We start from the raw sequence: 144,179 nt of genomic DNA, 5'->3' as shown, positions 1-144,179 counted from the left end.
AGGTTGCAAACTTTACATAGTTATGATTCACACTCTTTTCTTGATAGTCACAAGTGGAAGGTTTCTTAGACTGGATATTTGAAAACTAAAAGGAGCAAACAAATAAAAATAGTGATTATGAAATCAAGTTAAAAAAAAAAAAAAGGAAAAAAAAGTCACTCTTGCTTGTTCATAAGGAGAAACTAATTCAGCCTAAGTCAGAAGACACAAAAGTTCCCTGTGTAGACAGGAAATGGTTGAATCAGAAATATTTCAGGAAAAGAACAAAGAAAGAACAAAGATAGAGTATGAAGTATTCTGCCTTAAAAGTCCTATTATCTGTCCAGGGAACAGCTAAGGGCTCCAATCGCCTTAGCAGCAGATATGAAGAGATCTTCTTGTCTGCAACTCCACTTTCCTGACACATATGCAGTCTGCTTCTTTGCTGCTTGCAAAAAAAAAAAAAACAACCAACCAACCAAAAAAAAAAAAAAAAAAAAAAGAATTTTTCATGACCTTGGCTGTACCTAATCCCATCTGTATATTCTCAACCAGTATTTAAACACTTCAGCTCTGACACAGATAATCCCAAATGAGGGTATATCTGTACATCATATTACAAATTCCATAGCTGGGTGGTGTTAAGAGCATCTGCTTTATCCCCTGAATATCAAGAATTGGTAACTGAAACTGAAAAAATTCATTTTATCCTTGCACCCTTTTGTTCATTGAATAAACCGACAATTTATACCATGTAGTCACAGATCTACATACTCCAGAGAAGATCCTTGACAACAGCCAGTCTATAAACTAAATGCACAGATAATAATATATAAAATATTGGCAAAAAATATCAAATATAAGCAAGTGTATATGTTCATATGTAACTTTATAGATGGCGTCTGAACCCTTGTACAAATCTGCTTGAGAAAACACAGAAAAGTAAGTGACAGTAAAAAGCATAGGGACTACAACAAGCTTGACCGTTATATATTACAGAAATAAAACTGGAAAATAGTGTGTGGTCTTTCTCTGATGCCATACTCAAGATTTTTATTGCAAACACCTTTCTTCAAACATCCATTTAACATGCATCCATCTGTCAAGCGATGTTTTCCACAGCAGTGTTAATGTGCATGTGCCCCCTTCCACTTTGGTAGTTCACACCTTTAACTAGGGCTGGAGCCAGAGTGCAATAAACAGGCTTCCACAGTTTTGAGTATGAAAGGCTCAAAATGTGAGAGACACTTCATCAAAAAAAAAAAAAAAAAAAAAAAGGACCAAAGCAGGGCAGAATACAGGTTCGAAAGGCTTTAAAACCTTTCTTACAAATACTTCTTCTATAAAGTAAAAATGTTCTATCCATCTATCCTGTTCTGTGCAAAAACAGAATAGAAAGTAGTTTCTGATGGAATGGACACAATCACTGGCTGAAAGAAGAACCTTACCCAACTCACAAACAGATACTGTCTTAGCTTGTTTAAAAATATTTCTAGTTGTATGTAATTAGTTTTAATGGAACCCCCTCAGTGAATGTATTACTCTAAGTTTTAAGTTTTCCTAGAAAATTTTACCTTTATTCTGAAAAATAAAAAAATAAAAAAATAAAAAAATCAGTGAAATATAAAAACTTGAAAAAATATAGTATGAAAGTTACTGCCTTAATGAAATATTAAAAATGCATCAAGAATACAGTTCTGGCATTAAAAATAAACAATAACATTTCTTCCTAGTTATGGTTCACTTCAATTCTTTAAAAATTAATTATTACCTCTTTAAATATTTGATTAAATTAGATTTGGGTGGGTTATCGCTATCCACAAAATACACATTGTTGTGTATAAATTTGCTTTCTTCAGTTTCTGACATGTACAGTCATGTAGTACGGCTGTTTGATTATTAGAAATCTAAATCCAATGGCTCTGTTTTGGCAGTTTGCAAAATATATGCTACTGAATCCTGTCACTTTGGATGAAAATGCAGTATTATGTCAGAAATCTCTAATAAACAAGAAAAAGTAAAGCAGCAAAAATTTCACATGATATCTTATCCTGTTGGTATGTCTCACTTAGTAGAAAGACCGCTTTATTTTTAATAATGATTAATTAGGATTTGGGGATAATAGTCTAGAAGTCATAAGAAATTGCTAGGAATATAAAGCCTATTCTGCTCTCAATGCATGAGGATTTATGAGTTTATCTACTTAGATAGTAAGGAGAGAATAAACCCTGTAGCATGTCCTAAGAGAGGTAAGACAATTATTTCTCAAGTATTTTGATAAAAGTAAATTAGTATGTCCAACTGGATAAATAACAAATGTTGCTGGGTGAATTCAGTGGCTGATACAGTTATAAAGTATTAGTTTAACTGAAACATATATTATAAATGTACTTTAATAATAATAATAATAATAATAATAATAATAGTTATTTCTTTTTTCTTTTTCTTCTCATAGTTTATATTTTGGGACTTCTGGGATGCTGGCTTCCAGTTTCCCTTACCAAACAGCTAAACAATATCAAAAGTTTTGTCAATCATTTCACTCTTTCCCTGATGGAGCAGAAGGTTTTATAGTTAAGAAAAAGCTAGTCAGTCCTTGTCCTCTGTACTAGTATAGCTAACAAGGAAACACAGCCGGAAAGGATTTTTCCTGGCACTGGGGATGAGGACACAAACCAGTTAGGAGAGGCACCAAGACTCAAGTCAATCTGCTTAGATCAGCGAGGAGTCAGCAGGGATTTTGGTCATAAGAGATCAAAATTAGATTTAAATATGTTATTTAGGAGATATCAAAAGAGTCAATGCTACATGTCCCAAACCTCAGTCACCCAAATTTTCCTCATTAAACTTGATTATTTAATCAAGATTAAGATAAATTATATATAGGCTTTGTAACTGAAACAGCTGAAAAGGTATATGCATATTTTTAGTAAGATCAGCTGAACTGGAACTTTACCTGAAACCACATGTTCTAAGATTCATTTGGGCTTTCCATTTTGTGCTTCTTCCAGAGAGAAATGATAGAGTTTGAGCCAAACAGGAAACAAGAACATTTGGCTTTGGGGGATGTAGCTTCTTTTTTCAACTACATTGAAAATATCCTACTTAATTCCCAGAAAGTCAACATTAAAAAAAAAAAAAAAAAAAAAAAAAAAAAAGAAAATGACCTTCCCCTTAAATTAATATCACAATATCACAATGCCAACATCTGGCTCCTGAACATGCAGGATGGCTGCTTTGAAATGGTAATTGACTTTGTGGTGAGGTGCTCTGCTCATTGTTCAGATATTGCAGATGACATTTCCTCTCTACTTGCTCTCCAACTCATGACACTCTGCGGCTGAGCACCTCATGGGGACTGTGCAGAGACTGCTCTTCTACAATGGGTTTCCTTATGTGCTTGGATTTACACTTGCTGTGTAAATCAAATATTTGCTGGCTATATCATAAATTGTGCAGAGCTGCATAAATTAAAAAATTAATTGAAGTTCAAGGTGTTTTTTTTTCCTTTCAGATTTAAAATGGATATTTTAGTGGAAAATATTATTTTATTTATAATAATAGTGACATATTTTGCTAATTATATATGAATCAAAATACATTATATTTAATTAGAAATAGAAATTTAAAAAGAGTTTGGAATCATAATAAAAAATAGGTGTGTTCAGACTAGCATTCCTCCATATCCTTCATCAAGTTCCCATACTTTTCCTCACTGTCTATGCAGAGAATTTGGGCTTCAGAGCTTAAATGCTGAGGTGGTAGGATTTTACAATATGCATCCTCTCATTCATAAAAATGCCCAAGTAAATGTCACTATTTTTCCTTTGAAGGAGAGTGCCCATTAAGATGTGTACTTTATACCTTTTACATCTGATGGCAGGACTCAGATCCCTGCACTGCTTCAAACAGCTTTACCTTTTACTTATTTTTCAGTCTGAGATGTCTAACTTTACAGAAAGACTGAGCTTTTGGCATGAATCGCACCCATTTATCGAAGTAGCACAGGCTTCTCAGATTAAAATAGAACTAGAGTGGACTGAAGAGGCTGCATGAGGCATTCATCTACCCTTCGCTGTGAAGTAGAGACACCCAAATAATAACAGCAAAATCCGGAGGAATATCAACTATCTTGTGGAGAATGAGAAAGAAAGTGTCTGGAAAACCAGCCTGCAGATTGAACTCTTCCTGCTTCAGAGCCATCCTCGGGTGCTTCAGCTCAACAGCTATATACAGCATTGAAGCACTCAGCATCATAGGGCAGGAAGCTGGGCACGGACAATAGTGTAGGAAAAAATGTTTTCATGATTATATATGTAATAATCTGAGCTTCATTTGCATATTTTGATTTTGCTATTCAGTAAAGTTTGGTCCCTGAGGCACTTGGTAAGGTCAGTTGAGGGGCGCCGGGAAACAGCATGGGAGAGGTGATGGGGAGAGTTGGCCCATGGCCATGAAACCTGCCCAAAAGTGGAAATAAATTGTTCCTGTTTGGGGGGAAAAAAAAAAAAAAAAAAAAAAAAGAAAAAAAAAGAGAAAAAAAAGCAGCTTTGGATGGGAAGGCTGTTTCCACAGCCAAGAGGAATTATTTAGGTTGGCTAATGTAACACGGCCACTTGATCCTTTGCCTTTCATATTCTTACTTGCCTTCCTCCTTCCTCTTCAGGACAGTCTGAATAAAGGGAAGGAGCAGACAGATGTTCCTGGCCTGTGCTGCTCGGGTGTCAGGGGCATATCCGAGATCCTTTTCTCTCTTCAGAGACACCCAGCTGGGAATTGTGACTCACAGCTGGATCACAAGGGCCTCTGCTATCAACCTGGGAAGATGATGAAATCTCAAACCTTTTCCAGTTACAAAAGAAAGGGGGGGAAAAAAGGAAGAAAAATTTACATGAAGGGAAGGAAAAATTGTTCATTGTCTCTGACATTTCTTTTGCTTTTTGTTGTCCTTATAGAGACAGGCTGGTCAGGTCACTAAGGAGATGGTTATCTTGCTTCCTAGCTCCTACACTACAGCATTGGGACAGCTTCTGGTCAATCCTCTTCCACCCTCCTTAAGTAAAGGAAAAAAAATAAAAATAATATAAATAAATAAATAAATAAATAAATAAATAGATAAATAAAAGAGGAAAAGGGAGAGAAAAGAGAAAACCCACTCAGACAATACTGAGCAGAGCTTTATTCTTTCAGTCAACAATTTTCTCACAAGACCAAGATCCCATCCTGCAAAAACAATCCCTAATGGGGTGGCCAAACAGGTCGTATGATCCCAGTGTTTCAATGGCCCTGGGTCATTGGAGGTTTGGGTTAATGGTACAGTAGGTGCTATGATGGCATCAGCCCAGGCTGGCCTGCTGGGCTCCATTGCATTCTGTAGCCAAAGAACTCAGATCCTTTGTACAATGATGAAAATCCCATAAGTTTTGATGTAGCTTCTTCACACAAACCATACTGTGCATGTAAGATAATGTCATATAATACAACCTAACAGAAAGTAGATACTTGCTTTATTCCACCTATCATAGAATTGTCCTCACAGTGGAATTAAAAGCTCAGAGCATTCTGCTCTTCAAGAGTAATCATCAGTATTTAAGGAAAGGAAAATGAATTGTTTAGTTATGGTGATATTAAAACATTCACAATAAGACAGCTCTCTAATTTTTAGGCTACAATGCAAAAAAGAATGTCCACAGCATCATGAGCAACTGGGAACCATCAGAAAATGTAATTAGCTACAAAACAACAAGGGAACGGAAGTCAGTGAGCTCAGAGGTGTTCCTCTCCAGCAGCAAGGACTATACATGTACAGTTTGATAATACTTAGTGCAAGCTATATCTGGCATGGTGCAAGGAAAAAGAGACAAAACCAAGCAAATATGATTTTAGGTTTGAGGAACACTACATGATTTGATTAAAGGTTTATAGTGTGCAATAGAGCAATCATTATGACCAAAAAAAAATGATTATTTGAGTAGAAAGTACAAAAGGGAGTGAGCTAGAGGAGAGTTCTCAGGAGAGTTCCTCAGGAAAAGGAAGAAGCTGATGAACAAGGATGAGGACAGGAGTGTTATCCCTTTATGCCTAAAGGATTTTTTTCATGAAGTTCCTCATAGGATAATGAATGAATTGCACCATAGGAAGGCTTATTACCTAGGTGACATTAATGGCTTGGAATAAAGCAGATTGTGTGTTGTTGTTTTTGTTTTTTCTCTCCACCTCTCATCTCTTACTGTTGTCATGTGGAGCACACTCTCAGCCTGAACACATCACATCCTCTTTGTTTTGCTCATTGCAGCTCATATGTCCTTCCTTCTCACACCATATTTAAAATCACCACACAATTCTTTTTTTTTTTTTTTTTTTTTTTTAAGAACACTTTTACTCCCTTCTATTCATCCCAGTGAAGGAGTAATTTTTAATTTACTGTTTTTTTTTGTTTTTTTTTTTGCTTTTGCTTTTTTTTTTTTTTTTTTTTTTCTGATGGTGCTCATTCTCATGCCTTTTTCCTATCACAGTGACAGTCAGATTTCCTCTGTTCAGTTCAGAGAATAAATAATAACACATCACTGTTACTGCTTTATTTTCTTGTTATTGATATATATCCTCTATTGTGTTTTTTTCCTTTGGACCTCTTTTTCTAAAAACATGGTCTGCTATCGACAGGTTGGATTCAAGAATAGAAATATAGGTAAGGTTCCAGACCTTAAAGTTAGCTGTCTTTAACAGGAGTGCAGAGAAGGAACTCTGTTTCATGATACATGAAGAATAGGCCATTTTTAAATACACAAAATAGACAAAAAGGACTACAGGGCCTTCTTGTAGAGTAATTCAGCCTGGGTCATCCTCCATAATGTTCAAAGGTTTTCTGCCTTACCCATACTCAGCTGAAGTTACTGTACTTCTTTCTTCTTTCTGTCCTTTCTGTCCTTCCCACAGACACTTCTCCTCCACCCTCCTACCACCAAAGCTCATTTCAGTTACTTCTGTCCGACTTTAGTTCATCACACAAATATAAAACCCATTTGAAACCTCAAGTTCCTAAAACTGAATTTCTTTGTTCTGAGGATTAGGGTATTTTAGCATTTATTTTATTTATTTATTTATTTATTTATTTATTTATTTATTTTTGTATGTTTGAAGTTGGGAGCTCTTGTTGGGATTCCACTCAGTGTTATAATTAATTACCTGGTTTACTTTATTCAGAAATTTTCTTTTATTGGATAATAATTGGAAGGAATTGGAAGTGAGCTCACAGATCTAACTCCGTGTCTTCTGGAAGTGATCTAACTGTTGGATCAGTGTGTCCCTGGCACATTTGTAGAACAAATTCATATGTCGGCTTCCACAAAGCACTGGTAGTGTCTCTGCTTGCCAGCTCTTCCGTTCTACTGCAAATGAAACAAAATTCAAACTTTAAATCCAGCCTCTGCAGACTGTTCCAAGACTGAAACTCAAACGTGCAGATCAGAGGCCACCTCTTCAATGTTGGTTTTGGTTAATCAAAAGCTTAAATGGGCTTGCTTTTTCAGATGTGGACTGGATACCATTGAAACTTAAACTATAAATATATTAGTTTGCTATTTTTTTTTCTTCAGTGTGCCAGAGATGTCATGAGAAGTATTTATCTCTTGAGTTTCCCATAATTTAAAACGCCTTCTGGATCAGGTGATCTTAATAGGCTGGCATACCCACTTGTGCCAGGTCTTCATGGTTTAAGTATTATATATCACATAAAGAGAAAGAACAAAAATGTTCAAAACAGATTTGCTTAGCAGGCCCCACATTAACTGCTGTATTGCCCACAGAAACTTCACCAGAAATGGTCTAATACTAGTTTTCTTTTAATTAAGCCCTAATTTGCATCCTTTAAAAGGTTTCAGCTGTTGACTGATCTGAAAAAGCTACCCTGTCCTTACAGGGTTGATATAAGATGTATTACAGGGTTTGATAAATAATATTTTTAAACTCAAATAAACAAAGTCTCTGAGCATTTTTTCCTGAAAAGTTTTACTACATTTATGAAAATTTACATATGCCTCTTGAGAACCCATACTATGAAGATAAAGAAAACAACAGGAGCAGACAAGAGAGTGCTTGTATTCTGAACACAAAGACATTTTAAAAGAAGAAAAAACCTGACATTTGCCCCATTTTCATATGAACAAAAAACATAAATAAATTACTAAATAGGCTTATTACAGACTCATTCTGCTTTTTCATGTACCTACAGAAAAAAAAATCATATTTTAATGCAGGAAAACCAGGTGACAACATATTTGAATTCTGTATAAAATAATGAGCTGTATTTTCATTTGAGATGTGTCAAAATAAAATACCACTGGGAGAAAGTGTGTCTTACTGAATCCTTTATAATAGGCAACATAACCAGCAATGTGTGAAACCAGAGAAATTCAAAACCGCATACTAAGAATCACCTTTAAAAGGTGGCGAGAGTGGGTTATCTTTCAATTCTTTCCAGCTCTTCCTATTGAGATAGAGCATGGAGAGGAGAACCCTCAAAAAGGTTTTGGGGTCCACTATGAGAACAGTTGCTGCATGGGAAATATAGGTATTTGGGGTAATGTAATGCCCACTGGGTAGTATAAACAGTGAGCTGAGCTGAGCTGTCTGGGATTTGAGCTGTGCACAGACAGACAGACCTTGAAACTCAGTCCGATACAACCAACAGATGCTTATTTTTATTTTATTATATACATATATATATATATATATATATATCAATTGCTACCTAGTTTGTATGGTAAGAAAAGGTCTCTTGTGCTTGAAAGTGTAAATCCAAAAATGAACTAAATGCAAACATGGCTCACTACTATTCCCCAGGTGGACTCAAATCCTCTAAATTCACACTGAAATGGAAAGGTCTGTTAAACCTATACCTCTTCTTGAAGGAGAGAAGCAGTTGCTATAGGGCTTCCCCATCTCAGGTTGAAAACTAAAACAGACAAACAAACAAACAAACAGAAAAAAAAAAAAAAAAAAAAAGAAAAGAAAAGAAAAAAGAAAAAAGAAAAAAAAAATAATGAAACTGCAGTGAGCGGAAAAATGAGTCATTCATCATGTTCAGGAAGGAGCTGCTGCTTCACCATCTCCATGCACTAGGGTCTTTGGTCAATACATACTGAATCAAGAGGTACCTATGGAATCATAGAATCACAGAATGTCATGGGTTGAAAGGGAGCTTAAAGTTCAACTAGTTCCACCCCTCTGCCATGGACAGGGACACATCCCACTAGTTCAGGTTGCTCGAAGTCCCATCCAGCCTGGCCTTGAACACTTCCAGGGATGGAGCACCCACAGTTTCTTTGGGCATCCTGTTCCAGGGCCTCACACTCCTTATAATGAAGAATTTCTTTCTTTTAAGTAACCCAAATCTACCCTCTTTCAGTTGAAAACCATTACATCTTGTTCTATCACTGCATGCCGTCATAAAAAGTCTCTCCATCTTTCGTATAAGCCCCCTTTAAGTACTGAAAAGCTTACTTTCTTCTCCTCTCTATCTGAGTCTGTTCAAGGAAAAAAAACTTCAACCAATGGTTTGTATTTTGCTGTGAGTAGTCACACATCTGCAACAGTTGCTATTTTTAATGCACCTGCACCATAAGTAACACTGTACCTGTAAAGCATCTGAATATTTACCACATACTTGCTGCTGCAATAGCTATCAGGTGAACTCACAGTAAGTCAACATTCATCGAGGCACCAAACAAGTTCACCGAAGGTGAGGAACTTTTATTTTATTCATTTTGATCTTCCTATGCAAGCTGTACTTTAAGGACTACCTGCTTTCTAGCTCTGATTTCTCACCTCCCACTTTCAAACAGTGCTTAAGTTTAAGCACGGCAGCAGTGGAGGGCCTTGAGCAGACTCGCCCTGGGCACCGCTGGCTGCCTTTACAGCATTTTGTGCACTTCCTTGATGGCTCTGTGCAACCTTGCAGCATTTTGGTGATGTCCAGACACCTTCCTGCATTTCTCAGCATAGCACAGGCTCTCTCCAAACTCAGATGGGTGACAGATGCTTTTTCCCCCCACCCCATTTTTTTCATCAGGATAAAAATAAGTGACTTAAATGAGTCTCTTTCTAGTACCCAACCAGCTAGCCCTGCCTAATATTTGTAGTCTAAATAATCGCCATATGTGGCAGTAGAATACAAGTTTGTGGGCTTTTTTTTTTTTTTCTTTTTTTCTTTTTTTCACTTTTTTAATAGAAGTTAATCCAGCTTTGTGCTGGATTAATTCCCAGTGAGGCTTGGGGGACAGACAGCTGTTTTTCTTCATTTGCCTGGGAATATTATCCTCAAAAATCCACCTACACTGGTCAGCATCCCTGATTCTCGCAGGTTGTGCCCATTTTCAAGCCTTTGCTCACATTCAGGTACAACATTGTACTATCTGCTTCTCAAAAAAAATGTGTGTATGACATCTGGAAATCTTTTGTTGACTGTTTTGCCATGGAATAAGGAAGACTTTGTACCTCCCATTTTCATCTGGAGAGATGGGAAGGAAGAATATTTGCAAAGGAGACATTTGACAGGAAAATCGGTATTATCTTGTAGGGCAGCAGTGGAACCAGATAAATCCTGTGTTGTCTCTTAAGGCAGAAATCTCACAGAAACATTTTTAAGGAAACAAGCCCTGAAGTGCTTATTTACCCCATGCCACATGACAAGCAATGGTGAAAATAACAGCAGGAAAGAAGAATGGCAAAAGACTAAACACGATACTACTCCCAACAGATAACTTACATTTTTCAACCTGCTCATCCTAAAATTGGATGACTGTTCTACTGAAGTTTCCTACCACAGGTTTCCTTATTATTCCTTGGCCTGAGTACCCCAAAAAACATTCACAGCCAAGCAAATTACACAGAGACTCTATTTTGGCTGGCAGATATGGAGGGTGTATGATATCCAATAAACTTAGATTGGTGAGTCGTGAGGGAATATTATTTCTAAAGTGAGGTTAAAAATCATACCTGAGGTTCAAAGGTAGAAGCATTTGCTTGGCAAGATTTAAATATTTGTCTCTGCTTTTCTGTTTTCTCAAACAGATTATGTAAGCAAGTCAACTCATACCTAAAATGTGACTCAGTTTGTGTTTGTTCTGCTTTTTTATTGCCACATTTGAAAATTAATAATTCAATGTTCTAATATTAGATGTCATCTTAGCTGTGATAAAATTAATAATTCATCAAACTGATATCAAACAAATGGCACCTTTTTATGCTGGATGAGAAACATACTTTGCTACATTTGCAGAGCTAAATTTGGTGAGTCTCTCCATTTTATTTCAAATGAAATCATACTTTACCAATTAGTATAGCATTTCACATCTCCATTCACTTTAAAATAATCTGTGAGGAAGACTTCTGCATAGCAGCATAGGTTTTATTTTTGCAACTTTTTTTTTTTTTTTTCCAGATGAGCCGCAAGACAAGAATAGTGTTTTCTGACCTGGCACGAACCACGCAATCATTTCTATGCCCTTTCCTTCTGATAGCATGCTCCCAGCTTTTCCAGGGAAAGTATCCACCATACCTGCAGTGCTCTGGCCAAATTCCAGTCTGGGTAATTACATTCAGCCTGCCTAAACTCTGCCTGGAGTTTCATTTGGAGAAAGTACTGTTCGCTCCCTGCCCTGAATGGCTGTGCAGCATTGTGGGCACTGCTGATCAGGTGCTGTGCTCCTCTCCGCAGGACCTGGCCAGACTCCAGCACTAGGTGAAGCAATATGTGAACATGGAGAGCAGCTTGTGCCAAGTTTGGAAAGCGTCAGGAGTTCCTTTGGGCTAAGAGGTGCTATGTAAATGGGAGGTCACTGGTGTTATCTGGGGCACAAAAGTGTCTAGGGATGTGCTGTGAAGCTTTAGGGAAAAAAAAATAAAAATAAAAATAAAAATAAAAATAAAAATAAAAATAAAAATAAAAATAAAAATAAAAGTCTCTTGAAAATGTTTCACATATATCCTGACGCATGTTTGAAATTCATCTCATTATAGCATGTGTCTTCCCCAAAGGGTAGATTCATAGCTTAAAAGATCTTCAGGAAAATGTCCACAAAAGAGGGAGTGTATTGGAGGCTGGAGCAGGGACAGATTGCGGCTGGCCCCGGGCAGGAGGCTGGGTGCTGTACAGCCCACTCCGCTGCCACGCCAGGGTGACCCCTTCTGTCCTCGGGGTCCTGCAGTATGGGGCAGACGTGGCACTGCAGGTACAGGGACAAGGGGACAAAGAAGAGACAAGTGCTTACCACCACCAGCTACCAGCATGCATTGCTTGATATTCCCAGCTTCCCAGGTCTTCTGCAGCAAAAAAAGCCCCTTCTTTGTCCTCACTTACACTTTATCCTGATATTGTACATTCAAAACTAGCTTAAGACAATGAAGCTAAGCTGTAACCTCCCAGGGGGTCCAGGTGATGCCTTCAGAAGAGGCCAGAACTTGCCCAGCCCAGCCACAGGGCCACAAAGAACCAGAAGAGCAGCTCTTGAAGGACACGCCATGTGAAGGCAGGCGGTTTTGATGTGACAGACGTGCATCAAAACAAGCAGTACAGTGACACATAGAAAAAACAAACTGCAATTCCCAGCTACAGGAATATTGATGCTGTATGCTGCCAGGCTGCACCGAGAACAACTGCAACTGAACATCCTTTGAGAACTACAGCGTCATAATGTGCACCACTGCTGCACACTGTTTGCTACAAAGCAAAACTCCTGAGCCCTCTTGTGATTAGCCAGTAACATATCTTCCCACAAACCCACCTCCACACTCTTCCATTCTTTCTTCATATTTTTGTTACAGTATTACATTACATATATCACATTACATATTTGCTCTAGTCCCCATCCTGCTTCTGTGCATCGCCATAATTCACCAACCTCCTCCCAATACTGTAATCGAGCTCCTGTGACCAGCTTCTCACTTCATCTTTCTTCCCTTTTTCTTTCACTGCTACTCAGCTATCATTTGGAAACCCAATTGGGTGACAGGGGATTGTGATCACTACCACATAAGCAGCCTTAAAGGGACCAAATTTCTAATGGAAATTGAATCCAAAAGGTTAGATTCCATTGGGAAATTTCAAATTGACAAATTTTCTGAATGGATCTCTCCTAACCTTGCTGTATATAATATATGCATTTATTGAGCTTAATTTTTGGTTAGTATCAAAATGTATTGATCTGCAAGATAAATATTGACTTGACCTCGCTTTCTCTCAGTCTATATTTACTTCTTGAGTCAATAAGTCTAGAAACTGATCTGACAGGAGTCAATAATGGTTTAAAATTCTCAAAATAGCAGCTTTGCTCTAAGGTTGTAATTCCTTACTTTAAAGTCACTGCCTTAAATACATAACTGGTCAGGAGAACTTAACACTTTACTACACAAAGCCATTGGGGAAACACACAGATGCCAGAAGACTTTGAAGTGACTTCAGGCCAACTGTGCCATTTCAGCACTGGCCAAGCTATATTGTATATATTTTCATAGTGACCTATTGCAGTCCATCTTACACCCTGTGGATCCTAAAAGTTTGAGCTTATCTCTGGAGGTTATGCCTGCATATCACTGATTGGATTTGTCAGGGCTAAACTGTCTTCAGCCTTGGGAAAATGCAAAGCTTGCTAAGGGTAAAGGTTATCGTCATGAGGATACCCTCTCTGCCTTAATTTCTCTGCTTAGTGAGGTGGTAATTAGCCTAGCAATATTGTTAGTGTCAAAAGTGATCATATTCTTTCCATTTCTTCTAATGTGGTAGAGATGTCTCCATTGGATAATACTAGTTTGTCCGTATTTTTCTATGGTGGTCTTTCTGGAGAGATCTTCATGATTCAGAAGCTCAGTTTCTGATTCTTGGGGTTCCTGACAGAGTACCTTCATTAGAAGGTAGTTTGATAACTCCAATGTTCGTTGAGCCCAGTACTACTTCAATACCTAATAAAATGTTGTAATGGGATGTAAGAAAAACAGCCAGCATCAGGTATTGCCCTGTCCCCCAGAGATCTGGCACTCCAGGAAAGGCAAGCCAAAGAACGAAAAAGAAGGGAAAGGCAGCCAAAATAAACAAACAAAAACAATTAAGGTCATTCCTAAATAGTATTTTTTAAGGTAAAACTGACAAATATTTATTTTCTCTCACTGCTAAAAGGAACCAAGTGATAGATTATACATTTTTAAGTGTAGATGAAAAGTTGAAAGGGCAGGAACGACGTGGGGGCGAAGAGTCCAAAATTTGTTATCAGAAATTTTCTTTTAAGGTTGTTTTTTTCTCACTTCCTGATATAGGTAGCTTTTAGAGAAGACAATACATGAAAATAGGTTCTTAATAAAATATTCTTATTCTGATATTCATTTGTCTGCATATTTTAATAGTGGGTGAAGCATGAAGCGAAACATGTAATATACTTAAGAACACATAGGCACAATTGAATAGGAAGGAAAGCAATTACTTTTCGTTCTTGATGTGGTAATATTACACAGCAAGGACTATTGATGGCTGGAAAAGAGTTTTCCAACCTGAAGGGGTGGAAAGGAAGAGGGAAAACTCCCACATTCCCATTTACACATATTCAATAACTCATGCTAACTTGGGCAAAGTAAAATTCCTCTCAGCAGAGAAACACAGCCACTCCAGAATACGTAACAGGAATCACTCCACAAATAGTGTGAGATATTGTTTCCAGTCCCCAGCTTCTGGGAACTCGAGGAAGTTTTCATCCATCCTGCAGCCATTCCATCCTGCCGTTCCTTTTAATTAAACACAGAGAGTCACAGCCATGGTGACTCCCTGGTCCTTGGGCAAGAGCTTCTGTCTCTGGCTGTGCAAACAGTTAATGTAGTCAGACATGGAGCAATTCCAGCTGGAAATACAGAGAGGGAAAGAAAGAGGTGCCCTGGCTGCTGTAGTTGGGCAGTCCTGCTGTAAAAGGGGAGTGATCATTTGCAGTTCTTAGCTGGGATAAAAAGACCTTTCCTAGAACTGAAATCTCATTCCTGGTCTAAACAGGCAGATTTCTATGAAAAGAATTCCTGATTTCAAGAATCATCATTCTCTGATGTAAAGTCACTCTTCTGAAAAGTTTTCAGACAGCATCAGTGATTTTAATTAAATAGCAAAGGCCGTGTGTTGAAATTCACAGTCGCCATCCCCCTTTGCTTGTGGGTGATGAAAAATAACCTTTTTTTTTATAAAAACAAAAAAAGTTTACTCTTTACTCAGCAACTTGAACAGCTTTCAGCTAATTTTGTAGTTGGGAGGAATGCTCACAAAGACAGAGGTTTTCTTGACTGAGATCATCAGAAACCAGAGCTGGAGCAATTGTGCAACTGAGAAATGTATTCGAGCTTATTTCACAAGAATTATTTAATCTTTATACTATTAATTCACACCTGTGAGGGGAAAAAAAAAAAAAAAAAGGTTCAGAGAAACTCTCTGTCTCCCCTGATAACTTCGAGATGCCTATCTGAGCTGAGGCCTGATTTTCTCCAGTGGCCCAAGGCAGGAGAGTGCTCATCCGAGGCCGTTTAACCCAGCAGTCCTTGATTTGTGCCTCTGCACACACACAGAGATGCTTGCAGAAGGAAGAGACTGATTTTCATTTTCTGTGCTCTTTCTAATAAACAATAAGCAGATCACAGCCTTCCTCTTTTGTGTGAGTGAAAATAACCATTTTTTATTATTATTATTATTTTAAAATATTACAAAAAGGGACAATATGCTAAAAATATGCAGTGAACAAATATCATCTGTACAAACTGGAAGAGAACCTTCATAAATTAACCTTATTAGTGCATTACTGTAAGCGAATGCCAAAAAAGCTCCTAATTTGCATTAAGATAGATTTTTCAGGTTGGCTGCATGATTTAATTAAAGAAAAGATTAAGAATCATTAAACAAGCTGCTCTACCTTGCAATAACAGAATTCATATCTGATTCAGGTTAACGAAAACACAGATGGTGATTCAGTAACTGTTGAGTTGCTGTAACAGAATGAAAATGATCCCATTAGTTCTCTGGAAATGTGAGGGAATTTGAAAATTAGCATGCAGATACATTGTATGGTGCTAGACAGCTTGGTCTGCTTGGATCATCACTGATTACTCTTTGTTTGGGTTGGCAACACTGAACTTAATAAATGAAAAAATGTTCCAGTATACCACAGTTGGAAACTGTTCAAGGTTGAAATAGGTGTGCAGACTTTCAAGAAGAGAGAGTTAAGTAAACAAATGTCAATCAATTTGGGGCTGGCAACGTTTTTTTCTTCCAGAATGTCTGTTCTTGAGAAGCAAGTGTCATCAAAATTGAAATCCTTTGCTTGATACATATGTTCATGTGGTATTTATTATTACAATGGTATTTTAAATGCATATCATTCATTTACAAAGGAACCTCTACAGTGTTTTGATACTGAAAGAGGAGAAGAGCTCCTAGGAAAATGGATCAGGTTATGTATGTTATTGACAAAGAAATCAAACTGTTGCTGCAAAAAGGTTATAACAGAAGGAGATGTAAAATATAGGTAGAAAACCTTCTAAATATTTCAGTGAATTCAATAAGGCACATAAAATGATCATTGTCACCCCATCTGGGAAAGCAGAGCCTAGGCAAGTGCAGGAGTAATTTCACTCAGCATATGAAATTTTCGAGGCACTCTCACAGAGATAACTGCATTATATAGTTTATAATACCTGAATCACAGCAACCTTACGACTCCAAGCATGAGATTTTGATGATGAATCTTGCTGAGAACAGTGTACATATGAAGATCAGCACTAAGTTTTCCAATGCTTATATCAACCCATTTTGTTGCATTATCTGTTAGACAGCAAAACAAGAGGAACAAGAGGGTGTCTTCTCATTCTAAGATGTGTGTTGTTTTTTTTTTGTTGTTGTTGTTTTTTTTTTTTTCTTTTTGACTTCTTAATTTTATTGCAAGTGACTCTAAGGCCAAAAGGTTGTGCATAGGTTGTTACAACAAAAAAGAGGTTGTAACATTCAGACTTTTAGGTTAAAATGTTCTCTGCTTATCACGTGTTAAGATCTTTCAGAAATGATGTAATGCACCAGGGACTATGGTGCTACATTTGCAAACCACCTTTTTTTTAATCATTAATTGACATCATATAATAATGTCCAGCTCACTACTCCCAAAGTGATGGTAATTAATCTTGTGGAAAAAAAAAAATGACATTTCTAGCTTTTAGCATAGAAAGGTCATAAACAGGTTGTCTTTGATTTGACTGGATTTTAAGCATCTGATCAAACTTTTTTTAAAAACATTTATTTTACATTACCTTGTTTTTTTTAACACTTACATATTTAAAGATTGTATATAACAGAGATAGCCTCAGCAACTTGGCAGCATTTGAAAGCACACATGTTATTACAAACAAGTGTGTCTTAGTTACGAATGAAACCTTTGCTGTTCTTCCATGACTAGCACTTTTTTATGGCATTAGAAACTGGTACATGATGAGTGATGGTACTGCAAAACATGGATTTTTTCTTTCTTTTTTTTCCCCCCTCTCATTTCAGAGCCATGGTATGTTCTAAAACAAGGTAAGTAACAGAGGAAAATGTCATTAAATAACTTCTCAGTACTCCAGCTTGTCATATACCAGATAAGTGTCCCATCTTTGTGCTGATCACACTACTTGCAGTTTTAGTCTTATTGCAACTCCCTTCTCGGCTATTCAAGCAAGAATGTTAAGGACTGTGAATTGTACATGGATCTTCTCTGTGAAATTGTACAATCGACAAAGATGTTAAGGGGTTATGCTATGTATGCCAAAATGGTGTTAGTTAGAAAGGGTTACATTACTGACTAAATAGAATAGATCAGGATATTAACTGCCAGCTATCAAACGATCTCAGGATATTTTGGTAGTTACTGCTGCAAAGCTGAGCAGATCTTTTTAATATTCTGCATTATTTCCATGAAAGCTAAATGGAGCAAAAGGGGATATTTGGTTCAGTATTTGATTTATATTAGTACATTTTTGTTTGGATGAGAACTGTGAGAACCCAGTGGGTTTGGTTCATGGGAGATCTGGCGCTTCACTTTTTTTGGTTTTGATTCAAATCGGTTCACATCCCTCGAGTTTCACTTTGACTTTTGAGTTTGAACAAATCCGAAAAGTTCAAAGCAGAGCCCTGATGGAACCACTAACTTTCACATGGTTTCCACCCAAAATTATAAACTTTGCCCCCTTCACAAATGGAAGATCATATTCAAAGAGATATGCTTTCCAAATGGCATTAACAGAAGTTATTTTTAAGTCAAGAGAGGAAGATGACCCAAATTCTTCAGATTTCTCCAGAACACAGAGCCCCAGACATTCAACTGACCTTCTCAGAAATCCATGGAGGTAATTCTGCGCAGAGGAAAAAATCAGAGCAAGGGTTTGAGCCCCCTCATGGTATCTTTCTTGAGAAAATATGAATACATTCTTTCTACCACCACCCTGAAATTCATTTGCATTGGGCATTTCAGCCATGGGTTAAGCACAGTAGACTTTTTGGATGCAACTTTATCCAGAAGATGCCATTCCCCTAAAAGAAGGTTTTCTCACATTCAGTGGGGTCATCTGAAATGGAAGCTTCAGCAAAGACATTTGGATACTTGACAGGATCTTCTTGTAAACGATGTGTCCTTGGCCAGTACAAGAAAACCTCCCATGTGAATATATCACAGAAAATCATGCATACAGTTCTGGCCCTTGTTAAAAAAATAGATAATGAAAAGCAGAGAAACCTCTGAACATTCAGGAACTTTCACAAATATCCTCAAAGGAGATGATTACATATTCCAAATCAAATACCTCAGAGACATACTTATTCCAGTAGGCCCCTTTAAAAAAAGTATTATTTGCCATTTTCAATTTACGCTTCTGCTAAATCTTATTTTCTTATTTATCATCATGCTTTTCTCTGCTAATTAGACCCAGATAACAGTAACATTTATATTCCTCTTTTTTTTTTTTTTTTTTTTTTTTTTTGGGGGGTGGGGGGGGGGGGGGGGAGAGGGAGTAATATTTCATTTGCATTTGTCGTCAAAAAAATATTAAATACTTTTTCTACTGAACGTTTGTTACATGCATCAACTAACTTCCCATTTTTGTGTAAATTAATAATATTTTATTTACTTTTATTTACTTTTCTCTCCCCCTTTTTTTTTTTTTCCCCTCCTCTGGAAGGATTTTTTTGGTATCTTTAGGTTGTTTGGTACTCCCAAGGAAGAAATTACAGTATCTGTCAGCTCTACCCAGGTTATCACTGCACGTCTAACACCAGGTATAGAGCTGACATTTCACAGGAGGATGGAATGTGCTCCATTATCTCTGTAGAAGCACTTTGTAAACTTGAATGGGATCCAGTTAAGGAGCCAAAAACAATACTGTGGAAATTACCTGGCCAGTCAAGTCTATAAAAAGTGAGTTACAAAAAACATGAGCTAAAGCCAATAATTCTTACAAATATTCCATGAGCATACCATAAGTTAAAAATTAAATAATTTAGAGTAATGAGGACATGTTAATGTTTCAACATGAGTGAATAATAAAAATATTATTTATGTTTGTCTGAAAATTTGTCTGCTTTTAGTGCTGGAGCCAGCCTGATTCCCCATGTGTTTGGGACCGTGGACACTGGCAAATAGCATGTAACTTTACACAGCATCCTGAAACACCCTTGTGGGCTAATTACGGGACCCCTGAAAAGTGTGAGGCAACACCAAGCAGTGCTACTGGATCAGACCTCAGTATATGTTCCCATGACACTTGAAGCAAGCAAAAGAGGCACATTTTCCACAAGTTTGTAAACAGTGCAACTTCAAGCAAAAGTGGTGAGAAAATTTTGGAGAATTTTTTTTCAAGCATCATGCCGTGTCACTTGTGGAAGCTGGGAAAGTAGCAGTGTTGCAATAGAACGGACCAGGCTTTTTATGAAACAGGATGAAATGTTTATATTTGGCTATTATGGTGATGACTGTTATTAAAAAGAAAGAAGGAAAGAAAGCAAAGATAGATAAACATATTAATTATGTGTCAAACCACAAGACATCTCTTAGGACACTGTGATGAGAAGACTCTAATACTACAGCTTGCTTTGTTAAATTTCAATGTATTTCATAGTGAGCTTTATTAACCTTTAGGGAGAAATGAAGTTTAGAAATAGTATTTGGTGTTCCGACCTTCTGTATTTCCTCCTCATTTTTCAAGAGAGGATAATATCCATCCAGAAAACAATCTAGGTGGTGACAACACATGCAACCCTTGTGACTTAAATGAACCCTCATGCTCAGGTGGGCACAGGGAACAAGTGTTCCTGTGTCTAACCTGCACTGGAAGTTACTAAATTATGGAGGGGCAAGCATTTCCCTCCCTTCTTATTCCTACTGAGAGAATTTTAAATTCACACAGCTCATTTCCCATAATTTCTCTCAGTAGCCCAATAAAAAGGATCATTTTCTGTTTTTCAAAAACAAAATTCAGAGGCAAAATGCAGCCCCATTAGAAGGGCAGAAATAACTTTTAGATTCTGTGCTCCAGGATATGGAATAAGACCTTTAATTAAAGCAACTCTCTGGTCAAGCTGGCACTTCTTTTTTAATTGCACCCTCCTGTCACCCTGTGATTTATTTTATTTTAATTTTTCAGTGTGTGTGAACATTTCAGAGAGTCCTAAATGAAATTGGGACTGTCAAAAGATGCGATGCTGCGTCACCACGTAGCTGATGGCTAGGAGCCAGCTCTGTCAACACTTGGCTTTGTACTGTCCGGGGGAGAGAAGCTGATTCTTCAGCAGTGTCTAATCAGTTTAAAACAAATCTGGAAGATGTTACTAAAAGACGAGATGAGATCCAGGCCACAGCAGCCTATGCATACAAAGAAGTGAAGGATTTCTTCTGAGAACAAAATTAAAGAGGTGGAAAGAACACTTGACAGTTTCAACACAATTATAACTGAGAATAACAAGGAGCTCACTACTGGTTGAGGAAATGGGACTACTGGTACCTAGAGAAAGGACGGCACTATGTTCGCTGCCAGCACCAAAAGAGACAACAAGGTCTTAGATCTCCTGGTCAGCAGTGTTAAATTTCCTGTAAGTTCATCAGATCCTGGTTAATTCTTGAAAAGAAACCAAAGGAAAAGAAGGTGAAGGGTAAAAATGACAGGAAGTACTGTTATCTAATAAGTCACAAAAGGTATGAAAATTTGTATATATATACTTTGGATCTATGTAACATCTTCCATCTGAGTTCCTCAGTCAGCTTCAGAAGCTATATCTTTTTAGCCCCAACATAGATAACAAAAAGGTCCCTGTTTATCTTACTATCATCTAGACACCTCATAAAAGGCATGGCTCATTCAGGCATGCTTGCAAATAAGCAATAATAGGCAATATTTCTTGAAAAATTCATTTCCTTCTGGCACTATGCAGTAAAGGTGTGGCACAAAGGAAGGAAGGCAAAAAAAAATAAATTTTTTTCTTGTTTGCAGACACCTGACCTGGCTCACAGATCAATACCCAACGCAAAATAACCAAGACACACACTTAAGCCCTTTCAGGAGTCAATTACAAGGGTGATCATGTCACAAAAGTAACTAGAAAGGGAACAAAAATAGTTAGAACTGAAGTAGAAGAGCTGCTGGCACCTTCTCTTGCTTTACTGGGGATACTCTGCAGAAGTGAGAGGAGGGGATGTCTCTGGAAGATACATGTCCTGGACTTAAAGACTTAAGGTGGAAAACAGAAAGTAGCCCATATCATCCATTGAAAACAACCTGATAAGAAGTTCTATAGAACAGGTATCAATGGGAAGTTAAAAGAAAAACAAAACAAAACTGAACAAAAAGAAAGAAAAACAAAAACAGAGATCTGCAGATCTATAGGAAAATGTTCCACCAATTTTAATGAAGTTACATTTACAGGTTACGAACTAGTGGAAGCAGTTGGGAAAGAGCAGAGATGTGATGCTTTTCTCCCAGCTGCTTGGAGGAGACTGAGTTTCCATCATGTGCATCAGGACAGCTGACCCCCCCAGGAGGCCAGGCAGCAGCATCTCCAAGAGATGCCACATAATCCTTTTTCATTCTCCCCTCCCGTCACCTCCAGCATGTTACAATTATGAGACTTCATTTATTTTCTGCTTTTGACAGGGAGGAACAACAACTCTGAGTGAAAAGGAAATGCTTTCCTTATTGCAGAGCCTCAGTGTACCAGGATGTATTCCTCCTTCCATCATCTCAGGAAAAAAAAAAAAAAAAGAAAAAAGAAAAAAAAAACACTTTTCATACATTTTACAGCATTTTGTCCCATTGTTTGTCTTCCCACTAAGATCTCTTTCCTCCAGCTCTCCAGCTCGATTATTACCCATATTCTTGATCACATGGGCATTGGCTCAAACACGTTAAAGGGAGAAGAGTTTATCCCTTGGCCTGCGGGGCTGCATCTATTAAACCCCCCCCCAGCTTTATCTGAGCAAAACATGGTGAAACATTTTTTTCATCTCTCATGGGAATGCACCCCAGATCTGAGCTGAGAGAAATTTTCCCACCTCTCTCTAAAATTCTGTAATTCATCTTTTGTACTTTACATGAGGATTTTTCTCATGGTTTGTGAGGCAGATCAGATTACCTCAGATACTTTTTCAGTAACTGAATGGATAGGATATTATAATCTCTAATTTGCAGTCTCCTGTAACATACTGTATTATAAAATACTGAAAGATTTGAGATCCACTTCAGTTAAACCCCTAACTGTCTGCATGCTTAGACCAGCTTGGTCACAGAGTCATGGCTTTGAAGTCCTGCAGGAACAGTCCTGCAACTGACATCCCCCTCATTCCCTTTCTTCTCTCTTATTCTTTTCTCACTTTATTGCCTTACAATGGAAAGGGCATGACCATTTGGAAGGGCTAAAAGCTCCTGTTCCCTCTTTCTTTCCATGCTGTTCACCTTCATTAAGATTAAACATTTTCCACTGCATCTTAGCAGGGCTGGCAGCCTCTTCCACTGCTTTTGAACCTTGCCTCTCTCAGGAGTTGTAGGATCTGGCCTGTCAGGTATAAGATACCTTCTAGCAGTCCTCTGAGCAGCTTTGTTTCAAGCATTGCATCAAAACAGCTGTAGGAGTGGCTTCAATGGAAATGGGGAACAGGTCAAAGTGACAAAACTTCCCTGGGAAGTGCCCATGGAGATCTCAGTCCTGTTCCCAGCAGATTCTTCCCATAAAATCTAACACTATCACTGACACTGACCATAAACCCTGTTACTAAACTAAATTCTAGCCCCAGATGAGGAAACAAGGAGGGAGCAAGCATGCACTGAGGCAAGAGAACCCTCGGCAGCTTAGTTCTTTTTTCCCCATCTCAAAACTGCCCTGGCTGAAGCCACGAGGCCATGCCAGCTGCATGCTTACCTTGGGAAGAAGCAGAGGGGATGAAGCAAACCTGGCTGCATCTCTTAGTTTGACTTACCGTACCTTCCCCACCTCTGGCAGGTGATCCCAAACAGCAGCTGAATTCACCATGATGAGGGGCATGGGCTGAATTATACTGCAGTTCCCTATGCGACAACTGGTTTGCAGATAAAGACCTGAGTCTGCAGCATCTTCCACCAGCACAAAACATACAACCGTGTGAGAAATATTTCCATAATTATGATGAAAAAGGAGGGGGGGGGATCCAAATTCTTAAGCGTATTCAGACTCAGCTGGAATTCGGACCAAGAGATGGACTAGCTCTTACTTATCCCTGAGGCACATTCGCCCCCTCCATATAATTAAGCTCTTGGGCTGTTTTGTTAGTGTTGAGAAGTAGGCTTTGCCAAAAGTCATCTGGCTTTCTCTCTTAAAACAGTGACAGGTTTTTTTCCCCCTCCTTGCTAAAGAAACCTTTCAGTTTCATTGCTTATATGCTTTAGGTATAATTATTATTTCTTTTTTTTTTTACCTTTCACAGTGTTATTTCCTACCCATAAAATTATACAAAAATGGTCATCAGCAAGCCTGCTGAAAAGACCAGCCACCATACATTGCAGAGAATAACTTTAATATTTATAAAAAAATAAAGACCATACTTCTTTTAAAGATCTTGCTCTAAACAAACTGAATTATTCATGCATAGAATTGTACAGCATTAGAACACCTGTTTTCAATCATGCATAATGTAAAATCACTCATTACCTCACAAGAGCCTCTACATCTCCAGCAATCAAATGGCATTGAAACAGCAAAACAGGTGCTTGGCAGGTGGATGCAAACAGATGTTTTGGGCTTGCTTGTCTTTTCTTGTACAGGTGTGGTGTTCTTGTTTTCAACGGCGTAATTGCTATTTAAATAGGTGATATTTAATTCTTACGTGCTTTAATATTTATTTTTGCTTCTTCAATTCCTTTTTCCACTTTGTGAACAGCATAGGCTCAAGGAAGCCTATATGATGTGCAAAATCTCCCAGCTGAACTGCGAGGTGGGGTAATGCCACTGCAAGTACAGTTCCTCTTACTCAGACTTTCATCCTCCAAAGTCTTGCCCAGGAAAATTTGTCACTTCTCTAAAAAAATTGTGCAAAAGCACTGCAGAGACCACCATGCTCACAGCTGTCTGGCAGTGGCCAGGGACTAGTGTGCCCTTTCTGAAGGATATCTGAATGTTGGGTGTAGAAGATAGGATAAACCCTTGTGGAAACAGTTCAACCCTGGGAATGGGGCAGATCTCTGCATGTTTTTCCAGGAGTACAATTTAAAGGCATCTGAAAATGTTGGAATCTCTACTGCCCCAAGCCCACTAGTGTAAAGCAGCAACAACTACAAATATTGGCTCTACTTCTTCCTGCCATTTGTACAGACTCAAACAAAAAAAGCAAAAAAAAAAGCACGCAAAAAAAAAAAAAAAATTGCAGAAAATTAACAAACAGTATCCAAAATGTACTTAGGTGCTCTTGTCCTTCAAGTACTGATTACTTGTTGTTCTAAACAGACACATCCCCAGTCTTACTTTGGTTTTCAGCAGCAAACTGGCAAATCATTAGAAACATCTTTAAACTTGGCACCATCTCTAGCAGTCCCAATATACTGGCCAGTGACGGACGAAACATGATGAGAGTTTATTGCACTAAGTCACCTGTGCCTGTATCTGCTCCTCATGGTCCAACATCTTGAGGAAAAAAGATAAATAAACACAGGATGCAGTGAAACGCATCAGTGCTTCATGTAGCTAGGTTAAGAGCAAAACAATTTTTCATGGTTAGCATATAGTACCAGTCACTTGTAAACAACTGACTTGTTTTATGGCAATACAATACATGTAGTACGGACCCAAGCAGTAAATTTTTGGACCACAACATACCATCATGGGATTAGCTTTGGTCACACTTATAGAGGTTTACCTGGCATTGACATGTGTCTTAAAAGCTGTGTTCCAGCTCAGTGTAGATGAATATTAGTCACTAGGCTAATGTATTAGTCACTAGTTCTGCAAACATCAGAGAAAAAGCATTCTTCCCAAATAGGTGATAACTATACAATAGGTGGTGACAATAATACAGGGGAATATTTGAATCAGGGTGCCAATGACAAGGCAAGAGAATTTAAAATCCATCTTTGGACTACTTTTTAAATAGTCCACTATTTAAAAGCAGCCACATTAATGGAGTAAGAAAAACTATACTGGGTTGTATAAACTAGAGGATGTGGTACACAGATATCATGAATTGTGATATTAAGAAGCATGTGCACTCTAGAAAGTGCAGTCTATGCTTGCCTGGCTTACTAAAAGGCATCTCCATCATGGTTCTCATGAAGGCTGTCAAGCATTTCATGGTGTTTAGCTACATAGTAAAATATAGAGGTACATTATTACAATAGGATTTTTTCCTTTTGTTAATGTAGATACATAAATAGAAAAAAAGAAGAGAAATTATTAGTCTGTTCATCCACAGTTTCTTCCTCTTCTCCTTCTCCTCTAGCAGTCTGGGAAGGAGAACCATGAGCTCTCCTCAGCAATCTGACACTGTCGCTCTCTTAGACTGATATGTTGGAAGCATATATATATATATGCATGTTTATATAAAATATACTAAAGATGATAATAATAATATTTGTGGAATATAGGCAAATATAATTTGTGGAAAATGATGTGGAACATCATTTCTTATGCCAGCACACAGAAAACAATCTGTATAAATAAAAAACAAATTATATTATTTCACCTCAGTGTACCTAAATAATTAACTCAATGGTATTTTTCAGTGTCAGATATCTTATTTTTCTTTGAGTATAAGTATCTCATTATTCCCAAACAAAAATGTCAGAAGAATGTGGGAAATTAAGGGATTTATTCCAATTTTACCTCTATGAAATAGGTATTCAGATGCCAGGGTAACAGGAACAGTTAATGAATCTATCCTGAACCAACTATGACAGAATTTAAATGACACAATTACCTTAACAAGTAGGATACCAAGACTGATAACAATACTCAAGTTTATATATATATATATACACATATAGCTCACACTTACATGGACAAGGAGTATATCTATCATTAATTTATGTGTTTACTCATGTGTAGCTTTTCAAATAGTAGAAATCAGAGAAAACAAACCCACCAGTACACGATGGCTTACCAATTCAAACTGAAAACATGTCCCAGAACAGCAGCTCTTGAATCGAGTGGTGCCTGCAGCTAGCACTGTGCACCCTACTTCACACCAGTCCTTTGGCCATCTCCTGGGCTCCCTCTACAGTGAACACTTGGCTGGGTGGACCCAATCTTGCCTGAAAAACTGAGTGAAGGCTTAGGCTCCAGAAAACCTCTCCTCAGCACATTTCCTTAGAGACTGTGAAATTCCTCTCTTTCTGGGTCAGAAACATGTGATTTCTAATCACACAGAAGTTACTTTAAATGAAAGAACAGCATAGAGAAACAAGGGATGAATCAAGGGATCTAGGATGAAATTAATACTCAACAAACACTTCCCAAATTCCATTTGGGAATCATTTCTGAGCATTTCTTTAGTAGAAAATATAACTACTTCACAGAACGTGTCCATCTCATCAACTCCAGCACAGCCTCAACCTCAGTGTGTATAGAAGTGCCCCAGTGCTCCTCCTTTGACCTTCCATCCTGCCCCGGGTGCTGGAGCTCATCCTCATCCCAGAATGAGTGTGTTTTGAACATTTCCACAAAGGACTGTTTGATCTGGACCACTGCCTTCAGGAAACGGAGCAGCTCTCATCCTCCTTTTAAGAACTTTTGACCATTTTCGCTGCAGGAACTTTTCCCACATCCTTGTCTCCATGACCAGGCTTCAAAGGACACTGTGCTGCTCTTCTCTTTAACATCCTCTCCAGCCACACTGCTTGGTTTGGGAGGGGTATCTGAAAGTTTTTCTCAGCATTATCTTTCAGTTCATGCCTTGTGTTTAGTTTGTGTCTCAGCTGATGGCAGAGGGAGCATGGATTGGTCTCTCCAGGATGCTTCTGATCAATTTTCTTTTCACATGAAGTATGAATTATTAACAACCAGCAGGCACACTAAACCAACTAACTCCCCAAGTTTCCCCAGCAAATTTTCCCCATATTTTGAAAAAACTATCTACGTAAATAAATAAATATCTCCAAAAGAATGATAAATATGGGCTGTGTAAAATCAAGGTGGGAGGGCAACTCTTTAGATAAAGGACTTGTAATGAAAAACATCTTTTTCATTTGTGGGCCAGTCATAGCTATTTTGTGCCTAAGGCCAAAGAAGTCATTTAATATTGTTGCAACTCTGCTTATTCACCAATAAAATGGTCATATTGCTCTTCTTTCAGAGCTGTTACAAGACATTTATAAAGTAGGTGGAGAAATTGAAAGTTTTTTGCCCAGGTGCGAAGAGCTATTGACATCCCACTTATCAGAAAAGGGGAACCAACCGACCCCCTTACAGAGCTTACACTGCACACTCAAATATGTCTGTGTGGTGTTGGGGGGGGGAGAGTTGGGAGGATGACGATAGCAGATAGTGTTCAGACTGAATCATTTTGGGTGGGTGTAAAAGGATGGAGCCACTGTTAAAAAATCCTCTAGCTGAGGTTACAGGAGATTTTTTTTCTCCTTGTAATTTTAGATACTGGGTGCCGTGGGGAGCTCAGATGGCATCTGGGAGAGGTTTAACCTTCTGTGCATGCACCGTGAGAGCTTTGGGAAATGGGATTGGACCCCATCCCCTCAAATCCCCAGTGCTCTAGGGAGTGAGCAGCTGGCAGCCTTACCAGTCTCCTGCCCCGTGCTCCAAGCTGCTGTACAATGGCTTTGCAGTGGGATGGATCAAACTCTGTGCCTGGGTTTTCCACACTGTAACACCATTACTATTACAAAAAGCTCCCCTAAAACATGTGAAAGAAAATTTTGCAATCAGTGCAAATGCTTAGATATGACCCATATTTCTGAAATACAGTTTACTGCTCCCAGAGAGCAAAACCGCACATTATCCAGAGGGAAGATAAAGCATTGCAAAATTTGGGTAGTATCCCAGGGATGGTTCTCCACATTCATATGGGTTTTATATAGCTCTGAGTGCAGGAGAGCCACTCAAGTCCCTTGCAGGGACCAAACCAGGCACTGCAAGCAGTTATCCCAATTCTTTAGGTGTGCATAGGTATATTTGCACACACATGCATGTATACAAATATATATGGAAAATATATGTACATGAAATGGAATGAGGCACCAAATATGTCCAGTGCAAACCCCGCAGCCCAAGCCCCGTGGGTTTTCACCCAGCAGCTCTGCTTTCAGGCCGACAGCTGCAGATCCCAGGTGGTCTGACATTTGAGATAGGGTCTGCGGGTAAGATTGAAGGTGTTTCAGGGGAGAAGGGGGCTGTGAATAGCACCGAGCCCTCATCCAGATGGAATCGTTCACCAAACAACCTGAGATACTCTATTACTGTCCATATGTCTCCCAGGTCTCCAAAGGCCATACTCCATTGATTTATTAGAAATCTGCTTTTTCAGCATGGGTTCTTTCCAAAACAGAGCATAATGTGGGATTTACTATCATCTGAAATGCTCCTTTTTAAATATCAGTTCTTCACATAAATGAGTCTTTGGAAATGTCTCACCAGATGAGAAAGTAAATATTTTGGGATGGAATCACCCTCCTCATGTACCCTTTTAACAAGTTCTTCCTGTCACAATGAATGATAAAACATTTTATAGGGCACTTCTATGAGAAATAAATTACTAAAGGCACAGTACCAATGGAGAAAAAGCCACCAGATATAACCATGCTAACAGTCTGCTTTGCACTTATTTCTTCCTTAGCATATAAGCCTGGAAGAATTATTTTATTGTTTTAGCACTGCAAACAGTTGTTATTAGTGTATCTTATTTATAGTCAGTTCTTTGCAGCACTATAGTAATATAGAAAAATATCAGTTATTTCATCACAGTGGTGAATTTAATGAACCTGAAGGTGTGTGTTATTTTAGCACTTGCTGTAGCTCCTGTGAAAACCCAATGGTGCTAAAATCTGTAAACCTGTCACTGCTTAAGTAATAACCTTGTTAAAAGCATCTTCGTTTAACTTATTTCAGCTTTTGCAGAATGCAGGTTTTATTTTATCAGTGTAGAGAATAGGTGTTTCCAACCAAACCACTTATTGTAAATATATTTAATTGTAGTTCATTAATTTATTCTCAGTGTTATTGCTTTTATTTTAACACTTAGTTTAAATTAAGCATTGTCTAGAATTCAGTTCCCATTTTCGATTTTTTTTAAACAAACTCTTAATTTATATAAAATATCTTTGGTTAGAACAGTAAATTTTATTCTGCAATATGGAAAATGCTTTTTGTATTCATTAATATCCCTTTATGGTGCAAGAAATGAGCTTCCTTTCTTAACTGTACAGACAGGAAAACAAAATGAGATTTTTTTTCTTTAATCTTACCACTATGAAATTGGGCTTTTTTTCTATTTAAAAATATAGAGAAAATGAAATATTGATGGCACATTTTCCAAATTATCAATCGATCCCTGCAAATGTACACCTACAATTATTGAAATTTTAGCAATAATAATTAAAATTAAAATAAATAAATAAATAAATAAATAATTAAAAAAAAAGGAACTCCCTGCTATTTAGCACCATTCAGCAAAAGAGAACTGTAATTTGCACCATCACTTTTTTATAGCACCAATGATACTTCCTACATTATTATACCATGGAGTTGTTTGTGACAAATGATAAAAGTATCAGGTTTCTAGTAAATTTTTACAAGGTGGGCAATTATCCGTCCATTAATACTCTTTCTTTTAGACTTGCTATACTATCCTGTGCTGTATGGCAGACACAATGCATCTCAAGGAACAAGTCCTCAGGAACTGGTGCTGGATGCCAGTACAGGGTTCCACTCCTCCAGGCAGAGGGACTGCAGTAGAAACCCAAGTGTACTGGCTGCTTAGAAATAATTATCAGAATTAGCTATCCAGGATGCCTCCATTAGAATGTCATTTCTTTGGGCCTTTATTATTTTTTTGTTCCATAATTTAGCTCTCCCTCTCAATGTGTTTCCCTTTCAGTGTTTATTGATCCATGCTTCAGCGTAGGCCCGCGATTAATAGAAATCAGAACACCAGCATCAGAGCCACTGCAACATCCCAGGTTTACACTGCACACAAAGCTGACATCGGTCATTTAATTGCTCCTAGCAGCAGAATTTTCTGGTCTAATCAGTCTTGATTTTAGTTTGCAAAAACAAGACAAAAATGTTATTAAATTTCATCTCTTCTCACAGTTCTGGTGTCAAAAACCATGTGAGGAATGATAGTGCAGCACTTCATGCACAGTGCTAGTAACTCTGAGTGGGTCCTGCACAGCAAGCAAAAGTGATGCTGCAGGATGTAGTTACTCCTTCCTGGACATTAGGGAGCAGAAATGGATGAGCATGGTAAAGGGACAGCTCTGAGAAGTGTATGAAGAATAGAAGTGGGATTGCATCAGGGACTGGCATCCCAGAGGAAAGGCACGTTGTCTATGTGCCATGCGTGCAGCAGGGTTACCACAAAATGGTGGGGCTCACCCCAAAGAGTGCAAACACACCCCAAGAACAGTACCAGGGGAGGAGGAGAGAAGCCAGACTGCCAGCCCCTGCTCCTGACTGTTGGATCAGGATCTAGGGCAGAAGTTAGGATGCTTCACATCCCAACAGCTGTACTGTGTCTCCAGGATCTGAGAAACTGGACTAGGCAACTGAAAAGGAATCCAGTTGTTTAAGCTTAGGCTGGGATTGTGTTTATATTTGTTTTGCTTGTAACCTTTCGTTTCCAGCCTTGTAACTAAAAGCCTGACCTTATGTCTTGCTTAATAAACCTTTTGCAGAAGCTTTATTTTATCATTCAGCCTGTCCTGTGCCTTGGGGAAGATGGATGGGAGGGATCGGCGAGGCTGCAGTGCAGAGGCACATTGCATGGGCATGGGCACATATCCTGCCCTGTGCCACAGCCTGACCACCAACAGGAACTGTAGGGAAATGCTCCTCAGCAGCCACAGGCACAAGCACCTGCTGGTGAGCACACCCTCTGCCAAGGGCACGTATGTAGGCCTCGAGCCCTGTAAGCCTCACCACTGCAAGCCCATTTTGGGGGATCAGTGCCACTGTGCCACTTGGAGTCATGCTCAGCCTTGCTTTGTCCCTCCCCAACCATGTGTGTGATTCAGGAATCCCACCTGTCCTAAATAGAGCTGAATGTGCTGTTAAAAGCCTTTCCTTCCCCAGAACAAGACATGCCAGTGCCAAATATCTGGTCTGCTTGTAGATCATCTTCTTCTCCTAGCATTGGACACTACTGAAATTCACATTGAAAAATGGCAAAGCCAAACCCAATTTATACTCTGCATTGATGAGTCAGCATTGAATACAGCCATGGGAAGGAGGATGGAGAAAGGTGATGATGGTATCGTCATCCATGTGAACCCTGCACAGTAGTGCAGTCCAGCTATAAAGCTGGGAGGAATAATTCTCTTTCTAAAAAGCAAAATAAAATGGTCCAGCAAGGGGTTTCATACACCCTTACACTGAATTGACCTGGTCTGGTTTAAAGCTAAAGCTCCAGCTATTTACCCCCACTCTGAGACAAATTTTTTCCAGGAAGGGTTTCACATTAATGACCTCCTCTTCCTATAACATAAAGCCAGTACGCTGCAGTTTTGTATCTGTTGCTAGTACCATACTGGAGTTAAGTCAATATTATGTTTATGACTGTAGTGCTAAAAATATGAGATTAAATTTAAAATTATTGAGCAGAAAATCTGAATTTAATAAGATTCTTTGTTAAGCCAGAATACATTTTTCCCTCACATTAACACAACAGTAATAATAATTTGACCCACATAACTTTTTTTTTTTGTTGTTTCTTAAGTTGTACTATTACAGACCAATTATGCATTCTTTAAGGAAATGTTATTAATTATTGAAATATTAAAAAGCTGAAGTCATTGTTTTTCTGCACTTAGCATGGCTTTTAAAAGAGATTATAGAGAGAGAATCTTTCAGCAGATAGTCTTAAAATATTCACTAGTGCTAGAACAATTTAATGAAATTCACATTTATTTCAAGGATTTTTTTAATTAAATCTATTGGTTGTTGGTATCCGTAAACCCTTAAGAATAAACACCTGCAGTGTTTTATTATGTAAAAAGGTAGTTTAATTGCATCATATTTATCACAGACAAATCAAGCCCTATTCAGAAGATAATAATGACACAGTAATTGGACCAGTAATTGGTTCAGGATGATTCAATATTGTACTAATAATCATAAATACTACTGTCTCCTGCTTTGGTACAAGGCTGACACTATATTATAGATTGGATTTGGTGCAATAAATATTCGTGAACTGGGTCCAGTAGTGCCTAGGTCTTTAGTTCAACTGCGTTAGTAAATAACAGGTATCAAATAATGCATCCTACATGAGCAATCATCCCTCACAGGCAACACAGGGAATACTGTGCTCTTTTCTGCATCCAGAAATGGCTGGAATAAGCATCTGTATGGTAACGAATCTCCTCGCGTTAAGCATTGCCATTAGCCTCGAGATGTTTCCACTCCAAGCAAACCTGGTCACACTCAGAACCAGTTGTAAAGTAGACCCATTCAGTTTAAACCTTGCTTTCTTTGGCTTTCCGCCTATTTGTTGCCTTTTCTTTTGTTTGTTTGTTTGTTTGTGTGTTTGTTTGTTTTCCTGACAATGGGAGAAATAGAACACTTCAGGGAGTTGAACTGCAAAAAATGCTGTGCATTTAGCCTCAAAAAAGAAACAGGAGGACTGATAAAGCAACCCCAAACTGGTCACCTCTAAACTCCCCAGCAAGTCAGGGAATACCAGAAACCAGTACAGTTATTGCCTTCTTGGACTGTATTGCCTTGATGCATTTCCAGTATTTTCTTTGTAAGGCTGCTCCAGAGAGCAACCACCAAGCTAAGGCAGTGACCTTGTCTTTGCCTTCTGCCAGGCACTATAGAGGTGCTGCTGGAGCTTGCTCCCATTTGCAGGGCTCCTTTCCTATTTCCAGTATAGGAGGTTTTCTTTCATAAAACAGGATTCTTTTGTTCATGAAAATAACACTTGAAAGCCATCACGACTGCTACAGGTTGCATCTTTTTAATGCCTGTTATGTGTCAGATATTAGGTTCAAGGTTCCCGTACACAGGTAGCCCTAAATAAAAATATTCAGATTCATACTTAGACAGGCAAATGAGAGATGGCAAATTTTCATCAAAGTCAAAGATGACACTTTCTCTTCCCTGGCTTTCACCTGGAGCTTCAACCAAAGCTTTCCAGACTGCCCTGACGTGATTCTGCTAAGCTTTGTGCTATCTTGATGACACATGACATGATGCTGTGTTCCCTATCAAGCTGATAAAAGCCTTCTTCATCTCAATCATGCAAAATAAATTGCCATACTGTTACCTAACTAATCTACTTTATTTACTCTGGTTTTATTTGTACGTGTAAAGTAATATACCAGTTTTATTTTCTTTCTTTCCTTGACTTGTGGGGAGGGCAGAGGAGGAGTGGGGGGAACTCTAATCAAACACAATAGCATTATGGCAAAGGGTGGATGGTAGGAGGTGCCAGTCCCGTAGCCAGTTGCTTGTTTATGGTGGCTTGATACAGTATAACATGGCGCACAGAGCCACTCACATGCCACTTAATGATAACTGTGCAAATCGCGCCTGTCACCGCTGCATTCAGCAGAGGCTTGGCGGACCTGCGGCACTGCTCCTTCGCCAGGGCTGCGGGCTTTCAGAGGGAGCCAAAAGGGAGTGGAGCCTCATTATCCCCGAAACAATGATCCTTATTCACTGCACAGAGAAACTTGCTTTTCATTGACACGTTATACAGCTCAGAGCTGGAATAGAGATAACATATCCCCTTTATCACTGGAACAAAAGCTCAGGGTCTGTGCTCCTGGATTGGAATAAAGCCCTCAGCAGCCCAAAGTGATGCATTTGGGAGTGTTTACCTCTTTTCCTTGAATTGCTTTGCATTCGAGGGATGGTGCCACGAGGTCCAGGTACTGACCATAGCTGGCATGCATGCAGTCATCTGGCCATGCACTGTCCCATTGCTGACTATGCCGCAGCCAAACAAATACCTGGAGGATGGAAGAAGGGAAGGAGACGAGGAGTGCAGACGGCCAAAGAGACAACTCCTTGTAGAAGGTACTTAGGGAAACCTCTTAAGACTATATTGTGTAGCAGACATCATGTAGACACTATGGCTGAAAGCAATCCGTACAAATGAAATGCCATTGCAGAATGGCACCAGGGGACCCGTTCACTCATAATGGAGTCAGAGTAATGGGGCCCAAACACACCGTTTACACACTCCTCCTGGGGTGGTGGCAGCTCCAGGAAGGCACGTAACACCCAGTCATCCCTTTCTATTTCTGCTTTTCCCCTTGGTTCTCCATCCCAAAGTCAGTTTTTCACTTTGCCTGAGACTCTCTTACCTTTGCTGGGTGTGGGGAGGAGGGAAAGGTGAGAAGACAGGAGAGCTATCGCTGCACACAGCCAGGCAGGCAGGCAGCAGAGGTAGAGGAACAGAATGTGTTGAAAGCATCATGATCCAGCGCCAGGAAATAACAGTTAGCATATCCCTGAATGACATTTACAGGAAACCTATGTTTCCTTTTCAGGGCCATAAGCTTCAACAAACTGGTGTGTTCAGTCAGCCCTTCCCCATGTACAGTATCGATGCCACAATTTTCTCAGCATATGCTCAGCTGCGTCCTTCTGATGGCATCCATGTTGGCGCCTTTCCATCTATAGGCATGGAGGGATGTCTTCATCTTCTGCAGGAGTCTGGGGCTACTGCCAAAGGCAGGGATCCAAGCACCGCAGGCAAGGAGAGGGGAGCGTTTTGGTTCCTGAATAAGGATTAGGCTTTGCAACACCTGAGCAGCGAAAATCCTGCGGAGCCTTGGTGGCCGGAGCCAGGAACTGCCATGGCTCTGCTGAATATTGCTGAGCTGAGCCCCATTTAACCAAGGTGAGCGTTTACTGCAGAGCAAATTGCAGAAAATTTAGGAAACAAATGGCAAATAGGCAGCCCCATGTAATGTCCATATAAATGCTTCAATGATTTTGGCTCTGATGTGTTCCCAACGTGTAATAGATAACAATTTCATTATCTTAACTCACTCCCAGCTCTCACCTTAGGAAAAATGGTGCCAGTAGTGCTGCTACTCTGAGAACTGGTTTTCTTAAGTGAGGCCAAGATCCCTTTGGTCTTCTGCTATATGCTGCTGAGGTGCAGTAGTGCACCATCCTAAGCAACAATACTAGTGAAATTCCTTTACTATTTACCTCTTTATTTTTAATCACAAACAGAAAAAATAAATAAAATAAAATAAAATAAAATAACATATAAAATAATAAAATTCACCTCTCCATTTTTCCCCTGGAGCTTACCTGTTTCCTGTCTTTTCACAGTATGGGCCAACATATGCTCTTCTTTCTTGAAAAATGGGGATTACACTGATGTAAACAGGATAACCAGAATAAAGGGCAGGATTTTTTCTACAGATTCTTTTATCCACTGTACATTTATTGTACCTAATGCACTTAAGAAAGGAGAATGAAATTTATTTAGATATAAAATGGCCTTGGAAGTCATTCTCAACAAGGAATAAAGCATTCCCTTTACATAAAATCACACTATAGAACAAGTGCTTAAGTTAATTTAAAGAGAAAATTAGGAAAACAAAAGCTGAGTACTGGAGATGCAAACAGCCGTCTGCCAGCTCACACCTCTCCTGCTTGAGTTAGATGCAGAAATCTTCCCTCTCCTCCTGCCTGACCCGCGTGCTTTACTGAAGTGAAAGGTAACCGTATCGATCGACAGCCCATAAAAGCCCGGCAAACACAAAGCAGCCAGAGGTGATATAGATGTGAATTAAAAGCTCTTTTATGGCTCTCCACCTGATCAGGAAAACCCTTTTTAGCTCGCTCCCATGAAAGAAGTTGTCTCCTACTTTTGAGTCGTTTTTCTTCTCCTGCTTCATCCAGAGAAATGATGACGATGCATGGCTAATTAACAACAAAGAATAATTGAACTAAGACTCTAACTATCTACCTTTAAATCAAAGGAAGGAGGCAACCAATAGTAAAATTTAATCTGTCCTCTGGGGCTGGAGACAGCTTACAGGTTCAAGTCAGATAGCAAATGTAGCTAAATGGCAGTCAGAAAAGATCATGTGACTGGGGGCTAAAAACTAATTAATCTCCATAAAGCTGTAAGTGAGGTAGGTAAGATGACTTGAAATCTGATTACATTATTGCATTTAAGGAGGGAAAATGCAGCATGTATTTTTCATGTTGATTTTAACCACCTGAGCCCTTAATGACATTTTGTACCTTGAAAGAAAACTCATATTTCATCCATATTTAAAAAGATCCACAAAGATGCTATTGTCAGGAGCACAGAATTTACAAATCTAGTCTAAATAATGGTGTGATGAATCACAGAGTGCATTTCTAAACTTTTTTTCCAGTATAGGCCAGAAGAGGATTCCATGTAACTATGGGAAGCCACAACACCAAACATTTAACAAAAGCTGAAATAAACGTTAGAGCAAGAATAATTTTACTATATAGTCCATTACAGGAAAAAGAAAAAGATTCTGCATTCTAACTGATTGCTGAGGATGCATGTGTTTTGCTCCTTTGATTTGTAAACAACCTTTGACGCTGAATTCTGAATTAGTGGGAACAGAACACTGCTTAGGATTTCTATTATTTATAAATGGTTACAAAGCAAGGAACAAACAAACAAGTAAAACAACAGCAACAACAAAAATAAAACACCTCCAGGCAGATTGCAGACCTCAGTTCCACAAATCTAGTCCAAATATGCAGAGAGCAGACCCACCTACCCTTTGTATTCTTTATTGTGGAGGATGAATATTGTGGAGGAAGAGAGAAAGCAGAAAACTGCAACCACACACCAAGCTGAGACAAACCCTGACGTGGAGTTTTCAGGCTTCAGTCGTGGCTATGGGCCACTGTGCATAATCTGTGCTTCTTGTATAATGGCATCCATAGAAATATCACGGAGTGGAAAACACCACAGACACCCCTAAAAAAGCAGAGGCTCTCTGGGAGTTAATTTGAGGTTTCTGAGCCGCGTTAGCAGCAGCACCTGCTAACCACCGCTGCACTGCGACTGCCTGTGTGCACAGGGGGACCCAAACAGGGGGACAGCTTTGTGTGATGAAAAAGTGTACTTTTAAAATGTTTGTAATATACTTGATATACACTGCCATACAAGTATATAGCGGCAATAAATAAACAGCATTTAAGTTAACAAGCACACGTTTATAGGTATAATAACAGCATTTTGCACTCCTGCAACACCTTTGATCCCAGAATTTCCAAGTCTTTTGCAAGGATTAATTAATTAAACTTCAACACGCCCGTGCACAAGATGTTATTAAAATACTTTTATGGCTTACAAAATCAAAAGATATGCTTGTATTTCTTGTCGTATCATGCTTCCCATCCAAGGCAATTACTTTTCTCCTCACTTGGCTCTGTGGTGCATGGGAAATGGTGTCGGAGGCCTCCTGCCCACATGGGCTGGAAGGTTCTCTTGCAGCTTTAGCCTCTTGTTGCAGATGGGGAGTTCAGGGGTTCACGTCTGCCTGTGCACCCCTCCCTTCAAGCATCTCCCCTTCTTCGCCTGTCATTAGCTCCTAAAGCCTCAGACTTCCCCTCCTTGCTTCCCGTGTTTCTTTTGCTATGACCAATCTTCCCCAAACACTCAGAGATTGTGCAATTTGCTCTTTAGAGTTAAGCAGACTTTTTCCCCACATGGTGAAACTGCTATGTGGCTGAAAAATGTTCTCCACACACACACACCTTTTCTCACAGGAGCCAAATCATTACACTTCTTACATCTTCATTTCTGTTTTTGCCAGAATCCAACATGAGTTACAGTTCAAACCCTGCTTGCAAGTGATTTAAGGTAGAACAACTTGGCAGCCGAACTTGCAGGATGAGGATGTGTGTTTGTAAAGTCTGGCACAGATGGAGGCACCTCCTCGAATGAACCCTTAGTCTCTCTGGGGAAAAGACAGTACATAGGAATTAGCTCTCAAAACTAATCCTCTGCTTATCACTCTTACCTATGTTATCTATTAGCTGGCCATGCTGCCTTCCTGGGCTCTGATTTGTAGGGAAATCCCACACAGAGAAAAGTTTAGCCCTATAACTTACTAGACTTCAGAGAAGCCAAGCAGGCACTTGAATTCAGGGTTTTATTGCTACTGGGCCATTCTTAGAATCTCTTTCTCTTGCCTCCTGCTTCCAGAAGTGGACTCTCAGGTAACTAATAAGAAGCAAAATTTCACAAAGCTGCTATGTGAGCATGTCAGTTCAGATCTCTCTTCTGACTCACTTCTTTCTGCAGTAACAGGGCTGTTTAGGACAGAGATTTGGAGAGCTGATACAGATGAGCTTGGAACAATGCATAAGTTTACCCTTAAGCATCAACAGCAAACAACCCTTATCTATATACCATGGGTATCCAAATTCCTGAACACACCAGGATATGGACCTCTTTGAGACCCACCAGCCACTCGGGTGACAGAATGAACTTCCCCTGTGCAGTGTAGTTGATGGGGCATGGCCACAGGTGGTTTGGAGGCACGTACACTGCTATATGGGACATTTCTATAATGCCACTGATGAAGTTGTAGGATCTCACCAAGCAAAGAGTTTTTAGTGTTTCCTTATCAATATAAATTTTTCTTATGGTGGTTGGCACAGTCTTGGAATTTGCTTTATCTGAACTCTGTATTTTTTTTTTTTTTTGCCATTGGAAAAGCTCTTCAGAAGCCAACTTTAAGTTTCCTGTATTATCCTCCAGACTTAGAGCATGAACTACATCACCTCTCACTTTTAACAGTTCAGGAGCTGCAGCCTCGGTATTTCCTCTGTCCCTGTACTTGCTTACTTAGGCCATAAAGAGCAAATGTTTGACCAACAGACACACGGAATCTAGCTCCAAAGCAGTGTTTGGTTTTGCTTTTCTGTAGTTCTGTGCCATAGCATTTTGCCACACAGTCTTGTGCCAGTTACTTCTGGGAAACCCACTGCTAACCACTGTTGAGCAGAGCCTTTGCTATTCCTTGACCAGGTACTTTGCAGATCCCTTTTTGAAGGAAATAAGTCAGTTCCTTTTACGGTCAAAGGAGAGGGAATCCCCCTGCCAAACTTCAGATTCCTGACATAATTCTCCCCCTCCTCGACTGTCCTTGTGTCCCAACATAAGCACTTTCCCACACTATTTGAGGATGTTGCAGCTTTCATGCATCTGCAGAGAACTGCACCCCTGGAGAGCAGGCAAGGCAGAACCTACCATGAGAGTGTATTTTCATTAAATGAAGAGGATCCTTTAAAAGCAAACCATGATCTTACCTTTTTCAGGTCATAGATAATGCAGCTGAGTCCAGCTGGGCTGAAAAAGTATTTGTACCATACAGATGTTGATACCACAGCTCAGCATGCTTCAATATTTAATTACACCAAGGTACTGTACAAACAAAATACCTTGACTTAATTTAGGTTGCATCTAGAAAAATGTTATTTAATACAAGAGGGAGGTTTCTATTTTTTTCTTTCTATCTTACAAATCTACAATGTCTACTCACAACTTTTAAAGCATAAAAAATTCCACCATTTTTTAGGTAGAAAGATAGTATTGTACTATCTTTATAGCTTGTGGACTGCATAGTCCTTGGTTTTCCATACTTGAGACATATCTATCTGCAGGCTCTTTAACTAGAAAGATGGCAAGTAAATTCTGGTTTAATATAAAAGCCAATTCAACTATTAATCATGATTATAGATAATTCCCGATGTGGCATGGTATCATTTAATTTCAAAAAGAAAAAAAAAAAAAAAAAAAAGAGAGAGAGGAAAAGAAAAAAAAAAAAAGGCTTTCTAACCTATTCTGTGCATAGGTCATAAATTACCAGTCAGACATGTAGATCCCATTTAATATTTTAAAGTCTCATTTTATATGTTCTTTTTCCTTGTTCATGTTTTGTCTTTACAAATACACTTGGCCATAATGAAAATAAACCTGCTGAAGTCTCTGTGGCCTGAGACAAGCTATAACACATTTCTGCACCACAGGGTGGGCTCCTGGGATACCTACTGAGAAAATGCATCCCCTTTGCGCATGCCCAGACTATTAAAATGAATTGACATGTTAATGCTGACAGGAAAAGAGCACAAGAGAGCTTGCTAAATTACTGCTCAGTCAGGCACTAGGAATTCCTGAGTGGCCAACTCCTGAGCAAAACCTGCAGCAAGGAGACGAAGGGGAAAAGAGAGAGGAAGAAAGGAGAAGGGGGAGAAAAAGAAGGAAAAAAAAAAAAAAAAAAAGGAAAAGAAAGAAACTTTATTGTCAAATGCAACAAACCAACCAAACACTGAGGGGTTGTCATGTTAGTAACGCACCTACTCATAAATCATATGGATTTTAATCATACCTGCCACCTCAGCCCATTTCTCCCCTGAGAAATTGTTTTCTTTTTGCTCCCTCCTTCACTCGCTTTCAATTATCTGGAAGCTGTTTCTCGTGTTTATTTATTTATCTAAAGTTCACATACAGTATGCATGCACAAATTTCCTCTGGGGGACTGAGACTAGGCAGATCATACAAGGATGCGGTGGAGCGTAGCAGCTAACAGCTCAGATGAATGTACTCAGTCTCAGAAAACCTGCTTTGGACCACGGTGACAAGAGAAGGGGAGGACAGAAAGTAATTAGTGTGTGTACAATGATGGATTATGGCTTAATATTCAGGCATTTCACCTTTTGACTGTTATAGGTAGGCCCACAAGCTGACAAACAAAGTCCACATTCTTGCCAATAAGGGGGAAAAAAAAGAAAAAGAAAAAAAAAAAAAAAAAAAAGAAAGGAAAATAAAACAAGGTTTCCACTCTTCTAACCATGCAAGGTTCTCTGGTGAGTAAATTGCAATTAGTTGTTCTATTTGTGTTTCAGGCCTTTTATAGTTTGGAAAACATCATATATATGCTTATACACATATATGGGAAACCTGAGGGACAGCTGCTTGGCAAATTTCTGACAAGCTGGCATAATATTGTTTTTATGTCTCACAGCTTCTATATGTAACTTTAGTACTAAAGATCAACTCAGTTTCTCAAATTTTAAGGAGAGTGAACTGCCAGTGACCTTTCCTCAGCTCTGGGAGGTGAATGTGTAGCACAGATCCATCATGATGTGAAGATCTTATAGACAACTTTAAAAAAAAAAAAAAAAGGAAGAAAGAAAAAAAAAAAAAAAAAAAAAAAAAAAAAAAAAAAAAACATCATTTTTGTAAACCAGACTGAAGGAAAAATAGACAAGAAGAGTTCAATAGGGAACTGTGACTACAGGTTAAATAGAGTTTTAACTCCAAAAATTAGTTTAGAGCAGGTTTCAAACTGGAGCTCTGCGTGTGCGGATTACGTCTACGGCAGCTTTTTTTAGGGATGTTTGAATCTATATTTGCTACGCAGGGTATTGCTCAATTAAAGGAACATCTAGACAGCTCTCCCATTTGGAACACTTGTAGAAATTAAATGGATCACATGCAGTTTGACATTTTGCAAAATAAAAGAATAATTGGGGCACTGTATTGTTTTTGCCTTTTAAAAAGAATATTCAAAGTCACCCTGTGAAGCTTAGCTGGAACCAGAATTTGAAGTTTGGGTCCAGATTTCTTTCCTCCACTGCTTTCTCGGAAAACTAATGATGCTACAGTTAACTCTTTCACCACCATGCCCTTCCTATTGTACATCAAATGCACAGCTAGCTCATTATTTTGATGTACTGAGAACTTATTTAATTACATTTATATGAAGGAAAATAGATATTTTTATTATCAGAAATGAACTCATGGCAGACTCCAGCTCAAAATTTTTCTCTGAGTGTTATAACCTGATTATGAGACATGCTTCATGTATCTTTGGGTAAAGACCTTCTGGAGGAGCTCAGCTACCTGCCACAGTGGATTTTGCCTCTGCAAAATCCAAAGAGATCACCCTTATATGATTCATATTCTTGTGTAAACTGTGCTAAAAGCAATTGGACCTTGAGAGCAAGAGGTTTCTTATGTGCTGCAGGACTCCCGTCCTTCCGTGTAAAGGGAGTACATGCCATGGGCACAGTGTATCATTCACCACATGAGGAGTCGCAAGCATTTATGTCTGCGCTGTCCTTTAAACATTTTAATAGCCCCTTTAAATGTTGTCACATACGCTAAAAATTAACCGTGAAGATGTACTTTTTCTCACATTTGCTACAGATGAGGCTGAAACAAAATCCCAGATGTTCCCAACTTAAGTTCAAAAGCCATCTTGAATCACTATTTTCCAAAAAAATGTTTCAAAAGAGAAGTTCTCTGAGACATCCCTTTACCAGAAAAACTATGAATATTAAAGGACTGCAGAAACTAAATATTTGTCCATCCTTCCCTTTTGCTCCATGCCCACTCCTCTCTTCTGGTGTTGTCAAATGTACTCCTACGTATTTCATACCTTATATATTAAAACAACACTAAAGATATTTGGGGAAAAAAGAAGAGGGGAAAAAAAAAAAAAAAAAAAAAAAAAAAAAAAAAAAAACACCTTTCTGTGTCATTTTAATCTAATTCTTATTCTTATATGGCACAAGGGATCGCTCCTTCTCTGGAAGTCCCTCAGCCACAAGCAACCTGAGGGCTCAGAAATGTGCACACAAAGTCTTTCTTGTCCTAATTTTGAGGGCATCTCCGTCAGCCACTGTTAGGGACTGCAGACCTTTGGTCCTACTCAGGACAACCGTTCTTGTATGCCTATAAATGTGTGGAGAGTCCATATGCTACTCAGGAGCCACTACACACCCCAAATAATGACCAAAACATATCCATCCCAGTGACACAATGCTCTATAAATAATAAAGTTACCTTGTTATCCGACCTTATTATCTTATAAGTTATTATAAGTTATTATAAGATATTATCTTATAAAGTAACTTATAAGTTACCTTATTATCCAACCCAGATCATGCACGTGGCCTGGCAAGGAACCAATTTTCCTGTCTGTCAGAGGTACCTGAGCCAGGACATGTAACAGGTGTTTTCTTGTGATCACAACTTATTTTTGAAAAACCTTTCTGCCTGCCTGCAACTTCCTCGACCTGAAGATCAAAGCCCTGCAATGTGTACAGTTCACTCCTCTGAAATGCCAGCTTCCTTGCTATAAATGACATGTTGCAGATTTGGTGTAACTTTCATTTCATTTCATATTTTAATTTGCAATCTCAGATATCAAAGAAAACTAAACTGACAAAAGCCAGCTTGTAAACCTATTCAAGTGGAGTTTTCAATGGTTTACATAAATCAACCCATAATCTACTTTATTTAAATCTCCGAGTGTGTAAAAGGCTGCAGTTTGTCAAAGTAAGATAAAATGCATATATTAATGGGAATATAGAGAAGTAACATGAAGCAAAATTAAACAGTACACAGCAGAAGGATGTAAACAGACTCGAGTCTCTGTTAGTCACCACTAGTAACAGTGAAGCCCCTTGGTCTGGCTGGGTTTGATCCATCCACAGATCGTTGGTCTGAAGGACTTGTTTCAGCACAGAAACCACTCACAAACAGGTACCCAAAATCATTTGGGACTTACTGCCAACAGAGTGATGTTTTTCCAATCTGGTCATCGTTATGGTCTTCCATGACCTGCACTCCAAACCAGGAACGTCATAAATTTTTGACTGATTTATGCTAAGGAACCTATAAGGGAATGTGAGTTATTCCTTTCTTATCAGTCACCCAAGTTTTTGCAAAAGAGGCATCTCTACAAATTGGTCCAGGTAAATAGCGTTGAGTTGCTAGCAATAAAATTATGCTGTATAGCACTTGTATGAGTTAAATGGATCTAGATATAATACCAATACCTTAGTTTTGGTTGCATGTTGTCAGATGGCAGGAATAAGTGCCAAAGTTTTGACAGACCTGAAATTAAAACAAACAAACAGACAGACAAACAAAACAAACAACAAAAATCAAACAGAATCCCTAAGCTCTTTAGTTAGCTTCAGTTTCTCCCAACCTTGCAGTAATATGAATTTTCCTTATTCAGTTGGGGGAAAAAAATGAATAGTTACCATGGAAATTGCCACAAATCTTTTTATTTCAGACTCCTCCAAGCTTCAGAGCATGTTTGTGAAGACACACATAAAATCCACTCGTCGTAAAAGCCAGGAATGAGAACTTTGGTGGTAATGCTAACTCTGATGTTTTCCCAAGTTTTACTGGGTATTTCACAATAATTTGTTCTGCTCTCATTCTCATTACAAAGGCAATATTAGAATGATAATGACTTACATGCTCTGTCATACTATACTACCCTGACCTTTTCAGTATGCTGCCTTTTGAAAGCTTGACAAGGCCACCTCTCCTGCACATGCTAACATGGCAGAAAGCTGCGACCAGGGAACGGGAAGGAAAGAGAAGTGGATGACAGCATTAGACACTTTGCCAAATTCTTTTAAGCTTTAAATAACCTTTCTCTAACTCATCATTTTTTTATTTTTTTTTTATTTTTTTGCATTTAAACAGATTTCCTGTCTCTCCCCCAGCACTGCATGTCCCTGGAACCACACCGGTCATTCAGCGCGATGACTTATCCGCAGTAGGTACGCTGCAAAGCGAGAGGTCTCCACCCACGCTCTGCTGCTTGGATATCAGTTTGGCCCTCTGAATTATTCATCAGCTCAGGAACAAAGTCAGAATTTGGTCCCAGATGGCCAGACGTCTCTTTTCTCAGCATGCACGACCTTTTTTTTTTTTTTTAATGTGCATCATAGAGATCAGGCCTGTCCCTTTAGACATTACTTTTGTAGGATAGGAAATTTTCTTCAGCTGCACTCCCTGCTGCAAATTCCCTTGTGGAAGATCAGGAGAGAAAAGGCAGCTCCATGCAGCAGGGCCAACTCATTGCACAGGCACAGAGTCACCAGGGGACACGCTCACACTGAGCATGTTCCTCCTGCTCCCTCACTCACCAGAAAAAAAAAGCATCAAGAAATGGTCCAAAAGAGAGCCATTTCCAACTCTCTGCCCCTTGTGTATCTTTATTAGTGGTACAAGGCCACATCGTTCCTCGAAACCAGTACAGAAAAGAGCAGGTTTTTTGATTACTGGAAACCTGGTGATGGGGAGAACAGTCCCAGAGATCTTAGGCAGGGTAGGCAGGACTTCTTCTTGGCCGGTTACTCCCCATCCCATCACAACCTACTGTTTGATGTGCAGTGCTGGAAGCCACCCAAAGCAGCACCTGGGCTGCCACTAATCTCCAGTTCTGGAAATGCTATGGTGGTTCAAAGGGAGCCTTTCTCTTATCAGCTTTCAGCCTGACCTCCCTCTGACACTCCCTGACACTGCGACACTCCCTGCCTTCCTGCGGCTGAGATGGAGACTGAGAGATTTTCAGCCTTTAATATCTCCATCTAACATCTGTCCTCTCCAATATTCCTTGCAGGTGTGCTGAAAAGACCCATAAACACTGAAAATAGACAATTTTATTTTCCGTCTATTTCTCTGAAGTAGGCTGCCCCTTTGTTAGATCTGCCTGCATCACAGTCCTCCATCACACTGCTTTGCCTCTGCTTCAACACCAAACAGGGCTCCCACCATGGTCTTGCAGTGTCCTGTCCCACTGCTAGGCATGCTTTTTGCAGAATTCCCTGACATGGTGACTAAGGAGTTAATTATCTCTGAGCCTACTGCTTGAGGATTATTTAGCACACCAGGTGCCTGCTGTGCTCTTGCTGGCCAGAAGAGCATGGGAATAGATGAATCACGGCTGCAGCTGCAGGAGAGCTGTCTGGAAGCTGGTGAGGGAGGTGGTGGGACCACCACAGTCTCCCAGGAACCCTCTTCTCCTGGTTTCACAAACACGCAGAGTGCACCAAGCAGAGCCTCGGCCACCCCAGTGTCCCCTTCTGACCATGCAGCCCAGGATCACTCAGCACCAGGCTCTGACCTTTTGGGGGAACACTATGTGGATCATGTTGGTCCTCCCAGTTTAACAGTCCCCGTATCGCTACAGATGCTTATCCCAACAGATGGTTATTACCCCCTTTTAGGCATTGCCTGTAAAGCTGCACTGCTTGATTATGAAGGTTTTCTGTGGCTGCATGGAAGTATCATCAAGACATTTACAAGAAACAGTTCCAGGATCCCCATCATTTCACCATGGTTTTCAGTTCTTTTAATCTTCACACAAGAGCCAATCCCTCCAGCCAACTAAAGGCTCCAGTGGTTCTTTACATGCCTCTTCTCTAAGAACACCTTTCTCTTCCTTCAGTGAATAGATGCCTTTTTTTTTTTTTTTTTCTTAAACAAATACATAACAATATATTTTGATACAATAAAAAATTCCTTTTTGAATTTTCATTTTATAAAAGTGTGCAGAAACCAGGGACAACATGTTATGGAAAGGAGTTCAGGAGAGAGCCTATCCACAAAGCATCAGAGAAAGCAACAGGAATAGCAAAATTATGGTGATAGCGTAGAACAGGCTGTCTTTTCTAAATACCAACATCAGGCACAAGGAGCTCAAGAGAGAAGTGAGCCATCCCAGGACTGTCCCAGGGCAGCAAGACTTCACTTTATCTTTTAATCAGTATACATTGTTTCTGAGTCAGCTAAAAGCAACCTTCAGATCCAATCTGGTACATTTTTATTTGCATAAGTCGTAATGTAAACAGCAAATAAATCTGAAGATTTTCAGTCAGCTTGTCAAAGAAAATAGATTTCTGTTAAATAAGGTACTAAAGAGGAACTGATATGTACAGTACACACACTGAACTGCTAAGAGGGAGGAACATTTTTGACTAATCTGATAATCACTTTTCCTGTGATTAACCATATCAGAGAAATCCATAGAGATAACCTTTCTCTCTATCTGCATTTACAAAGTTTCCTCTGAATGAGGTAAACATGCTTTAGTAAAACTGCTGCTTGCCTTTGTCCCACCAAAGCTGAATGTGTCACATACAATGAAGGCAATGCACATCTCCATTGAAACAAACCATCTCTCAAGAGCATCTCTACCTGCAGCTTGTTTACCCTGTGGGTAATAAAAATGCTTTCACACCAGTGCACCAGGTCAGTGGGAGGAAAAGCTGTAACACTTCACCTCCACTCTTTTCTGTTCCTTCACTGTCTTATGTAAATATAATAATAATAATAATTAATGATTTTAAGCAATCCAACAAACAAAAAACACTACCTACAATCCAGAGAGGCAGCAGTAATGAAGACAGCAGCATGGTGGCACAAATCCCCTGGGACCACCCCTCTGAGAAATGGACTATGTATGTGGCTAAAGGACACTTGTAGACACTCTTCATTTTCATATTTGAGACTGGGAAAACTGTTGCCACCTCCTCCCTCCCCTCCTGCCAGGGTGCTGCTGTGTCACGTGTTGGTTCCCCCATTCAGCAGCCCGAGGTTCTGCCTCCAGCAAGCTGGTCCAGCTGCCGAGGGAAATGAGGTAAGCACACATGGTACTTCCTAAATGATCCCTGTGCAGCTCTTACTACCACGCATCCCCCTTCCAGCTCCTTTCCTTTCGCTGTTCTCCTCTTCATGAGTTTCTTTTTGCTTTCCTCAGTGTTTACTGTACTTTGAATAGTTATGTGGCTACCATCCATAGGAGAACCATGGGAACTGGCAGGCAATGAATGACTGGCATGCAAAAGTTTTTTTTCCTTCTTCTTCTCCTTCTCCTTCTTGAAAACAACCTTGGCGAGCCATCAGATGAAAAATCTATTCTTCTGCCAGCTCCTGCCCAGTGCCAGTGTTGGGCTATTTAAAGCTCTCTGAGAAGTGGTATGGGGGAAGGTTTCATCGAAACAGCAGAGCAAGTTGAATCTTTTCCCTCCATATCAAAAATAAGAGGACGCTGAGTTCTCTTTTCTGCCCAGACTTGACTTAAGTCAAACATCCGAGCCCCTGACATAAATGCACACTGTAGGAATCCATAATAAGGTACCACAGTTAAAACTAGCAACTGCATTTTCGATGCGAGAGCATAATCCTCATTGTTACTGGGGAGTCTGGATCCTGCCACAACAGAGGTTTTTTGTTATATTACATGCCTACCAACCAAGTCCTTTTCTTTTATAGCTCCCTATGGTAGAGGAAGGAGAAAGAGTGGATTTAAGTTTCCAGGGAGCTGTCGGCCTTTGTAATAAGGTACATGGCTCACTGCTAGTTCACAAAGGGGGTTAGCACTAGAACCGCGGTGAACTATTCATCCTGCCAGCGAGCTCAGGTGAACACAGCGCTCGCAGCCAAACGGGAATGCTCAGCCCCATTCACCCGGTAGCTATATAATGTACCACAAGCTGAAAGCCGTTCATTGAGCCAGCAGGAAATTCAGACGTTAGCAAGCACTGGAACCAGAGCTGCTGTGATGGATGGTAATATCCAGACCCCAGGAACCATGTAGCGATGCTGGGCCAGGCGTGCGTGCCACAGCACGGGAGTGCATCGCTTTCGAGATCAGTGAGCAAGGCTGGGAGTCACGGGGGAAGGGGCTGAGGTGTTCCCCCTCTCCTCCTCCCTGGGAAACTGCAAGCCAGAAGTGATGGATTTGATTTATTTCCCATTGTCAGCTACGGGAAAGGAGCAAAACTGAGAGCCGAATGCAAAAACAAAACAAAAGACTTAACTCTAGGAGGAAAAATGCCTATTCCCAGGGGAGAAATGTGATACTCCCCAGCTTGCCCACTATCAGCACTCCAAGACCCACTCCCAGCTGCTCTGCATTCTTCGGTTTCATCACTCAAGCCTGAGTTACAGGAGAGCGCTAACGCTGGCCACGCTGCTCCTGCTGCTCTTCTGGTGCTGCCCGTCAAAGCGATGCTCAGGCACCAGCAGAGCAGTGCAACACGGAGAGGCTGGTGCTTGCCACGGCGGCAGCACTGGGACTTCAGCTTCCAATAGAGAACACAGAACAAAACTATATTGCTTGCAGGGTGATTTTATGTCCCAAATGGCCAAAGAGAAAGCTTTAGCATTTTTCTTTTTTTTTTTCATCTTATTTCTCTCTTTCTTTTTGAATGATATTTCAGGAAACCCTCCTGAGTCTCTGAAGCACCTCAGTTTGATAGGTGTTGGGTGTGGGAGGGGAATGGGCCCATCGACAGCCCTTTGATATACACCAGGAGCCCTGAATGACCTAGGAGCACATTTTGGCCTGTCTGCTGCAGCCCTTCAAAACCTTTCACTTTACTCTTGCTACCTCTGTTTCATTTGTGGGCTGTGAATGAAACACAAAAATATCTATAGATAATAGATATTTAGATAAGATGTTAGCAATTCACAGGAATTAGAGCACCCTGACCTGTATTTCTATAACATTTGGCATTTGATGAAATCAGATAACTTGTTAGTTGGGGAAACTGAGGCATGGTTGCATTAAGAGGTTTCTGAAAGTAAAAGGGCAAATCACGTGGTTATCAATAGAGGGAATTTGGTATGATCTTGTGTTATTCCCAGTTTCCACTCAAAAATACCCTATGCATACCATGTATGAAGTCACTGCGTTGCCACCCACTGTTAACCCAGGCATGAGCTGTGAGTGCAAATATTGTCTGTATACACACAGCACGCTGCTAAAACAAAGTCTGAACTTTCTCCCCACCTATGGATGTTGAAGTTTTCCCCCAGGATCGTGAAAAGCATCCCCATAGTTTCAGCAACACCCCTCCCGTGGCTCAGCACAGATGCCTGACTCTTCCTCAAGAGGAGAGGGATGGGGATAGGGATGGGGATGGGGATGGGGATGGGGATGGGGATGGGGATGGGGATGGGGATGGGGATGGGGATGGGGCCTCTCACCACCACTCGAACTCCCTGCCTCTGCACAGCCATCGCAGACCCTATCTGCTGCCAGCTCACACGTTGCACTTAATGAAAAGGGTACAGAAAGGAAATCAGAGTGACCCCAAGCTGGCAGGAAGCAGGGAGACACGGTTCCGATTCATGCTCTGAGCCGTGGCTATGGAGCGGGATTTACATAATAATTAACTCCGGTATTCTTGGACAACTCACTTTCTGTGCAACAACTGCAGATGATTCCCCCATACACCCTTAAAAATCTGTCTAGCTAACGAATCCAAAAATCAAACACCTGTGTGTCAGCACGAACAGCTGTACACTTGCCACTGCTCCTCGATCTGCAGAAGATGCCACATGCCAGTTGCTTTACTTAGAGCGTGTGGGGAGGCCAATCCATTAGAGAGAGAACACAGCATAATTAAGAAGCAACATGCTTTCTTATTCTTGCTGCCCTAATTTTATTTTTTTCCCCCTACCTATTTTGTTTAAACAACTCCATCAACTTTATTATGCTGATCTTCAGGCTTGCAGGGCTCATGAACTTGGGAGGCAGGATATGTTTTCCCAAGTTCTCACAGCACTCATCAGCTGGCATGTTAGGGTAGAGAAGCTTCCAGTTGAACTACATTTCTCTATTTTTTTTCTTGCTTTTCTTTTCATTTTTTTTTTCTTCCCTGAGAAATATCCTCAATAAGAAAGCTCTTCTTGTAATAAATAACGGGCAACGCAAAGAGTGCAGAATCTAAACACAGGCATTCCACGCACTGTACGACGGCAACAAATGATTACATCTACCCTGAAACATCCACAGACAGTCATGTTTGTTTTCGTTGCATTCCAGATATCAGTTGCAATCAGTCTATATATATTTCTTTCTCTGTCTTGCCTGTGTATGTGTGTGTGTTCCCTTTCTACATGGAACAAAAGAAACATTTTGCTAAACTGAGCTTTATCTTCAAAAGCTGAACTCTGAGCAGTGCTCACTATGTATAAAATAAATAAATAAATAAATAAATAAATAAATTAAGGGGAAAAGGGGGATTTTAAAATAGAGCTAAATGTCTCAGGACCCAATTGGAACCATAATGTGAATTTATCTTCATATTAATAATTTGCACTGCGATTCCTAATTTGGCAAGCAAAGAGTGCAGCGTAGCTTCACAAGCCATGGTACCTTTGTGCTCTTAATCCTCCGGGGGCTACCTATACTTGTCTTTCTGTACATTGGATCACTGCTAGTGGAGGTCTGAAAAGCATCTCCAGCAATCTTTAATTCATGTGATTAAAAATTCAAAAGAAGCCCTTGTACCAGCTGTTAAACTATGTTAGTAAGCTGTAATTCAGAGTTCAAATCCCAGCAAATTGAAGGTTAGGTTAACAGGATCATTCAGTGGAACTGCATTATATCGTAGCAACTAGAACAGTAGGTGGACTGTTTTATACATGCTCATTTACAGAAGATAAACTAAGGATGAGCAAACTCATAGCACTGCAAACCTTGCCTTAGATTTATTTTCCTCCTCTCTTTCCATGGCATGATTTTTTTTTAAAGCCTGGCAAATGCAACCAACTGTGGGTTTTGTTTAATCTTTGCACAGATAGAGGCAGAATAAAATCAGCATGAAGTGTTTTGTTTAAGATTATCTGGAATCTGAAAAATGTGTTTTTCATCTCTGAGACTAATTAGTTTAAGTATAACAAAGGTGAAATGAGTTTGATGGTCTTAAGTCTAGTGTTCATTCTCGTTCAGTGAATAGTGAGAAAATATGAAAGAAAAGAAATTCACCTTATTTAGTAGAGTTTGATGTGATTACTCAGACTGGTCCCAAGATAAACTTCCAGCAAGTCTGGAAGAATCAACTTTAAGTGCACATAAGGTTAAAAGTACTATTTACAATGACAATTATTTATTATTAGCACTACAATAGTCATTAGTCTTCAGCTGAAAGTGAAATGCTATTGTAGAAAGTGCTGTGTATAAAATGACAGTATTTGCTCTCCAGTGCTTACAGCCTCTGCAGTTTTACAGAGCTTGCAGGGAGAAGGTGAGAAACAGGATGTAATATCATCTTTAGTTTGCAGATGGGGAATTATGGCACAAAGTGTCTCTCCCAAAACCACACAGGAAGCATGCAGAGCTAGAAGCTGAATCCTGATCTCCTGAAGGCTTTAACCAAAATACCATCCTTCCTGTCTATTGAAAAATTCTTACTTATTATATAGTAGGCTGTAAAGCAGACCTTTAACGAGCCCAGGCTCAGAAACTAGCTGTGGTCCTATGCCTATACTACCCATGAAAAATTTAAGCCTGTATAAAATACACTAATAATGTCTTTACACTTGTGTTTCTGATGACTTTGATAAGGTGAGTTTTGTGCAGTAGAAGGAACCTCTGAAAAGGAAAAACAAGTTGGGAAAGGCTAATCAGGACTGATAGCTTGTTCAAGGTGGCAACAGAGAAAGGGAAAAAATGGCCTGTTGGGGTTGCTTGTAAGGTTAAAGCAGATAACACTTCCCAATAAAACAAGTTAGGAAAATGTGTCTTTCAAATTCAGAAGAAAAAAAAAAAAAATGAGAAAAAAGTGCTGAGGCTGCATGTGTCAGGGATGCTGGCAGAAGGAACTCTGAGCTGAAGAAACAAGTGAAGAGAAGCCTGCAGAAAAATGGGGAGTTTTACGGGCACAGTCCTGACAAAGCACAGAAGTTCTGCATAAGTAACAAAGGAATAAGAATTTAAAGAGGACTTTGGAACTCCACCTTCTTGGGGCTGGTAAGATACCAACTAGTGGAAGCCTTGACAGACTTTGCATGCTGTCCTTGCAGTGATATACTCACAGGTCTGAAGACAGAAGACATGCATCCTTTGGCCATGACACCTATAATCAAGATGATCCTTTTTATTTCCTATCCTAGAGAATGTTTCTTCTTAATAACTAAAAGTCCTAGCCATTCAAAGAAAAATAAAAAAATTATATGTGACCAACATGTGTTTTCCTGTATGTGATCAACATGTGGCCGGTTCCTTCCCTTAAAAACCTCCATTAACAAATCATTCCCACTGTGGGTCAGATGTCATGACTACACACATGGCACTCCCCAAACCATTTTAATGCTGCATGAAATACTGTTTAAAAATAACATAGTCTGACCAAAGACTGCGTAAAACTTGTGAAGGACTTGGCCTCATAATTTAGAGTCATCATCATCAACAGGCTTTCACTTGGATAGCACCTTTCATTCAAAGATCTCAGAACACTTAATTTAATTAAGCCTTTCAACAATGCCATAATGCAGCCAAATGTTATAATAACTGCTTGTAGAGGTTTGAATCTGAGACAAAGAGAGGTTAAATGAGTCTCCCAAGGTCCCAGAAGAAATTAATAACTTTGCCAAGAAGAGGCTGCAAAGCCAGACCCACATCCCTCTCCCTCACCGCTAGCTCCTTCCCTGCTCTCCCACCCTGACACACAGACACGAGGGGTGGGGGGGCCTGAGCCCCTGGACTATGTTGAGGATGTCTCTGGTCCTCACCTTCCCAGGAGCAGCCTGTGTAACAACCAAGCAGTGCATCAGGCTTGTGCCGAGGACTGCATCCTGTGTTTAGGCTGTTCAGAGCCCTGCTGTCCCTCCCTGCCATGCCCGGGCAGACAGGTATCTCAGCAGGGTTAGCAGCAACCCATAAAGGGTGGTGGCAACAAGGACATCCCGCAGAATACAAGATGAGGAAAGGCCTGCCAGTGCTCTCCACACCACCACTTCCTCTGGGCTACCTGAGGAAGTGGGATTGTTTGCTGTTTTCCCATGTACACAGTCTGCACTTTCTTTCACAGCACATTTAGCGGTGGGTTTTGCAGTCCACACAGAGCGAGGCTGGGCGAGCTCACGGACACCTTATCTCCACGCGGGGACTGGGCTCAGCAGCAGCCCGGCAGGAGGAACATCTCGTCCTCAGAGCTGCACAGCACGCCTTGCTCCGACGTTTTCTAGGAGGTCCCTCGCCTTCAAATACTGCCTTGTCCTGATTCCCTGAGCCTGGGAGATCTGAAGCACATACAGGCTGCAGTGGTATGGCTCCAGGCCATACAGCACGCACTAAGCACTACCATATGTCACAGAGGCAGCTAGACAAAATCTTCCCTGAAATGCGAAGAGGAGTGCTGGATACACACGAAACTTAGCTCGTTTAAAACCAAACAGCAAAGGTTTTGTAAAACAAAACCAGTTTACTGCTGAGCATCAGCAGCTGCTTTCAAATTTACAAATACATTTACATTCTGCAGAACATAAAATGTGAAGCAATGGCTTTCCGAGCTGCCTGCCAAGACCCGAGGTGTGGATTTGCCTTTTCCCAGGCATTGCTGCAGGGTTTCACACACCACGACCTGCAGGTGGAGCGATGCTGGACCATCCTCTCACCCCAAGACCAAAGCAGACCTGAAGCTCATTGAAGTGAATAGCCCCAGGCTTTCTGGGAAGGATTTGGTCTTTATTACACCCAGGATTTCCCTGGCATGGAGGAGCTCCAAAATTAAATATTTGACCCTTTGGTTTTGGGGACTGACACTAGGGAAGATGCCCTGGGACTGCCAGCAGGCCCACACATGTGTGTAGGATGCGTGGGGTCTCATCAGAAAGGCCCCATCATGCTTTTCTCCAACTCTATAATCTCATGAACACAAATATTTAACATCCATCCCAGCACCAGATTTATAAAAGGCCATCTGTTTACTGCTTTCACTGGTTCCCAATTAAGCTATCTCCATGGCAGGATTGATGCCACTCACGACTGACACGATACCTTCAATTTGGGGATAAAATAGTTATTTGGACTAATTTCCTTATGGAAAGGCCCTGTGTAATTGAACAGTGATGAAAACAAGCGGGGCTGGGCAGAATTACAAACGAGGTCCGTGCTGCTGATGGTACCCATTTCACCAGTAACATCTAACATGCAACTCAGAATCATACCATGCTTAAAAACACTTTTGCTTTTTAAAACTAGACCCCTGTCATTATAGAGAAGTTCAAAAATGTAGGGTTTAAGGCTGAAAAATAAAAGGACAGAGAACAATTCCAATTGTATTTTTTTAATCTAATTATTTTAAGCTTGACTTTGGAACTCTGGGAGCTGGAAGCAGCAGTGTAAATTACACATAAATTCCTATGAAAAGGAAATTATGTGGTTTTAAACTACCTTGTAATGATTTAAGCTTATCTCTGCTAATCAAGCACATTAAAATAATGTGGCTTAATACATAAACCAGTATTTTAAAAAAGGATAGCTATTTTGTCTCAAAGGTTAAAGAGGCTTGATTATCTGCACGTGCAAGTGAGCGTCACTCATATTAATGACCATCATCTTGTTCACCCATATTTCTTGAAAATGCAATTCTTTTAGGACACTTAGGGTTCAAATTGTGCTGGAAAATCTTTGCAATTAAAGACCCCAAAATAACCTGGTGGGAATGGTCTGCTGGTGGGATAGCTCACCCTGATATGGTTCCAGTGCTTCTGTGCATACTCAGAAACCAACACACAGATGTGACCATGCAGGTAGAGCAGAGCCCACAGATGGATGTTCGCTATGACACATCACCTGGCTCAGCTCATGGCCTCGATGGAAAGCTCCGGTATTTTCCTCCAGCAATTGTTCAAAGCCTTGACAGCACATCATACAACTCACATTTGAAATTTATTTTAATGAGCTGAAATTTGCGGTCCTAATTGGTGCACACACAGCGTGTTTTTAGTTACGAGGTAAACAATTTACTCCAGCATCAAGGAAACATCAGTTAAGACGTTATTAGCCTCCTAGCTATGTACGACAAACCCACCCCTCTACTTGTTTCGAGAGCTATGGTAAAACAAACTCCCAGCATGGACCGCGGGGACTGAGTGCAGCTCTTTGTCTCGGCACAGGCTCGGGCCCCTGCATCCTGCTCCCACCCGCCGGCCCTTCGCACCCAGCCGCCGCGTGGACCTTGGCGAAAACATCGCCTGAGCTCCTACAGGTGTTACATTTTTTGCTCCCCCAGTGGCCAGTAACAGTGCTATTGGACTAGAATAATATATCTCAAAACAATGTGCTGGCATCGCTGAGAACGTACATATAAGGCCACTGAGGTCCACACAGCAAGGATTGCACAATAACCCATTAAAATAAACATTTGCAACCACAGATAGCTGGCCTGAAATCCCTGCTCTGATACAAATAACATCTGGACAACTTTTGTATGCATCTTCCAGCATAAAACACCCTTGAGAAAAAATAGAAGGCAAGCTAAAAGACAAAGGACCACTAAAGATTTTATTATGCTATGGGTGTGGTGCCATAAATTTGAGGGGATTCAGGCAAGAGTTGCCAAGCCTGAATTTAAACAGCATGTTGTTTTTAAAAGTTGTAACATTAGTGACGAACAAGTCAGTATTCTTACATAATTAATCCAGTGTGAAATAGAGTGACTGGAAGACATCCAGTGGTTTAAAAATAACTCAATCATTTATAAGATCCACAGCACTATAGGATTTAACATTAAGGCACAGGAAGTGAAGGCATCTTGGTACGGAGCATGCTGTTTTAATTCCACAAAAGCTTTGTGAATTCAGCTTAACGGAGCTCACCGTACAACAGCCCAGCGCTGCGCAGAGGGAGGGAGGTTCCTCTCAAGTGGATCACAGGTTTAATGACTGGGCTTTTGTGACCGTGATTTTATTTTATTTTTCCTCTCTCCACCATTTAGAGTTGTCTCTGGCTGGAGATGCCATTAAAGGGATGAAAATGGGAACACTTCTTTTTTTTTTCAAAATGGAAATACTTAACTGGAAAGACTGGGAGAAAGACAAAGATACATAGGGCAGCTAATGAGCATCTTCAGAAGACATATAATCATGGCATGAATTTGAATGGACTTTAGCATCCAGCTTTATTCGTTAGTGGTGTTTTCAACTGGCAAGCCGCAAAAATAAGTGTAAACTGGGCACGTACCATGAGCGGGGCTCAACCTAATGATACAGACATACAGCCAAACAAAATCCTCATTCATCACAGACCTGAAGACACCACTTACATTATTAAAGTGAGGACTCAATTTTGCAAGTTGTTTCGACACAAATCCCCAGCAGAGCTGCCTGTAAAAGTCAGACATGGTCACAACCAGTGTTTCTGCAAGCTGGAAGCAAGCATCGCACAGAGTTATATCAGAGCCCTCCTGCATGTCCAAAACTGGGGGGTGGATGGTCCACACATCCACACAGCTGCCTCTGGATGTGCTGTTTTCCAGTTTCCAAGCAGAACTGTTGGCATTGCCAGGTCAGTGCGCCCTTCAGCCCACCATTTGGGTGCTGGCTCCCTGGCTCCCTGCTGTGTGTAGCTCCCTCTTGGATGCCCACAAGCACTGCAGAGCTGGCTGCTGTGTGGTAGCAGGGCAGGGCTAGTGAATGAGAAAATGCTACAAATCTAATTCAGAAGCCCACTGAAATGCAGGCAGTACATTCATGCCCGAGATGAGGATATCTCCCTTGTGCATGTGTCGTCTTACAGCCTGGTAAGGTTTGATGGAGGGCTTGACACAGTAGTCTCACACTGAAGTGAGATCTGAATGGGAATAACTTTTGACAAGTGATCATGCTGAGTCAGAATTTGGCCCGTTTTCATCTCTTCATGCCCAGTTACATTGCAAATGGAAAACCTTTATCAACCACAGAGGCACCAGCCTGGCATGACCACCACGTCACTCTGGATACAGGTGCTTCCCGGTCCGGACGGTTCCATGTCTCAATGGCATCACATCATCCACTGCTTTGTTCCACTCTGCAAAAGCCCCTGCAATAACAGGGTTTGCCCCAAAGAATGTGTGGACTCCTGGTAAAGGGAAATAAAGAATAAAGTAGGTGGTTATAAGGTGCTTCTTTCTTAGAGGTGCCTTTTCTCTTTGCCTGGCTTGACATAGAGGATGAGAGCAAATACATCAAAATTGTAATCTTGAATGATCAAAATAAATCACATACAATTGATTTTGACTAATGTAAAACTAACTGAATACATTTCTGGAAACAGTACTTATGAATTAATAATAGTGATTAAGATGAATTAAACACACAGACTAAATTCTGCCCTACAACATGCTGACTTCCATGGAAACTGTGCGTGCAGATAGGGTCTGAGTCTAGCAAGTTAATTCTGAATTATTTTTATCTGTTGAAACAAAGTAGTATGTTAAAAGAATTTATGTGGCTACATAACATGCTATACTTATGAATGTTTATTGAGCTTTGAATATTATTTTCTCAAATAATCAGTATGTTTGTTTAACAATGCAAAAAGTGGCTTTGTGAAACCCATTACTGCTAGACTGAAGCAAGTCTTAACTAAGAAAAGGTGCAAGAAGTGTGACCCCAAACAGTATTTTTATTTCTCTGGATAAGAACAAATTCCAAGAACCATTAATACGTTTTTCACTTAGTCCCTTTCACCATTAACAAGAAAGAAATCAGATACACAAATGCCCCCTCCACTCTGATAGTATTCTGTCCCAAGATTCACCTAACAACCATACTAGAGCTTTTCTCTTGAAGCACCCAGTTATATTTTTGTTTTACATTTTTCTTCCTATAAACCTGCCTTTTTCATAAATATGTATTTATTAATATTTTACTTACATACACACATTTTTACATGCATAGAATGTATTTGATTTCTATGCGGATACACATGCTTTCTTATATGTATTTCTCTATTTGCCTCTGTAACCATTTCATAGGTTCTTTATGGCAAACTTGTTCTTGGACTAGAAATTCTGTGAAATTTTGAATAAGGGAAATGGAGTAAACTGAAATGTGCCATGTGCCATGTGGCATCTCCTATGAGGATTGACAGAGGTACATTTAAGAAAGAGAAAACATTGATTCAGGCAAGTTAAAGCCCATCAAGCGAATAAACGGTGTTTAAAATTGTGCATAAGAACTGCAAGAAGGAATAACTATGGATGTGGAAGTAAATACAAATGAAATGAACTGCCATATGGGTCTTTTAAAGGTAGCATGTGTCAGGTTAACCTCTCTCTGCCTGGTATCAGTTTAGATTAATTCTGATGACAACATCTGCAAAGGACTTGTAGGTGATCAGAGGAGAGACTGTATTGTTGGAGGAGATTAAAGTAGTGAGGTACATTAAGACTAGTAAAATGAAGGCTGAGATGCAGTTTCTGTCTATAAATAAGCCAATGGGGTTAAAAGAAGCAGGGAGATTTGTTGTTAACATAAGTATGAATGGAAATCATATGGCAGTTACTGAGCTTCAGGAGAAGCTTGACAAAGGGATCTGACCACGAGAGCTCTCCAGCAGCCATCCCACGAGAGCACAGGGACAAGGGAAGGAAGGAAACAGAAGCCCCAGAGGCTTGGTCAATTATCAAATGGAATTATGAGATGTACATGTGAAACCCAGTGCTCAGAGGGTCTCTGCTGGTCCTGTGCTGCTAAAATTAAATAAAATAAAAATAAATATACAGATCTGGAAATGTTTAAAACTTAGGGAAAAAATACGCAAGAATATTTACTGAAAGTGATCAAAGTTTTCCCATCAAAATATTTCTCCCAAACATTTTGATTGTTACTAAACGCTTTAGCAGTAGAAAAGCCTCTCTCATTATTTTTCTAGTGGCTCAAGGCAGAAGCAGGCAGGATGGCTGGAAGGGACTTGGACTTTTATGCCTCACTGCCACTGCTTAACCTCCTCCAGAAAGCCAGGGCATGCTTGGGTTAGTCTTCATGGTTCTGGTGATTAAACAGCTCTTGGTCACACCTCTTGCTAAATCCTAATGAAATCTCTCTCTCTCTTTGATAGATATTAACAGAAAAACACTGTTTTCTCTTCCACAGGTGTCTGCCAAAAGGGAGGTCCCAGTCCTCCTTTTTGATGTAGACAGGCCAAGGTCTGCTCATGGCAAGGACATTTGGGCACTGGAATGGTTTCTTGGCTAGAAGATAGAAGATAGAAGAGCTGATGGCTCTTCTATCTATGATCTGAAACAACAGTTTAGACAAATATGTGCTGCTGTGTACTTATAGTGGATCTTACCTTAGGCCAGCTGGGTGCACCAGATGCTCTTGTTATTCGACCATATCAGAACTTTTTTGTGGAGATTGCTTTTCTAATAGAAAATATCCTTTCCAGGAAAATGATGTTGGGAAAACCATAGTTGGTTTGAAGAATTTTTCATTCTGTGTTGTTAAAATACAGCTTTCTGGTTAATTGGCTAAAAAAGTTTTAATCTATTTATTTTTTTATCAGCAACTTGAAAAATCATTGTGATTTTCTAAAAGTATGATATTTTTGGAAATCCTTTTGTATGAAAAATGTTGTGGTTTTGAATTTTCATCCAAGAGTTGGATTAATTTCTTTTCTAAAAAAAGAAAAATATGTAATGGGAAGGGATTTCCATTTTCTATCCAGCTATGACATTTAGTGGTATTATTATAATTAGTTATTTTCATTCCTTTTATGTAGAACCATTCATAAATACCCTACATTGTAGCAAGTTGTGTTTGGGACTACACACAAGCTAGTTTTTACAGACTAAGGGAATCAAAAACACTATCACATTTTTAAAAGCACATATATGTGTGTATATACATATATACATATATAAAGTGAAAGCTTTGTTTTGTGTACAGAACTTGTATGAGAATATAATTACAGAACAGGTCAAAACATGTTAAGAATAAAATTTTATAATGAAATAACCAAACTAAAAATAATTCAGTGCAAATAAATATTCCAACTTTCAGAATTGCTATCAGGTAGCATAAAGGAAGTGATGTACTCAAAAGTTGGCCCTAACTCTTCAAGATGCCGAAGGCTCTCTAGCACAGTCATTAGATGGATGTAAGGTGTATCTTGTTACAAATTGGTAGAGGCCAATGACAAACTACAGAGAAGCAACCAACATCCTGATAAAATAATCTTCAATTTTCAAGACTCTGATTTTCATTACTACCTGTAAATGTATAAGGAAGAAAAGAATTTACGGTAGCTGTGACCTGATCCTTGTAAATAAACAAAGGAACCACCTGGAAAACAAGTTTTTAACACTGACCTGGAATTTAGATGCCAAGGTTAGAAATTTCTGTGTCAACAAGTAAAAGAAATCCAAGAGAAAGTATCCAATCTCAAAAGGCTCACTGTATTTGGAATAAGAAGCATCCAAAGGGAGGTGGCTGTGGCTTGAGTTTAACCATGCCACAAAGCATACTCATATCAGAGGCTGGTCCAAGCACCTGCCATGAGAGTCAGTGATAATCCAGGTGTTGATACCTGGGTTGCAGGTATCAACCTATATTGCACCTAAAAAATATCGGTCCTGTGGTGGTCCCATACAGTACAAAGCTAAACATACTAGTCATAGAACTTCATAGATGGTATAAATATTTATATACTATAAATTTTCTATGACTCTAAGTCCATAGGGAAAATTGAATTTGAAAAAAGTGTTTTAAACTAGAACAGGGTTCTCTGAGGTGTGTGAAAACAGGCTTTCTTTCCCATACCTGTGCTCTTAGAAGAGAAAACTTCCCCTTCTCTACCTTTGGCAAAATTACTAGGATACTGTGGTATGTCTAAAACCATCTGCGACCACCTGTGCATAGCAACTCACTTTGTAACCTATGTCTTGCATTAACATAAAAATAAAATATGTATTTTCCTGATTGAAGCATCATATATCTATGATATCCCTGAATTAACACAGTCGATATGACAGGGACACTCTGGTGTTGGTGTATGTGTTATTCACTGGGCCTAGTATAGATCAGGAGCTGATGCTACCAGGCTTTGCTCACAGAAAAAAAGGAGATCAAGAAGCTTGTAGAAAACCAAACAGCTTTAGATGACCAACCAACATTTTATTTGTTGGCAGATGGGAAAATCTATTTGTGCACAAATGCAAGGTGCAGGTGTAAATCTAACAACAGGTTTGCAAACAAAAATGTCAATAGTTCTCAGAATATAGAGGAAATATTTTGCCAGATGCTATATTACCTCTTAAATTTGCAGCCAGAAGACATACCAAATGATTCAAGCTGTAGCATCCCCATACATATTATAAATGCCCTGAGCCTAACCTTTGTTGCAACCTAAATGGAGGGAAAAAAAAAAAAATCAGCCCAATCACTTACAGATCATGAATGGAAAAAGTGATTATTTGCCTTTAGAGAAGATACACACTGAAAAATGTTGACATTATGCTTTCTTTAAAGGAGTGCTGTGGATTTTATAGATGCTCTTGGTACGATTAATTTCTGTGAACTGCATGTTCGAAGGTTTTACCACTCCATTACAGATAAATGCTATGCCATTAAATGCTGGGCTGGGAACACCTGTCTTGATGCTGCCACATCTTTTGGGTTACATCCCCTAGATGCAGAGAAGAGCTGAAGTTAAGCTTAAAGTTTGGTAAGAAGAATAATAGGATTGCTCCTGCCTGCCTGGAAGTGAAAATATGAGAGCTCTGAGCACTGAAGGTACACAATGGGAAATGAATTTGGCTTGTGAACTGGGCTCTGGGATTTGCAGTTCCATCCAGCCAATGCAATGGCATCAAAAATTTCAGCACTGTGGCAGACCTGCTGACTGCCACTATGTAATCCTATCCTCTGTTTCTTTGATATAGTGCAAACACCTTTTGTTACTGGATTATTCAACTCTATAGAGCTATAAAATCACATATTATGTTCACTTTTAAAAATTACCCAGGAGAGCTACACTATTCTTTTAAAAAGTGATAACATTTTTTTTTTTTACAACATAGTTGCATTATTATTCTTTACTGTACTTATGGTTAATAGTTAGAATAGATTGTTTACACTTCCTAAACTGACATTTTTACACCTTCTGTTTTTAGCAATACTGAAGTCTAGTCCAGCTCAACACAACTGAGATGAAATACTTCATGCAATATCAGCTTTTTGGCAGCCATTGGATTTGTGTACCCATCAAAACTGCATCTTCTGAGAACAGAAAGAATTAAGAAAAAGTCATTTACCCAGTTAATTTGGTAACTATTGATTTCAGTGTAAACCCCTTCCTCCTTATAAGATTAATTTTGTTCTTCCCATGCCCCACAGAAAAAGCCTGTGCCCAGAGAAAAGCTGCTATGAAAGGGATACAAATGAATCTACTTAGATAATTGTAATTCCGGTCAGACACTGGCACCATGTAGTTCATGTTTTATCATAAGGGACAAATTTCTAGGATTTAGCCATCAGTCTAAAGAGTGCAACACAGAATTTAGACCCAAATACTGCAAGAAAGACAAAGTTGACTCTGGTCAAGGAGAATGTACCTGGGACTTGACCTTCCGATAAGCTGGAGTTTTTGTGATATAACAATAACAGCATCTGCATTAGTCTCATGGTGCTAGTGTTCAATATATATTTATCTATAAAATAAGGACCTTTGGTTCCTTCGGTCCATCAGTGGTGGGTATGGAGGAGAGAGAGATTGAACATGCAATTCTGAATGCTGCATTAACAATGCCTGCTCTACATTTGAGAAGTAACATCAAATAAAAGCCTCACCAGTTTCATGTGTTTTGTAGTGGAATCACAGCAGAAGGATTTCCCCCTCCTCTTTTTTCTAATCAAAGACTGATTAATTAATTCTCATTATCTCCATCTCTGTCACAAAGATAGCATGGTGACACTGTCAGAAAGCTGTTGTAATTTGCCTCAGGCATGGCTGTAATTTGGTGGTGGTTGAAGTGATCGCTCGCTATTTTAGTAGGTCCCATCATTCCCATGCCCACAGAAAAATGTTCGCAGACAGGAGCAGTGTACACGAGTGCAACGGAAATAGGTGGTAAAACCAGTATGAGTCTCACTCTGAACAAAACCTCAAATGAGCAGAGCCCCAGCAAATAAATCATGGCTTCATATGTCCACAACAGCTCCAAAGGCAACTTCAGACCAAGTCAGGACAGGGACCAGCCTGAGAAACAAAAAAGCCCTTTTCCACAGCAAAAATTATTCAGGGAAAACTTGTGTGCAGCAGCTGTTATAGGGGTAGAGGGAAGAGTGAAAAAAACCCTCTCCTAGCAGATTTGCCGATCAGCAGCCCACTAAATGTGACCACATCAGGAAACAGCCCTCACCACAGCTTCAGCAGGGTGAGCTGAGACAACACCATAAATGTGGGAGACCAGTAGGACCGATTGTTACTGGCAGTGCGCAGTACAAACTGAAAGCATCCATAGACAATTGAAACCACATTGCATGAATCCTCCTCAAATCACAAGGTTAATGCAGATCCAGCTTTCAACTCAGTGAGCTACATAAACCAGACGAGGTACAGCGAACAATGGCTCATGCGGGTGTCCCAGTTTCCACCAACAATGTTAGCCACATTGGTGGTGACTCAATTTGTTTCCATCATATGCTCTTTAGAGTCGCCTCTGGCAGCTTTAATTTTCATGTTCCTTTTCTAAGTGAACATTATCCAACTGCAGCAAGAGGAGTTGGCACCCGGCAAAAAGCACAGGAAGCTCCTTTTGCATATCCTACCTAATGATACCAGGTTTGAGAGTTGCTCTTCTTCCTCTTGAACCTCCTGGTTCAGTTTCCAAGTTCAGCTCAGAGCATGGTATCTTCCTATACAGCTGTCAGTAAAGCAAACGGAGTCAGCAATAACCATATATAACACCACCACTTCCCCCCCCCCCCCCCCCCCCACAAAAAAAAAAAAAAATCAAGCTTGGTAAAAATGGATATTTATCCTATGTATATGTATACCAGCCTTTTATATTGAGGTGTACAACATCTTCTTTAGTGCATGAGAAGCAACGTCCTTAGAAGAAATAATACAAATATACATCTGACCTCAGTGAAAAGATCTTCTTTCTCAGTGTAACATAGCGTAACTTGAAGTTTGCTCTCCCAGCATTATTTGTTTAATAGAAATATTTTCCATACCACCTGGTTCTGGCAGAAAGTCAGAATTTGCATTTATATGAGGTAGTTTATCAAATATAACATACAGAAGTCTGTTAAGTACACATTGCATTTTGTTTGTGAGAAAATCTGTTTGTATTTAATGTAGTTTTTAAATTAACCTTAATGAAAGCTTCTGAAAATTGTTGTTCTAAGCATTTGAAATATGCAACAAGAACTAGTGGAAGACATAAACATGTTTTCCATTATATGTTATCAGATAGCCCAAAATTACTACAAAAAGAATGTGGGACTATGTTAAATTAGAAAGATAAGCAAGCATTTAGTTAAAAGGCAAAGGTCTTTAGAAGAGTAAAGCATCTGACAGTTAACCCCAACATCTTACAATCTCCTACCAAGAAGAGTACAGCACTTGCAGAATACAGTAGGGTGTTTTAACTACATCCACGGCTCAGATGAAAAACAAGGCATGTTTCACAGAAATCCCGTGGTGGATGTTTGTTCCATCCAATATTTAGAGAGCAGTTGTGTACCCACGGCCATTTTGAAGATTTTACTAAAAGAGTATCAAATGTGATTTGCCCACAGCTCTATCTTTTGAAAAGAACCAACCTAAATATGCAACCTTTAAAAATGGCCTTATAAGAGAAAATTTATACATAATCCCTTCAATTATCAAAATACTATTTTCTGTTGTCCTTTGCTGTTTGCTGATTTAATTTTCTCCTTTAGCATAAGACTGGCTGTTTTCTGTTGATAGTTACTTCATGAAGAACATAACGTAGGGAGTAAAAAAATCACTGGCATTATGACTTTCCAGCTTTTTCTCATATATCTAATTAAATTTATTATAAAAGAATAAGACTGTGCAAAAACTGCCAAAAAAGGACAGGCATCAACAAGACATCTCACTTATCATGTGATAAGTGAGACTAGAGGAAAGCAGTACCTAAGTAGCTCACTGATGAGTTGTTGTGACAATAATCATTCAAATAATAGCAATAAAAGTATCACTGGTAATGATCAAGTAAGGGAAGGAAAATCTGACTAATGACATTGTTTTACTATTCTGGTAACCCTTTGCATAACGAAAACTCAGTAAAATCAGGTTTTAATCAGGGTGATATTTTTCTGGAAACTCTTTCTTCCCAACACATTCTGGCACTTAACCAGTGTTTGAATAACATTCCCACAGCAAGTCTCAAGTCAAACTTCTTTTTCATGAGCAACTACTCTGGAAAACAGGAAAATTGAAGAGCTTTTCTGAGAATGTCATTACTTTTCTGAGAGATACATTAAAAAGGGGGCGGGAGGGGGCAAATACCCAGTTAGCTGGTTATGCGGTCAGAGATTATAAAACAAAAACTGTTAAGCTTTAGATGCCTGTTTAGGTAAAATCAGTTCAACATAAGAGCCTATCCAGAAGTGCTGGGTCTCGCTAAGGTGCTGTCATGAAGGTGACCAGGATGTGCTATCATTGCAGACCCTTTGTGCAGACTGAATTTCAGACTGACTTGAGCAAGTCTGCACCTAGCCACACAGACCACCTCCAGTAAGGATCTGAAGCTTCTCTGACTCCATTTAATCTATATTCTGTCAAAACACATTGAAAAATTGCATTATTTTCAGTTTTATTTTGGAGCATAATATAGGCAGGGCAGCCTAGCTGTCATCTGGGTGGTAGAATACTGGAAATCCTGTTTGGATCACGTTTTCAGTCTCTTGTTTAAAGGGAATGATTTCCTATAACTGAGCTGCAGATCGCTGTGCTCATAGGGTGGTCACAGAACACCATCTCTGCTTTGCATTAAAAGTGGAATTTTTAATAGCCGAGGAGGAAAAAAAAAAAAAAAAAAAAAAAAAAGGAAAGAATTGAAAAGTCGCAATATGAAAATTTTGCAGTAGAGACTAATTCTAAATACTAAATAGGCTCATTGGCTATGATTTCCAAGGCTTCTGGGGTCTTTTTCATCCATATCAGACTAAAGGCAAGTTGGAAACAGAATGTTTGGGAGAGCCAGCCTACCAAAGACCTTCACCTTTTGGCTTTTCTGAGATTTCTGGGAGATCATTAGCAGACACTTTCAGCCATGAGAAGCCCAATAAGCTCTCTGATCCCCTTACCCTCCAACTTGTAACTTTAATATAAAGAGCATAGAAACCCTAATAGCTCCAAGGTTTCATGCTTTTGGCTTCGTAAGTGGGAGCCTGGAAGTTTTAAGAGCTTGACTCAGTTTTCTGTGTTTGCAGCCTGCAGACCATAGATGGGATGGGGGATGCTGAATTCTTGGGTGTCGTGAGGAACAGAGCTGTTGTAGGAATGCCGAGAAGCCAGGCTGGGTGAGGGGAAGACCTCAGAACAATAGCAGAGAGCTTGAGGACATCTTCCATGAATAAGAAAGTTCTTGGCATACATAATAGCCACACTTAGGAAAGTTTTCTGAGCCTTTCCTAAATAGCTAAAGGAGAGTCTTTTTAGGCTTTTTCTTTTGAGAGCTGGAATGAACAGAATGTGCACACTCTTTGGACATGACAGGGAGAGAGATGGAACTGCACTTTTGTGTCTAGGCCAAAAAATAATTAAGGCAATAATACAATGTGAAGGAATATGCTCTGAAATTCCTAGAGGAAGACTTTTAGCCAGATATAACTCATGACAAATGTTTTTCTCCTATCTTTATGCAATTTTAATAGTCCAAGTAGGCAGTATTAGAAACACCTATAAGAACTTATAAATGGCATTTCAGCTTGCCATTTCCGTTATGCACCAAAGTTTTTACAGGTTGATATTTTACACATTTTTTTAAGAAGATTCTGAACCCTGCCTAATGGTAGACTGTAGAAAATGGGATGAGAAATTGTTTATGGCAACTTTGGAAAAATCTGGGGTTGCATCATGAAAGGCAAATACTATAAGTTTAATATAATGGGAAAAATATACCTGGGAAAAACACTAGAGTTACAGAGTCATGGCCCATGACACAGAAGGGATACAGAGAGTCTATGGAGCAGGAAACTATTTGGCAGCCTTTCTGCCTTAGTGGGCTGGGAGCAGTGTAGCCAGTAGTAGTAGAGTAGTCAGTGGGTAGGAGAGGCAGCTCCATAAAAGAGTTGGGAAACCGAAGATGGTCCCCCTGAACTGTCAAAAAATGCATTTTCAAAGTTATTATGTAACATTAAGGTCAAAACTGAATGTAAGAGGCTGATGCATCACAGCATTAACAAACTCAGTGTTAATATGTTTGCATAGATAAGGAAGATTTGGCGTAGAACCTGGGCATAAAAATGAGGAGCCAACATTAGCTGAAACTGAGCTCAAAGCACCATTGCCAAGAGATGTAATTCTTGTCTTCATCTCCTTGAATATCAAGGTTTATTTAGTTTACAAACATATGGGTTTTCAAAGCTAGTACAACTGTGACATCGATTTAAAAGCTACAGACAGGCAAGAGGTTAAGATTAGAGCCGGCCAGAAATTTTCTTACAAAACAGAATTTTGCATTTTAGCCAGGATTAGTTAAGACAACTGAGTCTTACAACATCATACTGCCAGGTGAAAAAATGACTCACTTGACAAGCTTAGTACTGCTGGGATGAGTACATTTGAATTGTGTTTTAACATAAACATTTATGAAGTGTTACCATTATTAAGAAAAGATGTGCTAAGGAGAATTGTGCCTTTAAATTGTTTAGGCAAGGGGAGGGCACTTTGGAAGCCAACACTTTTCCTGGATTTAACAAAGTAGTGAGGTGGCTCTTGCTTCTCTGTACAATAGGGTAGTTTAAGTCTTCATGTCATACTTGATGGCCAGTATAATTTGTGCTTTTCTAAAAGTTCATCTAAATTAAATATATATAAATATATTTCTATGTCTAGATATATTTAAAATTAACATCTAAAAAAAAATCAAAATATAATAAAATCTTGTTTCATCAGAAAATTTCTGGCTGGGTATGAAACTAATAACCAATTACCGTAATGAAAAAATAACAACAACCAAACAAACAAACAAAAAAACAAAAAAGCAAACAAGCAGTCATACCATATCTGTGGACCTTTTAGCACATTTAGCACAACAAAAAATGCTGTCACAAAAAGTGAAAAAAACAGACAGACAAGCAATGCAATCCTCTGCCCAATCACTACAGACTCAATCAAAGAATTCTGAACTTCAGCAGAATTCACTCAGACACTGGGGATTACATGGGCAAAAACCTAGATTACAAATCAAAGAGCACTGAATAGCACATGTATATGTTCCAGTTATGAAAGCTGCTTAATGATTAAAGTCATCTATGCTTAAAAAAAAAAAAAAAAAATGCAAAACTGATGTTGAGGTCTGAAAGTATGTCTCTGGATTGACAGGTCATAGGTTAAATCCAGATGAGGGTCACTCAAGCCTGGTGTTAGTCTAAATGAGTACAGCATTAATACTGAAAAATCCTTGCAATGAGCTCACCACCTGTCTGTAGCAGAAATCCTGCCAGTGTAGGTTCAGTTTAAACTTGATGTTTACTTGCATTTACAATATTTACATGTACATGCTGCTAACTAGGGAGAATGAAGTAGGTAATCTGTTTTTTGATTTTGATCACTATTGCTATCCTTAAATTACTCATCTGCTGCCTTTTTAAAAGGCACTATGTTTTGTTGCAAGTGCAACAGGATGCTTGTACTTCATAAATATGACAGAGAGAATTTTCCGTTTGGCATGACTTTAAATGTTGGACCTTCTCAGGATAATACAGCAGACACTTTCTTTCTTAAAATAAGGAAATTAAAATAAAATAAAATAAAATAAAATAAAATAAAATAAAATAAAATAAAATAAAATAAAATAAAATAAAATAAAATAAAGATGCAAAATTTTCATATTGCATCAAGATAAAAGAAGTCTGAAATAGATGAAGGAGAATTTGTGTAAATTCACATCTGTGTTGATAATGCTAACACAGGTCCTGATTTTGAATAGAAAAGTATTGATACAGAACTGAGCTTTCAACAACATCAAAGGGTTAAAATAACCAACACTTAAAGCAAAGAGGAATAGATCACTTACTACACTTATTCTATTCTTTTTTAAAACTCATAGGGTTGATGTGAGCTTGTTATCACTCAGTAAAAGACAAAATTTGCTGCAGAAGGTATGCACTTTTTAAGTGTGTAACAGCTATCTCAGACCACTAATAGATTTAACCTTGTATGTTCATAGTTATTTAAAGTGTTATGGTTTGAAGGTCAACTCCACTGTCTTACAGTAAAAGAGAAGCAAAGAAAGGAATAAAAATTAGAAAGAATTAATTCTTCAAAAAGTTTTTACAAATCAAAACCCTGCAGTTTCACACTGAGAACAAAAGAAGCATATTAAACACCAAAGTTTATCAAGACAAATTAGGTCCCAGTTTCAAATTTTCTTTAATCTTTTGCATCTGAACGTTTTTTTGCCTCATGCTGTTTTCCCTAGTTAAATGTTAAAATGAATTCTAGCCAATACCATTGACTTCCTCCCTTAAAAATATTGAGACACATAATAAAAAATTAATTACTTCCCCTAATTTCCGTGTGATTCTTTAAAAAGATGTAAAATTCATTTAAAGTAAGTGGTGACTTTGTCTTTGAAGATCACGACAATTAACATGGATCAAAGCTAAGGTTCTGTAACGATGATAGCTTATTAGCATAATGAAATTAACTTAGAGACAAGAATCTTTAATAGGTACAACAAAAACGCTTTAATAATACTTGAAGAAAATTATGTATTTGCTAGAAGTACAACAGTTTCAGACTTTCTATCCAATTAATAAGTTGTTAATTAACTCCTTTTCCAAACAATGTGCACTTTAAGTTAACATCTGCCCATTGGATAACACTTTCTTATTTTTTTTTCTCATATACTGTAGAACTGCAACACTGTTTTACAGGGAATTCCTTGTAGGACTATTCTTATGCTAGGGAAATAGGACCCAAATATAGTAATATGTTTTCTGTATCCAACCAATTAAATAAAGGAGAAGGCTTATTTCAAAGATGAGGAGAAGGAATGGGTAATTCCTTAATTATGGCTGCATTGTTTGTGGCAATGTGTAGTTTCAGATTTCTTTGCATTTTCAATAGAAATTATTTTCTGCAGTTTATATGTCTCTGTAAAATGGTCCTCTGCTGACTAGTGCCATATATGGACTTGACTTGGGAGCAATTTTCATATATATTTTTTTAATATCTATTTATAGTTTTGTGTTACAAGATTTTACTGCCTTATTTATAAGATTATAAATCAATAACTATTGTTTTTAAAGATATGGATTGGGAAGGTTGTTCACAAAATATTAAAATAGAACCTTATAAACCTTATATATAAAAATAGTATTTTAATAGTCTTTGCTTTGTAGTGCTGAATAATAAAGGCTTTCAGCACTTTAATTTTTAATTACAATGACACATTTTGTTTTAGGGGCTTCTGCCTGCAGAGTGGTTTGGGGATCAAAAATTTCACAGAGCATTTTGCTTTTTGCAAGTGGATTTGGAGAACACACGTGACTGCAATGAATGGATAGGCTCAAAGCCTCTGCTCAAATTGTTTAGGCCAATGATGGAACAATTATATAGGTCTTATTTGAAAAAATGAGTTTTTATGTTGTATTGGATCAAGGATCCATGTTTTAATAAATCCCTAATTACAGTAATTTTTCATTTAATCTGGCAAATTCCAAGCAAGTTAAGAATTTCTGAATTGGAATCAGCAATAAAAAATATTCCTGTCTCACATTCTGTTCAAGACCACACAAGTTGATCTCCTTTTAAGTAGCATGGAAGCCAGGAAAGTATCTCCCAAACAGGGCACTGTGACATGATTATATTTTATTTCTGAAGAAAAAAAAAATTAAAAAAAAAAATAAATCTGGAAATTCTTATTTCTCTCTTTTCAGAAATAGCAAAGAAAAATAGAAACAAACAAAAAGAGCACAAACATGAGAATGTTTCTGAGGTCATCTTGCACCTTGGAGAAATTTTCTACCACAGACCTGAGAGTACACAAATCTTTTTTTGTGCAACACCCAGCCCAAAGTCTTCCATTCAGATAGCTATGGTCAGGTTTTCCATTTCAGATCATGTATGGCCCCGCATAGTCACAGACTACAGTAACCTCTAAAATGAGATAAAAATGAGTCTAGATACAGAGCGGAGTGTAGGTAAGAGCTGGGGTGTACCAGAAGTATCAACAGTGGCCCCAGGGCACCAAGACAGCATGGTGCTCCCTGTTAGCTCGTCAAGAAGCCCTTGTAAGGCTGCGTGCCTTCACATGATATTTTTAGTATTGGAATAAGCAGGTTCAAAACCACCTTGAGTACAACTCCTCTAGCCACAGCCAAAGCTTAGCTCCTCTGGAACATCTTCATGAATAATAACTAATCAGTGCTCAGCACAAGCACGTAGCACACAGAGTGGTCCACCAAGATGCCAGCCACTTTGGGGTGGAAACAAAACACAACTGTTAACTCACATGAAAATTGTGTAACCCAAGGAATAAATTTGAAGAAACCACTGCTTCCTAAATGCAAATAGGCAATGACACTACTCTGATGGAGGCCATTGTCTCTTAACTGAGCACAAATGTGTAAAACCCTGACCATTACACCTATACACCTGTAGCTCCTGTAGCTGGTTGGAATTTATTTTTGGCTGTTTATTCAACTTCTTCTTGCAAAGGTTGAACTTAACTTTCTTTCATTTTTGCAAATCAGAATTGATTTTTATTTTATTTTTTTGACATTTCTCTTAAAATGTCAGATGCTGAAAGTCCTTGTTTGGAAAACAAGGAAAAGCAAGAGCTGGGGCACTTCTGACATTGAAATTGCATTTGGGATGAGTAGGCCCTCCATAGCTAGTAGGTTCCTCTTGAAGTAGGCTAAACCAACACTGGCAACATTCAGGACCATGTCCTGGGGAAGTCCCCATTAGTGACCAGTGCAGGTGGATGAGCCCTGCAGAAACCAAATCCACTTACTTCCAGTAGAATGTCTAAAAGCAAAGATATTTCCTTTTAACTACTTGCTTTTGGCAAATCAGGGCTTCTTGGGTAAAATCTTTCCAAACTGAAATTATCCATCAGATAATTTCTCAGTTCCTCAGTTACCATATTCCAAGAAATATGATATGACCTTGGCTGGGAAATGCAGCCAAAAGATCACTGTCACCTATTGACTAGCTTTCCTGCATGCATCCATAGCATAACCATTTTTTCTTGAATTACACCCAAGTAGGGAAAGGTGTCTCTCCTTGCTTACAAAACCCAGTGTCTTAACTGCAAAAGATGTCATGAGCACAGGCCAAAAACATGAGTGTGTTTTTAAGTAAGACATTATTGTTCCTTATAGGAGAGAAAGAAAATAAACAAATAAACAAACAAATAAATAAGGCTCATCTTTGAAACTAAGAAATGTACTTATTGTTCCAAATTTTGAGCCAATCTTCAGAGTTAAGTTATATATAAGGTTCTTCTGGAGTTTTACTGGAGCTTGATATAATGCCAGAAGATACTAAATTCTCATTTTTAAGAGAATGACCACTACACAGAGCTGCCAACTGAGAGTTTCCTTTATTGCAATAAAGAGCTTGCCAGGGATAACCTCAGTAAAAATGACACTGATAAATACTTCAGTTTAAAGATAATCAATACAACACTTCCAGTGTTTACACGTGGTTTTATTTTTTGGTCAGTAGAATACATTTTTCTTGCCCAACTTCCACTTCCAACAAGGTCCTCTAGTCTTTTTCTTGCTTTGGAAACAGAACACTCTATGACTGAATCACGAGTACATGTGCAGTGCTGTCAGTCGGCATAATACCCTGGACATACATGAGGGCAGGATTTGGCTGGGGGGAATGGCAGTGTAGCATGTTTTTTAAGTGATATATCTTCTTTGAAAATACTACTCCAGATTATATATACAGAATAAAACAATATATATTCTAGATCCGTTTTTAATTGATTATTCCCTCTGAGACAATACCTTTCCCTCTTCATGTGTTTTTAGTCCCAGCTTTATGTGATTTCTTGCAGTTGTCCCAGATTTGGATTTCCCTCGATGGCCCTGTTCTGTTTTGAGAATAATTTATGTTTCACACTTCATTTGCATGCTTTCCTAACTGCATGGATAAAATAAGCACAAGATTCCTTGTCTCTAACTTCACAACTGAGCAAAAAAATCTTCTCCCCTTTCTTCCCATTCCTCATACCCTACTGCAGAGTCAGACACATTGCTACAGACATTCACGTACATCAGCATAGTGAAGCGTCAACATGGTGAACCATCAGCAGAAACCTCAACTATGAAGTGGGAAAGTACGAGCAGGTAAAAGAGCAACAGATGTTATTTATGTGCTATGTCTCTTGTGGGAGTGCTTTTGGTGTCTTTTATATATATGTGTGTGTATATATATATATATATATATATATATATAAAAATTATTTTTTCCCCTTTTAGAGTAGCGTATGCAATACAGATAGAACACACGTTAGTCGAACCACAAAAGGCAGTGACATGAGGACCATGTACAACCAGAACCATACAGATACACAGACTTATGATAAAGTCATAATATGTGTATTTTCATCTTTTTAATCCGAGTTGGTTTGAAACCTTTTACTTCAACATTTGCATAAACACCTACTAACCCTTCCTCCTTTTTAAACACGTAGTTTAGACACTAATTTTGCCTCCATCACCAAGTCATCAGCAAGTTTCATTAGCAATTAAACTTTTTCCAGTTTCAGGCTAGGACACTATGGGCAAACTGATTCAAAACAAAGGATGAGCACAGTGGTGGGGTAACCCCAGTTATGTTGGTTTTACTCACTACTTGCAATCTCTTCCTCTCTCTTGCTATATGCTGCAGCACATACCGAAAACTTTACCAAGTCAAAGGTCATATGTGGCTTTAGAAAAGTTGCATTGCTTATTAAGGAAAAAAAAAAAAAAAAAAAAAAAAAAGAAGATTTAAAAGTGAAAGAGAAAAATTTAGAAGGGAGTTAAGGGAGTTTTAGGTGCTGAAGCAAAGCTGCAGATATCGGAGTACAAGTGGCACAGTGGCACAGGTTGTCCAGAGAGGTTGTGGAGTCTCCTCCTTGGAGATCTTCAAAAGCCACCTGCACGTGGTCCTGGGCAGCCTGCTCTGGGTGTTCACACTTGAGCAGGCCCAAAGGTCCCGGAGGTCCCTGCCGTCCTTAACCGTTCTGGGATTCTGCAGTCTCTAGAAACACCAGCTACTTCCTCGCCTCACTTAAAAACCTTCAAGAATCAGTCTGAGCGGAGAATAATTTCACTGGTTGCTGTTCATATTGTTTTACTCCATGGCTGTTAGCTATTATTTCTGTTATATTGACACAAAAAGCAATCAAGAACCTGCTCAATATAGTACCTCCTGCTTCTACATTACAACCCAGTTACACAACCCACAACATTATACTACTTCTTTCGGTCCTCATTACTGAGCACTTAACATTCACACCCCGGTTATCTGTTCTTTAATAAGAAATAAAGTTTTTTGTTTATTTTACACCTATTTCACTTGTCATTTAAGATTTACAGAATGCCATCAATCTTTACCTCAGTACATTGACCTCAGTCTAATTGTTAGGACTCCAAATTCTGCACAGATGTTATAACTATGAATTTAACTTTATATAGCAAGAAATTCAGTACTGCCATATGCTGTCTTTTATGAGCTTGCAGTTTGTAATGAATATCCATGACTAATGCTTTTGACCCAGGTAAGCCCATGATTATGGAAGGTAAAAAATTTACTAAACTTTATCGCTGCACTTTAACTAACACTGCCAACAACCAATGGGAAGGAACTCCTTTGGCTGTGTGTTGATTTGAAAACATTTCTTAGCTCTTCTTAATATACCATCTGCATCAAGTGTCAAAATCTTCCAGATTCATATATTTTTATATCATAAGATGGTTTTCTTTGATGTCCAATGTTACTCAGATATCTTTATATTTTGTTGCTTGAATCTTTTGGTTTGGTTGTTTTACTTTATTAAAATCAATTGGGACAAAACTTTCTTAAGCTTCTTAAGAACCAGTCAGGTACTAGAATTCAAACACATTTATTAAGAGTGGAGTTTCAAATATATTAAACTATTTCTATTTAAACAATAGGGAATACCTATTCATAAGTAACTTAATCTTTATTAATCCTCAAGGATATGAACCAGATATTAGTTAACGTCCAAATTAACTTTCAAAACTGCAACGAGCCTTATCAGATAGTAAATGTAAAACTGAAAAATTAACCTCCAAAAGCAGACAAGTGAATCAATTGTGTAGTCCAATTAGCTACTTCCCAAATGCAGAAAGGACCTCTCCCTGCAGAGAGGCGCTGAGGCGTGACCCACATACTCTGTGTGGTCTAGCAGGGCTGGTGACTCTCACAGTGATGTGGGAGCCAGGGAAAATAAGGTGGCAAAGGTTGCAAGGGTTGTTCAAGTCCTTGTTAAGGTTTAAGAGAAGGTGATATGGCTTCAGCAGTCTGATGATGTACCGAAATCCAGAGCTGGAAGCCCTTTGGGGTGAGGTGGGACACTGCTATCTTCAAAATGAATTTACTTAACATTAAATAATTAATCTTTTATAACTGTAGGAGCTTCCTTTCTAGAGCATGGACCTGCATCCTGCTCCATATGAGTAGAGTCCACCCCATGGTAGGGGGTCTCATGGTCCCTCCCTCACAGCAAGAGGTCCGTTCTTCTCCTGGAAGTTCTTATTAGATGAGGTGGAGGCGAACAGCCACCTTTTTCCAAGGGTGTTTAAATTAGCTCAAAAGGCACTGACCACTTTCCTAGATAACTTTTTAGCATGTAATTAGAAATGAAAGGCAAAACAGTAAATAGCAAATTATGAGGCCTGAAAGTCAAGTTTAACCCACTCAGTATTAAACTACTGACATCTGAGTGTGCAGGAGGTGACTTACCCAGGGCAGCTGAAGGTCACATCCCGTGCCGTAAATATCCTGATTGTCACATCTGCAAGTAAAATCAAGGGTATGTCCTGCTAGAAATCCACACTGATGACTAAAGTAAAAGTATTGAAACTCTTTACTATGAACAGTTTCCGATGCAGCCACTGAATATTACTAACTAGTTAAAATGAACACAGCAATGAGGTATTTTATGTTTCCATTAGCCAGTAAGAGAATGAAGGTGAGCTGAGCGTAAAACACTTGATGGTGGTAATATGTGCGTCCATTTATTCAGTTCTGAGTAACATCGTTCATCTCAAATATCAATTAAAATAGCCTAAGCAACAGCAAAGGAAGCCTAGTCCTGCATCATTAACTTTTTGTCAGCACTGCTGGGAGTGTATCAGCAGATCTACAGCTGCTGGTTTTGAGTGTGTTGAGTGTTATGAAGGGGATGCTCATCTCACTGTACAGCTAGCCGATCTCATCCTAGCATGTTCATCAAAGTAACACGAAGTAAAACTGGTGTGAGGTAAGAATGAAGGTTTCTGGGCATGAATCTTCACTCTTCTTCCCACATAGTCACGTTCACTCTGCAAAGTGAAAACAATGCATGACAAGATGAGAACAGAGGCTGAACCTTCATACACAGCCAATAAGTAACGAAGCCCTCCCTAGTTCACTTGATCTGAAGGTACAGCCCATAGGCACTTTTTCATTTATTTTCTGAATAAATTTGAGCTTTTTTTTTTTCTTCTGAGTAGGACAAACAAAGCTCAGAGTCATAGCAACCAGTGACAGAGTCCCCTTCAGACACCCTCAGCTGATATTAGCACCACAGTTTTGGAAAAGCACTGTGCCAGGAATGAGTTACCAATGTAGCATTACAGCCAAAGCTACTTTGTAAAGATATCACCACAGCTATAGTCAGGCATCCTTCCAATGAACAATAGTAGCTAACAATTGGGTTTAGACTCTTTTTCTGATTCAGATACTCATTTACTGTGATTTTAATGTCTATTTTATTTCACTGTTTTTTTTTTTTTTTACTGTTATATTTTGTTTTCACTTTAAAATTTATTTATTTTCTGTTAATTTATTTTCAGAGTTAATGGTCTATCTCTTGTGAAATCAACTGTCAAACGTAGCAGAATCAGTGATTGGATGAGAGGTGTTTATGCAGTTCAAGTGCTAACATAGTGTGGAGTTAGCGCGAGAGGAATTATGCCGGACTCTATCACCATGACTGTGTGTTAGAAGCTGTTTTCTGACTTTAGCTAAAGCAAAGAGTGAAACACTTAGATTTTTATCTGAAGCCCTAGAATCTGGAAAGCATAATAAAAAGAGAAACGACCCTCATTAAAATCCACTTCCTGTTTTAGGTTTACTGGAATTATCCTAAAACAAATTCTGCAATCTCTCCTCAAGGCCCAATTCTATGGCTTCTTCCATCTAAAGAACAAATTATGCCTAAGTTCTCTCTCCCATTTTTGCTGCTGTGTGATGAAAAGAGAATTTGCTGTACCTCTACAGCTGACAGAGTTTTTGGCATCTAAACCTAAGGAAGTCTTACCTCTGCACTTGCCTTTGGCATTTCTCTTGGTCTTTGCAGAACACTTTCCAACGATTTTCTACAGATGCATATGGGAGATACCACTGCACCAAGAAAGAACTGCAGTGCATTAGCCTCAACTTAAGATAAGGGAAAGCGGGAAATGCCACACCTGTGCCAATAGGAGAAATACTTCCTCCTACAGGGAAGAGATTTATGCATTTCCCAGCCCTTGGTGGAAGACCTGCACAAAGATGAAATGGAAAATTCTGTTTTATGCATGATTTTATAAGTCTTTGCCAAATTTGCATCATTATAATGTATAAACACATAAATTAATAGCATTGAAACCATTGCTTTATTATTGCTGAGCTAAGATGGGTGAAGCTGCTGCTACATGGACACAGATTTCAGACCATATCTTAAAAGAAAGGCTGGCAGAGATTTCTATTGACTGTCCTCATTTAAGGGACAAAGTCCCTTTAACCTGAGTGAACATTTCATCTGAACAAGGGGCTCCAAGTTTAGACTCAGGGGAATTGCTTTATTGCCCTTGGTTTCAGCCAGAAGTAGAAAACGCAAAGATATGTGAGAAAAAAGAAAAAAAAAAAAAAAAAAAAAAAAAAAAGAAAACTTTTATGACCTATGATTTGGTTCATAAACTTAAATTTCATTCTACCTAACACAACAGGGAAAATATACATCTGAGTTTATTAGCTGACAGTTTTAGTTATTAACATAAACCTGTGAAAAAGCCAGTGTGGTCTCAGGATGCACCAGGTGAATTATTTCCAGGATGAAGTAGCAATGTCATAGTAGAGAGGGCTGCTAGAGCTTGCTCTGAAATAGTTTATGGTGAAGAATTCAGTTTAGTTAAAGCTAAAGAACAGGATCACTTTTAGTTAAAGTATCAGTCTGTAAACATTAGGGAGGAGAAAATATTATTCCAGCTAAAGAGCAAGCTGGAAGGGAAACAGGAGTAAAAAGAAAAATCAAGTGGTATAAATTAGTCACACATATACTCCCCATGTAAATTAAAAGGTCTTCAGATAACAGAGGATCGAGGTTGTGGTGCATCATCACTGCAGAAATCAGGAAAACTAAACTATGTCAAGATCTGATTAGCTAAGTTTTTGAAAGTGAATAAGGAAAGTTCAGCAGCAGGTAGGGGGACCTGAAGTACACTGAAAGTTGTATTTCTATGTCCTTAACTAGCCTGCTTCCTTTACCCCTGCTAAACACGGTGCTTAGCTATTAGCAGTTGAACAATAACACTCCTGCCTGTTAGTTCAAATTTCATCTCAGTCAGAAAAGCAGAAAAAAAAAAGATAATGTCAATGAATCTGAAGGACCAAAAGCTAAAATTGCTGGTGAAGAACTAGCAGTAAGTTTGCAGCAGTTCCTATCTTCTCAACAGCTCAGTTCATATCTACTGAGACAGCTAACGAAACAGGAATTGGAGCGCTGCTCTCATGAGTCACCCTGGAAACCTTTACATAAAAAAAAAAAAAAAAAAAAAAAAAAAGCTGTGTGTTAAAAGTATCTTAGCCAAACATGTTATTTCTCTTAAATATACAACAAAACACAACTGTCCTCAAGGTAAATATCCTCTGTTTTATTACTTTAGATCACTTTTCAGTGCAGTAATCATGTCATTATGTTTGCAGTTCCTGGCTCCAAAAGAAGCAACCATCTAAGTATAAACTTCTGGTTTCCCAGTCCATTCTGTCTGTGTCACTTTGAGGAGGACAACCAAAGTTCAGTGAGTCTTAGCCTACCACTGAAATTGATGGGAGTAAGCTCAAGTCTCCTTGTCCATGACATCTGTAAGAATTTTCTTCTCTGCTATGCAGTTTCTAAGAGATATTCACAGTTCACATCTGTGTTTTTTTTTTTTTTTTTTTTTTTTTTTTTTTTTTTTTTAACTGGATTGGAGATCTGCAGCAGGAAAAAAGCACAGTCAGTCTATGTTGTCCACTGATGTACCAGGAGCACTTTGATTGGTACCACCAGGGGTTCCTGCATTTTTGGTATTTTCTCTTGTATCGTACAAAAAACATAGAGGTAAAAAAATATATATATCTTCCTTTTGTCTATAGATGGATAGGAATTTGAATAATAGAACACTGAAATTCTTCTCCAGGTCTTTATAAGGCCATTACAGTGACTCCCAGGATCAGACTGCTTCTTAAATGTTACTGTAAGATTTTGTACCTTACTGTGCAATGTCCTTTGAGGGTAACAGCTCAGAAAGCTTGGTTTCAGCCTATTACAGCCAGAACAGGGACACAGCATGGGAATTCCAGTTGTTTTGTTTTCATAAGTTTTTGCAATATGTTATGTTTCATTTTCCCTACCTTTGGAGCCAGGAAAGTTGCATCTGTCATGAGTAACTTCTGCAAAAAAATATGATGGTGGAGACCAAAGAATAACAAAAACGCTTTCACACTGAGAGGCCTCTCACTGTAATAACAGCATTAATCAATAATTGTAATAGCAAGTGGCAGCAAGACTTAAGTGTCCTTAAACTACCTTTATGCTTCTATACGTTTATACATCCTACAGACAAAGTTAGGGTCTCCCTTGTGGTAAGACAGGTCTGGACAACTAGATACAAGCAGTAGGAAGATAACCTCCCAGGTGGTCCAGATGTCTACAAGAGCCACATTGACAGCTGGTAACCAACTCATGCATGGACTAGACAAGTGCAGTGTAGTCCCTAAAATAGCTGATTTTAGGCACCACATCTCATGTTGGGTTGGCCAGCCTTGACCTACCATGGATGTGTAGACCAGAATACCCACAGTCCCTAAATAATTATTATTATCTTTTAGGAATGAAACTGCAGGTAGAAGATGATACTTCAGAACATTGCTATGCTATCTTAGCTCTCCTTTATTTTTCTATTTTTGTTGTGTCTGTTGAGGTCAAACCAGTGGCAGCTTTAATTGCACTTACAAGGCATGTTACTAAAATGGGCACAGAGTCCTAATCTCAACGTTTTCTTCATTATTTTGCAACTTTGGGAGCATGCCAACATCATTGCAAGATTTGGCATGCATTTACCTGGAAAGAATGAGAAACTTCATATTTCATTTCAGCTTTGCAAGGTTTCCTCCCTACACCCCTCTCACCCCCACACCTCTCACCTCTCCCCCTGACTTCCCCTGAGGAAAAAAAAAAAAAGGAAAGAAAAAACAACAAGGCAAGCAGAGGAACTAGAAACATAGTCAAAGGGCAAAGCCGATCTCTCTGACAATGATAAAAATCAGCACTGCTCAGTAGGCTTCTGGGGAACTCCCCCTGAAAGCAAGATCAGACCCTTCACAAGGGACTGCATGTTTTGTGGGTAGCCACTCTCTTCTGTCCTTGAATTTGGGTATTATGTAGAGGTTATTTTTACCTGCTCCTCCAGCTAAGGCCAGTTTGCTACGTGAGAATTTTTTTGCACTTGGACTTGGAAGTGTGAACTTTAAAGGCCAAGCTGATAACCCTACCTGCAACCTAGTGCCTTAGATTCCAGTCTAATGAAGCTCTAAGTTTAACTTCTGTTTCAGACCTTTAGCACAGAAAATATTCCTTGCACAGCTGCTACTTGGTGCTTGGAACTTAAAAATGGCTTCATTTTGACAGACAGACTCACCAGGCAACTAACAGAATTTTACAGAATATATACATTAAGTATTTTAATGTCAAATGTTTAAACAGCCTTTAAAAAGGGATGGAAATAGAGGTTACCACCGCCCCCATCCCACCAGAGTGGTGGCCCTTGCAAGTCACACTTCTCCTGAAGCTTCTTTTGCTTCGTGTCTGGGGCTGCTTCAGTAGGGACTCAGCTACACCCACATAAAATGAAAGTTTCACAGACAGTGAAGTTTCACAGAAAGTTTCACAGAGAGGCATTCGCTGTCTCTTCTGCCACTTTCGCTTCCTTATCACTGGATTAAAAAGAGGGCTCCACAGGGTGGAGTTCTCCCAAGAAAATGACAATGAAACCATGTTTCTTACTGCCTAGCACAGCACTTCCTCAGTGAAGATGCTAGCACCTTGCCTTGGGGACTGCAAGCAAAGGGGTGCCCACCACAGTGTCAAGGCAGGGGTGCTGCCTCCCTGCGTGGGATGCTTAGGATTTGAATGAAAGCATTTTCCTGCTCAGACCCACGGAGCTGTGCTTTTCTCTGTGGGATGTCCAATTCTCTCCATGCACCCTGCAGAGCCTCACTAACTCCTATCTCCAGCCACAGTAACCTACTGGGCACACGGTTTAAGCATAGCCGTGTCCAAGCCCTTTTGCAGTATAAATCCACAAAAAATTCACTGATTCCCATAAGAGTAAATCAGTGCAAGTGAGGGCAGACCATGGCCCAGCAGCCCCACAGCCCAGCACAGAGAAGAGCTGGCGACACCAGTGAGCGGCAGCCCCGAGCTGGGCAGGGAGCAGCTGAGAGGGAGCCAGATGGGTAATGAAAGGGGCGCAGCCAGCTCCTCAAAAAATAGACTTTTAATTGGAGGATGTTTTGCAAGACACCCCTGAAATAAAGTTGAATTATTTTCATTTTTGTTCAAACAGCAAAAAATGTAAATGTTGCTGTTTGCGCAGAGACTTTTTTTTTAAGTTGTTGTTGCAAGACAGCACTTAAAAGGAGGCTGATATTAATCATCTCCATGTAAGGCAAGTTTAAAATGGCATATCAACCAATTATTCAGAGCAGCTGATGGGCAGTGGCCTATTGTGCTGGCTGGTGTTTCTCTGGAGCGGGTATCAAATGGGTCCACGTGGCACGAACAGAACAGAGCTCCAGATGGGAGAGCAGTTCCCATCTTTTGCAGAGTAAATCTGCTGTTTGAGACTATATTATATGACTGAAATTTTATACATATGACTTTGTTGGAGCTGGGATCTCTTCTTTTGAAAATGTGCTACAATAATAATTGCATTTACCAGTTGCCAGTCCTTCTCGCAAAACATTTTTTTTTGTTCCGATTGTGAAATTAATTGTCTCTAGCTAATATAATTAAAAACAAACACTTCTGATTTCAGAGGAGGGAAAGGGGAGAAGAAAAAAAAAAAAAGCAACTGCAGCCCTGATTTTCTATTGACAACAAGAAAGCCCTGCCATCCCTGAACTGTTTAATTATTGAAATGAACTGTAACAGTACACTGGATTGTTGCCGAGGTCACTGAGCAGTGCTGGATGTCAAGAGGAAAGCAGCAGCTCCGAGAGCCCTCCAACGCCCCAGGCTCCGTCTGAAAACCCACACACTTTTTCTCAAGCATTCGGCCCCTGATAGGTAGCCTGATAGCACTGCCGATTTGCTGGTATTACAGAGGTCTGACGGTGCTTGCTTGTTTTAAGACAAGCCAAACTATGCTCTGGTGACCACCGTGACGCTGTGATTCCCATGCCCTATCGCATTCCTGTTTCTCAGATCCCAGGCATTTTTTTTTTCCCCTACGTGCAGTCCAGGATGTAGACAAATGAATTCCAAGTGACCTATGTGGGGGTGGACTCTTTGGAAACAAACAACAAAAATAAGATATCTCCTGTCCTCACTTTTTCATTTGCTTGCTCCCTGGATACAGTTTATTCATGGCAATGAAACACACATTTTGTCTCTGGAGCAAGATCCAGCAGCAACATCTTTACCACCCCCTAACTTTTTTTTTTTTTTTACTTTTTCTTTTTCCCCTTCTTCCTTCTTTTCTTTTCCTGGTTTCCTACTTCAGTCCTTACAAAAGAGATCTTGTTTTACGTTATCTGCTCCTTTGGAAGTCAAGCTGCCCTTTAAAGCATATCATATCAAGGCTTTCTATTGATTTAAATGATTTTTTTTTTTCTAGAATAGTTTAGGAAACTGGAAGTTTTGAAAAAATGCATGTGTGTATCTGTACTGGCAGCATGATCTGCTTTGCAAATAATCACTGAGTATCCAGGGAAAGGGAAAAAAATTCTTTTGAAACTTTCAATGTGAAGAAAATTCTGTAGATAGAAAAACTGCTAAAAAGAAATAAAACTGCAGTTGGGGAGCAGACAATAAACATTTCAGATTGCTTTATGGCACACTATTACAGGCAACTATCTTGCTTAAGTAGGCATAACATTTTTCACAGTATATATTTAAGGTTTTATTATGGTTTGGATTAACAGCAGGAAACCATCGTTCTTGAAGGGAGGGGAGAAATAATTTTTGCCAGTTCAGTGGCCTGGCAGGTAGCAAAAAGCACTTTTTAAACAGGACATGGGCGTCTGAATTCAATGTGGCCTGAGAAATGCCCCGAATGGCCTCCAGCCTAGTGGGATGCTCATGTCATGGCCTGCATGCAAGGGATGTCCATGGGCAAGAGAAGACCCTGGGGACCAGCGCTGCCCCACAGTCACTGTGTTAGTGACACCAAGGCTGTTGCTGTTCTACCTACAATCAACACAGCCCTGCAAGCCTGCCCTCCTTCCCTGCCTGATTTTAGGGGCAAACATCAGAGCATTCAGGGCCACTGCAGCCCTTCAACAGCTCTCATCCATCCTCCAGAGCAGCTCTCTAGGACAGCAAGTTACGTGGTGACATCTACCTCCAGGCTGCCAAATCCTGCCAGTTCAGAACAATGGAACAGAGAATAACGGGAAAAGAATAGCCCACATCAACACATTCAGCATTGTCCCAGATTCCCTTCGGCTTCATTAAAATTAGTGACGTCCTTCAGTCTTGGGTGCACCAGACCTTGCCTGCTTCTGCATGGAGCACTGCTGGCAGAGCTGCCGGTGCTCCCCAGTATCTCCTCACTGCCAGCACTGGCTCGGTGACCCCAGCCCAAACCCCACATTTGGGAAACATGCCACTGCCCATAGTGACCCATATAGCCACAGTTGTTCAAAAGAAATTAGAGTAACCTAATCTTTATTATTCCCTACAGAGTGACAACTTGCCCCACTCCCTGATGTACTTCTACCTCCAAAGAAACACGTTCCATTTATCCCATTGCGCCCACCTGCATCCAGACCCTCATGGGCACAGGATGGGGACAAAAGCTTCCAATATGCAAAGCTTGAGCCAGGCAGAGACACAAGGAGCTAATCTCTTTGTAAATTATGTGAACTGAAGTAAGTAATTTAACAGCTTATTCCCCCAGGTAGCCAGTGACCACTGTATGTCCCTGTTATTTAATATGACAGTTAACCTTTCGAGGGCTGGTAGTCATTTCAGATTAACCTTTGTATCTTAAAAATTAGTAAGCAATTTTCTTCTGGTTAATTTTTTTCTTTAATTGTTATTTTTTCCACCTCTTTCCAGTGGTCATCTCATCTACATTTGTTCACCCTTTTTAATGCATCAGATTGTGAATCAGAGTTGGGAAGAGCAAGGGGAGGGACTGCTAAGAAATTGGAAAACATTTTTAAGGAGGTAAGATGAAGTATTTTTGCCATAGTTTACAATTATAATAAAATAAATCTAGAAACTATTTCATGTATGAGAGCATGTACATTAGAAAAAATATTTCTTTCTATAATGGATAACCATCCGATGAATACTAGAATGTGAGTAATTTGTCAGCTTTTCTTTTAATTAAAACTCTGAATATAGTTCATGCACTGTTTGATTCAGCATCAACATTTTGGATGGGGGCTAAAACTGATTTCCTCTTAAATATGTGGCATTTCTCAGGACAACTGATGAAATGTGCCTTAACATTAAGCTTTTGAACCCATGAGGTTGGCTTGTTTCAAGATCAGTAAATCAACAGATATTAGAGTAATAGTCCTGAAAAGGCTCAAGACTTCTAACACTTCTGTAAATGCTCTCTTTACCAAAACTGCATCCATTTTTCCTCTCAGACAACGTGTTTTAATTCATTGCATCATTACCAAGCTGGTCCACTGTAAAATGAATTAAAATCATGCTAGTTAGAACAGTTCCATTCTAAATATGTTTCTCAATGCAATCCATGAAACATTGAAACAGATTCATTTTTATTCTTTTTTTTTTTTTTCTTTTAATTTTTGAACAACTGAGAAATCTCCTCTAATTTTTTATTTTTATTATTTATTTTTTTTTTCCTAATGATTGCTTCTTCAAACCTTCCTTTGGGGGAATATTTAAGCTTGCATGAATTAACAGTGGTCTGTTCCCACCCTTCCCACCAGCTTACTCTGCAGTGGGCAGGCACATGATACCTGTGCACATTAGAGAGCTCCATCAAAATCTGCCAAGCCAACATACAATACTAGTGTGTCAGAGAGGAGAGGAGTGATATGTCCCTTGTGAATAAATGTGAATAAACAAATACTTTTATTTTATTTTTTTTTATTTTTCTTCTAGAAAGAGGATGACACAATATCATATGGGTTGGGTATCAAAGTTTGCAGCCCCATGCTTTTGTTTTAGACTCATCTCCCAGTCCCTCACCACAGGGACTGAAAATCACCATTACACCTCCTAAAAACACTCATAACTTACCATATTTAGATTTAAGTTTTGGTTCCCTCTATTTTGCCTGTTTTGATAAATACCCATGGCACTCAATAAAATTGAAACATCAATGAACAAAACAGATCCATATGAAAATTTCCCCAGGGATTAGGAAAGGAGAAGAAGCACATCTGGTAGAGGAGAGTCACATTGCTAAGTATGCTCAAGTTCCATGTTGATAGGTGAGTACCAGTGGTAATCTAATTTATCTGTAACTTACCTGAATATTTCTTGGTTCAAAGCCTAGGGAATGCAAAGGGGAAACCTGAAAACTGAGAAAGCTCACTCAAAAAAAAATAAAACAAAAAAAATGGAAACAGTCAAATTTATATTGTAAGCACCATGGTAGCCCTCTTTGTGAGAAAGAGCTCTTACTTCATTCCCTGGGAATTACTTGAAGGCAAACATGGTGAGAATTACTTTGGAGAGTGTTTGAGGGAAAGCACACCATGGGAAAGAGGAGTAGATGCATCTTTTGAGTTCAGTATTCTTCATGCCTCTAACTTCATATACCCTTTACACAATCTTCCACTAATTCTTCTACACTGATAGTCTATAGAACCTAATTACTCAAAGGTGTTTTTTTTTTTTTTTTTAATCCTTCTATAAAATGCATAATGCCTGATATCTGAGTCACAAGCACAGTTAATGTAATCTAACACATATTGCAGGAACCTACTGCACACAGATATTACCAATTAGCACATGATTTTAACAATCAACATTCATGCAATTAATAGAACACTTCATATTCCTTCTAATTTTGAGCTCTGCATGAGCATATGTTATCATGACGGAATGTGGGATCATTTATTTATACTGGAAGCAAGGCTTCACATAGAAAGCTGAGATGCTGAAAGTTAGCTTAGAAGTAAAAAAGCCTCAGTTTTGCATTGAGAAATAAATACTTTTCTTCTCCTTTCTAAAAGTTGAGTTGTATCCTTACCTCCTCTTTGATGCTTGCTTTTAATAAGCTTCTGAAAGAGAAACTGTGCTCTGATTGCAGCTGGGGAACACAACTGTAAATTAATCAACAAGCAGGTAAACACTTCTCTCTAAAATTGGATAGTACTACGTAAAAAAGATTCATAAAAAAAGAAATAAACATATTGTCTTCCTTAGATCTTAATATTTTTTTTTTTACATTTAGAGATTATAGTATCTGAGCACTTTGTTTTCCTTATTGCATTTGTTGTTATACTTCGCTGTATAATTATTATCCTCATATGACAGATGAAGAACTAAGGTATATAGAGATTAAACCAGATCTCCACAGTATTTAGGCACCTATTTCCATCAAATTCCTTAGGATTAAGGCATTTAATACATTTAGGGTCTGGTCCTGCCTCTTTTTCTCACTGCAGAGGAATCAGGGCACCTAACCCCTGTTCCCAGAGTCCTGGTAACTGCTGGCCTATCTGACTTGTCTCTCTGCTTGCTCTGGGGTGTTAACATAAGCAAATAGCAACAAAAATTTATTTTAATTACTGAAATCATAGATGTGTTACTAGCTTGTTAAGGAGGAGGGATGTTTAATACGAAGGTGGTTTTTACACGTAGGCTGGAAGGAATCACACCGCACTGCTGCGGTAGCTGGAGCTGCTACGTTCCCAGTCTATCACCGAGGAGAATAACGTCAAAACACAGAGGTTGTGCAAGCCTTCATTCCAGAACATCCTCACATCTTCAGCTGCCTTCTTACAGAAATGTCGCACGTGTTTCCTACAACTGAAGACATTCCAGCAGGCTTCACAGCCTTCAACAGCTCCTCCTGTGAGTTTTAATACAAGGGTATGCCAAACCAGTACCACACCATGATGACCTTCACTTTGTTTAGGAATTTGCCTGTCTAATCTTACTTTCCGTAGATTTTGGAGAATGCAACTAGTGTTACATGGGTTGGAGTCCTCTTCCACTTACAACACAGCAGGAAAGGTGATGTCAGAAGGGGCATCTGACAGCAGAAGCGACCACGTTCCTGTGAGCTGCATGGTGGCTTCCCACTCCTTCCCTGTCCAACAGGCTAGTGACAGTGCTTGGTTCCCTTGGGCTTTTGCCTCAGGAGCTGCTCCAAGACCCTGTGTCGAGAGGCTGTTGATGCAGGGAATTTTCCTCCAGCAGCAGGAACCGAAGCAGCTGCAAGAGCTGCAGATGTAGCCTTTAAATCATCATGTCTTTTCCTCTTTCAGGACAAGCTCCTGAGAGAATTTGGTTTACCACACATCTGACGTGTATTTATGTGTTGCAGAACAGGAGTAAAGTAGTGATTCTCAGGGCATAACTGTATTCCGAAAAACGTCAGAGAAGTTTTCATCCTCCCTTGCACTGTCTCCCCCCTCAAGGCAACATTCACACAAGCACCTCCTTTTGGGCAGCTACTGTTTCAAACAAGAATATATCATAGTAATCTACAGGTGGCTAAAGAAAAGAGATTTCACCTGTGGCTGCAGCACTCCTTCTTATCTCAAGGGCTTTTCAACAAAATTTGGGTAAACAGGGAGGAAAATGCTCTGAACATCAGTATCTGATTGCCATATTTGTATGTTTTGAAATAAGTATGTGTTGAAATCAGTCCAGATTTCCATGATGACAAGGGAGGATACACAACTGCAGAGAGGAGAAAAAAAAAAAAAAAAAAAAAGCTTCACATCTCCAATTCAGTCTGCCTGAGGTAACTTCAGCCAAGGTAATAGAGCAGCACTAGTGTCACTGACAGAGAGGTAAACTAAGGGTAATGGCTTTTCACACTGACTAAGTATATTAGCACTGGTCTTCCTGCCAAAAATAAATAAAATAAAAGTTTGAATAAAAAAAAAGGTACTTTTTTTTTTTTTTCATGATATCAATAGTAAATATGGTGGTTATTTTTTTTTAAGCATTACTTTACTAAAGGCTTTACTGCACAAAGAATCCAGGGGGAACAGAAAATCATATAATTGTGCAGGTTGGGGAATTCTCTAAAAATACGTAACCATGGCACCCTTGTCATTGCCAATCAAGTAATCTTGATAAAAAGTAAAGTAATTAGCCTTTGAGAAGAGCATAAAGCTAATTAAAAATGACAACTTAGTCATCTCCACAAACAGCACAGAATCAAGTCAGTAGTTCTAACTACAACATGACTGCAATACCCTGGCCTGCCAAGGGGGCCTTCCTTCAAGCCCATTAAAAGAAACCATGGTTTATAGGATCTAAACTTTGATAACATTTTCCTTTGTTCTAAAATTTGGATTTGCTTCATCTACTGTATGGTATGTCTGCTTGCTTTTTTGTGCATTTTACCATCTTTTACTAAGTCTTTTGCCATCCATCAGTAATTTTTATAATTTAAATGGCATTTAGGAGCATATAAAGTCATATAAAAAGACTATAAAACGTGAATCATAAGCACATTCATTTCATAAAAGACTTACAAGATACAAATAACAAATTTATTTTCATAACAAAGTTGTTCTTCACAACTTTATAAATAGTAACCAATAATGACCTTTTATAAATAATCAAAAAGAAACCACAAATTCTTCATTTATATAGCTATATGGGGCATATGGAACAAGAGTGAATATTTCTGCTTTTGTTGTCATCAAAAAAATCCTTGAGGAGGACAGGTTTTCAGAAAATTTTCACAAATGACATCACCTTTTATAGCAGATATTTTTATTCATTGCAGGTACAGAAGACAACAAATGTCTGTCTTTTCAAATCACAAAATTCTACTGAATATTTCCTAACATAAGCATATGTAGAATATAAATATATATAATAACATATATTAACTACAGCTGGTAGTCCACTGTACCATGTTTCTTAAAGCTGAGAGCTCACTTGCTTTGAAGAATTAAGATGTGTTAATCTAAGTTGTATGCAGATATCTTCATCTCCATGAATCTTTGGTGCAATTCCTGAGCACCTACCCATAACCTTAAATTTTAAAAGGACCAATCAGTACTGACATGTTCTGGTCAAGTCCAAACAGTGATATCTTCAACAAATCCACCTGAGTGCTGCTAGCACTTCATCCCACTAATATATCTTCTCCAAGCACACAGAGGAAATACGGGTTTGATCTTCGGAATAAGGATTGACTGACAGAGGAAAATAAGTTTTCATCATTTTTTTCCCTAGCCCATGCTAATGTTTGACTAAATTTTAAGTTCTGTATTGCTAGGAGAGAAAAGAATAATGATTTAGAGAAACCCTTAGGCTGCTGAAACATGATGCACATAAGCAACCTGCAAAACAGAATGATTGTGACTCAGTGTAAGAACTGAAAACTTAAGCTCCTTTGACTTACCGTACATATGAATACACAATTTGGTAAAATAGTTACAGATGTGTATCTAGACCAAATAAAAAGACCTTGTAGCCATACAGAAAATATGTATCTGCTTGTGCTGCACTCTTATAAAAGCTTGAAGCAGGAATAAAATGTTTGCTTATATTTTGAACAAATGTTGGATGAAACAAAATTCTGAGCAACCATGAACAAGATAAAGACCTTGATCCTGCTCTGTAATGAATCGTAAGGCACAGTTCACAAAGGCCAGCTCTGACTTAGGAAAGCAAGTCTCCCTAAGCTTCTCTGCAGTCAGTGGAGAGAGTGGATCATCCGTCTTCAGCTGTTGTAAACAGGCATCGTTTCACTCGAATCCATGGATGCAGACCAACATATACAGACTGAATATCTTAGGCTGTGATCCCAAATCTACAGATCTGCACCTCTTAATAATTCTTTTCATGCCAAGTGTAACAATGTTGAACAACCTTTCTGAGCTTTGATCTGCAAGCTTTTCATTGAAAACACTTGCGGTGTCAAATGGCTCCCCAGATGAGTTCTGTATTCTGAATCTGGTGCAATTTCAGGTGATTCTAGGGTGTTCTTTCACTTTTTTTAAGTGTTCATTCACATACATTTGCATTTTATTTATTTATTTATTTTAAAGGAGGCAGTGATTTTTGTTTTGTATTGTTTTTTTTTGTTATTAACATTTGTAAAGGCCCTCAAGGAAACAATATCTTTTCATAAGCCTACTGGACAAGCAGGTGGTTTGGTCTCAGGCTCTTATTCTTTGGTGTCATAGAACACCAGGGAAGATAAGAGAAGTGTTGCTTTTCTCTTCATTTTTTGCTTTCCCCAAGCAAAAAAATAAATTTTTACAGGGATAAAGTAGTAATCTACAACACCTGCAAAGAAAAAGCATGTACTTGATCTTTTGACATGACTTTTTCTTATGTATGGAAGGTAGAGATAGAAATGAGATATTTATCTAGTAAGGAGAGAAGAAAAGAGTAAAATCTCCACTTGCTCTTGTACCTCTCATCAGACCTACAGGCTCTTAAACTTAACTCCAAGTTTAACCTGGACAAAGAGACGGAAAAAATACACTGTAGGGAACAAGCCTGCATTGGCAGCGGAGTGGATTCAATGACCTAATAGTTCTTTTTCCATCTCTGATTTCTTTGATACTATTTATAAAAGGGAAGCAAAAATGATGAGCCACTCCAAACAAATTGTTAACATAAAGCAACAGCAAGCATCAGAATTGGCAAATGCCTCTTTAAGACTTAGGCAGCTCATGGAGCCAGGGAGAAGACTAATAATGCACCTCTCTGAAGGTCCTGGGCTATGTTTATTTCCCATATTTATTTAAAAGAAAATCAAAATACTTTTAAGCAAGTCAGCTGGTTCCAAATTTAGGAACAATTGAACAAAGAGGAATCTGCTAATTCCAGATGGAGTGCATATAGTCCCTTGGCACTTATTACTTACCAAATGTTTCGGAAAGCAAACACATGACCTAAAAGATTTTGTGAGTGTGGGGTCCTCAAAAAAGCTCTTAACAAGTCATGTCTTTCTAACCATATTTACTTTACCCACACACAAAAACCCACTTAGTTTTCCTTTTTTTTTTTTTTTTTGGTTAAAAAAAAAAAAAAGACAGACAATGCTCCCTTTAAAGACTATTTATGTACGATTCAGTTATCCCATAAGGCCAGGGGCTCTGTAGGTGTCTCCTTTGAAAGGCTTCAGCTGTGGAGCATCTGCTCCCTGTGCATGAAGGCCACCTTTCCCTGCACCATGGCTGGCGTAGGTGTTTGGTTAATGCAGGTGTGGGAAACAAGCACCTATAGGCAGCTCCTCGTCTCAAAGATCCAACATAGGTTTTGTGTTTGTTTTCTCCTACATCCAGTCCTTTTCACACTCACAGTTGTTGCCCAACATACTGCACATAGGTACTAAGCCACCCTCAAAACACATCCCTAGGCTAACTAATGTAGGATTGCCGGTAAACGTTTCATATTCACATTGTACCTTAATTAAACAGGAAACTGAATCTGATGAATACAACTAGGAATTTTTTAGTGAGTATTATATATCATTATAATAACTGTTTACTCCCCAAATTAAATACTTCCAGGGAATTATAAAGTAGAAAAAAAAAAAAAAAATGAGGGCAGTTTGACCAAAAATCAGAAAATCCTGCTGAGAGGCTTCCTTTTCCAGTAGCTCTCCAGCCCCACAAGCACAGTAATGTAACTGAGCAAATGTTGTGTTAGCTCCTGTGCCTGTGCCCACCAAATCTGCAAAACTTCTGCTGTCTGCATGGGAGGATTCCCTAAAGAGGGTCTGTTCTCTTCTGCTGATCAAATAAGCCCAGCCCTGCCAAAGGGGCGGAAATAAAGAGAGCAGGTTAGAAAAGTGTCTAATAAATATTAGGTTTAATTATATATATATTTTTTTCTATTCCTTTCAACAACAGAGTAACACATCTTTTCTTAAAAAAGTAAACCCCCTTCCCTGCTCCAAAGGGTTGGGAAAAAAAAGGGGCAAAAATAAAACAAATGTTTAAGACAATTAGTTGTGATTAAAAGGGATAAGAAAAAGGACTTCTCATGATATTATAAATAAGTTTAATTTAGTTACAGTTTGTATGAGAGAGATCTATTTCCCTAAGGCTTCTCTTTTTCTTTTTCTTTTTTTTTTTTTTTCTTTTTTTTTTTTTCCACTTTTTAAGAAGTTTATCATTTATTTTAAAAATATTATCTTCATTTAGTCCGTAACCCTCTTGTTTGGACCTGTATGGATGTCATTTTTTCACAGTCATAGACTCAGACCAGAAAGAATCTGATGGCAAATGCACTTATATCCGTTCAAGGACCCACGGTGTGAAATCTGCTTGCTGCCAGTGCACACCCGCTCCTTGCTCAGCTGCTCTCCTCTGCCCGTGCGCTGCAGCAGTCCCTGATGTTTTAGTATTGCCGGTATTTCTCTGCAAATCCTTAAGCTGCACCAACTAACTCCACTGAACAAATTATTTTACATTTTTAACTGAAATGCTTTTTGTTTTTATTTTAATGAATCCCCTAACTCCAAGTTTAATTAAACTCATGTTTTTTAATTAATTACCAACAAATGCAAATGAGGGAAACTACACAAACATGTATTCACTGTTCACAGATACAGTTGTCTTTCTGTGTTGTTGTTTTTTTTTTTTTTTTTCTTTTTTTTTTCTTTTTATTTTTTTTTTTCTTTTTATTTTTTTTTTTTAAATCCTGAAGTGTCAGGACTTAAAAATCTTAAAGTCTTGAGGGTTACAACCCAAACATTATTTTCATTCGAGGATTTATGAGAATATCTTACAAGTGAATGGCAGGGAGCTCAATTGCTTAAAGGAACATAAAGCAAATTGCAGTTTCATTAGTTTTATCAAGTTATTCTAGCTAAATAACAGTAGAAGTCAGCAGAACTAGGCTTCTGTGTACATTATTAGAAGAGAAACATAGAAGAACTTCCCCATCAGAGGTGTGTACAGTTAATGGCTCTAAACGCTGACAAAAGCAAAAGCAGACTTATTAAGTGCTCTCTTGAGTTCAGCTACAATAGAAATCCTGAAAGGAGGAAACGAGAGTTCAAGCAACAAAACTCAAAGCTCTGAAAGCCAGGAAACACAAATTTAAGGCATGGAATATGCTCATGCTTAAATCTTGGATATTGTAAGTACCTCCAAGTAGTGGTCTCCTGGTACTTGCAAGTGACTATTGCCAGTGCCTGAAGAGAGTTCGCAGGGGAATTACCTTCTTTACAGTATAAGCATCATTATTTTCAGCATGAAATATTTCAAAATCTCATGAAATATTACTCTGATGAGCTGTTCAGAAACATCTTAGGTTCTCTGATGACTTTTTAACTCAAAATGCCATAAAAGCATCCTGTCCTGTTTCCAGAGCTAATACATGGGATTATTTAAATTGCTACAGCAAGGAGACAGGAATCTTTATTTCTGTTCTCTTCCTAGGCATAACATGGATGAATATGGTGATGTCTACACGACCCGTTTAGCTTGTTCTCGGAGTTCCAGAATAACTTAAATTTGCACACAGAGATCTCAAGCTTGCTTAAAGCCCAAGCTGGGTGCTTGAGCTCTGGCCCTGCTGGACCACAGCCCGGAGCTCAGCCCAGCATTGTGGCCCTTGGCACCAGGGACAGCAAGCAAAGCCAGCACTGGAGGCCTCTGAGAGAGTCCCCTGGGCACTGTGCTTTCTCTTAAAATCAGCAGATAAGTGCTGTTTTTCCTGCATAGCAGATGAATTTCTTGTGTGCAGCAGAGCTCCACACCTATGGAAACCATATTCTGCAAGTGTTGCAATATTTCTTCTTTCCACTTCATTTTATAGCTATTTTTAAATCATTGGAGCAGTTATATTTATATATTCATACACCTCTATGTACACACATACAACACTTCTACTTATCCCTCCTCCGTTTCCCTCTCCAAAACATCAGGCCAATTTCTCTACCCTCTACCTTTGGAGGAGGTAAAGTGGCTTCTTGACACTAAAGTATCTTTTCTTCTGTAAAAGGCTTTACTTTCCCAAAAGATGCAACAAGTGAGTGCACACATTCTTGGTGCTTCTTTCCCAACAAGAGAATAAATAATATCTTAGAGACATGTATATGTATTACAGCTTTGGGGCAAGTGGGAATTTTTCTGACTCTCTGTCCCTCTGTATCCCCAGATGAAAAATGGGAATAAGTCACCCTTAACAATCTTATGCAAAAATGTAATTATGGTAAGCTTATCTAATTGACGTATTTTGAGGAGGTTAACTAAAAGATGTCATATGTGCAAAGTTATTTGTTGTGTTTAAAGATACTTGTGCTTCCATCCTTGGGAAAATTCCTCACGTTCCCTGTCCTGTTGCACTTAGAAATGATCCTATCTTGATTGCGTTCCAGTTACCCAGTGTCAAAAATAATCAGGAAGAGGAAAGATAAAGCACAAGAGCGTTCTGTGGAAGGCTGCAATCCCAGCAACAACTCCTTCCCCTGCCTGCCCAGCCTGAACATATGCAATCCTTTGGAGAAAAAAAAAAATATATATATATATATATATTAAAAAAAAAAGAGCAGATCTGTGTCCATCCAGCTCCTGAGCAGTTCCTGCAGTAAGACAGTCTGCAGGCAGCTGCACAAGATCTATAATCACAATTTCAGAGCTTGAGAAAGTCCTTAAAATATCCTACGTCCTCTGGCCAATTCTTTAAAGCACAAGGAAACAAAGCTACTCCCTGCTTTGCTTTTTCACAGCTTCCCCTCGGCCCATACTTCGCTGAGCGTGAGGCACGGAGCCTTTCACAGGGTGCCCCAAACACGGGGGAACCCGGGCTCCCACCCTGGCGGCCCCCATCAAAACGGGCCCTGGCGAGGAGGGGTTTTCCTTCCTTAAGAAATATTGCAAACAGAAGATTCCCATGTTTGAAAGGTCAGAGGAAAAAATATAATGCACTCATGAAGAGACAACCTCATTAATCCTGTTGTTCTTGGCCCAGTCAATAGAAGAAACATAAATGCTGTCAACACTGCGCTGCTAGATAAAGGATAAAAAGTGGGAATGAAATGTTTTACTGCAAGGACTGTTCTTATAGTTTGAGAACATTTCTGGAAATAACCTGAGCTGAGAAAATGTTTCCTAGGAGGAATACATGCTGTGGGAAACTGTGTGAAAGATAAAGTTTGGTCAGTGACCTTCTCACTATCCTCTAATCACGCAGCACACAGCTCAAAGGAGAGAAAAGAAAAAAAGAAAGAGGGATACTGTGCAGCCAGAGACACTTTACCTTCCCTGCATTACATGAAGTGAAGTGGAAAACACAGGGGTATCATAAATCTCTATTTCATGCGTTCGGATACTGTAGTGAAATAATAATCTACTGAAAGAAAAAAAAAAAAAAAAAAAAGTTACTTTTGGTTTAGGGCACTTTAATAGAATGCAATACACCTTCAGTGAGCGTAAAAACAAATGACTGGAAGTTGCTAAAAGGGGAACATGCCTTTTCGTCTGTGCAACATTAGGGATGGAGAAAGAGCATCACATTTCTCATCCAAAAGCAGGAATGACAGAGAGGAGGAGGATGCACGGCTACCTCTCCAGTGCAGGCGGCTCCCAGGAATGATCCATGGCAGAAAAGCTCAGATTAAATACTTGCACATTAATGCTTCAGCAGCATTCAGATACTGTCTCTGCACAGACATAGTGAGTAAATATTAGCATATGTGGTTACTCCTGGGAAGATTAGGGAGTCATCAAATACGGCTGTCCCTAGCGCTCTGCATACAGTATTAGAAAACTCCCTTCTTTAGGTATTTGTGGGGAATATCACTTCTTTGTTATTTTATTTTTCCTTTTCATTTAAAAACAAAGTTGCTATAATTACTATCTCTAAAGATGATCATAACTGGTGTTACAGCCACAGAAATGCCACAGCTTTTTTGGTGTATGTATCACAAATCTGAAAAATACAGTGTGGTCCTCCTGAAATGACATTACTAGGGTAAAGCTATGGAATAAAAGCTGGGTAAATATTTTCCTTGTACTCATCAGTAGCTGGCTGTTGACAAATACACTACCTAGAGTGGTAATGCAGGATAATGCTGTCATTAATGGGGGATAAACACTGCAGTTGCAGTACATCTCTATAGATCTTGCAAAATAGAGTGCTTGGGGAGAATTTGTCCTTTTATACAACATCTTTCAACTATTTCACCAATCAGCATAGAAATAATTGCAGAAGTGAGTGGTAAGCTAGTTTCAACAAAATATGGGCAAAATATACACAATATAAAACAAAATAATTTGAACTGTTGAAAGTAGAGATCCCCCCCCCTTTTTTTTTTTTTTTTTTTTTTTGAGTCATTAAAAGAAAGGGAATGGACTGGACAGAACAAGATTTCTGTCTGTCTTCTTCACTTTCTGGTTTCACATCGGACATAAAACAGAACGGGTGTAATAAGCTATTCTCTTATTTTTCTTCCATCCATCTGGAAACAAGAACTACCAGAAGTCTGACAAGAAAGCCTGATCTCCAGCCAGATTTCTAGAAATGTTAATAAGAGTTCCTTATTCAAAAAGCACCTTCAAAACTTCTGAGGTTCTTTTCCTGATGGTTCAGATGTCTCATCATCTACCACAATTATTTCTGGAAATGATCCAAGAGGTGCCTTACAGAATTCTGCTACCACATCTAATGAAACACACAGCTCTGCATAAATATATAGATAGATTATACATAAGCATGATAATGCTGGTGACTAGAGATTAAGAATAAAACCTTTTGTAAAAACTTCAATACCAACATAAGAATCATAAGAACACCAAGAACATTTCTCTCATGGGCTTTGCTCAAAATATTTTTATAGGGAGAGAGTTTTCCCTTTGCTTAGGTGTCAGCTCAGAGCTTTCTGGATGCAAACCAGAAAGGTCCGAGACACCCTGGTGATGGGGGAGCATCACAAGGGCTTGACTTGCCCTTAGGTAATGTGTCCTATCCATCAGAAGCTGGAGACTGTGATTTGGACAGAACTTTCTGTTAGTTAGGACCTCAGAAAAAAACACCAAAGACCCCCCAGGCTCAGACAGACCTCCACCATCAGGCTGCCACGGTAGTGGTTCCTTGCCTGTGCCTCAACTGGGTGAACTTTACAATGAGGCAGGACCTGTAACTCTGAGCAGTGCTGCATCGCAGCAGTGGAGCACCACCAGCAGAATTTCCCTGCTCCATTTTGTGAGGAGCAACTTAATGGCACTATCGACATCTTCTGTGATATACGTCCTGTGATCAGTGCAATTACTGCATGTCATCACCACTGTAAATTTACCCAGGCTGAAAACATTTTGAACTTAAACTGCATACTTAAGAACTACTATCCACCTCCTCTTTGTAAATTAGCTATATGATTTATCTGTGGGAACCATTTCAAAAAGTATACATTCAGAAATACATATACCACATGATGTCTTTTCCATATGGCATCTCATAATTATTTTGCTGTGTGTGAACATGATGAAAACAGTTTCATAATTCTCTAAGGGTTAGGGTAAATTATTTCAATTAGACATATTTCAGAGCAAACATTACCTTAGGGTTTATTAATAATAGTACCTGAGAAGGAACAGCTGCCTTTTAAGCAGCAAGAGCTGTCAGCTTCTCACTGCCCCCCCGTAGCACCCCTTTTGTGACTCTAAAAAAATGGCAGATTTTCTCATGCTTTACCTAAACAGAGAACTTGGCAGCAGAGACCTGGTTGTAATCCTCAGCAAGGGAGCTGGTGGGTGGATTTTTTCTCTATAAACTCTTGTATAAACCACACCAGTCTCCTGGTATTTATTTTGTGTAATGTTGGAAATAATACACAGATCCAACAGGCCATGTAAAGGAGTTTTGTAACTTCCTGAAACCCTTTCAGGCGAAATCTTTTCTCCAACAGTGGTCCCAGGTCATTGGGATATTATCACCATTTTTAAGGGCCAGGTTCCTCGGCTATTTGTAATAATATAACTTTGAAATTAGGAAATGGAAATCTAAATTAGATCAGCTAATTATTAGGAATTGTTAATGGAATTATTAAAAAGAAAATTAGTTAGACTGTCAAAGTATACAGACAAATTTGTAAGCTCTGTGCTTACAAGCAGCCTGCCTTGCAGGTTTTTTTGTGCCCTATTCCTCATCTAGCAGTTTTTATATATTAATACTGTCATATGGCATGCACTGATTTTGAGCTACAGCTTCTGTGACTACGCCTCCCTGCAAGGAATACTTCTATTTTTAAAGACAAATGCCTAAGAATCACTTAGGTGCATCCAAGTCCCTAAAAACCTGAAGTGGAATTGCACTGAGAGCCATGGAAAATCCCTGCCACTCCTCACCCCACACCACTGGCAAGGGATGAGAGAACTGACCCTGAATACACAGTCATTACAGCTGGGTTGAGAAAAGGGACAGAGTTAAGTCCGTTGGCTGATAAATAATGCAGGTACAATCACAGGGAGCGTTGGTGTGACTGGCTCCTCATTACAAACTGTGGGCTGGAATAAAATTTGCTGTGGAGCTGTAGGTCTGAGAGTGGAAGGCAGGGGATCAGCCCCCATCAGTTCCTATCCAGGACCATACATGGAGGAGGGCTGAAGGCACCCCTTATGGAACAATGAAAACTGAATCTGAGAGGCCTCTAATAACATCTGTGAAAGAGTTTTAGAATAAATATGCTGAGAAATCAGCTCTCACCTTGACCATCAGTTGTGGCTGTCCCATCCCTACTAGTGCTCGAGGCCAGGCTGCATGGGGCTTGGAGGAACCTGATCTACTGAGAGATGTCCTTGCCCATAACAGGGAGGTTGGAACTGCATACGTTTTAAGGTCCTTTCCAATCCAAAGTATTCTGTGATTCTGTGACCCTCAGTCTTTGAATCTTACAGTCCCTGTGTGTATATGAACTGAGTTAGAGTGGGCTTCTAATTAATTTAGTGTAGCTCTGCCATCACCTTTAAATATATATGCATATTTATATATAAATAACATGAAAAAGATAGAAAGGGAATGTTCATACATACATAATTGTAGGTAGAACAATATGCATATCCGTGATTGCTTGAAAGCCAATACAAGGATATCTAGAATGTTTAGTTATCACCTGGCTAAACATGACAGTTCCACTACATCATTATCATACTTTAATCTTTTCATCTAAGCTACAAGAGGAAAAAAGCATTTCCAAATAGAAAAAATGATTGCTAAAAGGCATTCAAGCTATAAAATATTTCCTTTTGGTTCAGGTCCTAGTATTTTTGCCTGGCTGAGGTTCAGGCAGCTCTATAACTTTGCTGAATGATTTCCAAAGGGCCTCTTGCCCATATCTTTGTGCAAGAACATTCACATTTAGCCTTGAAATTGCCACTTAAAAGCCATGAGAAACTGTTTGCTTCTCTGTCTGGTGTGTGGCTTTGCCTATGACTTCTCCAGGAGGATCCTCACCTGGTCCCAGCCCCACAAAGACCTTTGATGCTGAGTGCTGCAGGATTCAAGGACAGGACTTTCTCTCCCATCTGCTTGTCCTGCTCTGGTGTGGAGAAACTGATAGAAAGCAAATGACTAAGAACCCTGAGCCTCAGATCCCTTTAATATTTTGGAAAAACAAGCCTTTTTTTCTCACGTTTGGACTTTGAAACTACTATTTCATTGGGGAAGTGCATATTCGCAGTCATGGAGACTTCTAATCTCTTTCTCCTTGTCATGCAAAGAAGAGACTGCTATAACAAGACCTCTAACCTTTGCTTTCTTCTCTACTTAATCCCATAATTTATTCATTTTATTTTATTTTTTTCATAACCAGACAAACTTCATTATAGTTCAGATGCTTTTATACTTTTCAAAATACCACACTTTGTTGAGTTCAATTTTTTTGGACAACGATGCAGAAGAAATGAAGTTTACACATAGTCCTCTCTGCCAGACCTTTCCTTCCTTAACCATGTGAAAATTCACTGGCTTACTTCAATCTAATTCAATAGAGAGATAGAAGCCCTGAAGATAATTAAATTCCTCTAAGTTCTGCAAACATTGGCAGCTGGAGACAGGTAGGATATTAAAAGGACTGCCTCTGCTGCAGGAGTCTTTACAAGGCTCTACAACGTTTCTCTTGGCCTTGGCCAGGAGGCAGGTGTAACCTTCTGCATAGTGCCCAGCCTCTCGTGCAAGCAGAAGTTCAGGGGAAACTGAGGCATTGTTTGTAGGTTCTATGGAGGGACTGGAGGCAATGCAAGAAGGTGAAGACCTGGTAGAAGAGTAAGGAAATGAAGGACACAAATTCATAGGAAATGTTTTTTTTGTTTGTTTGTTTGTTTGTTTGTTTGTTTTATAAACTGGGCAATACAAGAGCAAACAAACTGACATACCTGCTTGATGTCCAGAGTGGAAACCTTTGTACCTAACTATACACCCATGCAAAAAAATTTTGTCATCTACCTGTTGTTTTTGAACCTTAAAGCTTATGGCAGCAATATAAGCAAATGCTTATATCACAATTCATCTGTACTGTAACTTGTATATTGCAGGACTTGTGCTACTCTTGTACCTGTTCACAGTGATGTTGCACAAGTGACTCGGGTATATATTTGTGCTCAACAATTACACACTCTCCTCTACTGGCAATGGGACTAGGCCAGGAGTCAGGAGACAGACTTCCATCTGTTAGTAAAAGGTTGTGGGACTGCAGAAAGTTGGTGTTGTTTTTTTTTTTTTTTCCCCCTCTGTCCTTCTTTTTTCCTCTCCCACACTTTGCCTCTTTTATTAGTTCAAGCTAAAAGTCCTTGGGAGGAAAGGCCTTTTTTCACCAGATGTTTGCATGAGCCTAACACATTGGGAGCCCTTTCTTAGTTGAAGTCCAGATGGCCTATTGCAAAGTAGATAATAACAAGACTCCAGCAAACACTGATGTTCTTATATCTGTATGACAACATCACCTTTGAAATGGGAGTACTCATCTGTGTATGCTGTAAGAATACATTTTCACTTGTGTATTTAGCTGTAATAGGCCCAGTAAAATACAAACATAAGATCTTAAAAGTATCTCCATCAAAATTAATGGACAGCCTGACAGAGATCAAATTTGTCTTCTGTGAAGAGATTAATAATCTTAAAGCTCCTGAGCTTTTGCCATGCCTGTCTTATTTCTGCTCTGCTGTACCCAGCCTGCTAACAAAGCATCTCTTCCCTTATTACATGAGGGAGACCGGACTTCTCATAAACGTTGTATACCACCCACAAGCCTGGCTCAAGACCCATCTATAAATTTCCTTTGCCTTTTGAAGAGAAGAAATTTTCCTTGACGAAGGTGATTATCAGGTATTAGAGGCTAATCTTATAATAAATTTGTGAATTAGTAAGCCTACTTCTTAACTAGTCAAAAGCAAATCCCTCTTGCTCATACCTTGTTATGTTAGCATTGCATGTTATCGTATCAATGGTATTTAATCGTTTGTCAGGAAAAAAAAAAACACAAGCAGATATATTCACTTGCTGACATGAGCCAGGGTCATAAGGTTACTCATCATAATGTGTTGTTCAGATTATTTCATTTAATCCCAATGGGCTTTTATTTTGTGTGTCAATTTGTACAATAAAGTTCTGTTTTATAAGATTGAGTTTGCTTGTATGTTGTCAGTGCACCTAATCAAAATCTGAAATGCTTAATTATTTCTAAGGTCCTAATTCTGTTCTGCAATACAGTGTTGTGTGCCCTCAGTGAGAGAAAGTCAGTGTAATCTGACACAAATTTCAAAGGCCTCCCTGAAGTGTTTCCCTGCGTGTTGTGTGAAGGGAGGAGGAGGGATATGGTTGAACATCAGCTTTTGAATTGCCCCATTTTGAAGGGAAGGACAATCAGAAACACTTGGACCCACTTCTAATACCCTGCAGTCTGGATTCACGGCTTGATTCAGGTCCATCTGTACCCAAAAGCAGGAATAAATAATGCATGTGAGGGGCTGCAGCAGCCTTCGCATTAAATATTGATCTGCTGGTCCTCTGCCACTCTGCAAGCCCGTGCATCTCCAGATCCACCTGTCTGCACCACGGTGACGGCAGCTCCCTGAGGAGGGGCTTTCACGTTGTGCACACAGCCTATCGTCCAAAATAGGTGGATCTACAGCAAATTTCCTCAGTGTAATTTATTCCACACCCTTGCTAGCATAACAAGTGTTCCCGAGCCTCCATGGATATGTATTCAAGAGGGAGCTGTCTGTCTACATTTCATTTTACATTTCCTTCAGCTAGTTCAGAGATCCATAAGCAAAATCCAGCACCCAGGGACATCTGAGAGGACTTTAAATTCATAAACAATAAATGGTTTACAATCATCCATACCTTAACATTTTCATCTCTGGCAGATAGAGCTTGGATAACTGCTTTTGGGCAACATGCAGACTCTGTGTAGTACAGATTTATTCACCAATACTGAGTACTTCATTTGACTTGGCTGTTTTTGAGCAGAGGTTGAGGGTGTCAGAGGGTTACCTGAGGGAGAAGAAAGAAAGAAATACACAAAAACATCCCCAAAGTGAGGACATGTGCTGAATGCAGGGTAAGATCTCCATGTCCTCTCTCCCATTGCTGGTCTGGCAGGCAGGGCTGCCTTTCAGCAAGATAGAGCATACACAGAACCCTATTCAAAGGAGCTGCTCAGAGATGTGATCCATTCTCAGGTCTCATGACTGAGAATGAAGGAAAACGAGAAGGTGTGGGGAAGCCCTGGAAGCACCGTTTTGTGACCCAAGAGATGGGCAAATCCCCAAGACTTCAAAGGTTGACTGTCCCATTTATCCTGCAATACGACCCGAGCAGTGGCCGCCAAAGAAATATCCTTTCCTGCTCATTCTGTAGCAGTTCTACTGCTACCATCTCCAGATATCAGACCTCAAGGTACATCAGAAAACTTGGAGCAGACCTCTTTTTCAGCCTTCTTGCTTGTCTAATCCACTCATCAATACACTCCCTGGTAACAGTGATGACATTTGTTTGACACTATGACTGAATCAGACCTGTGAAGTATAAAAAAGTACTAAGTATTTCTCTTACAAGAAATAACTATAAGTGATTTTCACAGTATTTCTTGGTTATGCCCAGATTTCTATGGTGCAGCGAATCATTAAAAACATGCCCAGTTATTTTACACTCCAGACATATAGACACACAAGACATATTCAGAGGGGTATGCGGGTAGCCTGGCCAGAAAGGTTGAAAGGGTGGTATGGTCAGGATCAAGGTCTGATAGGCCATTTCATCTAAATGCTTCCTGGCTTAGTCACATACTGGAGTTTTTCCACACCTGCAAATGTAGAATATTGCTGGAAATCAAACAATAAACATTTTCTATGTGCACATTGAAACCAAATAGAAAACTCTTACAAACTCAGCTTTAACTATTATAGTTTCTTTTAAAAAAAAAAATTCAACAAAAATCAAAAGTGCACAAGATTGCAGAAAACACAATAAAAATGTAGGACAATTTCCTTGTGTTCACAATAAATAAATAAATAAATAAATAAATAAATAAATAAATAAAAAGAGAGATTTAGTTTTAGCTTTTGGGAGGAGATTGAGCTCGGCTGACATTTTCACATAACCAGTACATCCTTTCCTCACTGCTGCACCGATCAAGTTCAAAATAACCGAATAGAAATAACTAGCGGGCCAGTTGTGGATCTGACATTCAGAATTAAGCAGATGGTAAGCACAAAAATACAGTCTGGGTTAAATAGTGACCACATTTGCCAGAAGCACAGACATAGAAACCCTAGCCACATCCAGATCATAGGCGGAGTACATACAGATCTACCAAAACACTAAGAGCAGAATTCAGTATAAATTATTCTGTCTTAATAGTACATGGACATCTGACAGTATTTTTCTTTTATGCACTTTTTCTTCAAAAGGATGGAATTTCACTCTGTGCTGGACACTTTGGCCAAGTGCTTTTTCCCAAATGGATGCAATCCCCTTTCTGATCTGAGTGCCTAACACCAGTCTCCTACCATCTCGTCCAGACACGCTGCCCCACTGCGCTGACAGCTAGGAGGTGATATTTAAAGCAATGCCAATTGAGCACAACAGGGGATAGGAAGAGCAGAAGCAACAGAAGGAGGATTTTGCAAGAGCTTGCTAGGTCATGTTAAACTCCTTCTCTGGCCACATCCAGTGTCCAGCCCGTATGTCTGAAAATCTTGCTTTAAGCCTCTGTTATTTATTTGGAAATTTACTGTGGCTGTGGTTTAACTCTGAATTTCAGAGCTATTCTTTAATTGATATAGTGCACTTCATCCTTCGTAAACAATAATCAAAGGTGCCAATGCCTTGGAGGACAGGGAGGCAGATGATCAATACTAGCGAATGACCAGGTCTCTGTAGGAATGTTACTTATACATCAAAATTTATACCGAAGAAGAGAAAGCAAGTCTGTAAGAGCTGTATTTATTAGTTAAAAGACTCATACCTTTGGCTAAGCATCAGTAAAAGCCTCATAGACAAGCTTCTTTGTTTCTGGCAGAAATAAATATTTATTATTGCACTGGGAAAAAATACCCTTACAAAGCCTAACTATTTTAATAAAAAATTTAATATGTTTATTTCTTCCAGACAGGAGATAAAAAGCTGTCAGACAAATAATGGTTTAAATTACAGTGAGATGTTTTCTTTACCTAATCTTTCCTTTACTTCTTTCCCAAAATCTATGTGACATGCTCAGAATCTTTATTTTTAGCAAGAAATGTCAAGGAAACACTTTATAGTAAGTGGCTGTTCACTATTAATTCTTTTGTTATTAAACTTGGGAACATTAATTAACATTAATCGTTTTGGCTCTAATATAGATTTCCCACAATAAATTCTTTATACACATATACAGACCCTATAATCTAATCAAGCAATTTTCTCCTACCTACTTGGAAGGGAGAAAAAGAGCTAGATCGTTATTTCTTTTTTTATTATTTTTTATTTTTATTTTTTATTATTCTGAGAAGGAGGAGGTGCAGGAGAAACTGCTAATGGGACCATGTAAGAACTATATAAGAAGAGAGAAAAACAGTAACTATTGCCATAGCCAGTGTACGTTCTACTCAATCGGGATCTGTATGTTATAAAAGGTAACATTGAAATTCGGTAAGGAAGATAGATGTAAGCAGCTTTAAGTATCAAGGAAACATATGGTTCTGCAAAAGCTGGAATAATAATAAAACTTTGTTTCTTCTTAAGAAAGAAAAAAAAATCTTCTAAAATAATTTAGTAATTAACACATTGATTTCTAGTGCAGCTCTGATACAACCCAAATTTCCAGTGCAGTGGATGAATGTTGCTATATAGTGAGATAAATATAACAGAAATTTATCAAAGAATCTTCCTTATAAAGAAGAAATTGAAAGTTTCGAATGCTAATGCAAACTTTGGACAAGCAAGTATGAGCTGCTCTGTAGGATTCTGATATTTTGCATTGTACAAAACTTGGCATGTTGATCTCTTGTTGGACATGCCACAATCAGATTTACTGATTTTTCATGTTGCCAGGTACATTCTTTAAACCATTGCAAATAATCTCGCAAAATAAGGTTGTCATTACTCCTCAGATGCCCTAGTTTGAATTAACATTATGAATGAATATACTGTATTTCTCAGAACAAACAAGTTGCAAGCTCCATCTTAAGCATGGAAGCTACAGTGTGACTGATTAAGTATGTACACTGCTTGCCAATTCTCTGCAGATCAACACAAGACTTAAATCTCACTTTCACTTTTAGACTTATAATTATTTTCAGAGTGAAGTTTCCATAATGAATAGCTAAAATCATTTATTTCAAATATTGATTTACAACAGGAGGCCTTACATTAATACATGTCTTAGTCACTTTGGGCCTTCACTACTAATCAAACTCTGTGCAGGTAGAGGAGAGAAAAACTGTGTGATGATACCCTTCAGTGGTACAAGGTCCAGACAGCACTTTGAAGTCCAGAGTCATTCATCCAAAATCCAGCAGCAAAGCATTACACACAAACCCAGCAGTTCCTGAAGTCCTTTCCTATTAGTTGTTAGATTTAATATTAGATTTAATTTCTTTAGTCCATCCTTGAACAAATTAGATTTTAATTTCTCCCCTCTTGCCTTTTCCCATGCCTTTCCTCTCCAGCTCCCATGGTTCCTGTCTCTGAGATCCTGTACATATTTCCTTTTAATCCCAAGGACTCAGATGTCTTTCACTATTCTTTCAAATCATTCTGGAAATGCACATTTTTAACATAAAATTCAACCTTTAAGAAAAGATATATTTTTAAAATTTTCCTCCAAAAAATCACTGTACTGACATGACATATCACAACTTGGTCAATTCTTATATGCGATTTTATATGTATATCCTAAATCTAGCTATTGTCCTTATAGATTGCAAACCACTTCTAGTATGCATCTCAGAAGTATTTTTAAGCAATCTGCAACCTGGACAGCTGCAGAGATAACGTACAGGTTCTAGACCATCTATGTGCAAGGGTGCACATATGGACTCTGTTCACACATCTTCCTTAATGAAATCCTATGAGGAGCAGAAATAACAAGACATGAGGTCTCCATGGTCCTCCAAAGCAGGTCATACCATCCTTACTGATGAAAATATTTCAAGAAGATTAGTTTTTCCAGTATTTCAGTACTTTCCATAGGTGCAAAGTAATTCTATGGATAACACCAGATTAAATGCAGCATACAAACATTTTGATCTGGCAGAAACAGAGGCTTTGCTCTCTGCTTACATTAAATATTCACAATGTACTTGGCCAGGCTCTCAGTGAGCATTTCCTGATTTACACCAGGTGAGGATCCAGCCTTTGTAGCTAAAGAGCTTTTGAGAAGCATTTATTATATAAAGAGATCATATTTTACAGGTGCTGGTGGAATATATATAAAACCATCAGGAGCACACATAAATTCCTTGCTGGAAGACCCTGACTACTACAGCTCTGCCTGAAAGTCCAGACAGACCAAAATTGCACTGAGGCGGTGTACCAACATGGTTTCCCATCTGCTCGGTGGATAAATTGCACCAAGTTCCCAGCCAGTAACACGCAAGGGCCTATGAAAATGCAGTGGTACGAAAACGCCTCTTTTTCATTTCCCTCCATTCATCCTGCCATGAAGGCAGCCTGTCTTCTCTCAAGGAGCCCCTATGTCTCAAATGAGTGTAATCATACCAGCAATTCTCCAGCACAATGACACGGAACACACCACTACCTCACATACATTATTTGATAATGTTTTAGCACTGAGCTGCTTTTGGTACCCATCAGCCTATGGGTTTTCCTCCTCCCAAGATGTCACAGAGTTATTGACATTGACAGAACCAGGTTAACAGTGATTAAAGGAACACTACAAATTCCTGCCTCTAGCATGAGCGAATATACAAAATGCTTTTTTTCCTTTCTTCCTTCTCTCTCTCTCTCTTTTTTTTTTTTTTTTTTTTTCTTGGTCTTAAAGTTCACAAATTCTGAAAAACAACAGGTTTCAGTACATGTTATTGTAAAACACACTGCAAAGGTGCATAACTTCTTGCACCCTATCTGAGGCCAGTCTGAATTTCTGGATTCAAAAGGGTTTTGTGAAGACATAAATCCTGCTAAGAGGTCTTCAGCTGCACAAAAACAGTGTCAGTAGAAAACTCAAGCTGAGACTGCATAGCACATCTCTGTAATAAGAAAACAATCCAAAATGTGAAAAATGCAGTTTTCTCTTGTTATGCCAGAACTAGGAAGAGCCACCCTAATCCCAATATTAGCCTAACATATTCTGAAAAAAAATACAAGAGACAGTCAAAATTTCCAATAGTGCATTTTAGCATTTTCAAGCAATTCAGATGTGATTCAGAAGCTTATGGTTACCTTCTGGCAAAAAGAAAAAAAAATCTAAACATTTTCAGCTTCTACTATAGAAGAAACAAAATGCCTATGACTTAGAGAACCTGTCAAAAGTTATAAGCATAAACACCACAATTTTATATCTTCAGGATGAACTTCAAATACACAGAACAGCCCCCGGTTTTAATCTTATTTTTTCCCTTAATAATTGACCTACATAAGAGACCAAATCCTTGATACTTTTTGGCACAATATACATTTCTCTTACATGTACCATAGAGTTGTCACTAATTTCCCTAACCTATTATTTCAGAAGACTGAGGACTGGAACTGTGTCTGCCGCAGTATTGAGAGGAGAAAAAAAAAAAAAAAAAAAAAAAAAAAAAAAAAGGTCCTCCCAAAAATATTAAAAATGAACAACCTGGTGGAGATTTCAATCCATTAGCAGCACTGAGCTTGCCAGTTCTTTACTGCAGCATTTGACAAGGCTCTGAGCCAGAGATTAAGGCACGTCTCCCGAGGAAGGAAAAGAACAGGAGCTTCCACACTTCATTAAGGATAAGTTTTATTTGCAAACTGCCAGCCCACAGAGTGGCACTGACTTTTGGGTCATGGAAAAGGTTGTAGTTGTGCACTCAAACTGTGCCAAGCTGAGCTAGATAATACCCTTAGAAAAGCAAATCAAAGAAAAAAAAATGATAAGAAAAATAGGGAAATCCATGATCACAAATAAGACTAAAATAGGACTTGAAATGTAGCTTGTGCTCCAGTCAGCTTTTTCCTCCTCAAAACTTGTACTAAAGCAGGACAAGTGCCCAAAACAACAGTGAGCAGTTAACAACGAAATATATATTCATGCTGTATTTTTTCATAATTTAAACATACATACATTCTCAAAATTATTTCACATTGATTTCTTTAAAAATGTTAATATCCCTATGGAGCCAAGCCTTATCATTATTTGATCCTTTTCCAAAGGCTGTACTGAAATTCCATGACTGTATATATTTTTCACAAAGCTATTGTGCTTTTTTTTTTTTTTTTCCCCCGGCTTGTTTTTTAAAATCTGAATAGAAATGCATACCTTATACAGTTTAAAGTATAAATCATAAATCACTCATCATAAAGGGCCAATACTTGAAGTCTTTATTTGGTATTTGCACTGGCAATTTCCTAATCATTTTCAAATGGAGTTGTGTTTGAGTAAAGACGTGGATGCCAGTAAAGGTAAGTTGTCTCCACTCCAGGGCTTTAGCAATAATCTTTTGCATTAGGTACCAGGTCTTCTTTACACTGACATCAGTAAGATAGTTTGCAGTGAAGGGTGTTCCATACCCAAGGGAAAAAATGACCAGAGAAAAAATACTGGAAAATTTGCCAAAAAATAGTTGTTCTATACATGACCTATTTTCTTCATTTTGAGCATACATATGTGCACTAACAGGGATCAGCAACAGACCTTTGAGTTGCTTAGCCTCGCACCATGTTGGTATTGTTGTAACCACTATCACAGCTATCGCCCATTGAGTAATCTATTGCAAGCGTTTTCCATGAACTCAGAAGCTATAGGAAGAATGAATAAAAAACTTACATCTTTTTATTGTTTTGGCATATCCACTTCTCTCATATGGACATAAATGGTGCCAGGAGCTTGATTTGGAAGAGTCTGGATTTGAACAACTCACAAACAAAAAGGAATCTGAAAAGGAATGGCAGCATTAAAGGCCTACAGCAGATGCTGATGCTAACCTACAACTTTCCCAGCATCATTCACCTCACCTGGAAGCCCTCCTGTGTATCCTGGCAAAGGGATGAGGGACCCTGGACATGGTCTTTCCTTCCAGCAGAGTCTCTCTGCAGCTGAAAGAGTGCAGCAAGTGATACTGGCAGAAGTGAAAGTGCAGCTTCGTCATAATCTAAGATTATGGCAGTATATCATCTTCAATACCTAAAACAAAGCAAAGCAAATACATTTATTTTCTTAATCTGTAGTTGAACTAAAACCATGTATGGACATAAAATGTTCCTGCTTTGTTCTCTGCTTTTCTTCATTACCTATTAAAATATGAACTTGATTATATACTGATACACGGAGAAATAAGAAATTTTAAAGCACATTCATCTCCATGGAATTTCTCTTTCTTTTATTTGTTTAAAAAATGTATGCAGATCTTGCAGTATCAATTCTTATTTCACATGTCCGTGGAACAGTCCATCTTTTTCAACCATGGCTTAGTGGCAGTCCTCCAATAAACTTCCTGATCTTCCATGTTTTTCAGCCCCTAAAGAGAATTGGTACTGGTACTTTCAGCCTAACACAACGTGTCATGATATCATGACAATTATAACTGGTAGCAGAAATGGCACCCCAGCTCAGACTAAGCAAAGATGACAATCTTTAGTAAGCATCATTAATGAGATCAGTACAAGATTTACTTTGCTCCATTCCCAGAACCATTTCTTCTCTCTTCCCTGTTATGCTATCCATGGTCACACAGGGAAGGAGAAATCAACAGCTGTAAAGAATTTTGTCTTTTTTATCTTCTCCTTTCAGGATAACCAAGTCTGTGACCTCTGGAGGAACAGTCAAACTATTTGTAAAGCTGAGAGGAAGGCTCAGTTTTGATTCAAGCTTCATGATTAAAATTATCAGAAAAACACAGCATTCATCCAGGGAAGAAGAATGGCATCTCCTCTTAGTCTTATGAGCTGAGAGAATCAGTGATTGGGAAAAACATCAAAAACTTACAAGAGAGAACTTTTAAACTGTTTGCCAATTTTGCTTTGTTCCTATAAATTTTCTTCACTTGCCATGTTCCTTTTGCAAGAAAAAAAAAAAAAAAAAAAAAAAAAAAATATAAACATTAGTTAGCTTTGTGGTGAGGTGTTTTTCTGCCAACCTGAGGTTAGAAGTAGAGCTGGGATCCCAAGAGCTAGGCTTTGTATTATAGTATTGTATTTTTGATGCGGTAGTTAAAAGTCAATTACTGTTTCCATTATAAACCCTGTTTTCCAAGGGTTTATACCTCAACCATTTTCATTTCCATCATGCTGAACTTGGCATACAAACAGTATGGATACACAATTTTTAAATAGACTAAGTGAGGTTGGCCCGTTTTTAGATACAGAGTAGTCAGAAACCGTTGTCAGTTGATTTTTACTCTTTGATTTTCACAAACTAAACTATAGCTTCACTTTAAAAACTGGATTACTTCAAAGAATTCTCTCTGTGGTTGGGTCTGATACCTTTTACCAATGTATTAAAAATAATAATAATAATAGTACAAAAGCCCATTGATAATATTCTCTCTTTAAGAGATGATTTTCCATGTGCAATTTCAGAGGCCAAGTCTCCCAAGCCATATGTCCCACTGGAGACCAGAGTGTATCAAGCCACTTATGGTTCAGAAGTAGATTTTATTCCAGTAACTTACCTCATTTTGGAAAACTAGGGGCAAAGCACCAACTCAAAGGTCAATGTCATCAGTAATAATCCCTCCAGGGACTTCAGGAAGCTTTGGATCTCACATAGGTGGAGGAACCATCTCACTGGTCTCCCCCAACATGACTCAAGGCTGGTTGTGCCACACAGGGCAGAGGGAGGGCTGTCTCACAAACCAGGTGAGAGCCAGAACAGAGCATTCCCTGTGCAAAGACCAAAATCCAGATGGCCGCTGGCTGTTCAAGCCCTCCATCTGGGGCTGCGTGTCACACAGTAATTGCACTCAGCAGATGCTAATTGCTTAAAAGCTACTTCAGCTTAGAAAATTCACTTTGCCAAGGCCACAACGAATATTTTCTTTGACTTCAATTTCCATGCATTCCTTCCACCTGAATTTCCTGCATTTTTTCTATTAATTGAAGATAGTTGGAATCACAGAGCAATGACACAAATATTTCACAATTCAGCTTCACCGGTGGTAGACTGACTCACATTTTGGTTCATCCCTGTGAATATCCATTTCTACAGAAAAGGTTTCTTTCGTCTGAAGTACAAAAAAAAAAAAAAAGTTGATTTTTACTATAATTGTTTCTGATGTTTTTCCCCAACAGCCCTGTAGTACAAAAGCAGAACCAGCTCCTTAGTTTTTAAGGTGACCAATACAATCCTGAACTTCTAAAACTGTCCCAATAACATCTCAAACTTTTTTTTTTTTTTTTGGACAAATAATTTTTAGAGTATCTCAGTAAGATATGTGAGCTTGTACTAGTTTTACTGTTTGGGAAAATGAATCACAAAAAAACTGTGACTCACCCAAAATTTCACAGAGGCTCAGGGTCAGAAACAGGAAGAGCACAAACATCTCTATGCCCACTGCTGTGTTTTAGGCTTTCAGTGGGTTGCTTTCCCAGGGCAGAAACTGAACAGAAACTGAGCAGAAAGCTATTAGGTGTTAATCCAAATTTTGCTGATGATGACAGATTTCAATAAGCTTTAGGTCAAGATCTTATTTCTCATTTATTTTGGAATAAGAGAGATATGAATCTAAGATAATATACATGAGATCACCCGACACTGGCACCTTTCTGCACATCCCACTTAATATCAAGGTGAGGTACCAAGTTGGTAAGGATAACATCAAGCTTCCTCACTGTTACCATTTACTTGGCATAGTTAGGTTGATATAATTTTTTTTTCATGCATAATAAATAGGGCATATTACAGAGGTGAAAGGCACAGTAGTGGGTTACCATTTTCCCTTTCACAGTCTATGTGCAGTCACCATAGCCTGTGTGCTCCAAGTGCATGCTCAGATCATGTATTTGTGAACACTGACAAGAACAACTTTCTTGAAAGCTATCAAAGCCGTCCTCATTATCCTTTATGGGCTGAACAGAAAATGTCTCCACTATTAGACATTTAACTGGAGTGCAGCAGAATGGTTTTGCTGGCCCCCTCCAGTTCTTCGGGTAAAAGCTCTGTTCATAATCAGTTTCTGCTTTTTTTAATGACCCTCAAGAGGTCCCTTCTGGTACACTTCAGTTCCCTTTCTAGTGTCCCATTGATTTTACAGACTTTAGGAACTTGCTCTTAACCTTCTGCTTTTTTCCTGGATCACTGCTGAATGATTAGGCACTACACAGCCTTTTGTTACCCTGTACACTGAGAGATATCTGGAGAATTAAAACACCAGTTACAATAACATTTGCTAGAGAAAGAGAGTGCTCTTCTCTCAGAGCTATTCACTCTGTTATGTGCATGATTTTATATATATATATATATATTATTTTTTTTTTTTGGAGAACAAGAATGACTTCAAATTCATAGGAAAAAAATACAGAGCTATCTACTTGGATACAAGACTGAAATTCACTCAAGAGCCTACATTTATATGTATCATGAATTTTAGCAGCAGAAGTGAAACCATTTAGAGTTTCAAAGGGTGGGCCAGAGTCTGCAGTACAGTGAGCAGCATGTAAGAATAAAAATAATTTTATATTTTTTTAAAAAAGAATTTTAAAGGATTTTCCAATCAAAGTGTTTTCAGTTATCTGATTTGATTCACATGGAGCCACAACAGTGCCAAAAGTATGTTTGTTATGGTGGTTCTGTTTGTTTGCTTGTTTGTTTTTTAAGTTAGAGTAGTTGGAGAAATACGGCTCTTAAGACATGCCAGGTAGATTCTGACAGAAGGATGCTTGCTGCAAGGACTTCCTCTAAACCACATTACAGCAGCAGTACAAGCTGTGATGGCATGTGGTGTTCCTCCAAAACCTCTGACCTTACTCAAATTCTCTCACCTCACCAGGATTCTCTCACCTCACCTATCCTCAGCAGGATAGGTCCTGCTGCAGGAAGGACCTATTATCCCTGTGTAATTTTAGGACCACTTCCTTCATTATGTGATCCTCAGGAAATGCATTAAATGTTGATTAGTTCCTTGAAAAAGCTAAAGGACAGAGCTCTGGTACCATCCTATGGAAACATCCCCAAATTTTCCCAGGAGGTTGAAGTTCAGGCAACTCCATTTGCAACAGCAGGTTTGAACCAGTGTGTGGGGATGGTGGCAGCCCAATTACTGCCTGTGCCCAGCTCCCACTGCCTTGCTGCAGGATGCTGGGGAAAAAAAAATAAAGCAACCTTAAAACCAGAAACAGAAATTGCAGCGTTGTTGTTGTTGTTGTTGAGATGCCAGCCGAAAAGGAATCATTATAAAGAGGTTGATGCTTTCAGGAAGGAGGGGTAAGGGGAGAGATGGAGGACTCACCCGAATGATCCTAGTTAAGGGCCTTAACAGAGAGAGGCAGCTTAACGTCTCTTTGAAACTGGTGAGTCTCCCTGCTTGGCTGAGCTTGGATTGTGTGTTACTACAGTAACATTTCACAAACAGGGATACCCCTCCTTTTAAAAACTGCTTGCTCCCAAAATAGCAACACAATTTAGCAATATTTTGTATCAAGACAATTACATTGTAGTATTATTGTAGTCTTAGTACCTCATTAAAACAAAAAAATGTTAAATCCTTGTTTTGTTGAACACAAGAGATGAATAGTAAATATTGATTTAGAATGAATGCAAACATTTCCCTAGGAGTGGATAATTACAGCCTTTCTATGCAAAACACTTATATTTGAAGAAGCACTTCACTTACTTTGCCATGTGGTATACATTCTTTAGTACATTTTAAATTATACGTTGTCCTGGACAGTGTCTGCTCTATAATTTCTTGTGTCTCTACACCAGAGTCAGTATGTAATTTTAAACTGCAAACTTTCTGCCAACTAGAAGAGGAGAACAGGCTTAACTCTTTCCCTGAGCCGCCCTCAGAAAGCAGCCCGGACTGCACGCATAGTCATGAGACCAGTGAGCTCAGGGCTTGAGCAGCACCGAACGAGTTTGGTCTAGCTGGAATTTCACAAAGATGCTACTCCCAGCAGTCTTTGTTTTCACACGGCATTTTCTGATTACGTACAAGGCCTGATGTGTTCTAATTTCCAGCCAGATCAAAGGGACTCCAAAAGTTTGAACAAAAACTGTACTTCCAGAGAATTTGCAAATGGAGAGCTGAATTTTTGGAAGGGATCATCTAGGTTGAGAGCTCCCAAACACATATATGAAACAAATTATTTATTCTACTTATTTTGGCATTCAGACATGTAGTTCATTCTTGGACTGACATAGGATGCATTCAGCTCTTTCTGCGGAGAGTCAGGCATGCACACAGTGCCTCATGTAAGCAGAATTTACACATCAAACCCTATAGCCCTTGTCACGCATTTTAAATCGTATAGGTTTATTAGATTGCAAGACTGGGACATAAATTCATATGCAGCCTAATCAGGCTACATGAATGTGAAAACAATATGTCCCAGAAGTAGCCTGGGAGATTAATCCAAACAACTGGTGAATTTTGTTATCTTATGCAACCACAAGCACCCCTAGTGCACGTATTTTATGGGCCAAATTTTCCAAACCTGGGACCTTGCACCTAAATTACTTTATTTTCATAAATATTCACATCCTCATCTTCCATTCCCCAAAACAGAGAAAGGCCTACATGGATATTTAAACTCTTTCCAATTTACCCAGCATTTAAAGATACACTTATGGCCCCTTGACACACCATACCAGGAGAGGCTTATGTGTTTTGCTGGATACAGAAACTTGAGGCCCCACAGCAGTTTCTTGACTCTGGTTAATTCGCTGCAGTAATGAGTATTGCAATGGTACTCAAAGGAAGAGCAAAGAGGATCCAAATGTGATTCCAGACATTGACCACAAATTGCATTGACTAACCCAGCACCAGCATGCTGAACAAAAGCGCAGCGCTGGTAGGAAGCTGTTACGCATGCCACATACTCTGATTATCTCCAATGATTTTGGTAAAACACACAGAGCAGTTAGCATTTCAGTTCCTACACCTGTATATACACACTGGTACACTTGTGTTTGTTCACAAAGCAGACCCCAGGGTTATCCTTGCTGGATTTTCAGCTTAGAAATCCACATAGAATCTCCTGCTGCACACTAGATTTAAACATAGGATTAAACAGATTTGAGGAAAACTTGTATTAAGGGGGGAAAAAAAAAAGAAATTTGGAAGAAAATGGAATTCTCTTGCGGGGGGCGGGGAATGAAAAAGACAAAAAAAATAAAAAGACAAAAAATATATCAAAATATAGCACATGCTAACAAAAACAGAGAAAGATTGCTGGAAGGAGCAATGAGGTTTTGGTGTCCCATATTTTCTCTAAGATATTTCTCAGGAGTCCCACCTTCACCCACCACCAAACCCTTTCCACACGGAGGTCATATTCAGCAGCCGGTTGTACAGAGATACGTTTCACCAATGTGTGCCTCCTAAGACAGCTTTGTACTTGCAGAGAAGCTTAACAGAGCATTAAGGCAAGAGACTTCAATCCTGTGGGCAAAGTTATGTGTCTACAAGGAAAATATTCAGCCTCCCCACTTGGCACCTACCCCTGTGTTATTTGGAGGTAGCCACAGCTCTGCAACAGCACCCAGGATAGTCCCGCTCGGAGCGACTGAAGAAATCTTCCACTGGAATTTACTGACTTTAAAATTAGCTCTTCCCCTTGCCCCCTATTCTGAGGATTTGCATAACCATAGGGGAAAAGACGACACGAGATAAAAATAAATTTGGCTGCTGCAGATCAGAAATCAAGGGGAAAGTGTCAGGGCACTGTTTTGCTTTGGGTTTTAGTGGAGACAAAATAACTTAAACTACTAGGAAAGATAACGTATGACTAAGAAAATTCCCTGAGCAATCAGAGGATGTGTTTTCAGCTTTTTTACATTTTAGTTTTATTTTCTCACAGCAATGAGCTCGGATGAGACTGGAGTCCCATGACCAAGCTGGCGCAATCCACGCACCCTACCTGGATAATCAAGGATTGTAAATCATCATTTTATAAGAATTTAACTTTTCCGCTTCCAACACAATCAAACATAGTGGTGAGGGGGCCACTAATCATGACAAAAAATATACTTCAGAGTCTTTCTTGAAGTGCCAACTCCAATAAGTTCTCTGAGTGAAATTAAATGCACGCTCTTCTTCCAAACCACAGTTGCCCCCTGGGATGGAGGAATCTCAAGTGGGGGCTGAAAGGCCAGTTGTACCACAGCCCGGGGTTACACCCATTTCTGCAGTTTTTTTTAACTACTGCATGTAGTATAAATTGTATTCCAGCCCACTCAGTGACTGTGCTTTCCAGCATTGGTAATAAAAAAAGATGTCTTCATAGTTTCCACATTCCAGCAGTAACGAGTGGGCCAGTCCATATCTTCCCTCGGTTTCTCACAGTTTTGTGTTTGTTTGCTTTAAAGCCTTCTCCGTGAAGTGAAGGGCAGAAAAGAAAGAAAGATCTGGTGTGTGGCGTAAGGAACGGTTGGCGCTGAGTCTGAGACAGCAACAAAGAGTCATTTTCAAATAGAAATTAAAGTGGAAAAGACCTATTAGCCCGTGCACTTCATCTCCCTGCCAACACGATGCTGCTCCATAGAATGACTTCTTTTTTGCAGGCTCGGCACTGAACTCTTTGCTCCCACCACCAGCGTGCTGCCACCCTGAAACCCTGCCATCTGGGACACCCTCCACATCCCAGCACCCCAAAACCTCCCAGGACCAGGGGCTGAGCATCCCTGCTCCGTGCACCACTGGGTAACAACAGGACCTTTCCTCTGGCCAAGGAGCCGGCCACTGCCCCGCCAGCCAAAGCAAACATCATGCCATGCAAATGGATAACAAAAAGCAGAGCAGAAGCCAAACACAATACCCTCCTGGTGGGAGTAAGTGTGGAGACAAGGCTTTTTTTCTTCTTCTTCTTCTTCTTTCTTTTTTTTTTTTTTTTTTCCTTTCTTTTTCTTCCCCTTTTTCTTGGAAGGGAGGAGAAACATTTCTTGGCTCCTCTCTGTGAAATATAGTGCTGGCAAGGGAGAGGAAGCAAGCCTAGGCACCGGCTTCAGCAGATATCGATCTCTCCACACACTGAAGTGGATATTGACCTTTGGCAACCTTGCCCCCAGCCAAAGAACGGGGTCAGGGAAGACTGTCTGAGAAGGGAAGAGACATTTTTGCCTCTTTTCAGTCCTGCAGTCCCTCGCAGGGCTTAAATCCTGGAGAACTCACACACTCTAACAAAACAGGAGAGTGAGTGAGTGCTTCAGTGGGGCAGGCAAACTGGAAGGAAAGGGTGGAGTGGGGTCAAGTTTTACCATCCAAGTGCCCACACCATCTCCAGAAAGCTGGTGGTATAGAGAGGAGCTAGCAAGGATGAACTCTTTTGCCTGTGGCGTGAGTCAGATATGGAGGCAGAAGAAAACAGCACAAGTGCTAATGGGCTCACACTATTAAAAAAAAAATAAAAATAAAAAAATAAAAAAAAATAAAAATAAAAAATATAACAGAGTAATTTGATGCTGTAACAATAGTGGCACTCAGGAAAGATGTCTTTTTATGAAAGCTGTCATGGGCTTAGGGCTTCAGGATCCCTCTCCAGGCTCCATCCTCCATTCACCGGACGGGTGGGCAATGCCTTCACAAGCCCAGCACATTCCTGATCTCTGTCTGCAGAGGGGCTTTGGACAACGCACGCAGTTGATCTGTGCACACTGCAGCCTTTGTCCAGGACTTCTCCATGTCAGGCATCCGAGCTGGAGCTGCTGAGGCCCAGAAGAAGCCCAGACAAATAGCCAAAACACTAGTTCTCTGTATGCAGAGTATTTCAGAGTAAAGTGCACTCAGATTGCCCTGGCTGTGTAGGGGAATGGCCTTAAGGGTCCGCCACAGGAATGCCTGTACCTAGCAGGTAGGTGGGCTGGGGACCAAGTCTCTGTACCAGACAATTATTGGGGTAGGAGAAACAAATCTGCATTTCCTAAGCAGAGAGAATGCTTGCAGGGCTGGTGGGGACCATACTTCCCATCCGAAAGTGTTAACAAGCAGCGAAAGAACTGAAGCGCATCTAATTAAAAATGCATACCAAGGCATAAAGACAGAGTATAAGAGTAAACAAATGGCAGAGACCAGATTTGTTTGCAATAAATGAAGAGGAAAACACCACACAATGCAAACTCATCCAGCACAGAGGATACAGAGGGAGGCGAGCCTGCGAAGGCACCGCTCCGCAAAACCTCCCAAAACAAAGTACAATTCACCCAAAAAGCAGGCAGCATGCCCCAGCACGGACACACAGGACACAGCAATGACAGTGGAGCAGAGACATGGTCCTCGGTAGGAAGATTTGCCATTGCAAACCTGGTATTGCAGCAAAATGTGATTAGAACAAAGGACGGTGCCAAACAGAGCTCCAACTCAGCATATGAACAGGCCACCACGGGACACAACACAGCCTTCCGGGAAAAATAAATTTAAAAAAAATAAATAAATGAAGAAAAAATACATTTTGAGCTTTCTGCTGACAAATAATTAGGGAGAGGTGGCCGAAGGGCTGGAGGTTTGGGTTTAGCCCCCTCTGCCTTTTCAAGGGGCTGCGTGGGGCTTGTGGCTGCTACGTGAGCCCCACCACCCTATTTGCATTGGGTTTCTAGACATGGGAAGACCATGTACCACTGCAGTCAGGAAATACTGACACCCACCACCTCTGGTGTGTTAATCATTCCTCAATGAGGCTTCTCTGCCAAGCCTTGTGTATGTGTCACACCTTCGCTGCAAGCAGGGCATGGGCTGCTCGCAGCAGGCAGGAGCTCGTGGCGGCTTCCCTCACTGCAGTCCCGAGGCCACCTTCCTTCCCTCAATAATTATCTTCCTCCTAGGTCCCACTGCACCGAACAATGATGATCACACTGCTTCTCGGAAGCCGTGTTTGCTTGATTACTGCGGAGCCCTGTCATCTGTTTGTTTTTTCAACACATGATAGGCCACTGTGTTCATCCCCTTGGGATCCCCAGCCAAGCACAGTTCCCATCCAAATGGGGATAAAAGTTCAATTTTATTTCACGGTTTTGTCTTCTCTACAACAAATCTTTTCTGACAGTGTTTTCTGACTGTTAAACTGATCCGTTTTGAGCGATTGATCTAAAACATCTGTCTGCGAGATTAAAAGCAACGCAGAAAGGATACTGCAGCTCTCCTCTGAAGGTGTGGAAGGGCTCGAACACAAAAACATTGAGTGACAGGAGGAAACTTTTAGGCAAATGAGTGCCCCACACCATGTGCAGTTTGAGGCATGCATCTTTCCCCTGAAAGTTTTGCCAACTGCCACATAATCCAGGAAGTCATGCTTCAAAATATTTAAGGTTGCATTTCTCACAATTTCCTTCTTATCTTTCATAAGACTTACATTTTCAAATGTCAACTTACATATGGGAATGTTTAATCTCAAGGATGCTGATCCATCAGGAAACTTTTAAAATCTTCTCCAAAAGTTTTTTTGTGTGTGTGTGTTTTTTCTTTCCCCTCTTTCCCTAATGGATTGCTTCTGTTTAAATTGTACCTGCTTTTCCAGCTGACATCACCCCCAGCCTAGATCTGTTCTGCCCCTGACGAAGGGTGGGTGACCTGGGGGACAGCCTCACAGCCCTGCCCCATGGTTTGCTGCTGGCTTTGTCACCAGGTGAGACGCAGCCCAAAGCTCCCAACCCCACATCTGCCAAAAACCTCCTGCACAGCAAGGAAGGCGATGACAAAACCAGCCAGGTTTCAAGTCCTGCAAACGACGTGTCCCTTCTTGAGGGACAGGTTCGGTGACAGCACCTTCAGTGCTGAAGGTGGTGTGAGCATTTCTATGGGCGTCAGTGGAAATTGAACTGGTGCTGAAACTCCCCTTCAGCCTCCCTGGGATGGCATCGCTTCCTTGCCAAACTGCTTCCAGGGTCTTGCTAGGGACAGCTAAGCAGTTTCATATTCCAGCCCAAAGGCTGGTGAGGGCACTTATGCAGACCTTTTGTAATGCACTTAAAGAAAGCGGGAAAAAAAAAAGTTATCCTGACATGTTTCAGTTTTCCAAGAAATACAATCAAACGATAAAAGAGCAAATTTTATTCAGAACTGACTTAAACTGTATAAGTCTGTATGTAATAGACTATTAGTTCTGTAATAAGTCTGAATACCATAACTAATATTTGGCATTACATTTTTTGTTTAAATTCCATAGCTTACACTTTTGCCATGTTCCTATATTTATTTTTAGTATATGTGTTCCATACTGCCAATGTAAATTCATTTAATGTTAGGCATACAAGAGTTTTTCAATACCTTTCTGTTATTTGGCTGTACAATTAGCTTCCTAAAATATGATTTATTTTAGTTGAGCTTAGTTTTGGCAAGGAAGCAGGGGGCATGAGGGGGGCTCTTTAGTCCAAGCACAACTTTACTACTGGGAACACTGCTATGAATGGCATGGAGACCAGCATCAGAAATCCATCTTATTCACTGAAAGGCCATATCTACTGGGGATTATGTGTAGTCCCTGTCCACCCTCCCCTTCCCCATCACCATGGGCTCTCTTCCAGCAGTCACCAGCCAAGAGATGGGACTGGAACTTATTGCTTCGTTCAGAAAAAGTGGTTATTATGGTGCAACACCAGTTCTGGGTATGCTGGATGGCATCCAGGCCAAATTTGTTCACATCTTAATAACATCACATCTTCCTAGATTATTAATAAATAAAGGGGTTGGAGGGGCAATAAAGGATTTTTTTTTTTTCTTTATTAAATGAAACGATACTATACAGCCCCTACATAATTTGCAATGATTTGTGATATCTTAATAAACTGTGTGTTTTGGCCCCCCAGCTCATATAGTACTTAAGAATACACTTAACATTAACACTCTCATTTAAAGAAGAAAATATTTCCCTGCCTCCCTGGGGGAGTGTGCATGCCAATGCCTGTAGATATTTAGGTACCTGTGCATTCCTGTTCCTGAAAATAACCACACTGAAGTCAGTGACCACCAAATAAATCAGACTCTACATGTTGTAGAAGTTATTTTACACAAAGTTATTTTATAAACAGTTATTCTTCTTCAGAAGGCTGCTAATCACATCAGGAATAGTCTGATGACACCATAACACAATAACCCCGTAATGCCAGTAGACCAAAAGCAGCAAACAGCGTAGCCATCTCTAAAGGTAACACAAAAGTGCTTTAGTTTCCCAGCTTCAAGATAAAGGACTGTCTGCATGGGTGTGAGCAGTCCTGGACTCCAAACAGAAACCCAGTTTCACAGAAAAGTCAGTCAGCAATTCTGAAGGTTATAATGAAATATATGGTCTTTGCTATAATGAAGCTAAATCTATAATAATGGCAGATACCTTGGTTGTGTAAATAATACACCTATTTCAATCATCAGTCCTTGTTTCTAGAACAAATCCAAGAGTGCCTATTGCAACATGCTTTTTTTCTATGACTATTTTTTCTATTTCTTCAAATTGATTTACATCATACTGTGTGATGTATTAAAATGCCTTGGTAGCATCACTAGGACAGCAAACAAGGTGAGGAATACATATCTAAAGACCCAAATGACTCCACAGTCACTTTCCCTGTGTCTTAATGTGAACATTAAGCAGAAAAAATATGCATAATCCTGAAACAGTGATGGTTGTATTGCCTGAGGACACTACAGATGTGATGTGGACCTCAAAGCATGTGCCTTTCCCTCCCATTCCTCCTGTGATGAAGCATTAAAAAATGTGACCTCACACCTTTTGGGTTATTATTCTACATACAAGAATGTAGAACACAGTCCCCCAAACCAGTCAGCACGCTCACTGCTTTATGATGCAGGAGGATGCTACTGAACCCTTCCCTGCATTCAGCTCATCAAGCCCTAATGAAACAGGTGAGGTTTCACAGTGCCAGATGGCCAAGGACTGGGGTCAGCTGCTGCCCCTCCCAGGCTCATGTTTCCCAGCTGAAAACAGGGTGTCAGGCAGCAATGGCAGGGGAAACCCCATTTGAAGCCTTTCCCCCAGCCAGACTGAGAAATGGGGACACTGCACATCCTCTTACTCCACTCAGCTATGAAACTGGTGCGGGGCTTTGAATAATTAACAGCAACAACTAGCCTTGCCTGCTTACGGGAGTCATCAGGAGAGATTAGCTAGAAGCAAGTACTGATGCTCTTAAAGTTCTTATGTCTACAGCTGGCCTTGTTTTTTTTTTCCCCCATTTCATTTAGCACCCAATCCTCCAGGTGCTCACAGAAAGAGCTGATATGAGCTGGAACAGCAGCTTGTCACCCTCAGGAGCAAACCCCTGCTCCCTGGGCCAGCAGAACACCCTCCTCCATGGGGCCAAGCTCAATTTCCCCAAACTTTGCCTGTCGTTTCATAAAAAAGGCACACAAGCTATAGACCATCTTGTTAAATCACGTTAGCACCTTCATTACCCTACATGGACTACCAGTGCTGAGAGCACATTTATATTTTCCTCCTGCTACTTTAGATTTATACAAAAAATGCCCCAATTTCCATTTATTTGCAACAGAATATTGCCTGTCTTCTTGTTTTATCTTTTCAGCTTAAGAAAAATAACACAGGACATGATCGCCACTAATGAGATGGCACATTCCATATAACTTTTCCTGCTGTGTTGTTTTATTTACCAGCTTTCAAATCCCTAACCTTCGTCTCTCCAACCTCCTTTTAAATGAAAAGATCCTCTCGTCTCTCTGAAGTTCCTATCATCTACACTGGTTTGCATGTTAAAGTTTCAGCATCCATTTAGTCAGTGATGGTTATTCTGCTTAATGACTCCTATACCCCTGTTAATACTGTTTTATCTGGCTCTAATATTTTAAGATCTTGTCTAATATTAATGTTAAATGATAATATTAAAGATTTTCTACTAATATTTTAAAGCTGTAGCTGCTAATGTACTAATGTTTGGGGAGGTGCTTGGGAGTTCATTGTATTGGATGGACTGCTAGGCCAATTTTAACATCCTTTATGTCTATTGCATAGAAATATAAGCAAAATAAAGTGAACATAGTGACAGATTTTAGCAATTTATGTATAGAATAGCCTAAGAGCAGTGAGCTCAGAATCAGGTTGAAAAATATGTGTGTGCACACATCTCCCTTCATTTTTCAATAAACCAGAAAAAAAAAAATCAACCGCAGAGTGAGGCAGGGGCAGGGGACACCATGTGGCCTCTCCTCCATGGGGTGGTACCGAGTGTGGCCACGCTGGGTGGTTCTGCAGAGAGAGGGAGAGGAATAGGCCATGAGTCCCCCAGGAATCCCAGTCCCCCATTACAATTCCCCCAGTATTTGCCATATGATCATTTGGAGGGTACCCCTACAAACATCCACATTGATCTTATGGCAGCGTGACATCCTAAAGATTTGCAGGAGGCTAGACAAAAAATATACCATAACTTAATACCATTTAACACAAACCTCTGCCATATGCAAAGGGAGAATAAAATCTACTCCTTCTCTGAAGAACAACCTCTCCACTAAAAATAAAATATGGTGCAACGTTTATTTCACCACTGTTTAAGAGTTAATGAAAGATTTGCACCTGTACAGCTGTTGCAGACTGAAACTAGCTTGTGGAGCGAATGTGTTTTCTGGTTTAGACAGTTGTAAATGCCTTGAGTAAAAACACTGAGGACTGCTAATGGATAGGTTTATTTTAAAGCATGCCATCTGCTATCAATCATAGAGAAGTATAGGAAGCAAGTTTGGCTGTGCTCCCTCCTTGTGAGCCTGATAAAGATAGGGCTGTGGTACTCTGGAACATTTAGTACTCAAGAGAATAAAACATCAAACCTACTCAGCAGCTCCACTAACAATAATAAAAATGCCTCTGCCTAAAGGTGACATTCTGAATTTACGATTATTTGTGTCTATAAAGTGTATTCTTTGGCTCCTGACTCATTCTGACTGTCTCACTACAAGAACAATACATTAAGCCTGCCTGAAGTAAATGGAAATCCTATCCTTTTATTAAACCAGCAGCCAGTACCTGAGATGTTCTAATGCCCTGTAGTACCCAAAGAAGGTTTTCTGCTCCAAGTGTTAATTCTTTTGGTAGGATTAAAGTCAACTGCAGAGAAAATGTTTATTTGGTGCACTCAGAGCTAAGCCCTTCTTCAGGTAAATGTAGTTTTAAAAGAAGAAGAATAAAAACAAGAAGACCCAAGGCAGATTCTGAATATGCAAATCACCACAAAACGAAAACTGTAATTCACCCTGATAGCTCATATTTTACGCTACTTAGCATTTGATACAGGAAAAGCTTACCCAGTAAGAACCTGCCTAGGAAAACCATGCACAAAATGTCCAAAAGGTGTGTGCCAACCTTCCTAGCAGTCAACTTTGCATGTGATGAGATTCTCCAGAAGTGAATCCAGGGATTTTTTTTTCTTTATTTCTCTCTCTCTCTTTTTTTTTCTTTCCTTTTTTTTTTTTTTTCCTATGTTGCATTTTCGTCAGAAAAAGGCAGTTGGAAGATGCAGGGCTACCTCCCCAAGATTCACAAGCACTTGGTTAGCTTCAGAGGTATGAATCGTTCTCCTGGCTAGCATCTCCCTCCTCTCATTTGCCCTCTGATACCTTGCTGGTCAGGGGCTCTCAAGCCTGCCTGCTTAAAAATAACCAAGCAAATAATGCTTCCTGGCAAATTCACCAGATATAAAATATACTTAGCATTGAAACACTCTGTATCCGATAATATTAGGCTTCTGTCTCCTATCTGCAGCTTAACAAAATTCCCTTGCAAGTCAGCTGCTGATGGAAAGTATTGCTGTGGAAGCTTGGGGAAAACCCACCTGGTGATCAAGCTCATGAGCCTAATTAAAGTTAATAGAGAAATTAAAAGTGAGCAAAAATCGGAACAGCAGCATGGAAAAAGAAAGGAAAAAAAAAAAAAAAAAAAAAAAAAAAAAAAAAAGCACTAGAAATAGAAGGAAGATAAAAAGCAATGGGAAAAGTGAGCATGCCTTTGAAGTCTGTTCTGGAAAGTGACGGTGATTTCTTTCAGTGCGCCCCACATCCTAAATGCTTTACGGTAGGCCATAGGCCCAAGCAGAAAAACAGAAAGCAGGGGCTTATTAGGCTCACTATATTAAATCAAGGCTGCTTCTGTTCCATATTTACTGTTTTGGCCTTCAGGAGCTTAAGTGTGTCTAATACCCATGGTCAAATGACCACTAGTTTCAAAGTACAAGATCAATCCCCTGATCTGGGAGCAAAAGAATTGAGAAATAAAAATAAGCTCCTTGGTAAGGATCAAAACTGGTGAATACTTGAAATTAGTAAGATAAAAGATTACAAAAAAAATAGGAGACCACAGAGACAAAGGGAAACCACAAAGGTAGAGAAGGTTGTTCAGTGAAGAGATGGATCATCTCTCAGACTGCAAGGTCACTTGGCTGCAGAAACACTGAAATACTGGAAACAATGTCAGAGTGTAAGAAAGCAAAGCTTAAGGAACTAGAAAACCTGAAAAAAAGAGTACTGCTCACCTCTAGGTGAGGCTTTCCCGAAGAATGTCGCTTTGCTCAAGAGCAACAAGACATTTTCTAAGGAAAGAAAAAGCAATGGCAGTCACGACCAAGATCAGCACCAACTCCAGTCAGATACATACTCCAAGTCAGTCATACCAGGACACATCATAACTCTGAGGTCTTAGACCAGTCATGACCATGACAACACCCAGGAAGTTCAGAAAAAAACTCTATTTGTCAAAAAATATATATAATTAAAAATATATAATTAAATTGAATTTTCCACAAAATGGTATATGTTCTTCCAAAGATGCCACTGGTGGGATTTTTCACATTTTGGATGGAGCTTTTGGGTAGTAGGAGGGGAGAAAGTCAATGAAGACTCACTCATACCTTGAAGGTAAAGTGACTGGCAGGAGGTCCAGGTGCAGATCCCAGCTCTGAACTGGGGGTACCCACAGTGAAGACAGCATCCAGAAGGGAAGGTTCTCTCCATAGACTTTCCCCTTAATATTCTACAGGAAAAAAGATATTAAAGATAAAAGATAAATGGTTTTATTTCTCCCTCCTGAGAAATGGAAACAAATTTAAAGGCTTGAAATTTTTTTATGACAAGGGATTCTTGTCCCTGACCAGCCCTTACAATCCCACTGCATGGAGGTCCAAAGGCATGTTGTTCCTACCTGAGCTGATTTAGTGAACCCTCCAGCTTCTGCACAAACTTAAAGGTTCTTTTTAGCCTTGTTCTTTAAAACACACAGTACATTTTCATATGAAAGCTTGCAAGCTCGGAGCAGTTTGCTCACCAGAGTTCAAGTCCCTGGCACACAGTTCATTGCAGCTCTAATGAAAAAGCACAATGATTGGGCCTGCATTGCTAAGATTAGACATTAGTGGCCATATCAAGAAGAGAAATACCTGCAGATTAGCACAGCAATTTGCTGCTCTAAATCTGAACCTTCTAATCTCTCTCTCTCTCTCTCTTTTTTTTTTTTTTTTTTTTTTTTTTTTTTTTTTTTAAGTAAGCAGCAGCCCATGAATATGGGAAAAGAATTAAAACTACATTTACTAAGTGATTTCTAAAATACTCCAGTATGTGTTTTAGAAAACCGACAAGTCATTAAAATATAGTTAATAAACATTATTCAGAACTCATTGCCTTAGATTAACAGTACTTTAAAATCACAGGCACTCATTGGTTCAGTCGATACACTGCTGCAAGTGTAACTCCAACTTGTGTTCATGCCTCCTTTAATTAAGCATCTAATGGGCAACTCAGAGCTTACCTTTTGAGCTTACTGCAAAAATATTTCTGCAATACTTACAAAAGACACTCCATCTTTGCACCCCGGCAAGTGAGTCCGTGCACAGACGTTGCTGTAAGGTGGTGTATGGGAAGAGGAAGAGCCACGCTTCCACATGTGTATTCAGGTGCTTTGAACATTTATTAAGGTTTGTTTGAGCCTAAATGTTGTCTCAGGGTGCAGTGACCCACCAGCTTTGCCTAGCATGGGCCCCCATCTAAAAGTAGTGCATCCTGTGCTGACCAGCGATATGTGCCAACAGTATGTTCAACCCGGGGTTAAAAAGGCATTTGCAATATCAGCCTTCCTAGTGGAATGAATTATATGTCTACATGCATTGGCATGTAAAACTGACTGGGGTGTTACAAAAGACTGAGTAAGAAAATAGTGAGATAAAAGGCCGGGGACATGACTCCGAGTGCTCGCTGTGCACCCTGAGCAGCAGGGCTGCAGCCAAGCCACTGGCACCTAATGGCAAAGTGGAAACAGAAACACAAAGCAGGGCAAGATTTAAGCAACTCTAATACTGCAGATGAAACAAACTTCTTCAACACAGTGGTTCTGAATGACAGCTGATAGGAGAGCCTGGTCTCTTGCCACAGACGTGTTGCTGTTTTGGTGCTGGGCAAGGGGTTTGGTGAGCGCATTGCTGGTTTCGGAAGGGGCACGTCAGACTTGCTCTGTAACATATCCCTTTGGTATTTTTCTGTCTTTGCGCATGTTCTGAAGTTACAAATATGACAGAAGAGAGCTGAAACTGTGAAGGGAGTCAGTGTATTTAAAAAATGAAAACATTACTATTCATAGCCAGCTTAGTAATGTAGTTTAAAAAAAAAAAATAATGGCCTAATCGAAATTACGTCCATCTAACTTAAGCTAAGCTAAACATTTGCAAATGTTCCTGACGACCATTTTTAACCACTTGTGGGATTTGATGGGATTTAATGGGCAGTTTTCTTTTGTTCTTTCTTTTCTTTCTCTCTCTCTTTTTTTTTTTTTTTTTTTAATAAACTGTTTGATATTCAGATATGTCTGTAACCTGATGGATGGCTTTGATTTATGACATCTCTCAGACATCAGAATTCTGGATTTGAAAGCCAAACCATGAGGGAGATCCAGATCCTCCAACCAGTTTCCTTTTTCAGTCTTAAAGTGATTTGGAGTTCAAAGTCTTCCACCGACTCTCCCTTCATCCTGCTACTTATACAGGAGAAAGAATAGCACTTTGCACGGAGCAACTAAGATTGTCTGAATGATACCAGCAAAATTATGCTTGAAGGCTTTGAGGTGAGTTTGATTAAGCCTCATTTGTCCACTCTGAGCCAGGATGCCATATTTTGGTGCCACAGAATACTCCAAAAAACACTGTAAACCTGAGCATCTTCTCCTTGCAGGACATCAGTCACCGCCACCATGGCTTGAGCATGCTTGCCCCATAGGGCCATGCAGAGCAAAGTAAAGCAAAGTAGAGCAAAGTGAAAGAAAACAAAGCAGACCCAGGAAGGGGAGCAGAGCAGGGGAGGGAGCAATGAGCAGGGAGTAACCTCCCCTTCAGCCGCTCAGCTCAGAGCTGCTTTAGCAAGAGGAGATTCTGAGACACACCATGCACACGTGAGGATGCTCAGGTCCCTTAGGGTCTTCCTGGAGCAAGACAGCCTGGAGAGGGCCAAGCCCACTGACAGCACATCTCGAGACTGCAGGGATATTTGGAGGCTGTAAGCAACTGTCCTGAAAACTGCAAGGAAAATAACCTGTTTAAAAAAAAAAAAAAAAAAGGAAAAAAAAAATCCTTAGGAAGTGTGTATCGAGGTCTTGTTTTCCTTAGCCTACTGGTGAGGGAAAACTGCTGCCAGAAATGTAAGTATTTAAACTGTCTGTGACAGCAACAAAGAAAACGACTACTTTTGCCAGTGACCGAGGAGCACTCAGCTGCTCACTGCAAGCCAGAGGGATTTGCATCCAGCCCAGAGCTGGGAACACTTTTTGGAGCAGAAATCCCTCTCCTCAGCTGCCCCAGTGCCTGTCGCGCCAGGCGTGACCCAAACTGGGCTCAAAGCTCCCAATTACACGAGCACGTTCCCGTCTGGATCTGTCACCTGGTCCCATGCTAGCGGGAAGGAAATTGGGGGGCGGAGGAGGACACGCTCAGCGTGGGGTTGTGGTCCCCGGCTTCCCCGGGTGGCTGTGGCAGCACGGGGTGCCGCTGCTTCCAGCGGGTGAAAACGAGCCATCAGCGCACAAATATGTGAAAATATTTATCGCCCACTCCTAGCCATGTTGAAAAGAAACCTGTTGTGGTTAAATGACTCGGTCAGTTCTTTGGGGATTTTCCGAAGTTTCCTATAAAAAGAAATCTGTGGGAAATGAATGATTGCATAATCACTAACACATGCCAATTCATATAAGCCTATTATCTTTTATGGCATTTTGTACTCTATTGTCCTTACTCTGGTGAATTGCTATCTTACAATTCTTTTTCCTATTAAATTATTTACACATTTTGCTCTCTCCAGCCCTTTTGCATCAGTAAGATACTTAGCATCCACATTAGGAAAGAAAGCAAAGACAAAGGGTCTCTTTTTCACATCATGTTTTTCCCACCTTCACATGAGTACCGAAACAACAGGCTCATTGAGAACAGGAGAGACCTCTTCAAATGAGAAGAGGCAATAATATTAGATGAGTCTTAAGGCCACAAGATTTTTTTTTTTATTATTTTATTTTTCTTAAGTAATATACATTTTCACAGAGGCTTGTTTAGGTTCCAGGTAGAAATGACCTGCATTCGTAGCTTTAAAATTACATGGTCCCTTGAAAATGTTGAAAGTTGCCTACAGGTCATCTAAGAGCTTCTTAGAAATAAACCCCAAGTGTCTTAGAAGCCTTAATTACACTGTATTTCAATTGGATTCGAGTTACTAAAACACAGACTTTCACAGGAGTTTCAGACTTTTAAAAACTTTTAGTTTTTGACTTTTAGGAGCCTGACCTTGCCTGAAAGCCAGTCAGGATTTCACCTTTAGAATTAATATTTAATCATGTTTCTGTGGGGATTTTCAGTTTTGCACTCTTCCCAGGAACAACTGGTTAAGAAATGTATGAATCACAGCTAAGTAGTTACCTTCCCAAAAGGTGTGGCCTCCAGCACTGCTGCATTTTTAAATAAGTAAGGGAAAAGTAGAGAAAACTTGTGTGAATGAGAAGCTACGAGCTTTTTTTTTTTTTTTTTTTTTTTTTTACTCCTTAAAATGACCTAGATATTGAGAGCAATTATCTTGAGTTCTTCTAACAAAAGACCATTGGACAGAGCCCAAATTACCTGCAACTACGTTTAGATTAAACCAAGTTTAACAGGCAACCCCATGTTATCTTAATGTTTGAGAGTGCACACTGAAGTGCAAAGATGGGTCCTATGGCAGTACACACAGAGAATAAACAGGCTATAGGTTCACTGAGTGAAGTTTCCTGTCCAAATTACATGGTAGAGTAGACATCCTTTGGCTACACCACTCTTACCTCTGCATGACAGATGACTCCACTTCTTCAGAGCAGATCTCCCTGACCTGTCCCCAGAAATGTTCAGGCAGAAGGGCTGGGGGAGTCTGGTAGCTGTTGGGCATGGTGACAATCGGTTGCCCATGTACTGCCCATGCTCAGTCACTCAGGCACTTCAGCAACACAGGGAGATTTCATTTTTGGATAAGTAGCAAGAAAGGGTAGCCTAGAGGTAAGTTTGGAGGTTAACGGAGGTCAGACCTGGTGATTCTGAAGATCAGGAAGCAGGCAAGCAATGATCAATTACTGAACAAGAGTGTGGACAGGAGAAATTTCTGTGGTTACACAACACCCTCTTCAACATGCAACACCCTGGTATTCTTGCAGCAGCTCAAACAATTGCAACAAAAATGGACTGCAGCCTGCAGCTTTGTCATCTCTTTGACCATTCCCAAGATATCTGAGATATTCAAGTCTTAGACTACATTTCCCTCTGAACAGGAAAGCATTAACCAGAGCTCCCTACTTTATGTGGCACATTTAACAAGGCCTGTCAACCCCACTGAGTCAGTATGAAGAGTACTTCATTAACCTCTAACTATCAGCAAGCTTACCATGGGTACATCAAGAGCAGAAACATGCCAAGTTAACAAAAAAGTCCTTGCAAACCATGCCACGTTTTCAAATAAATAAGTGAAAGAGAGAAAGAGAGAGAAAGCGAGAAAGAGAGAGAGAAAATGAGAGCGAGAAAGAGAGGGAGAAAATGAGAGCGAGAAAGAGAGAGCAAGAGCAAGAGAGCGAGAAGGAAGGAAGGAAGGAAGGAAGGAAGGAAGGAAGGAAGGAAGGAAGGAAGGAAGGAAGGAAGGAAGGAAGGAAGGAAGGAAGGAAAGAAAGAAAATGGAAATGTTCTTGTCATTGTCTAAATGTTCTTGCTTTTACAGACAAAGACAGAAATTTCAGTCCTCCCTTACTATTCCATTTCTTTTAGGTGTTTTCTCCAATGTACACATTTCTCAACCTAGATTGCATTTTCTTTTAATTAGAAATAATCTTTAAAACTATTTGCCAACATTCACACCCTGCAAACATATGCTTGCTCTCAAGGGCTCCTGAGGACCTTCAACACTTGTCATCCTCTGCCAAGATCAACCTTTTCATATGGGCAGGAGCCCAGAAAAGTTTATGGACAATTATAAAGTGCATCCATCTTAAATCATTATTTCTCTGACATGCACTGGGGCTCAGATGGGGGGTCCACTCTCTTTTCCAGTTCCTGTGTCTTCTTCTCTTGATTCTCTCTTCAAATTAGATTTGCTCATATTTCTATAGACGTGATAAGATCTCCTTCAGTTCTACACCTTCCCATTACCTAGAAGACCAAACTAGTCAGTCTATTGGTAAAATTTTAAAGCATTTTATCAGCCTATATAATTTTATAATCATTTTGTTATTTTCACTTAAAAAATATAGTTGATCAGACACCTAATGCTACTTAAGTGCACATAGATTTTTTTGTGGTTGAATAATAACATCTGTTTTGATTTTCCAGCCACAAAAGTGCGTTTAATCTGGCCTTCCTTTATTTGAACTTTTCACATCTGCTCAGGCCTGCTTCCCATAAACTAAATACCAGATCCTTTCACAATGTAGGAAATTTACCTGCACCAGTTGTCCCAGCTCCAAAGACTTCTTTATAGGAGCCAGATAAAAATGTCAAAAGACTAATAAATATAGTCTTAGTGCACTGTATATTTATTAAATGTTACTATTTATTTTCTCAGTCCCAAATGGTTGATATTCACAGGCCTAATCCTGCAAACCTTATTTTCATGAATGAACTCATTTACTTTTATTGAATGAAGAATATGTTATAAGATGGTGCCCCATATTCCACAGAAAATGTAGAGATACACTTGTCTCCAATATGTTACAATATCAGCTACAAATTCAATCAATCAGAAACAATAGGGATGGTCAGATTCAGTGTGCTTTCAGCAACTAAAGGAAGCCATAAGAGGAATTTTGTATGCCATTTTCAAGGTTATCTCCAAAGACTTGGTTTATGAAAGGTTTGATTTATTGTAATCACTTCAGAGATGAGCAGTCAGTGGGCAAAACATATCAGACTTTTTTTTTTTTTAATTAATCATTTAGTTTCAACTTTAGCTGAGATTCCAAGACTGAAATATGTTTAGCTTTAAAAACTGAAGATGGAAGTGGTATGAAGTTTCAGTTAAAGCCAAACAGATGAAGGGTTTTGCCACTGAGGCATCATGAGTATCAGGCAAATATTAAAGATCACTCTTTAAGCTCAGAGTTAACTAAAGAAAAGTTTTGTTCTGCTGATGTGACTAGAATGATATGAAAAACAAACAAACAAAAAAAACCTCTCACCAGCCTATTCAAAATATCTTCATCTATTCAACATTTCTTTCCAGTGTTTGAAATATATGTGAAGAAATCCTACGTCCTTGGGCCCCATGCAGCTGAGGCCATGTCTGCAGCAAAGCTGCATTATTAGGCCACTTTCCTCAGACAGATAACTCAGCTGATAAGTCTTCAAAGCAGAGAAAGCACTTTTTGCAAAGCAGCTGAAAATGCAGTTTTTCTTGTCTCAGGGTACCAAGATCTCCTCTTCTCTTGTCCTAATGAGACAACATGGTTTCATTATTTTATGTTGTTTTAAATCTTTTACAAAACATATGCACTATGATTTCGAAAATCTCATAAAAAATCAGGTTTATCAAGCCAAAGTACTCACCAGCACCAGAGTCTAAAGTAGATGTATATAGGAAAGTACAACAAGGACCACAGTGGTTTTGGGAGCAGTTGAAGAGGAAAGGCAATATGTATGCACTGCCCTTGATTTACACCTTGATTTTCTCCTTCTGCACAAAGAATTGGAACTGCGTCATGATGGAACAGTTGTGAGAATCACAAAGAACTTAACAAGTCAGAAATGGATTAAAAAGCACTTTATGGCTTGTTAAAGAAATCCCCCTGTTCCTCAGAAGCATTTTTAGCATCTTATTAGCGGTATTTGATCTGACTAACATATTGACTAGTCATTTGAATAGGAGATGAATCCTTTTTGATGGATCACAAAGGGAGTATAAATTCAAATGAGGCACTTCTCCAAATTTTTATTTTAGTATAACCCCAAAGAGCCAATAACATCTGTAAAGGTTTTTTTCTGTGCCCCACAAAAGACTATCCTAATGATATTTTAAATCATGCATCTTTTTCTTCCTTAAAAGTAATTGTTGCATTTGTATTTAACTCAAGTAAAGGTGAGCTTGAGGTTCTCTTTTACCTGCTCTCTAAATGTCCGGTATGTATTTGGCTTATGAAATTACTCTAAGCCACTACCTTCTTCAACATTGCTTTTAAACTGCATCTTTCATGGAAGCAGCACTTTACCATCAGTAGAATAAGCAGTCATTGTCTCATACAAAGAAGTTCACAGTTTGATGAATGAAAAATTAGAGAGACATTTTTCATATCAGAGAAATTTGCAATAAAACAACTCAGTTCTTTCCATTGATCTCTGATCTGAAATATTTGCAGTCTATTCAAGTATTCTGTCTGGGACTAGGTTCAGTGCCGTCCATATGGACATTTCTATGGAGTTTGTGGGTAGACCCACAATTCCCTAGCATTTGGAAAAAGCCAGAAAACTTGTTTCTAGTAATTTCTGAGCAGTTTTATGTTATCTAATTTTTTGCATTTAGGAATAAGTTGGAGACCTCCAGCTTATTTTGAAAACAGTAATTTATAGCTGCACAGGCATTATGATTTTACAGTGTTTTGATAGTTACGCCTTCACTATCCACATGGAACATTTAAAAACGGATTAGAAATCATTAGTCTCGGAAATATGAGGGATTCTCAGCCTAAAGAGGAACTCAGAGTGTTTGCAGGCTCAGTCTCTTTCTGCACCAAGGTATACTGTTTCATTAATGTATGATATTTTATTCTAGAAACAGGTTGAATTACGATTAAACAACCATACTGGAGTAAAAGTACTGGATTATAAATCAGGAGACTGAATACTTTGCCATAGGTACTCTTATTGACCTCGAACTAGTATTTAAGTTGGAAACCATTTTAAGTATGTCCCTTGTTATAATCTCCAATGAATTAGATCCTCATATGCAATTTCATCCTTCAGGCACAATAATAATCATAAATATAGCCTCCTACTTCATTAAAAGTCTTTCAATTTTTAATTTAAATACCTTAAAGTTAAAGATCAGGTCAAATCAAATCCTTGTACTTTCCACACCTATACCTTGAAATATGGGGAAGATAGACTCAATCCAGACCTTGCAGTAGGCTGTTAATTCCACAAGATGCTGACCTCAAGATGCTAGGTTCAGATGCCTACACTGATGAATGTCAGGTCCAAACCCCAATCTGGATCCCAAACTTGTGGTGTAGGCCCATCTGTACTTGAAAGCAACGTTCTGAGGAAAGAGGAAAGCTAAGATGAGGAAAATCTCTATTTAAATACAGCATACAACAGATTTATGGACCTAAGCAACTCCTTTTTTTTTTTTTTTTTTTTTTTTTTTCCCTGTGTAAAATCAAACCTACCACAGGATTTCCCGTCCATATATACCATATGCTTTTTCCAACTTCTTTTAAAATTCTTAGTGTCACAATACTCCAAAACTTCTGAGCATCTGCCATTTCTACAGGTATTATCTACTTTGCAAACCAGGCTGTAGTCAAGAACTACTTTTTTAATAGAAAAAGTGATTTTATTTATCTACTTTTATAGTATCATTATGACCCGTGAAAGCACTGTACACAATGAAAGCCTGAAATACAATTAATTCTCTTAAATGACAAATGCATTTACTTCACTGTAACAAACTGTATACATCAGGTCAAGACGCATGCAAAACCAAGTCCCACAAACTGCCAGTGTGTGCCTTGCAGGATCTTCTGAGTACAATCTTCATTTAGAGAACAGTCCGCAGCACGTCAAGTAAAACACCAAAAACACTAAAGGAAACATATAAATGTTTGCAAATTCATTTTATGGATTAATGACCCTATATATAAGAATTGACATTTCCAGGACAAATCACTTCTTAATCCTACAAATATTTCAGCAGTTTTTGCTTACACCGAAGCAGAGGCAAATTTTTCCTTCTTCAGATCAAACGAGACCTAAAATCTGGGAAGATTTAACAGTAAAATAAAAACAATGGGGAATGTAAATGTTAACCATCTGCAATTGCTGTTACTGCTATTCCTTATTACGTGATATCTCTATCAATGGCATTATATTTTTACTTTTGTTCTCTCTCACAACTTTTCAATCTATAATGGTTAATCATTGATAAACAAATACTTTGACTGACTTAAAAAGTGGCAATCATCTCCTCTAAATTTAACCGTGTAAAAGTCAAACACCTACTCTAAGCTACTCGTGAAGGCTCCTTCTATAGATAGTGGTGACAGATTGGCACTTTCAGAGAGAGAGAGACATCCTACCTGTCTTACACACTTGTTTTAAGATGGGATTAATTACCCTCTGGAAGAACTTTCTTCTTTTCCTTTCCTTGGATCAACTTCAGTATCAAAGCAACACACCTGTTTTGTCAAGAAAAGAAAGGGAAGGGAAGGGAAGGGAAGGGAAGGGAAGGGAAGGGAAGGGAAGGGAAGGGAAGGGAAGGGAAGGGAAGGGAAGGGAAGGGAAGGGAAGGGAAGGGAAGGGAAGGGAAGGGAAGGGAAGGGAAGGGAAGGGAAGGGAAGGGAAGGGAAGGGAAGGGAAGGGAAGGGAAGGGAAGGGAAGGGAAGGGAAGGGAAGGGAAGGGAAGGGAAGGGAAGGGAAGGGAAGGGAAGGGAAGGGAAGGGAAGGAATTAAGCCCATCACCTGCCCCAACCTCCTGCCTTTAGGGCTGGATGTGAAGCAACTCAGGAGAAGCAAGGCACATGAGATTATCAGACTGTTAGACCGTGTTGCTCTACCACAGAAACCATGGGGCTTGCTGGAGTTCCAGTCTTGGTGGAATTCCAATGACAGAAACGTTTTCCAGGCTTTGGCAGGAGAAAGAGACTGGCCAATAGCTATTCTCCGTCAGCAGGAGCAAAGCAAAACCAGCATCTTCCTTTTTTTTTTTTTTACATGAGCTCCAGCTCAACACAGAGAAGGACCACACACCAACCATTGCTCCAGGACATGAGCCTTAGGAGGCAATTCAACGGAAACTTCTAATACCCTTAAAATCATTCAAATGAAAAGATGCTGATGCTGATGAGGGAAGAAACATTCTTCTTGGCATCTCTCCATTTTAAATTCTGCTATAGTGACAGTATCTGGATTAGACTCCAGGACAGTATTTCTGAAACAGCAGGAACCCTGCTTACTGCATCAGTTTTAAATTATAAGCCTTCCAAAGATGTCAACACCACTTTCCTGGAGACTTTCCTGAAATTAAAATACTGAGCTTTTCCCCTGAGCCTTCACGGAGTCATATGGATCCATCACCCAATGCCACCATTTGTATTAAGATTTGCCTATGTCGGGTCACTGCTACGTCTTCATTTCTGCTCTATAGACAGCCCTGCTCTTTGATGTTACTCAGTCACTACTTCCTTTCCCTTTACTTTTATCTCTGTCCTGGCACTCTTCCTTTAAGCATCCTCTCTACCAGATGGTCTCCATCTCTCCTTCAGAAGTGCCCAAAATATTCCTACTGCCTCCTCTTGATCTTCCCCCAGCAGCAAACCTCTTCATCCTACAGAGCTCAAATACCAATGGATTTCTCCTCCTTGCTGCTCTGCATCTTTCTCACACTTTGAAAAAGAATTCATTGGAAGCAGCTAACCTCCAATCCTCATTATGCACGATGCACTCATTTATAAGAGTTTACCCTGGAGAAAAATTCAGACGGGATATATGCTGGTACAATTGCATTTTTTTCAAGTGGAAGCGCATCTGATGTCTGCATGCCGAACTGGCGCTCTAGTTTTAAACAGGAGCTCCAACTTTTTCATTTGGAAATCCATATGGATCCTTTAATCTGAAGGTCGAAACAGCTTTCATGAAAGATACTGAAAACAATGATACTTTATATTCACTAGCATAATTATATAAAGATGATTCAAAACTGTAGTATCATCAGAGGACTCAACAGCCTGTATTATGTATTTTTAAGATGGGGTTTAAAGACTGTAAGATGAGCCTTCAGAAGTTTAGAGAGGAGAAAAAAAATCTTGTCACAATTTATATCTCCCTAATAGGTCACTGAAACTCTGAGAATAACAATTGCTTGTACTTGCAGTTGGCAGTGCACTATAATCAAGAATAAAGCTCTAGATATTTTTGTGGAAGTATAAGCACTTACTAAATGCAGCATAATAATGTATTATATATTATACAAACACAGCAAAGTGGGATTTGTGTTTGTGTCTTTGCAAAGGAAAAAAGAACTCTGAAATGACCTTCTGTTCATAAGTTGCTTTGAAAAAGGCTTGGCCTGAAACCACTTGACTACTATTGATATAGCCTGGTTTTGTACATAAATCTTATATATAAGCATTGCTTCAAAACTAACTAAGCAATCACAAAGCTTTCCTTTTCAGATCCAATTGCCTTCAAATCCTTTACTGAAGTCCCCTTGGCGCTGTCACTTCAAAATCAGAATAATGCTGTATAGTGTTTCTTCGTTTCAGTAAAACAAAAGCCTTATTGAATAAATATGTGTGAAAATGCTGCAAACAAAACCATCTCAGCAGACACCACCTGACTTGCTCCTAGTGACCCTCCCTGGTGTCCCACATGGGCTCAGCACTTGACTTCTTGTCATCACAGCACTGTTCAGTTCCATTGCCTTTGTCCTTAAAAATGCAACAAATCCCACTTTTTCCTTGCAGAAACCTGATGGCAGGCTTTAGACATTAAGGAACAGCAAGGTGACCTAAGATTTCCATACGCAGGAAACTGATGATCAAATAGTATATCATTTTTTAATCTGCCCTTTCTATCTTGAACATATCAAAAATCTTGTGGTTCTGATAGTCCCTCAGCTCTCAGCTTTGTAAGGAGAGCTTGAAACGCTACTCTGTTGACACGTAAAGGCAGAATGAAAAAAATAGCAGTATTTACTATATTGTGCCTCATTCTGCTCTGAAAAAGGATGACTCAAGAATGTTTTTGTTTTTTCCACACATCACCTTCCAACATATCCTACACTTCCCTGTAGTTAAAGCATTAGCTTAGCTCCATAGATCCCATTACTGCACTAAGACAGCAGCACATGTCACAGTCCTGGTGCTCAGGCTCAACTTCTTCTGTCCCTGCCATCACAGGGCCATGGTCTTAGGTGTCCAAGCGGGACACTTCAGTGGGAGTCATGCTGCAATGAGCTTCACACTTTTGGGCACCAACTGATGGCAAAAAGTGCATAGCCCTTCTGGTTCACAGCTGACTGTACCAGACAACTACCAAGCACAATAAGGTCCTCTGAATTAGGTTTTCTTTCAAAATGCTTCTCGTTTATTAATGTACTACAACCTTGTATTTTACTTTGCTATCAAAGAGCCTAGATAGTCCTCACAAGCACAAAGAATGTCAGAAGAAACTATACTTTTGTTAGACGGTGAGATAATAGGAATTTGCAGCTGTGAAAGGCACATTTCAATATGTTTGTACTAGAAGGCAAGACTCGTTATTTCTATTTTTGACTCATTAAGTCCATTTAAAAAAAAATACACAAAGTAATTACTAAAAAGCACACCTTCATGAATATGGAACAAAGAACAACAAGTGAGCTGTTTATAACAAATATGAAGTGTGTAGTTCAAATACTAAGAATAAGAGGGACACCAAGTAGCCAGAAAAGATTCTGTTTTCTCTTAAAAGTTTAGAAATATCCAGCCAGGATGACAGTGTACAAACTGATAGTCAGGCTGAGCTAATGCAGTTTCATCTCATCTGTATACAGGGTGGTCCCAACCCTGCCTAAAGCCCTGGTATCCCTGTATCTGTGAAGCTAATGTTTTGTGTGTGTGTGCTTTTGTTGTGTTGTGTTTGTGGGTTTGTTTGTTTAGCTTTTTTTTTTTTTTTTTTTCTAAACCATCCACTTCCATAAGCCCAGACAGGTATTGTTGCAGTGCAAATCAGCTGGCCCCAGTAAGGGCAGGGTGATGAGGGTGGCCTTCCTTCTTCCTCAGCACTTTCACTTCATGATGGGACAGCTATGAACACTGGATGCTCCACATTTAACATCCATGATGTGCAGCAGACATTCAGCTTCTTGCTTCTAGAAAGGGCAGATAAAAAAATAGGTGAATGGACGCTACAAATTGCAGTAGGGTCAAGCTCAGCAATATAGGAGATTAGACTAGAAAGAGGCAGAAATAATTTACCCACAGATTAGAAGCAGATAAATGAGTGAGAGAGAGAAGGAAGGAAAACACAATACAGAAAGGAAGATAAGAAAGAAGCTCTTCATCTTATGTATGGGAACCAACTGCTGCGTATGTATTTCCTATGTAACTTTTGTATCTATCCCCAAGTTGTTAATCTGAAACACTTCTCAGGAAGTAGACCATCTATTTAATTTAAAATGTTGTCTGGAACACCACGGGATTTTCAGATAATTCAGCTATCATGCTGGACCTCAATCTGTGCAGCATAAGGGTTATGGCCCAGATTTTCACACCTAGATGTAGATGTAAAGTAAAGCTCAAGTAAAGAAATCCTGGGAGTTTTGTCTAAGAATTCACACTTTTGAACCCTTTGAATCTTTTGTATTTGCAAGAAAATTACATTCCTGTAAGATAACTGTTTACTGGTTATATCAAAAATAAAATTTGAGCCCAGTTACATATGCATTACTGTAAGGACATACAGTAGTCCACCACAGTTACCAAGGGTAAGCACATACTAAGCCCAAATGTAAAGGCCATTTCCAATGTAATTAACATAAAAAAGAAGAACCTGTAAAATAAGGTGACTGCTTGTTCATCAATTAACAGAACAGCCTGGTGGGAACATAATATGTGCATTGTTCACACGTGGCAAAAGTTTGCAAGTGGTTGTATCCATTACAAGGTGAGGGCTGTGTTCCCAGTATGCATGTTTTCATCTGGCCTTAGACTTAAAAATAACAGTAAAAATCAAACACAAACAATTATTTTCATTCTTTTGGGATTTGGCATATGTGCTATAACAGACATAGATGGAAACTTCTAAAATAAATTAAGGAATGTACTTGTCAGTTTATTAATCAAAGTTTACCTGCTTCACATTACACAGAGACAAATTAAACAAGCTACCATGGTACTCAGAAAACATCTGCTAACAAAGTCAGAAGTAATGATAAACAAACTTGAGTTCCCTTTGTGGTTGATTTTCATCCAGCTGCATTTAATTATAAAAGAGCTATCAAAGAAAGCTCCCCATTAGCAGCTAATTCAGAATGACTTCAGAAGAAAATCCCAGAGCCTCCAGTGATATCTCTCCAACAACTTTCTCATCTCTGCAAGTGATTGAGAAGAGCTGAATTAGACCAGTTTAGTGATCAGTCCTCCTACTAACTGCCAGAGTAAAGTGAAGATGATATATCTTTTCAGTACCTGAGATTGCCTATTTTCAAAGCACTCTTAGTGGTAGGACCTATAAGACCTACCAGACAGATCTATGTCACATGTATCAGTGCCCATGAGCAATACAAAGATAATTCTAAAAATTGCTGGGCGCATTTTCTAAAGCAGAGCATCTGCTTATGTTGCTAAGAAAGTGAACAAATTTGTTGTTACAAGCTTTTTTTTTTTTAATAAAGTCTCATTAACTTCAGTATTTTTCACAGTGAAATTAAAGACATAGTCATTTATGAATATCTAATTCTGGTTTAGATCG

Source organism: Aythya fuligula, chromosome 6 (genome assembly GCF_009819795.1).
Source record: "Aythya fuligula isolate bAytFul2 chromosome 6, bAytFul2.pri, whole genome shotgun sequence".
Lineage (NCBI taxonomy): Eukaryota > Metazoa > Chordata > Aves > Anseriformes > Anatidae > Aythya > Aythya fuligula.
The sequence above is the reverse complement of the archived record's forward strand: the minus strand, read 5'-3'. Positions refer to the sequence as shown.